Raw genomic sequence first — 144,179 nt, forward strand, 5'->3', positions numbered from 1 at the left:
GTCATAAGCCACTAAGTTTGTGGTAATATATTATAGCACCAATCAGAAATTAATTAGGTATCATTTTAGCTCATACTATCCTAGTATAAATGGGGCAACCATGTATTTTTATTTTAAAAAAAGTTTCTCTTTACGGGCACCTGGCTGGCTCCATCAGGAGAACATGCAACTCTTGATCTAGAGGTTTTGAGTTTGAGCCCCATGCTGGGTGGAGAGATTACTTAAAAATCTTTTTAGGGTCACCTGGGTGGGTGGCTCAGTGGTTGAGCATCTGCCTTTGGCTCAGGTCGTGATCCCAGGATCCTGGGATCAAGTCCCACACTGGGCTTTCCTCATGAAGCCTGCTTCTCCCTCTGCCTATGTTTCTGCACACTCTCTGTGTCTTTATGAATAAATAAAATCTTTAAAAATCTTTTTAAAAAATTTCTCTTTAAGGCACTGAAATAAATTTGCCATTATAGTAAATATTTATGAGGTGGTCTATAAGGCCAATGCTTCTTACCTACCCCTTAATTCAAATGTTCATTCATTCATTTTTTTTTCTTTCAAAAAATATCTATTGACATCTACTCTACATGGCAGGGATACAAGTGAACAAGAAAAGTTTGACCTTTAATCAGAGGGTTCACAGTTTATTAGGTAATAATAACATATATTTACATAATGACAAAGTACAATGTGCCATAGGAGCACAGATGTTCAGGGGAGAGGGTAGGCAGCATCAAGAAAAGCTTCCAAGGGGAAGGAATATCTACAGTGAGATTGAAAGGTGAGTAGAAGTCAGGCAAAAAAGGGATGAATATGGTTTAGGATAAAATATAACACTGACAATTTGGAGTTGAGAGAAAACACAGCTATTCAAGGAAATGAATGTTCAATATGGGCAACAGAAATTCAGAAACTGTTATTTTATGTTTCAACATATCCTCCCTTAAGTATCTAGTGCAATTTTGTATGCTGTGCAAAATAAAAATATTTTACATGGATGTAAATTTAGCATTATTGTATGAATTGGTTGTAGAGTAGTGATTTTGTTTAGATAATTATATTATACTTGACTATCAAATATCTTTAGTTCAGTTCCTTAGCAACATAAAATAAGGTTTTTTTTAAAAAGATTTCATTTATTTATTTGAGAGAGAACGAGAAAGAGAGAACACAAACAGGCAGAGCGGCAGGCAGAGGAAGAAGAAGCAGGCTCTCTGCGGAGCAGAGAGCCTGATGTGGGGCTTGATCCCAGGACCCTGGGATCATAACCAGACCCAAAGTCAGACACTTAACAAATGAGTCACCCAGGCACCCATAAAACAAGTTTTCAAATATAAACAGAACATTTTCAGTTATTTACATTTATACAAAAGGAAATACTTCTGTAAACACTAATGTGTTCACTATTACTTTAAATATTGTATAGCAGAACATTAATTATAGTGGCTCATAATCACAGTGTGAAGTAATGCTCCAATATGGCAATCAGTGTAGACAGAAAGAAGTTGAAGGAAAATAATTTACAACAAATAAACAATTTTACCAAAATCAGAGAAGAAAAACAGAATAAATCTGCCCAAAATTAATCAATGTGGAAACAGCAGAACAGTCTCTGAATGATAGCCTCTAACTATGCCTTATGTTTATTTGCCTGTATTCTGAACACATCTACTACATCCATGCCAGAACAAGAGAGATGAAATATAGCTGATCGCTCTTCTCTTGTTTTTCTGCCATTTTGTTGGTTGAATTTCATATCATATCTATGAGCAATCTGAGTTTATAAATCTGAGGGTCCAGGTTTTTCAGCACATATTGAAAAAGAAATGCGTAGGTTTTGGGGCTCTACAAGTTTTCCATTAGTGATAAAATATGTTAGGAAAAAGTAGAATAAAATGATTTTAAAAACCAACCTCAGTGTGAGACAGACTTGAGTTGAACTACCAGTTATATAACCTTGGGTAAATTACTTTACATTTCTGAGCCTCATCTGAGAAAAGAGAATAATAATAGCACCCTTCTCATTGACATAGTGTAGTAAGATAATGTACTTAAAATACCTAACACAGGGTAGCCCGGGTGGCTCAGCGGCTTAGCGCCGCCTTCAGCCCAGAGCCTGATCCTGGAGACCTGGGATCAAGTCCCACATCAGGCTCCCTGCATGGAACCTGCTTTTCCCTCTGCCTGTGTCTCTGCACCCCACTCCCACTCTCTCTCTGTCTCATGAATAAATAAATAAAATCTTTAAAAATAATAATAAAATAAAATACCTAACACAGTACCAGATACACAATCAGTATCTCCCAAAATATTCAATGTTAAAAATTGATAATAGCTAGTGGAGAAAGCCCAGACAGGTATTAAAACCTGGACATGATAAAAATGCAAGTTGAGCACACATGGAGGCTTTATTCAGATGTATTTTGTTGTTGTTTTTGGTGGTATGTTCACAGGGTACATGTCTTAAACTAGATGTCTTAAACTTTAATAGGTTTACATTATATATTTAACTGCGTTAGAACTTATTTATGAACCTGAACCTTTTAAGTTTCATACTTAATGATAGACGCTCTTATAACTGTAGTGGCAAACAGGTAGTATATTTCTTCTAGTTCATGTGTGCTAGCTACTTAAGTAAAGACAATCAAAAGTTGTTGTCTGTTTTCAATTAAATATCATATAGTTCCATGTTCCATCTGAATGTTGAAGACTCCCAAATGTCTTTTCTGGTTTAAATATTTTTCCTAAGCTTCAGGCTCATATATTCTACTGTCAATAAACATTAGACACTTGAACCTCTTCACAGACACCTCAAATGCAACATGTCTAAAGCTTATTGTCTCATTTCCTGCACCCTGCTAACCTCTTTCCTCCTGAGTTTTCTATCCTAGTGGGGGGGGGGGGGGGGCGGGGGAGTAGTTTACTATCATCTTACTCATTTGTCCAAGAAAATCTGGGAGTCACTGTAACTCTTTGTCCCTTACACTTAATCAGACACTAAATCTTATAATACCACCTCCCAAATAGTTCCTAATCTGTCCACTGTTTATATCCTTGTTCACAGGGCCCTAGTTTAGACACTAAATCATCACCTAAATGCTGTAACAAACTCAATACAAACATTCTGCCTATAATCTTACCTCTTCCCTTTACTCCATGGTTTTCCTTTGCTCTTAGCATAGAGTTTAATTTATCTCTTAATATCAAAAATAGGTATAGACCAATGTCCCATTTGCAGAAGCTTATTAACTTCTTAGGTTGCTTTTAATAACTTCTAATACCTTACTGAAATTTAACAGAGCTCAATTTAACTCTCATTACTTGATTAGCTATTTATCAGTACTTACTATGTATAGTAACTGAGTAATTGTATTAGATATCGTAATGGTTGGAGATGAACAGTGATATATCTTGGAGGAAAGATGAGACAAGTGTATAAATATTCTTAACACAATGACACAATGAAGACAATGTTTTAAAATCCCAACATAGGAGGAGTTAAAGGGCTGTCAGATGCTAATGGAAGGAAGATCAGAGAATGCAGCCTGGAGAAGATGAGAGTTTAGGTGGGCCTTGGAGGCCATCTAAGAATTGAGCTGTAGGGCAGCATAAGCAAAGGCCAAGAGAAGGAAATCTCAAAAAGAAAAAATAACAATGAGTATTTTAGTTTGGCTGGATGGTAGAATTCCTCGCGGAAAATAGTAGGAAAGTAGCTGGAAAAATAAGTTGGGACCACATAAAGGAAAACCCTGAATATTAGGCTAAGAGCTAAGTCCTTTTTTCTATAGAGAATGAGAAATGGCTTAAAGAAAAATATTTTATCTGAACCATGTTTCAAAAGACCTTCCCCATCAAAGCTATAATTTTCATTGAATCAATGGCTACTATATAAATAATTATATCTACAAGGTTCCTTATGATAAAGAAAAACAAAAAGGATTAAAATCATGTTTGGGAAACAATTACACAGTATTTAGTTATATTAGAGTTTGGAAGGGGAAGTGTGTGTTACAATCTCATTAAATTCTTCATTTTTTAATTAAGGCCACCAAACCCAAGTCATCTTCAGTTAAAAGCTTAGAAGAGTTCATATGTTTATTCCATATTTCAGTACAAGTTCTATATTTTACTTCCAGATCACTTTTAGGATTTTTTTGTGTCTTTAAATAGATACAGTGCTTAGTTGCAAAAAGAAACTAACCTACTGGTTTCAGGGTAAGTGGTTTTTGAGAGAAAAGAAAGCAGATGGCAACTATATTTCTTCTCTTCCATTTTCTTTTTTACAGTTAAAAATAATCCTTCTTTCTTTTCTGCACCCAAAAATAGCTCAAGGAGTTTCTGTGATTATGTCGAACTATCTAAAGAATTTGGTAGCATTAACATCAAGGATGCATTTTCCCATTATTACTACATATAAAATTATTTTCACCTTTACTATTTCTCTGAGCATTAAAAAAGAAAACAAAAAACAAGCTACTTTGGACAACTTCAGTCATCACTACCTACTCTGTGATACTGGTATTAAGAGTAAAAATGCATTTAACTATGAGCCAAAGTACACAAAGCCATGTAATAAATATTTCATGTTTCAAATGTTACTTTTAAATTAAAAAAAAAAAAACTGCTGATGACTGGAGAGGCAAAAAAGACACTGTGTAATTCATTGTTTTAAAGGCTGCCATTCTGATATGCTGAGACTGAGTGTAGAAACATTTACTCAAGTACTGACCTGGATTCTGGGGATTCAAAAAATGACTACATGGATCTAGACTTAATGGGGCTCATAGACTTAGGGGAGGGAAGTAGAGTAGTAGAGCATGTAAATTAGAGGGAAAAGTTTTAGTTGAGGAGTAATCAAAGATATGGCTGGAAAGGTTACTTTTTGGTAAAATTGAGGGAGGGTCACATATGCTGTGAACTTTATCTTGATAGTAACTGAGAGTCATTGCAAGTTTTATTTTTTTTTTAATTTTTATTTATTTATGATAGTCAGAGAGAGAGAGAGAGAGAGGCAGAGACATAGGCAGAGGGAGAAGCAGGCTCCATGCACCGGGAGCCCAACGTGGGATTCGATCCCAGGTCTCCAGGATCGCGCCCTGGGCCAAAGGCAGGCGCCAAACCGCTGCACCACCCAGGGATCCCTCATTGCGAGTTTTAAAACAAGGATGTGTGATGATAGAGATGATATTCTAGGAAGGTATATCTGGCGATCCTGAATCAAATGTACAGCAGAGACTGGAAATGAGAGTCATAAAGGGAACATTTGAAAGCCAGTAATAGCCAAGTAGTTAGCTACAGTACAGTGTGGATTTGAAGCCAGACTATCTGGGTTCAAACCTACCTCTACCACGTACTAGCCTTATGACCTCCTCTAGATTCTATGTATCTCAGTTTCTTCAGTTGGAGATTATTATAGTACCTTCCTCATACAGCTGAATGCCAAGAGCTTGTAACGCTCTTGGCACATAATAACCGCTCTCAGTGCTAGCTATTGTTGCTGTTGTTGCTATTATTATTGCTATTGCTGCACAGTCACAAGGGATATCGATTCCAGCACGTCTGGTGGTAGAATACCTTCAACACCCAAGACTCATGCCTTGAATAAAGAAAGCATCCTCATATCACCCAGCCTGCCATTCACCAATCCCTATCTTCCACAGTAAGCAAGTCTCCCAAAGGTCCTAGAATAAGGCCAAAGGGTATTCTGAGAAAACAAAAACCTGTTGGCCCTCATTAAGTGTAGTTTGCTAACTCCTAAGCCAGGCATCACAATAATGTAATAAATATTAAGGTTGATGATGAATTATAGTTGCCACAAATATAATGGTTAAATGTCAAATATTATTCAATATTTGTTCATTTCCTTATAGTTGCCACAAATATAATGGTTAAATGTCAAATATTATTCAATATTTGTTCATTTCCTCTGGGGATCAGGTGTTTTTCACTTTATTTTTTTTAAGACTTTATTTATTTATTTTAGAGAAAGAGACAGACCAAGAGCAAAGGGAAGAGCAGAAGGACGGACAAGCAAACTCTACACTGAGCTCAAGCCTCATGGGAGGCTCAGTCTCATGACCCTGAGATCGTGACCTGAGCCGAAACCAAGAGTCAAGGATGCTTAACTGACTGAGCTACCCAAGCATCTTGTTTTCCACTTTGGTTGGCATAGGCTCATAACAAAACTATTAACCTGTCTTTTCAGAAATACAAATTTTTGAGGTGAAAAAAAAAAATCTCCTCACCTAAATGGTAAATTAAAAAACTTGTAAGATTAAGCCATGGAAGGCCAGGCTAGAGGAGCTGCTGGAATCGAAAAACTGGCTTCTGAACGGTTCTTTATCAAAAAAGTCTCAGAATGTTGGACTACAGCTCTCTCTCCACGCACATTGGATATTGCAACTCTTTTTCTGGTCAGGAAATGTAATCTTTAGTAGAAATAATATTAGAGCAATCTGATCATTCCCATCAAAAATATTTCTCTAACTTTTCTATAAAAATATATGCATTCTGGTCCTGAAGAATGGCCATAAATTCCAAATAAGTTGCAATAAAATTAAGCAGAAAAACTGGGATTTGTGGGCCTCAGCGAAACTTAATTTTTTATGTATAATGAAAATTTAATACATTTAAAGCAGGATATAATTACAGTCCCACTTAGGTGCAACATTCTTTAAGCAGTATTTCAGAATAACAGTCCAGAACCAATCTCTCACCCCTCCTCCAACCTCTCGCAGCACTAAGTTTACATCACAGATTGCTTTGTATTTTAGTAATTTGTATGTATGTCTTCTTTTATACCTGATTATAAACTCTTTGAGGGGGCAGCCCGGTGGCTCAGCGGCTTAATGCCGCCTTTGGCCCAGGGCGTGATCCTGGAGACCCAGGGTCGAGTCCCACGTCGGGCTCCCTGCGTGGAGCCTGCTTCTGTCTCTGCCTCTCTCTCTCTCTCATAAATAAATCAAAAAATAAAAATAAACTCTTTGAGGGAAGACACTCTGGCTAATTCACCTTAGGATCTACATGTAGCAGCTGCTACAGTTACTAAGCGGCTAATATTTGCTCAATAATAAAATCCATTAAAATTTACATTCAAAAGTGAATTCTGTGCTTACCGTCAGAACATAGGGCTTTTTTTTTTTAATTTATTTTTTATTGGTGTTCAATTTACCAACATACAGAATAACTCCCCTCCCCCCCCCAACCCAGAACATAGGGCTTTTCTCCACACCTTTTAATTTCACTACATTGCATTTGTCTAAAAGCTTACAAAGGCTTTGAAGTGCTTAAGAGAACATTTAGCATTTCGAAAATATTTAATCCGAAACGTCACTCTTCTAAAAATGTGTATGATTTTTCCAAAAAAAAGGACGCTTTTTGTTCTTCAAGGAAACTGTACGTCGCTCCTAGGTTTAGGATCTTGCTGAGGGTTCAGACTCCAACTCCCTACATCTGAAGGCGTCATTAATACTGAATCTATTCTGTGTAGTGTCTGAAAACTTAAACCTTGAATCATTCCAAGATTATAGGACAGTCTTTTCGTACCTGTAGCCCTAATAATACTTCTGAAGACAAGTTGGATGGATTCTTCTCTATTATGACCACCCTCTTCCTCAAAAAAAAAACAAAACAAAAACAAAAACAAAAACAAAAACAAAAAAACAAAAAAAAAACAAAACAAAAAACAAAAAACAAAAAAAACAAAAAACAAAACAAACAAACAAACAAACAAAAAAAAAACAAAAAAACAAAAAAAAAAACAAAAAACCAAAAACCCTTTCCACACGTATAAAACGACAGTCTCCGGAATGAGTGATCCCTAAGAGCCAGTGCAGCCAGGCTGCCCCCTCCGGGATGCGCGCACCCCTGCGGGCATCATTCGATCTCGTGAAGCACCTGAGATGCCAGGAGGTCAGATACCCTAACTTCAGTACTTACTCGTGAAACACATACTGACTCTGTGCCAGGCCACTGTGCCGGGGACCCCGCCAGGGCCGCAAGCCCCCGTGGGGTCCCCGCGCCCGGGGCCAGCAGCCGGGGGCCCGCCAGGATGCCCGACACCCGCGGCGCCACGCGGGCCTCAGGCCACGGTGCCCAAGAGGTGTAGTATCTGCACGTTGCGGGGAGAAGGGCTGTTTGACCTCTCGGCAGGAAGAGGAGAGGAGCTACGACAACTGCACAGCCGGAGACTTGCGAGAGACCCACATCGGCCCCGGCCCCGGCCCCGGGCCCGAGGCGTAGAGACGGAGCCCCCCCTACTGGCCCCGCTGCCCTCGCGCTCCCGGCCACAGCCACGCCCAGACTCGCGAGAGTTCAGAACAGGCCGACGGAACGGAACTTCCCACGTCTGTTGTTCCTACACGGACGGGGTTCGATTCACCGGAATCGATTGGCGTTAAAGGGCGAACGCGAAGGGAGGGCGGTGCTCTGGCCGACACGGAGTGGACGCGACGGAGCGGAAGTCCCGGTGCGCACGCGGCGGGGAGAGCATCCTGGGGGCCGGAAGGAGGCGGCGCCCCCGCGGCCTAGCGACCGGCCCGCAAGCTCCCCGCGGAGGAGGGCGCGTGGCCGAACAAGGAAGCGTGTTGCCCGAGCGCGCGGCTGGTTCGCGGAGGTCGCCGGTGGCCGAAAGCCCGACTTCGGCGTAGGACGTGAGACCGTGAGTTATGGCGGGGGGATCCCGGCGGCGCGGAGCGGCCAAGTGGGCCGCGGTGCGAGGCAAGGCGGGCCCCGGCCCAGCGGACGGAAATGAAGACGGTCTGGAACTGCCACCCTCGCCGGGGGACTCCAGCTACTACCAAGATCAGGTGGATGATTTCCATGAGGCCCGATCTCGGGCCGCCTTGGCTAAAGGCTGGAGCGGAGTGGAGAGTGAGGAGGAGGATGGCGATGAGGAGGAGGAGGAGGAGGTTCTAGCCCTAGATGTTGCCGATGAGGACGATGAAGATGGAGACAGCGCGGGGGAGGAAGAGGACGACGAGGATGACGGCGGGAGCTCCGTGCAGAGCGAGGCCGAGGCATCTGGGGATCCCAGTTTGTCGTGGGGTCAGAGGAAAAAACTTTACTACGACACAGACTATGGTTCCAAGGCCCGAAGCCGACAAAGTCAACAGGAAGTAGAGGAGGAGGAAAGGGAGGAGGAAGAGGAAGCCCAGCTCATTCAGCGGCGCCTAGCCCAGGCCCTGCAGGAGGAGGATTTTGGGGTGACCTGGGTAGAGGCCTTCGCAAAACCAGTATCTCAGGTAGATGAGGCCGAGACCCGGGTCGTGAAGGATCTGGCGAAAGTTTCAGTGAAGGAGAAGCTGAAGATGCTGCGGAAAGAGTCACCAGAACTCTTGGAACTGATAGAAGACCTGAAACTTAAGTTGACTGAAGTGAAGGATGAGCTGGAGCCATTGCTACAGTTGGTGGAGCAAGGGATCATTCCCCCCGGAAAAGGAAGCCAATACCTGAGGACCAAGTACAACCTCTATTTGAACTATTGCGCCAACATCAGCTTTTATTTGATCCTGAAAGCCAGGAGAGTCCCTGCACACGGACATCCTGTCATAGAAAGGCTTGTCACCTACCGAAATTTGATCAACAAGCTGTCAGTTGTAGATCAGAAGCTGTCTTCTGAAATTCGTCATCTCCTCACACTTAAAGGTGATGCTGGAAACAAAGAACCGATTTCAAAAGCGAAATTCACCAAGGCCAAGCCAAAATCTGTTTCAGAGACTCCTGCTGCTGCCTCTGCTGTTACAGACGTATCTGATGATTCTGATTTTGATGAAGAAGCTGCACGGAAATACTATAAAGAAATAGAAGACCAGCAAAAGTTGAAGAGAAAGAAAGAAGAAGACAGTATTGAAGAACAGGCTCTTGAAGATCAAAATGCGAAGAGAGCCATTACCTATCAGATTGCTAAAAATAGGGGACTTACACCCAGAAGAAAGAAGATTGATCGCAATCCTAGAGTGAAACACCGGGAGAAGTTCAGAAGAGCCAAAATCCGCAGGAGAGGCCAAGTTCGTGAAGTTCGTAGAGAAGAGCAACGTTACAGTGGTGAACTCTCTGGCATCCGTGCAGGAGTTAAAAAGAGCATTAAGCTTAAATAAAGTTTTCACTTAGCTTAATGTTTTTGGTTTGGCAATAATTTTAAGATCAATAAATTTTTATTTTTATCTAGTGAAGTGATTGTATTGATACATATATAACACTAACCTTAAACTTAAAAAAAATTTTGTCAACAGGGAAATTTGGCTTACTGCTCAGTATTTTTTGTTCTTTATATTATTAAAGTCATATAAGAATTTGGGAGCAATACAGGAGTTCTTGGTAAGAGACGGTGTTGAAAAGAGTTGTCCAATATTGTCAAATAGTAGCCTAGGAAAATTTCACAGCTGGTTGGGGAGCAACAGTCAAATTTAGAACACTTTTGTAATTTTCCTTGGGAAGAGAATGCACCTTTGGAATCATCTTATTTGTAAGATAGTCTATAAAATAGTTCTGACAGATTTCATTTACTTAAGTGTCATTCTTGAGCAGGATACTTGTAATTAATAGATTTTAATTAAAGATCTTGTACATTGTGGTAAACGCTTAGGAATGAAGAGGAACTTTGGTTAAAAGCAGAAAAAGATATGCCTTAATTACATTAATTGTGAACATTTTTCTAATAGTCCTTAATGTGGTAAATAAGGTTAAAATTCCATTTTCAATATTGTACTGGTGACTTGCAGCTGTTGCTGTTTGTACACCACATTTGCCGAAAACTTGGTAGGATTACTACAAGGTAAGAGACAAGTTCAAGTGGTAAAAAACGTTATATTTTTCTTTAGTTATTCTGACCTTTTATAGTAGGATAGAGATGCAGAACTTGAAACTATTTGGGATGATGCCAGGGAAGAAAATGACAAAGACTAGTGAAGGAAAGCACAAAAGATGTTTTAACTATATCATTGTTCATTAACTATTCATTAAATCTCTCTAGCTGCTAAAGATGCAGAGATGATCAGTGGTTAATACTTATTAAACACTTGCCATGTGCCGGTTGTGCATTACCTCATTTAATTTGTACAATAACTTTGTGAAGTGTGGTACTGTTCTCTGTAGCACTTAGGAGGATGCTGAAATTCCTGGAGGTTAACTTTACAAAGGACATAGGCTTGGAATTTGGAACCAAACCGGCTTAATTTGAGCCTTATCTTAACCTCTGGTTTACAGCTGCCATATCAAAATTATTTTATCTTTTGTTTTCTTGTAGAGAGGTAGATTGGAAATAAAATTAATAGTAAGTGCTAAGAGACTTTTGTAAGCACTTTGATTTGTATTTAACTTTCTTACAACTTTTGTGCAGTAAATTCTATTAGCCGTATTTTAAAGAGGAAACTGACAAAAAATGACTTTCAAGGTCACATAGCTATTTAGTAGAGTTAGGATTTCAATCCAGCCTTTGAGGCTTCAGAGCCCTGTCCTACACTTCTTTTTCTGATATAGTGGGAAAAAGTACAGGTTGGGGTGCTTTTGAGTTTCTTACTTGATCTCCAACTCATTTCTTTCATCTATATGGTACAATGCTACCTACTTTGGAGAGTTGATGTAACAACGGTGAGAGTTGTGAAATCATAGAAAATACGTGTTTTGGCTCGGCGCCTGGTTCTTGGCACAGAACTCCTAAACCCTTGTTATTTCCTAAGTGATAAGAGTACGAGGAGCATTTTTTGTTCTAATTAGGTGACTGTGTAGGCTCCTGCTTGGCTCCAGGATGGGGGCTGCTCCCCAGAAAGACCATATCATAATTAGAAGCTTGGAATTATCAGTCCCACTCCCCAGTCAACAGACAGGGGAGAGAGGCTGGAAATGGAATTAGTGATTTGTTGTACTTATGGTAGAAAGCCTTCATAAAATCTCAATAGTATGAGGTTCAGGGAGCTTCAGATTGGTGAGCACATCCACACCCACAGGGTGATGCACTCCCAACTCCACAGGGACAGTAGCTTCTGTGCTTGGCACCCTCCCATACCTCACCATATGCATCTCCATCTGACTGTTCGCCTGTATACTTTGTCATACCCTTTTATAAGCTGGTAAACCAAGTAAGTTTTTGCAAGTTTTTCTGTGAGCCACTCTAGCAAATTAATTGGACTCTAGCAAATTAATGAGAACTTCAGATTTATAGCTGATCAGTCAGAAGCACAGGTAATAACTTTGAACCATCCAGTAGAGTGTCAGAATTTAGTTAAATTGTACAATACCCAACCAGTGTCAAAGAATTGCTTAATAAAGGGAAAGCTCACATCTGGTGTTAGAAGTATTATGAGTGTAGTAGTAGTGTAAAGGAGAGAGGTGTAAAACAGTTTTCCCAATTCTAGGACAGACTAGACCACCCAGGTTCCTAACCCATTTCCAACACTTAGCCCATGACTTTGGGTAAGCTACTTCATCTCTCTTCCTTAGTTTTTTCATCTAAACTGGGAGTATTAGTAGTAGTACCTACTTCATAGGGTTTTTATGAGGATTAGTAGAATTATTAATTAAAGCAGTTAGAACGACTCATATTATACAGTAATCACCTAGTGTTGGCTCTTACTACATAGTGTTAGGACAACACATCTCACAGGTGCCCAATGAGTTGTAGCTAGGGAACATAGAGAATAAAGTATAGTCCTATGTAAAAATGGTTGAGAAATTAATACCCTAAGTTTGAAAGAAGAGGGTGAGTACATGACTAGAGAAAACCTGGCACAAGACAAAAAGCAAGGAAATAAAGGTTAAAAAATATTTGATGTTCTATGTCAAATCCCTGCCAGATATATAGTTGTGGTGAGGGAAAAATGTTTTAAAGGAAGAAAAGCCTTCCATTTAGGAAAGTGGAAAAAGTTATGCCTGTTAAATATTTCTCCAAATATTCCTTCGGAGACCTCACAACACATTGTAAACCTTAATTCATTTGGAATAGCTAGGACATAGATGGTGCTATCCTAATTACAAATGTAAAAAATGACCTTGCCTGATGTGAACTGATAGCTTTGTAACAAAGAAATTGCTGGATATAATATTTACATCATCCAAATTTTGTCCTTACTCAAACATTTAAAGGGTACTGAGATGCTGGGTACCATCCTAACATGGGAATAATTAACTACTCAGTGTGATCACTTTACCATAGTGACTCACTTTGTGAACTCAGGAGTGTCATGGGTAACAGTTCTAATAAAAATCAATACAAAGCAACACCCTGTTTTATGTCAGCATGTTAAGTTATGGGTAACTTGAAAATAAAAATATTAACAATTAAGGTAGAAAATACCAAATTAGTGATTTACTCTACCACTAACCAGCTGACTAGCTTTGAGTAGTAGTTTCTCTAAGCCACAGTTTCTTACCTATATTTTTATGAAGGAATTAAATAAATGTATCTCTTTAATTTTTGTGTAAAAATAAATGTATTTCCTTATCAGACTCAGGAGTGTCATGGGTAACAGTTCTAATAAAAATCAATACAAAGCAACACCCTGTTTTATGTCAGCATGTTAAGTTATGGGTAACTTGAAAATAAAAATATTAACAATTAAGGTAGAAAATACCAAATTAGTGATTTACTCTACCACTAACCAGCTGACTAGCTTTGAGTAGTAGTTTCTCTAAGCCACAGTTTCTTACCTATATTTTTATGAAGGAATTAAATAAATGTATCTCTTTAATTTTTGTGTAAAAATAAATGTATTTCCTTATCAGACCTCTAAAGCTACCTTAATGGTCAAAGCTTTTGGCACCTGGGAAATTCCTTTTTGTGGTCTTAAAGATTAAAAAAATAGCTTAGATAACTTGAACAATTCACATATCTGACACAAAAGAGGTATCTCTGAGGAACCACTAGAATTGCTTATTTCTTGCTTGTCTGAAGTAAAAGAATTTTAAGTTAATATGTTACAGTAATATAAGTTAACATTACCAAAACAATTTAAGAAAAGTGAAGGTCAGTATAATTTACATCTCAAGAGATCACAATGAGGAACATGTACCACTGCCTGAATAGTAAATGATCTCAAAAAAATCATGTTCAACTAGAGTTCCAAATCTTTCAAACAATATTGCTTCAGGTAATTAGAATTTAAAAATTCTTTTAGTTAGTAATTTTTTCAACACATTTGCATTTTGCCTTAGTTTAGGCACAGAAACAATTAAAAATTTAACAGCACCGAAATCAAGAAATGTTAATATGTATGTTTTAAATTTACTTAAAGTATATTTCTCAATATCAGTATTTTTGATTTAATGTAGTTACTTTAACTATGCATTCCAGATGTTTTCTGGATTCCTTCAGCTATACACTTTTGAAGAAAAATTGATTTTTTTTTTTACATTTGCTTCAAAGTGAAGCTTCAAATGATAGTATTAAAAATCCACATTTTTAAAACTATAAACAAAACAAAAACCCTGGAGGAAGTGAATAAAATGGTGGGCCTTAAGAGAAACAATGTAAAAAAATAAACAATGTAGGGTAGCATTAAGAGTTTGACCTCTGGAGCCAGACTGAGTTTAAATCCCAGTGTCACCACTTACAATGTGTCTTTGATCTACCAGACTTCAGTCCCAATTTCCTCATGTTGAATAATGTATGATGTTAATAGCCATTTAAATAGTTAAACCAGATAGGGACACCTGGGTGGCTCAGCAGTTGAGCATCTGCTTTTGGTTCAGGGCGTGATCCCGGGGTCCCAGGATGGAGTCCCACACCGGGTTCCCACGGGGAACCCTGCTTCTCCCTCTGCCTGTGTCTGCTTCTCTTTCTCTGTATCTCTCATGAATAAATAAAATCTTTTAAATAAATAAATAGTTAAACCATATAGTAAGCATTTAGAACAGCAGCTGGCAGGTAAAGTGCTTAGTGTTAGTTAATATCTTTTTTTTTTTTTTTACTATTAATCATTTTAAAAAATAATTTACTGCACCTGAGTTAATTTTTTCCTTGGTTCTCTCATAGTTGCTTTTCAAACCAGAGTGCCTAAGGATGAGGTGGTAAGTTTTAAAAAAGATTTCTGTGCCCTACCATTACAAATTCTGATTTAGATGGCCTGGTGTTAATTCAGGGACCAGTATTTTTAACAGACAAAACAGATGATGCTGATTCAGATAGTCTATAGAATACACTTTGGGAAAAATTGCCCCGGGCACACTAGTTTTAGGTTTCTCTTAGCCAATAACAGAGACATGGATGAAATTAATAACAAGAATGAAATATGATATATTAACATGATGTATAAAACCTAACTGGTAGTTCCATGGACCTTACCCCCCAGAACTATACCCTAGGCTTAATCACATTTAACATACCACAAGTAGGTTCCTGGACTCTGAAACCAGGAGTCGTTGGGACTCCGGAAACCCTACACTAGAGAACTGTTGGCTTTTATTCACCCTTAAGCATTGCTTTAAGTGGCCTATGCTAATATATATCCCAGGAGATCATCTTACAATAAGTAGGAAAAGGGATAATTCAAAATAAGTAGATGACTAAACAGAACTTTATTAGCAGCCGTAATTCTTTTATACTTATTAAATGAGCTCTTTCAGACATACACTTGACACTTGAACAATATGGGGATTAAGGATGCCAACATCCCTCACCCCATGCAGGTGAAAATCCACTTATCATTTTGACTCCCCCCAAATTTAACTAATAGCCTACTCTTGACCAGAAGCTTTACTGATAATATAAACAGTCGATTAACATGTACTTTTTATGTTATATGCATTGTATACTGTATTTTTTTTTTTTTTTTAAGATTTTACCTATTTATTCATGGGAGACACAGAGACAGAGAGGCAGAGACACAGGCAGAGGGAGAAGCAGGCTCCATGCAGGGAGCCTGACGTGGGACTCAATCATGGGTCTCCAAGATCACACCCCAGGCTAAAGGTGGCACTAAACCGCTGGGCCACCAGGGCTAACCTGTATACTGTATTCTTAAAGTAAGCTAGAGAAAAGAAAATATTAAAATCATACGATAGAGAAAATACATTTACCAAAATGTACTGTATTGAAAAGAATCCACATAGAAGAGTACCTGCTTAGTTCAAAATCACATTGTCAAGAGTCAACTGTACTTAACATTTCTAATTGCAACACATTCAAACATACATGTAAAGGGAAATTAAGGCCAAATAAGTTTATTCTTTAAATTTTATTTCAGTCCAACTTTTCTTGATCACTTCTATTTAGGGTCCCAATGGCACAGAATTTTGATAAGATTTTAGAGGAAAGAGATTTCTGCGAACCACTAGAGGAGTAAATCTGTAGTGTATTGTAAAAAGGAGAAATTCAAAGATGTCAACTTTGGGAGTAGACACACCGGTAGAAGAGATAGGTCTGTTGCAGTTGGAGCAATTAACTCCTTAGTTAGGATACTATGGGACCTTAAAAGAGGCACGTACCTCTTACATAAGGAAGGCAGAGAAGTTCTATTTGAGTAGAATCTTGGAGGAAGAGTGAGTATGGCAATATGGGGAATGCCAAACATTTTAAAGTTTATCCAAAGGCAACAAGGGCGAAACAAGTTTGGAAGATAATATTAGGAAGGTGGAGAGGGGTTAGATCATGAAAGACTTTACATTGTATCCAGATATGAAGATGACAAGCAAGGTTCTTAAGAATCTATGCAACATAATTAGATCAGCCTTCAGATAAGTAAATTACTCATTCTAACTGCTGTTGAGCAGTGGAATTGGAATAGATTAAAAATAGAGGCTGGAAAACCAGCTAGGAGTCATTTGCAATGATACAGGCAAGAAAAGAAGATTTCAATTAAAGCAGAGAAAAGTCAATTAAGCAAAAGATTTGACATAAATTTATTTTTAAGATTTTATTTATTCATGAGACACAGGCAGAGGGAGAAGAATGCTCCCTTTGGGGAGCCTGATGCCGGACTCGATCCCAGGACCCCAGGATCATGACCTGGGCCGAAGGCTGACGCTCAACCACTGAGCCACCCAGGCATCCCTGACACAAATTTAAAAGAGAACTTGATCAATGTGTAAGAAGAGGAACAAACGGTGAATAAAAAATAGAAGGTCAGAAAGCAGAACAACCAAATAATTTCGCAACACTACTGAGGTATTAAAATTCCAAGCTGACACAAAATATTTATAAGCTTCTCTAGCATAAGCTTGTTGAACTCTACTTCTCCACAGTAAACACAGGGATCACCACTTTGCTCTTTACTGTTAGAACTTCATAAAAAAGATATAATCATCAAACTACTAATCCAAATCATCCCTCAACTATAGACTACTTGCAAATACAGGAAAATAGAAAAATGGAAAAATACATCCATATTTCTTCCACCCAAAGAAAACTGCCACTGTTTGACCAAGGTTAAATATATTGCTGAAAGGAAATATATTTCTTAAAAATCCATTGTAGGGATCCCTGGGTGGCGCAGCGGTTTAGCGCCTGCCTTTGGCCCAGGGCGTGATCCTGGAGACCCGGGATCGAATCCCATATCAGGCTCCCGGTGCATGGAGCCTGCTTCTCCCTCTGCCTGTGTCTCTGCCTCTCTCTCTCTCTCTCTCTGTGACTATCATACATAAATAAATAAATATTAAAAAAAATTAAAAAAAAAATTCATTATTAAAAAAAAAAATCCATTGTAATCTCATTAAGAATACTGCATTAAGAGTAGTGCTTATAGGGGAGCCTGGGTGCCTCAGTCAGTTAAGTGCCCAGCTCTTGATATTGGCTCAGGTCATGGTCTTGGGGTCCTGGGATTGAGACCTGTATTGGGCTCTGCACTCAGCAGAAAGTCTGCCTCAGGATTCTTTCTTTCCTCCTTCCTCTGCCCCTGCCTGCTGCTTACTTTCACTCTCTCTGGGATAAATCAATCAATCTTAAAAAAAAAAAAAAAAGTAGCGCTTATATTTCTAAGAGTATATGAATAAAATAAACATGGAGAGGACACATATATCGACTAAGTATTTTTGTAATTAATGTTTTGCAAAAATAACAGTCATCACAACCTTGTGATTCAAAAATAAAGAACAGTGGACTCTACAGAGAACTTTCACACTGAGGCTTTATATAAATAAATTCCTGTATTTTTAAAATCAGAAGTTAAATATGAAGCCTTAAATTGAGTGTATAGTTTTCAAATAAGTCTTTTCCCAAGTACGACACAATGAAAAACGAACAGCTCAAGTAAACCATTATTTTTTTAAGTTTTATTTAAGTAATCTCTGCATTCAACATGGGGCTTGAACTCATGACCCTGAGATCATGAATCGCTTGCTCTTCTGACTGAGCCAGCTAGGGGCCCAGAAAACCATTATTTTAGAATCATAAGAAGCCTATACACTACACTGAAAAAGAAAAAAACAAAAAAACAAAAACCCCAACCATTCCAACTGTCCCAAATAGTGTTTTTTTTTCCTTTCACTACAGCTCTAAAAAGCTTATGCTAAAAAATGCATGCATGACATTGATCTCTAAAAAGCTTTGTCATATATATAAGGGTCCATCCTTAAGATCACCAAAGGATTTCAAAAACTTACGATGGATAACTAAAAACAAAATGCAGTTAAGTTGAAACACATCTCTTTTGCTTATTCCACAAGAAAATTAATAAAGCTTAATTCTTAAAGTGGCTTGGATTTTCTCACTTTAAACAGTGACAAAAGCAACATGTTTAGGCTTGTTTTGATAATCTCAGCGTACTTAAATGTGTATAGCCGCTGAATCAACCCTTATTGTGCTGAAGCTTATGCACAGTTGTGATCATATTATTGATCCAAAAAGCTAAAAGCAGGATCCCTGGGTGGCGCAGCGGTTTGGCGCCTGCCTTTGGCCCAGGGCGCGATCCTGGAGACCCGGGATCGAATCCCACGTCAGGCTCCTGGTGCATGGAGCCTGCTTCTCCTTCTGCCTATGTCTCTGCCTCTCTCTCTCTCTCTGTGTGTGACTATCATAAATAAATAAAAATTAAAAACAAAACAAAAAAAAAAACAAAAAGCTAAAAGCATAAGCAACTAGGAACTTGGAATACCATCCACCTTTAACAAAAAGGCTCATAAATAGTCTTACCTGTAAATTTTATTTTTTTACTTTTTTTTAACCTGTAAATTTTAAAGAACTCATATTTCAGCTGGTTTTCTATATTCATTACACAGCCACTTAATTAATGACATAAAACATAAACAGAACTGCTTTTTAAAATGCAGAGAGACACATACAAAAAACAATTATACTGCAAGGTTGATTCCACAGCAAGTCAGTGTTCTAATACCTAGAGGGATCTTGGCTAACTAGAAAGGAGAATGCTGGCAATGTAGACTAGTTAACATTTTGTACTTTAATTCGGTGACTTTCTTGGCTGATTGTGATTTGTGAGGACTCTGCTCCTCTTCCTTCCATGGAGTCAGTATGTATTCTTGTCAAATTCCTTACTGAAACGCTGCAAAACATCCCAGTGAAGGAAATATAATGATACTTAAAATTTTCTGCATGCAAAAACAAGTTAAAAGATCCAGTTAAGGATGAACATTAGAACCATTTACTACATCTGGATCTTTTTCTTTTAAAAGAGATTAATTATGTATTTGACAGAGAGAGAGCACACGCACCGGGAGCGGGAGAGGGAGAAGCAGGCTCCTGGCTGAGCAGTGAGCAGGACCAGGACTCCATCCCAGGACCCTGGGAGCCTGACCTGAGCAGAAGGAAGACACTTAGCCAAACTGAGCCACCCAGGTACTCCATACATCTGGAATCTTTTAGTTTTTCTAAGGTATTTTACAGTTTGTAATTCCTAAAAGGCAAACATGTTTTTTAAATCAAGACCCTCACCAAGACTGAAATGAAAAGGCCCAACAACCTCCCAAAATGTTAAAGACACAATGAAAAAGGTTTTTCTTTTTCCCCCTTAGTTGGGTTTGTTACTGTAGGTTATATGCGGTTTTGCCATAGTGATAAAATATAGCTAATAATACTTTACCCTATGCCAGCTCTTGTTTTAAAGGCTCCACGTGTATTTCTCATTTAATCCCCACAACACCTCTACAAGTAATACAACGATTTTTACAAAAGAGGAATCCTGGCTCAGATGAGAATAAGTTAACTCAAGTGGGCAGCCGCGCTGGGATCAACAGGTCAGGGAAATGCCAGAGACCGAAAAGCTACTAAGAAATTGTCAGACTCCTTGAAGTTAGCTTCTTGCAAACATTTTTCAAAATACTTTTTGTCTAAAGGTTTTGGTTAAATATAGTAAGTTTCACGTTAAGTCTTTGAAATTCCAGGAGTGATTTTTCAGAGAATAATCACAATAAAAAGGGCTCCTTTCCCAGAGAAGCAGAACTTCCTCTCTAGAGGGAAAGACAGATCAAAGAGAGAGAGAAAAGCAGGTGGGCAAAATGTCACACAGCAGTGATCTTTAATCCTAAGTCAGCGTGGATTCCACGCCAGCATTTTGCAACCTGAACACAAAGCTAGTGTGCTAGGAAATACGGGGCACGTTCACGGAATCCAGCGTGAGAAATCACGATAATGACTGGAAATCGTATTAGAGAAAGAAACGTGTACTTCTGGGAATTACCGGGTCAGTAATCATTGGTTCAAACGTTCAAAATCAAGCACCGGCGGCCAATTACTAGCGAGACATCGGCACAATGGAAGTGGGAACTGTCGACCTGTAGCAGACGCTTTGCCCTACAAATTCTGTTTGGCTTAAGATGCAGCCTGGGCCCCGGGGCGCGGGGACACGGGGGGGGGCGGGGGGGGGTGCGCGAAGCCCGAGCAGCCCGAGGTCTCTGCACCGCGCACAGGCGGGGAACAAAGGAGGGCTCGGGGGAAGGGAAGGCACCCGCCTGCAGGGTCTCTCGGGAAAAGCTCGGGAATCCGAGCCGTGAGTCCACGGTTCTAGTGTGTGAAACGCGGTGGTGCAGTTTGGTACCTGCGGGGGGGGGGGGGTTCCTTTTTAAGACTAGCTTTCGCCTCTTCTCCCACCCAGACCTCGGGGCCTCCCCGGGGCCTCCGCGGTGCCTCCCCGGGGCCTCGGCTCCAGTTAGGCGGCCGCGCCGAAAGCCTCCCGGCGACTCGCGGGCCTCCCGCCTGCGGGCACCGGGCGGGGCGCACACACCTGGGGCGCCGCCTGCCCCGCCGGCGCGGGGGCTGGGGAGGGGGAGGGCGCGGCCGGGGGAAGCCGGGGAGGAGCACGCCGCCCCCTAGGGGAGCCGCGCCGCCCGCGGGGCCGGGCGGGAGGGGCGGGCGAGACCGCGCCGTCGGGCGGGGCTGCGGCTCGGCTGGCTCGGCTGGCTCGGGCCCCGGCGGGGCGGGCTGCGCGCTGCGGGCCGCGGGCCGCGGGCCGGGGGCCGGGGGCTGGGGACGGCGCGGCGGCGCCCAGACGCCCAGACGCCCGCCCGCGGCCACGGGGAGAGGCGGCGGCGCGGACGGGCCGGGCCGGGCCGGGACGAGGCGGCCCCTCGCCGCCAGGGCCCTCTGCTCGCCCGCGCAGGCCGGGAGCCGGGGAAGGAGAGAGCGAGCATGGCCGAGCCCTCGCCGCCGCCCGCCGCCCGCGCGCAAAGTTGCGGCGAGGAGCCGGCCCGGGGCGGGCAGCAGCTGCGGGGGGAGCCGCGCGGCGCTGCAGCCGGGGCCGCGGGCCGGGAGGGCGAGGCGGGGCCGCCGCTCGCCTCCCCCGCGGGGCGCTCGGAGCCCAGCTCGCCGGCGGCCGCCCCGTTCTTCCTGCTCTACCCGGGCGATGGAGGCGCCGGCTTCGCGGCCCGCCCGCCGCCGCAGCGCGCCTGGAGGACCCCGCCGTCGCCGGGCTCCCCGCTGCCCTTCCTGCTGCTGAGCCACCCGGGCGGCGGCGGCGGCGGCGGCGCCAAGCACCGTGAGTGGCGGCGGGAAGGGGCCTCGGCCGGGACGGGAAGGGGCGGGGGGCGCGGCCGCTCCCGGCGCCCGACTGTTTCCCTCCGCGCCTGCCCAGGCCGCGGGCTCCCGCCCGGCCTCCCTCGGCTCGGGGCCGGCTCCGGGCCTCCCACGTGCTCGCCGGCCCCGGGCCCCGGACCCCGGACCCCGGACCCCCGACCCCGGGCGGGAGCCTTCCGGAGGCGCGGCGGCCGCCGAGTGGGTGTGGCGCCCGGCGGTGCGGCGGGAAGCTCCGGAGCGTCCACGCGGCCCGGGGCTGCCGCGGCTGCGAGGCGAGGCGAGGCCGGGGACGGGGACGGGGACCGGGACGGGGCGCGTGGGGAGGCCGCGGCCCCCCTGGCGCTCTGCGGGCGGCGGGTGCTGGTTGCACGTGCGTGGGCCGGCCCGGAGCAGGCGGTCGCGCGGGGCCCGCGGGGTGGGGGCGGCCTTGTAGGACGGGCCTCGGCCTGCGACGCCGCGACCCCGGCACACGCAGCGCTGTCCGTGGGCACCACGGTGCTGCCCGGAGTTCCCAAAAGGGACGAAACTTGCGTGGGGTGCAAGCGGGAGCCCCCGCCCCTGGAGCTAGAGCTACGGGCGCTTCCTTCATCACCAGCCCGAGCCTCTTGACCGCTTTCCTCTACACAATCAAGAACTGGGCCTCGCCTTTTCCGCCCCCTCCCGTCCGTCCCCTGAAGAGCGACACTAGTCGAGTATTTCTGTGCGCCTGTGCCGCGATCCTCACGTCCCTGGGGCACAGGTACGATGCCCCGCTTTCAGGTAAAGCGAAGGGATCCGCGTTCCTGAGTGATGGGTCCCAAGGAACAGCCCCAGAGAAGGAAGTTGACCCAGATGCCGCGCCCGCCCGGCCCGTGCTCTCTGCAAACACCAGACTTCAGACCCTGGAAGCTGGTCGCATGGTTTCCCTTGCTTAGGGGCCCCTGGATTCAGCCGGAGGTAGCAGCCCAGGGTCTCCTTTCCCCTGTTCCCTAGAAACAGGCCCAACACCGGCCACTAACAGTCTCGGCCGGAACCGGAGTTTCTGTGTTGGGAGTGGTCTGTGCTGATCTCCAGGTGGGAGTGTCTAGTCAAGGTAGAAACTAGTCCTTTAACTAGAGGAGTTAGAGATAAGAATATTCACATCACTTTCAGTTTTCTAAGGAAACTGCTTTCTAGTTTGTTCTTTAAGCACAGCCTCATTTTTTCTCCTTAAAATTTCATTTCTGTGCAATCTGCCTATTAGCCACATCACTATAGAGTGAGGACACTCCTCTCTGTTTTTTAGGACTCTTTCTAACAGCTGTGGTACAAAATTTGACAAGAAATGTTCAACTGTTGGCTGGCGTCACGTGTTGGGATTGCCTGAATTTAGTTCATTTGACTCTTCCCCCCCCTAGTAAAGGTTGGCTGCTTTTTTTTTTTTTTTTTTTTTTTTTTTTTGGAGTATTGTTAGAAAATTAGGGCCTAAGCATGTTCAAGATCAGGAATGGAAAACTTAAAGCTAAAGTTTCATAGTACCTGTGATCTCTTTTTAGTCTGTGCCTTACAGTAGTAGTGGATAATTAAAGTAGTTCTTGTTTTGAGTTTTTATTTTTACCTTGTTATATGTACTTTAGAACATACACATGCTTGGAAAAAAGGGATACTTGTATATTCATTGCAACATTTCTTTGTGGCTGCCCTGCAGAGTCAATGCAATATTACTTCCCGTGTTGTACTTGGATATCAGAACTCTGAGTCTTCTGGCTGTTAAGTCAACAACCTTAGACGAAACCGTTTTTACGAAATTTCTCATTTCACTTACCAGGACAGTACTTGGATTTTCAACGTCAACACCCAGTGAATATTTGCCTCCTCAACACCCGATTTTTAACTCTTCCTCATGTATTTGCCAAAAGTGCATAATGTATAATAATTTTGAGGTATTGTATATTAAGGCATCTTTTTATTCCAGAAATCTTGACTGTATTCAGGGATCTTAAAAATTAACATTTACCTTTGAGTTCAGAAGCTTTGTTTTGAATGGCACTGATAAAGAGTCGCAAAAATGTGTGCAGGGGATGTAGCCTAAACTTTTCAGGGTCCATGATGTGTACTGTTTCAGTGCAAAACCTTGCTAGATCTAATGCCCTTAAATTACTCAGCATGGGCAAACCAGTATGAAGGAAGGCTTCTGTTGTGCTTTGTTGGATCATGTCCCTTTCTGAGTCTTCGTTCGAGTACTAATCTGCTAAATTTTTATGCTTCTGGCTTTTAAACATCCATGCCTTTTCAAAAATATTTGATTTATAAAAATAACAAGTAACACATGAATCTTCTCATTGTTTAAATGTTTATGATACGAGTACACTGAGTACAAAGTGAACTTTCCTCTTAGGGGGACACTCCCTCCCTCATTTCTTTTCAGAGGTTACCACTCTTGAGTTTGGTGAGTTTTCTTCCAGAACTTCTGCATGTATTCACAGATATGCATATATTCATATTTCTTGAGGCCTTTTCCCCCATGGTGTATGACATTCCATACCAAGTTCTCATAAACTGTATATGAAGGAGCTACTTTGATGCCATGGTGCAGTACTTTTAATGCTTTTCTTTTCCATCCTAACAGTAAGTAAGTCTTCTCGTGGGTGGATAAGGTGAATAAGAGATGGCTTCTTGGTGTTGGAGGGAAGAGGCACTCCTGCCATGTGCATAGTTATCAACTTCAAATGACAATTGCTCATTTCTTCTTCCAACTCTCAGAGCTAGAGCAAACCTTGATGTTTATGGCAATGACATGCAAGTAACCCACATGTCTGCCCTTGTCTTTTCTCTTCAAATTACAGCAGTATACGAAAAAAAAAAAAAAGTCCCACTCAACAACGAAGCAGCTTTCTGTATTTGTATGTGCTGTTTTTTAGATGGTGGGGAGCCGGGAGGCTAGGAGAATAGAAGAGAAAAGTGGAAAGAACTGACAGCATTAACTATGACCACCTATTTGAAGTTGAATATACCTAACAGTGATTACTTTGGTTGAGCCATGGAAAATGCAGAGCGAATGAGGCTTCTGGCGACATTTACATATGCACTTTCTCACAGATGCACTTTAAGAGTCTCTTATTTGGGACGCGATCTTTCTCATTTATGTATAAACGCAAGAGTAAGGGAAGAAAAATAGGTTTATGTCTAGTTTATACACATACACACAATATAAAAAATATGTAGATGCACATGTGCATGTGTATATATTATGTGTATATGTATATATTCATTGATCATAATTTCTCTTCCACAGACATTTCTGGTTTTGTCTTTCTTCTTTTTTCATTATTTACTAGTATTCCAGAAAACATTATACCTGGTTGAATGCACATTAAGAAAACACAAAAATACTTTATTTTCTAAATATAGACACATCTGCTCAAAACTAAGAGGTACCGAGGATAGGATTGAACTATCAGAACCCCAATATTTTGACCATTCATCTTTATAGTAGTAGATTTTAGAATAGCAGCTGGGGTTGTGACTTTTTTAAAGACAGCTTTTTGGTATAATTGATGTAGAGCAATGTCTCAATTTACAATGCTGTGATTCACAAGCCTTCAGCTCTTTTCTGTGTTAAGAATGCTTTAACTGAAAGAAAGAAAAAAAACTGTATTAAGAATCACTATCTGATCCATTAAATGCTATTTTGTCAAACAGCAGGTATAAACAGCCATAAAAAAAGAAAAAAAGCCTTCAGGAATATCACATTTTCAGATAGTGTATAATTGTAAGTTAGTGCCTACCAGAGAACTGGAGTTTAGAACTCAAGAATGAGTACGCAGGTGGTTCCCTTCCACATACCGCTGCAGGTGTGGGGACCTGAGCTGGGATGTGGGGAGCTGGGTCACACCCCTATTTCCTGTGTCCTGTGGCTAGAGTAACCTGTGTACCGCTGCTTCCCCTTGCCCAGCTGGCTTCTGTCACCACTGCTGCCTCAGCTATCAGAGCTCGTCTTCCCAGTCAATATCCCCCCTTCTCTTCTGCCTCCTCTTTTGCTTTACTTGCTCTTCCGGCCTGGCATTATCAAAAAGTCAGAGCATGCGCTGATTCACAAAGCAATGATTTCAGAATACCAGATGTAATCTTCAAGACTTTGTTTTCACGGCTCCCCTCTTGATAATCATAGATTGATTCTTTATACAGTTTTCTTTTTTCTTATTTCTGAACTTCGCTTCATTCTGGATACTAGAGGGTCCAAAAAGGCTCTCCATTAGATGGAAGAAGTTTTATTACAGTTCTGTAACCCAAACAATTCTAAATAAAGAATGTGAATAGTAAGATAATAGTGGTACTTAGTGCCTGGCATTTATAGAATATTTTTATGTGCCATGCAGAGAGCTAAAAAGTTCACACATATCGATACTTACCGATTTTTTATTTCTTAAAATTTCCAATAGGTAGAAGTGCCAATACATAAAAGTATTCTAACAATGGAAACTGAAAAGAAAAAAATGGGAAAGAAAAGTAGTCCATATAGAGTTCATATAAGTAGAGGGATACAACATGTTTTCCATCAGATTACTTGATTCAGTATCTCTAAGTAATTTATCTAAATTATTATAAAATACAAAAATTCTGATAGGGTAACCTTGGATTTAGACGTTTACATTCTGGAGTCAGATTCTGTGGTTTTAGGTTAGTTCTTATCTCAAATTTTAGCACATATCAGAATCACCTGGACGTCGTACTAGCACAGATTTCTGGCCTTGTCTCCAGAGGTGTTTTGTTTATTTTTTGTGAAGTATAATTGGCATACAACATTGTATTAGTTTTGTGTCTCTACCACATAATGATTCAATATTCATGTATAATGCAATTTTTAAAATGAAGGTCAGAGAATGAATTCATATTCCTGCATTGTGTGATACCATGGTTCATGTTCTTAAGCACCGTATGCTCCCTCACCAAGGCCTTGAGTAGATTTGAGTGGAAGGCAGTAAAATTCGTTGAGAGAGAACAAAGGAAAGGTGTCAAAGAAAGCAACTTTTTGGGCTAAAAGACTAGTATTAGCTTCAAAATATATCCACGTGACTTAGTCTATCTTGTGTCTTTTTCCTCTTTTGACTTTTAACAGAAATCTGGGTTCAAAAGGTAGAATCTTACAAAGAAATTAAAAGAACATATTTTTGTAGGTTATAGATGGTAAAAAGTCTGGGAGGAGGAGGATGGAGTGTAACAATTAACTGGATGAAATAATGGTATTTCCTTGTTGTCTAGTATTTTTGAAAATTCCTTAAATAATTAAAAAGAGTTGCCTAAAAGACATGCTGCCTCTTTATGATAGTACAGAGGTAGTGTGTAACCATCATGAATAAAAGAATCCCCCCTTTTTTTAAGTAAGCCCTACACCCATCATGGGGCTTGAACTTAAAACTCTGAGATAGAGAATCACATGTTCTACTGGCTGAGCCAGCCAGGCACCCTAAAGAATCCCATTTTAATGAATTTTGCAGGCAATCACAACTGTTATATTTCCACCTAAACCTTATTAGCATGGAAACTTCTTGTTGTTGTAAAGTGGCTCAACTATGAGCTATAACATTTATTTTGGGATGTCAGGAACATCACATAAGTATGGTTTGAAAGGAAATGCTTTCAGGGTTTTAAAAGCAGTAGTACTTGAGAAAGTATCAGTATGCTTCTCACTCTCCTCTAGCTGCATTTGCATAATTGTGAAAGATTCAGTCTTCCTAGAATATCAGTCGCGGGGCGCTGGCCAGAGTGGTATCATCTCTGTTGGCAGGGCCCTTCTTAGTTACTGGTTCTCTAGTTGCTCCATGCCAGGTAGACTTGACAAGCAGCAAGCGTCAAAGGGAGTGGCATGGGGGTGGGAGGCAGAGGTGGGAAAGTTTGCAACCCTATGAAACATAGAAGAGAGACTGTCAGATTGACAGCAAGAGGCGTGTAGAAAGCAGAAGTTGTTGGAGCATGTTGCCTTTTAGAATATTCTTCTTCTAACTTTATTATGATTCTTCTAACTAAATCGGTTTAGGGACTCTCCAGTGACATATACATCTGTTTCCTCTGCCTTTTTTATGAACTTAAGAAATCTGGTTGCCTGATACGAATGCTTGGTAAAATTCTGACCCATCTCTTCTTCCTTCCTGAAGGCCTGAGAGATGCCCCAGCATGCCCTTTGGTCACATTTCCTTTTTCCTTTCCTTTACCTTAGTCTGGTGAGCTTTCATCCTTCCTGACTTATATTTCAAGTGGTGATAGTATGGTGGTCCCCCACACACACACACACAAAATTGTCAATGTGGCCATGATAATGGCTAGTATTTATGACTGCTTACTTTGTACAAAGTGCTGCGCTGAGCATTTTATTTACATTACTTCCTTTAACTCTGAAGAAGTTAATACTATATCCCTATTCATCATTGAAGAAACAGGCACAGAAACAAGTAATTTGCCAAGGTTACTCAGCTTCTAAGTGGTGGATCTGGGATTCACTGTGGGTATTCTGACCCTGAGAGTCCACATGCTCTCAGCCTCCTTCATCATCTCCCATTACTGGAATCCCATCCTAAATTGAAGGCTCCTTTTCAGACAGCAGCAACCCTCCAGTTCCTCATTCTACTCAGCAGAGCCCTATTGCAAAATGAATAAATGAATGTGAAATTCATAAGTCACCAATTTGATAGAGAAAATAGTTACATATGTAAACAACACTGAATAGCCATCTGTGTGACAGGTCTTAGGAATTTCTTAAACACCTATAATTGCCTGTTTGTCTGTTACCTTGTTCTTCATGTCTCGAGTGACTAACACATAGTAGGTGCCTTGTGCATCTTAAATGAATGAATTTGTTTTGTACAAATGAATAAAGCCTGTGTTAGAATGACTTGTTTGTTAGGGCATAAATACAGCTTGATTTTGTAAAAGTTGGGGGTTTTCCTGGTTAAGGTAAAACAGGAAGGTGGAAAATACACCATTGCAAGAATGTAGAGTACTTTGGAGTCACATATCTATACCAAGTAAGTGTGCAAAGCAGGCAAATTCTCAAGGAGCCCATGATCTTTGTGAAGCTAGTTATTTAGTTTTATTTTATAACTGAGTAAATTAGGACAAGAGCAGGATAAATTTCCCAAGATCATCTATTAAGTTGCTGGCAGCTTTACATCTGTAAATCATTGCCTACTGCCACTTAGCCGTGAAATCAGGTTTTGTCATTAAGGTAGGAGTTAGCTCTAGTCTTATGTAGATTAATTTTAACAAGTGAAAAGATTATGCATTATAATACTTCTGGTGTTGTTTCTAACAAAATAATGATAACTCAACTTCTCAGGTATAATTTTATAGTACTTACTATCTACAAAGTTAATGCTGTAGATACTATGTAGATACTATTAATATCTACAAACTAATACTGAGTCAAATGTAAACCTAAAATTGTAGAAATCTCGGCATCAGTGGTGGACATAATAGATTTTTGTCTGAGAGAGGGAAGGAAGTGAGACGGAGGGTAGTGGGAAGAACTGGAGCATGTGAAAAAATCATGATCATCCAACTGAATAATCTTATATTTTAGGGGCCCTTGTGTGGCTCAGTTGGTTAAGCCTCAGACTCTTGATTTCATTTCAAGCCATGATCTCAGGGTCATGAGATGGAGTCCTGTGTTGTCAAGCTCCCGCTGGGCATAGAGCCTAATTAAGACACTTTCTTTCTCTCTCTCAATCTCTCTCTCAGAAAAAAAAAATCCTATAATTTAGCAGAAACATCTGGACCTTCCACCAATGTCATCATGATGGTGATTTATCAAAGAAACCCTTCTATGCTAATGGCAACTAGTAAAATGACTGGGGTGTGGGGGTGAGATTTTTCTTAATTGTAGAACTGTGATCAGGAATCTTTGGGAAGTAGAACTTGTGAGCTTTACAAACTGATTTTGTTGCACAAATTGATAAATTTTAAAAAGCACCATTATGTGCAGAATAGAAACTAGATAATAGGACTAGACAACTGCCTTTAAAAGAAGTAAGTGAAATGGTTTCTTACCTTCAGACCTGTTAAGAAATGGTATACCTAGGGTCCCTGGATGGCTCAGTCAGTTAAGTGTCTGCCTTTGGCTTGGGTAATGATATCAAGGGTCCTGGGATCCAGTCCTTTGTCTGACTTCCTGCTCAGTGAGAAGTCTGCTTCTCCCTCTCCCTCTCCCTTTGCCCCTCTCCTCGCTTGTGCTCTGTCTCTGTCTCCGATAAACAAATAAAATCTTAAAAAAAAAAAACAGAAGTGGCATATCTACAAGAAATCTATTTCTGAAAAGTATCTAAATAACATCATTGGAAACAAAAAAAATTAGAAATAACCCATATATGCTCACCAGCATGAAAATGGATCAGAAAATTGTTTACATATACAATAAAATATTAACACATAATATAGCAGCCAAAAGGATAAACTATAGCTGCACACTACAATGTGGATGAATCTTTAAAAATGTAATGTTGAGTGAAAGGCTTTCATAAAGCATAAAACCCTTTCTGTAAAGTTGAAAGAAGATGAAGCTAAATACGTTAAGTCTCCATATATTCATAATATTTTTAAAGCAAGGTAATGATTTACACAAAATTCAAAAGTAATTGCCTCATTACGGGAGGCAGGAATTCATAAGGAAAACAAAATTTAAGTTGTTCATCAGTTGGGCAGTGGTTTCATGGTTGTTGGTTATATTTTTTTTAAGAATAAAAATTAAACATTGAAGTTAACTTAGCTATTTGAAGAAGTTCTGGAATAAGCCATTTTAGAAAATAATTCCCCCCTTCATTTATTTTTCCTGAACGTATCAAGTATTCTTAATATGCCCAACTAAGTTAGTGGATGAGGAGGGAACTTGGTAGGATGGTTATTTCCAGCTCTTTCCTGAGTGGAGGTATAGTAAATAGTATATCCTTCAGGAAAAATTTGGTTTCCGCACACAGCAGGAAAGATCTATGCTAGGTTCTCAGTTTCTCAGAAAATGACCATTATAAACCTGACCTGTGTGTAGAAGAGTAAGTGGAATATATGGTTTGTAGAGTGTGAAAGCTGATAAAGATGTCCTCTTCCCCAAATCTTAGATTTGTTGAAATTTTTATTTGGGAATTTTAGGGGGATGTTGCCTGTATTATTTTGTTTTTGCTTTTTGTTTTGTTTTTACTTTCCCTAAGTAAAATTTAATCCTTGGGTTGGAATGCTGACATTTCAACGTATGAAGGAAAACATGGACTTTGGTTTGGGGGCATTAAGACAGATCTTGGGGGTGCCTGGATGGCTCAGTCAGTTAAGCATCCAACCCTTGATTTCAGCTCAGGTCATAATCTTAGGGTTGTGAGATCAAGCCCTATGTCGGGCTCAGTGCTGAGCATGCAGCCTGCTTGATTTCTCTTTCCCCTATCTCTACCCCTCCCCCTCCAAAAGGCAAATCTTGGAATCCTAGATATGCTGCTTGCTACTCATGTGATCTTGGGTCAGTTACTTGGCCCAACTTTGGTTTCTTAATATATAAAGAGGAGATACCAATATCTGCAAACAGGATTCTCGTGAGGATATGATACGGTATTTATAAAGCACCTAAAGGAAAATAGAGACTCAAAAAATGATAGCTACCTTAATTATTTTTCCATATTGTATAACAGGGACATTGAGCATGACAAATCAGTCTTTGTCTTATAATAGTAGCTGAGTAAATATTCTTTAAAAAGAATGTGACTTCTGACTTCGACATGTGAATCTCATTTGCTTTGAATCAATTACAATGTGGAAAATTTGAGCTGTGTAAGCAGCTAGAACATAGTATTATTCAGATCATCACCTTGGGTTTGAATTTCACTTAAGCCTGTTAGCTCTGTTTTAGGGCCACAGACTATATACCTACCTCAGTCCTCCTCACAACTACCTTACAAATAGATGCCTTTATGCGCAGGTAAGATCAAATAAGAAAAGTTTGTCTCACTGATGTCTTAATGTTACCTTTACATTCTAAGCTAATATGTTTGCCTAGTTAAGACCCAAATGTAAAAGCAGCACGAAACAATGTTTAGAATTATTTTTGTTAGTCTACAAATAATGTCTGTTTTCATATAAATTCATTGCTTGTGAACAATGAGTAACTGTTCATGCTGAAGACTCAAGGGTGTTTACCTGCAGGAAAGTATGCCGTCAAGAGTGGAAATACAGGTTTTCCTGCTCTCCCACAGTTCTTATTTCTGAAATGACTGCTAATACCTCCTCAAACTGATAGATAAGGGAAACTAAAGGATAGCTAATGCAGAAAGGTTTTTTTCTCTGGCTTTGGGCTTCTTTCCTGGTGTCTTCTCCCTGGAGAGAAGGACCTTTGCAAGGAATGTTAACCAAGTTTCTTCGTTTATTGACCTAGATGTTCTCGTTAGGCCAGTGTGTGGTAATCAGTCCATATCTGTTCAGGGTTAGTAAATGCTTCTTGGTTTGTTGGTAAAAAGATTGTCATGGTTTGTGTGACAGGCTCCATTCAGGTATTGATGGACCTAGGGAATCCCAAAGCATTCAGATCTCTTTTTGTTTTCACCATTCTATATTTTAAGAATATCTTGGTGTCTGTCATATGGACAGATCAGCAGGGCTCTTTGGCATTGTGATTCTAGGAACTATTCAGTAAGTTTAATTTAAAGGTTTTAACGACTGCTTACTAGGTTTTGAAGTATTGCATAGCTTAAAGTGAAGCTATGAACTATTCCCTTTAAATTTTAACATGTAAGACAGAAATGTGTATGGCTAGAAAGGAATCAACCTGTAATTAAATGTGAATGTGTTAAGTGAAATTTTGTGTTCAGTATCTGGATACATAAGCACTACTTCGTTTGAGAAGGTGATCTTTTCTTACTACTACCTGCCCAGTGCCTGCATTGCTACCTGGCATGTAGAATACTCTTAGTGAATATTTACTGAATGAGTAAGTGAATAAATGAGTAACTCTGGGTCCAGATGTAGGATAATGGTGACAGAGACTTAAATAGAAATGAATAAACCTGGGATATTTTGTTTTCCTTAGTAACTTGCTGATTTTCTTCCTAATTGTAAATAATCATATACATATATGCATTTTGACATTGTGCCAGTTTGCTTTCCCTCTAACAGTATGAGAAATGCCTGTTTACCTACAGAGTCTGGTTCTTAGCCTTTTTTCTGTGAGCTCAATCTCAAATTAGGACAAAGCATTTATGAAATTTTAATATTATATTTAAATATATTATATATAAAATACAATTATAGGAGAATTTTCTTCTCTTAGTTCTCAGAAATCAAGGTATCCTTCTGATAAGAAACCCCTCGAATATAACAAATCATCTTGATATATTTCTCGAAGCTATAGGTTTCTCCTTAAAACCAGATCCTTAAATAGAACAAACACTTGTTTTTAATCGTTGAAAACATTTTCGAAGAATATTTTTATCATTCCTTACCTCCTTGTTATTTATGTGGCTCAGAAAGCAAACACCTAACTTTTTGCTACCAAGGTATTGATGTCTCATTGGATAATATAGATATGTATATGGGTGGGTGAATAGGTAGGTCGGTTTAAGAGAACATGATAATATGCCCTTATGATAGTCTAAGATGAGAGACTTTTAAAAATATAACAATTTTATCTTCTGATTAGAAACATAATACATACTTTATGCAGAAACTTAGTATATACAGCAACATCAAAAGAGGGGAGATTACCATTGATTGGAAGAGATTTTGCTTTTTTAACATCAGGTTTTTTTCTTACACTTCTGTCCAATCTAGAAAGTCAGATTTTTGTATCTTGGAGAAGGAAATTTTAAATGCCTGAAAGTATGATATTTAACTTGAAAATCTGCTTTAGCTTTTTCTTAAAACACCACCACCCTTTAGCAGAGTAAAGGATTTTAGTAGCTAGATGTATGACGATAAAAGATTCGAGGTAAATTATGTACTTGTTACATTAATCTGCCTCTTTTATCATCTTTGCTGTGGAGTATTACCCAGTGTTAATTGTCCTCCTATTATCCATCCCTTTTATCCCAAAGGGAGGGAATTGATGAGGATATGTGCATTGTGTTATGTCTGATCACAGTTTGACTAGCACAGTCTGGAAGTGGGTTGTACAGGATGAGAGCAGCAGCCTAATTGCTCTCCCTGCATCAGCAGCATCTATAAAGCATCCTGGGAATTGCTCGCCCTACGTTCGGAGCAGCTGGTCACATGAGCCCGGATTTTCAGTTCAGTTCATTAGTCAGCCATTTTGGTCAACACCCTGCTTACTGCGCACAACCAATCCTGTTAGAACTCAGCATCCCAGCTCATCTGAGCAGATCCTGGAAGTGATTTCTGCAGTTCAGGATTTTTTTAAGCTAAATTGAAAATATTGGTTTATTTTTGGTTTTTTGTTTTTTGGGGGGTTTTTTTTGTATTTTTTCCTGCACAAAGGAGGCTTTTTCACTTATTCATGCAGAGGCCAGTTTTTTAAAGCCAGCGAAGGTGGCATCGGCTGTGCAGGATTTAAAGCCTACAGCTCAGCTGAAAAAGGAGGGGGTAGGGAAGGGCAGATCAAAGGAGAGAAGCTGGGAGAAAACCAGGAATCCTCTTATTTTGCTATGTGGTAGGAACTGTCTATGAGACAAGATAGTGTAGAATTTTTTATCTTGAGCCATTGGTTCTTAAACCGTAAGGTATTTTTCCTCGTGTTTTGTTTTAATCTCCCCCACCCTTTTCCTTGAGAGCTTTGTTCCAGAGCTTTGGATTTGGGGTTTTTTGGGCAGGAGGTTTTATTTATTTTTGTTGGGGTAAGTGTGTGCGCGCGCGTGTGTGTGTGTGTGTGCGTGTGTGTGTTGTGTGTTGTGGTCCCAGCTGAGTCATCATGTCTGCTCTGACGCCTCCAACCGATATGCCAACCCCCACTACTGACAAGATCACACAGGCTGCCATGGAGACCATCTACCTTTGCAAATTCCGAGTGTCTATGGACGGAGAATGGCTCTGCCTGCGAGAGCTGGATGACATCTCACTTACACCTGACCCAGAGCCTACCCATGAAGGTATGGTCAGACCCTGTCCACTACTATCTCACCAGCATCCTCATTGTTACAGTAGGCTGGGAGGGTCAGGGAGAGGCAGGAAGAACCCATACCGTAACCTGTTAGCAACCATGAAAACCTTTCATCCTTACCTACCACCCAATTCCCCTTCTCTACTTCATGGAGGGAAAAAAATATTTTTTTCCCCTGCTCCCTGAGGTATCCTTTCAAAAGATGCTGGTGCCTATTTAGAGCTCTTTGTCTTTAAGCCTCTAAAGAGAATATTTGAGGTCACTTACCATATTTGGCCCTAATTGATCATGAAGAAGCTATTAATATTGATTATATACTAAAATATTATAGAAAATGCAGTAATCCCTTAATAGAGTAGATTAAGACAGCATGACTGTAAGATTGTACATGACATAGTTGTAACACTCAGTGTTTTACCAAAGGGCATCAGAGTATAATATTAAACATGCTAGATATCTAGAAAATATTTGGACAAATACTATCTTTTTCTAATAATGTGGACTATAGATGAGAAAGCAGTTTTATTTTCAGTGACTATGAAAGAATATGGACACTTAAAAAAGGATAATGCTTTGAAAAGGCTAAACATGATTAATAAGGTAACCTCAACCCATGGAATCTATTGGCCATGGCTCTTTATAAGTTATTTGTGGTAACAGTGATGACCCATTTGAAATTTCCACTGTCAGTACTCTTGAGACCATTGTGGTCGCTTAACTTGTGACTTTCTCCCAGAACCTTTTCTAAATTATCAGAGGTTTTCAGCTTGTACCCCTTAATTCTCTTAACTCAATGCCATAAGGAAGAGAATAGAGAATTTGCATAGATGCAGATATTTTTGTTTTTTATGTAGTAGCCTCTTGGCTGGTATTTATTCTCTTGCTTTAAAGTAATGAAGACAAATGCTCACAAATGAGAAATTCTTCATAAACATCTGCCTGGTATTTAGGCATATCTGCAGAATAGAGGGCATAAGGTAAATTCCACATAGCAGATTGGGTTAGGGAGAAGTGATTCCTTGCCCTTGACCTTGTATTGCAATCTTACCGTGACTCAGACCTTACCCTTTATTCTGAAAAGGATTTTATTTTCCCAATTGGGGTTGGACTTGAGAAAGTTTTAGAGAGGATTAGTATCACAGAACACAAAGTAGTCATTACGGGTGTATCTTTAAGGGTAATATTTAAGTAGTTTTTAAGACTCTGCATCTTTTAACAATTGGTTTGTCAGTTGGACAGCTTCCTTTGGCTCTGAGTCTCAGAATAAGAATGTGCACAAGGGTGGAAGACATCAGCTGGAATTCCATAGGATGCCAGTACTGTTTAAAACAGCCTCCGAAGGTTTGAGAAGCTCTAGGGAAGAAAAATACATTTTGAAAAGGCTACCAAGAAGTCTTTTAGTGAACGCCTCATTTGCATATTTTGTTTTCAAAAATATTCTCATCCATATTGAAACTAACACAGTACTCCCTTAATTATAAAATCCAGTGTATCAATGTCTCAAAAAGAATTTCTAATAATTTTAGTACTTTGAATATGTATTTGTTTCTTAAGATTCCAAGGAGTGAGCAAAAGTGAGCTGTTTGGTTAATGTAAGCATTTGTAGTGGTGCTGTACGAATCCTTCATGGGACAATCTATGATGGAAAATGTACAAGGGCTACAACCTAAACTCTTAAGTGGCACGTCCTTTGATTAAGGAAAGTAGACAAATAGGAAGTTCCCAACACCTTAGAATCAATTGTAAAAGGATGTAGAGGAAAATAGAAAAATGCTGTCACTGAATTTTGGAATTTTGCCTTAAATCAGCCAAGAGAAATGATAATTTCAAATGATTAGAAATGGAAATAATAAAAGTCCAGGCCCAGGAAGGCATCTGTAGATTTAGCAATCTAGGAAACAAGGCAGTACTTTTATAGGGCTTTTATTTCCTTGCTCCGCTGTCTGAATCAAGATGTCTGAACAGTCATTTGGACTCAGGAAGTGTCTGCTTTAATATTAATACCAGTGATAATTGTTAGGTGTAATTTAGCTCTCAGCCTTTAAGTAGTGATCACCAGGTCAGTGATAATATGAATCTCACCGTGTTGAGCACCCGGTTTCTGGGCACATAGGAGCATTCATACTATACTTTACAGCTGATTCATAGAGGGAAAGACATCTGACCACACAAATCCTGTAATGAGGCGTCCTGACTCCCACAAGAGAAAATGGGCAAAAAGCATCATATACCGTCGTAAGACAATAAGGTAGATTTTGTGTGTCCTCAGCAATAGAAGCTTTACAGTTTCCAACTTTTGTTTTCTGAAAATAGAGCTCCTGCCTCTCACTGTGCAGCCCATGGTGTAGACCTGGACCCAGAGTTTCTGACTACCTTTACCCTTAAATAGATGGGAATAGGAGCATTTGTTTCATGTTTCAGTGCTTATTGGTAGTGAAGGAGGTGATCTCTTTCTCAGTATACTTTTTTTAAAACCAGGAGGAAATCTACAAATCTATGATTGTAAGTAGATTTCCCCTAAAGACAGAAGCCTAGGATTGATTCCATGTGAGAGGAGACGGTTCAGGAAAGGCTTCGTTCAGTGAGTGAAACTGGGCTGGACACTGTACCATAACTAAGCGATCATCAGGCAGACGTGGGGTGAAAGGGGGACGTTACCAGCTGGCTGAGCTGGAGGATAGCAGGTAGTTAGGAGTGGTAACTATCTTATTGTAGGTTAGAAAGATTAAGTGAGATAATTGATGTAAAGCACCCTCGAGACATTAGTTGTGTGTATAATAGTTATTCACGGAGCTGCACCATGTTCTTAAATACATTACCAATTTAATGTATATTTTTGGTTTTATAGCTAACTTTTTGGAGCAGTCTAAACTAGTTGTTTATCAGACAGACTATAATAGAACATGATTAGCTTAAATTCATGTTTTAGCATTGTCCTTCCTTGGACCACCATAAGTAAGAAAATAATTGGCTAAAAATACTGCTCAGTTATCGAGCAATGCTTGTTTTCCTATTAACCTTTTAAAGAATAGGAATCCAATATCAAGAGACAGTGCATTCAGATGAGTAATTTAACACAATAAAATATACGATCTTGTTATGAAGACAGCTGTAAGCTTTGAAATTACTTTTTTGACTTTGGAAACTTCCTTTTCAAATACAGATAATAAGAGACAGACTATGGAAGAAGTAATATATTGGACAGACACCCTGATTTTTGGGTGACTGTAGAAAACTGTGATGGTGGACTTCATACGTGCTGCTATTGCATAACTCTGCAGTGTCCCTGGTACTTACGTTTTGCTTTACTGTTCATTAGAATAGCTGGCATTTTACTGTAATGCATAAATAAATAGCTTATATGAAACATCTGCAAGTGTAATAATGATACTGCTGTATATGTAAGCGTGTGTTTTGGTCTATTGATCAGAAATATTTATTGGACATCCCTTGATGCAAAGTCCAGTTTTAGAGACTAAGAAATTGATAGCCCTTCACATTTCCCAGAGGACAATCTGGGTGCAGATTATGGGTGCAGATTTGTGATCAGGTTTTTCCATTCAATAGGAAATTCTTTACTGCCAAGATATAATAGGGAATACTCTACTAATAAGATAAGTAGAGAAAAATCCCCTAAAGATGTAATGGAAAGTGTTTGTTATTCAGTGACTGGGAAGTGTCTGGTGCTGAGATAACCCCACTGAAATTTACTAATGTACTTTTACTTATTAATATCACTGCACCCTAGTATAACCCCATTCTGCTTGGAGAACTGCGTATGTTTTCATGTAAAAAGTGCATGTCCCATGGGGATCCCTGAGTGGCTCAGCAGTTTGGCGCCTGCCTCCAGCCCAGGGCGTGATCCTGGAGTCCGGGGCTCCCTGCATGGAGCCTGCTTCTCCCTCTGCCTGTGTCTCTGCCTCTCTCTCTCTCTGTGTATCTCATGAATAAATAAATAAAATCTAAAAAAAAAAAAAAAAAAAAAGCCCATCTTTAAAAAAAAAAAAGTGCAGGGATCCCTGGGTGGCGCAGCAGTTTGGCGCCTGCCTTTGGCCCAGGGCGCTATCCTGGAGACCCAGGATCGAATCCCAAGTCAGGCTCCCGGTGCATGGAGACTGCTTCTCCCTCTGCCTGTGTCTCTGCCTCTCTCTCTCTCTCTCTCTGTATGACTATCATAAATAAAAATAAATAAATTAAAATAAAATAAAATAAAAAGTGCATGTCCCAAAGGGCATTTTGGCAGAGAAGCCAAATGGCTATTTACCAAGAAACTTCATAGCATGAGTTCACTATAGTCTAGTGCAGGGCTTCTAAACCTGGGTCCTTGATCCTAAAAATCATACATAAATTTTTTTATCTGTGTATTTTTTTTTCTGGAAGAAAAATCCTTAATGTCCGTTAGAACCCCCAAAGAAAACAAGTAATACTTTTAAAACTCAGTTTTTATCATACAGACCCTTGGTCCTTCATTCAACATACATTTAAGTATCCTACTTGTAATTTATGCCCTATACTGTAATAGGTCCTAAAGTATAGCACAGTGAGCAATCCAGTCTTCTTTATTTTCTGGACTTATTGACAAGTGGAGGGTGCAGGGTGGGCTATTTCAAGCAAGTGAAATGACAGTCGTTGCAGTACAATGGTACAGAGTCAGAAATCTTATTCCAGGGAAGATTTCCAATTTAAGTAATGTTAGCTAAGACCAAAAATATGTACAAGAGTTATCTGGGCATAAAGTGGAGGCTTTGGGTATTAGGGGGTAGAAGTGGTGAGGAGACAGTACTTTCAAAGACCCAAATGCCAGAACTGAAAGATTGCCGGTATATGTTTTCAGCCACTTTCCAAATTTCCTTTCAAGTAAATTTTCACCTTTTTAATCAGAAATATTAATAAAGCCACATACTCTACTGAGAACAAAATGTTAGAGGTAGTGATGAGATAGCACATCTTTTTTTCTCTTCTGATTGTGCACAATGTTAATTTTTTAACCATAAAATCTTAAGTGTTTTAAAAGTGAATAAGTTTATTATGTATATGCATTTACTCCTATACTATACTTTAATAAAATGAGCATATATTATACAATATGTGAATTTTAAAAGCCCTCCTAAATAAGACTTAGTAATAATAGTCATTTCTCTGAATTAATAGAAAAATCAAATATTACTTTTATTTTATAAAAAAGTATCATTTATTTTGTAGCTAGTTTCATTTTTAAATAAGAGCTGTTGGGAACTTTTGTAACAAAATTCTTTATCAGAAGAAGGGAAACAGTGAAAAGTTATTAAATCCTAACAGTGAACAAAATTGTGGGATCATCTATTTATAAAAGCCATGCTTAATGGCAAAAAGTTTAAAACAACTATTACTCTTAATATTGAAACCCAGTAACATGCTGATCTGTGATCAGACTTCCTATTTTCACTTATTTATATGTGATCATTCCCTTATCTTTTTGATGATGAGCATGTATTTGCTGAGAAAAGTATAAGCATGCAATGCCCAATTCTTATGTAAAACTAACTGAATCTGATGAAAAGTCAAGGCTACAATTAGTTTCGTAAGTGAACATGTTAATCGTATGATGAGTGAATGATATAATTGATCTTTTTCTGCTTTTAACACAGTACCTATATACACACAAGGCATCTGGCTATTCTAGTTTTCTGTTATGATTAAATAAGCAAACAGTATTATATGTGTTAGGGCGTAAAAGAGGGATATATGTGCTATGTTCCACAACAAAGTCTTAATTTTGTCTTTCATTTTCATTTCTACAACTACCAGGAGCTCATTATGTCACATCCAGATTCCTACACCTACTTGCAGCTTTTCCCCAAACCCATTATTCTCCCTGTACTAATTCATTCTTTACAAAATCGCTGAAGAAATCTTTATGAAAGCAAACTTTTCATCCTTGTACAGAGCCCTGTTTCAGGCAGTCTTGTCTATTATGTCTAGAGTACTCCTGAAAAAAGGGGTGATGGGATTGTCATGAGAGATGTTATCATTTATCAAGCCGTGATTTTGTGCCAAGAACTGTTCCCTCCAAGTAATATGTATATAGCATCCGTTTGAGCCTAAGTACAATTTTCACCCCCCTTTTACTAATTGACACTTGGGAGGGTAGTAAGTGGTAGAGCCAGGATCCAAACTCAGGCAGCCACAGTTCAACCTGCTTGGGGCACTCCTATACCAAAACTAAGTGAATGTAAGTTCAATGATAGATCTGCCTGTAACAAAGGGCATCTTCTCTGGTGACCTATTTCTAGCGGTTTTGTACACAATTGATCACGGCATTGGCCAGTCTAAGTCTGGTGAACATCAAAATGAGGCCAAAGCACATCATTTAGGGCATGCTCAGTGATTGCCATCAATTAAATCGGAGATCTTAGCTTTTATCCATTTGTTTTCATTTTCTTCTTTCCACTCATTTTTTGAAGTATATGAAAATATTACATAATTGCACAGATACTACCTGATAGCAGAAATGCCACATTGCTGAAACTGACCTGGCTGGCAGGCAGCGAGCACCTTTATGTACTAAATTTAAAATGTTTCTCAAATATTGAACCTTAGTCTTTAAAGGCCAAGTATTTTCATGCCCTTCTTTGGGTAATTTTACTTATCTAATGTTTTTTTCAAACTCCTATTCAGTCCTTCCCTATTTCAGCCAAGCTGGCTGATTCTCGCTTCACCAGGATCCTGATTATTCTTGCTGTTACACTGTTCCCTCTTGAGATTCTGCATGCTGGCATCAAATCCGGAAATGGAAGGCCCCTTGACTTCCTTCATCCACAGGACCTCCTCTAGCATGTGCAACACTCTTCATTTCCTGAATTTTGGGGTACTTTCTGTGCCACTTGGTTGAATGCATTTGGAATCATTCTCCAATGATTGATTTTAATTCATATGATTCCTCATTTATGAAATTATGTAGAAAGTTCTTTGGAACAAAACTTTTGCATCCTTCAGAAGCCCTTATAGTACTGTGTACTGTTTATAGTAGCTATCCAGCACATTTTGGGTGAATTTAGTAATACCTCATAATCCCAGAAAGTAGTCAGTGGTGAAAGAAAAGGTTATTGGAAAATCTTCCCTCCAAAATACACAGTTTATGTTTTTTGAGTTTTTTTAATTTAATTTTTTTTACTCATTTATCACCTATTCCAGACTCACTGTATCTTACTTAGAAAATTGAAGTTTGGCGTAACATAGTGATTGATTGATTATTATTGTTTTCTAACATATCCATGAATAATATTCAGTGATGATGAAAGTACAAGAAGACTTGGGCGAGGGCTCTGCTGGTAAGCATATACATTCGTACAGCTTTGTTGGAAATCACGTTATCACTAAGAATCAAGAGCCTCAAGAAATTAAGTTGCAGTGATTATACCAGATAGCCATCTTCAGGAAATAATCAGAGATAAAGGCAAGGCACAGTCTTATGATTTATAGTAGCAAAACCCTTAAAAAGCAACTTCAGTAACCGAACAGGAAAACGGTTCAATAAATTCTAGAACATCTATACAAAAGACACTAAAAATGATGTTGTGGGAGAATATTTAATGGCATAAGGTATTGTTTAGAATGTAATTTTTAAAAGCTGCCTCCCAAACTGCATACACTGTGGTCACAATTTGTGTTAAAGTTAGGGGTACACATTCACCACAAGTAAAACAAAATGTGCCAAAAATATAAAAAGTGACTGCCTCTGGATAGTGGAATGACAGGTGGTTATTATGATATCCTTAATGCTTCTTTTCTTCCACATCTTCTACAAAAGGATATATTACCATAATCAGGAAAAGTTGCTATTTTTTAAAGCAGAATGCTTTGTGAAGACTATAGGTGTGCAGTTATCCGACTCATATTAAGTACTTTCCCTAACAGTTTCACATATCCATGAACAGGAACAGTTGCCTAAAAGCAGAGCTGCTGCTTTGAATTTAGCTGTCAGTATGATTTTTTTATACATCTAGTAGACGTTTTGAGTTTCCCATGTCACAGGCCTGCATTTCTTTACTGGCACACTTGGTTTTCAGAGCTGTCTGAAAGCCGGATGCAATGCACAAGGGTGACCACAGGGTCTGACTGGGTGTGTTCGGTACGGCGTTTGATTTAGTCCTTTCAGAAGTGTTCAGAAAATAAAACCTGCATTGTTTGGGTTCTGGTTTTCCCAGAATTCTGTCACTATTCTCTGCTTTCAATATGGCACCCCTCCTTTTGCCATCTGCCCATGGTGAGATTATGGGACCATTTGCTACCACCAGCCAGGATAGCCTCCGAGGTACATTGTCGGGTTCCCCAAGTCGTGATTACGTGTGCACCAGGCGGTCTTTGTGAACTTCTCGAAGTGTGGAGGTGGCAGCTTTCACCACCACCTCAGAGGCCTACTGGGCAAAGTGCCTGGACAAAGTTCATCCCTTCTTGTTGCTCTGCTGTGGAATAGCTTGGCTAGTCACCCTTTTGAGGTAAGTTTTGCCCAACGTTTATAAAATCCTGTCTGGGAGAGAAATACAGTCGGAGCTCCAGGAGGCCTCTCAGCGGACTGTAAGGCGCTCTCCATAAAACCCGCTTCCTCCTCCTCATTCCACTTCCTTCCCACCCCCTGGGTCCACCTTAGCCTACTGTTCCTAATCACAGACATTTACTGTCTTTCCTCCCTCCTGGTGAACCTTTGTGGACCTTTCTTAGAGCTTTTTCTTAACCTTTCATTTGTGCCTTTCTTTTCTTTTTTTTTTTTTTAAGATTTTATTTATTTATTCATTAGAGACACAAATTGAGGGGCAGAGACATGGACAGAGGGAGAAGTAGGCTCCATGCGGGGAGCCTGATGCAGACCCTGATCCTAGGATCCTGGGACCATGACCTCTACCGCTCCACGGCTGAGCGACCCAGGTGCCGCTCATTTGTGCTTTTCTTAACGGAGTTTACAGTAACTTTTTTGGGTTATCAGCTTTCAGTGCCAGAAGGTCATTTCTCCTAACCTTTTCTACTTCTATAAATGGTATATTCACATTGTAAGAATATCAAACACAAAATAGTAGAACTCACCTAAAGTTCAAGCACCTATTGATAACCACAGATGACATTTAGGAACCAGATTCTCTTTTTAAATAAATATATGTAGAGTTTCACTCACAGTTTTTTACATGTAAAAATCATACCATTCCTGTGGTGTGTGACCCGCTTTTTTTCCTCTGCAGTATCCTTCCACATCAGTAAATAGAAACCGGTCTCACCTTTTCTGGATATGCCATAATTTCTTTGACTTCCTTGTTACAGACTTTTAGGTTGTTTCTAAGTCTGGCCACCACTGACAATTATAAACATCGTTAGGTTTATAATTTGAACACTTTATCAATTTTCTTTTTTAGACGTGGAGTTTCTGGGTCAAATAGTAAAATATTTTAGTTTTTTAGACACATTTCCAAGCTGCCATAAGCATTAAAAAAATTTTTTTAACAGTATGGTATGTCATGAACTTTCATATTGGCTGCTACTTTGCAATTTAGTTTAGTCTTCTGCTACTGCAGTTGGTTGTGGTTTCTCGCAGTACTAAAATCTGGACTTTCCAAAGGAAACAGTTGTGGTTTTTTTTTTTTTTAAGACAATTGTGATATTTTTTTAAGACAGTTGATTTAGAGCTGCATGATTGTATTTTACCTGGTTTATTTCCTTTAAGCTAATGACAATATCCTAAGTAGAAGAGAATGAGTTTTACTGTTAAATGTGCAATGAGAAATTTCATGGTTTTCTGTGGTTACTGGAGTTTGTTTTCTGGGATGAAAAGGCTGCTGAGATTTCTCTTTTCTTTCTCCTACAGCTGTAAAATGCAGGATGTGGACTAGATTTCATTTGAGAATTCTATAGTGTCTAGTCCTGTGGGCAGCAAGCTTCCCAGTTGAAGGTATCAGAAACCTCATGATTATTTCTGCCCAGGCAAGGTGGCCGAGGGTCTACTGATGTGGGGAGGCCCTTTCTTCATCCCCTCAGTCCCTATCAGCCCGTGGCCTCCCTAGCCTTCCAGTGTCCCATAGCTGCTCACCTGACTTAGGAATCTATTTCATCTTCTCTTATCTCTCTAATACCAATTCCTTTTTACCTTGTGCCACAGTTACCTAGTTCTCAAGGACAGTGACTGGATGTTTCCTTTTTGTGACTTCTGTATAAACTATACTTACTGCCTTAGTAAAATCCTTTGCTTAGTGTACATACTAAATATTCAATGGCTTGGATGTTAATAACTGTATTAGGAAAGCCTGTGTTTCTCTTGTATCTTTCTCCTTTCACACAGAACATTTTACTTCTAACACTTCTGGTCACCAAGTGGGTGTGTGTGTGAGGGGGGGGTGGGGTTGAACACCAAGCAGTTTTGTGACACCAGCTACGTATCCTACAGTTTCTCAGTTCTGACTCTATCCACCTGGAGATAGTGTCACCCAAAGTTAAAGGCTCAGCCCCATAAAACTGCCTCTCCTCCAAATACTAATCACAAGTAGTAGATCCCCAGGTTACCCACAATTTTTATCCAACTTGGCTACAAATCGGAGGTTCCCATGAGCTCTTTCCCCTTAGATTCGGTTATTTGCTAATTTACAGAACTTAAGGAAAAAATGTAAGTTTGCCAGTTTATTAAAGGAATAACCAGATGAAGAGATACATAGGATGAGGTCTGGGAGGGTTCCAAATGCAGGAGCTTCTTCCTGGTAGATTTGGGGTAGTCATCCTCCTGGTAGGTAGATGTGTTCACCAGCTGGAAAGCTTTCCACTCCATATTACTGGAATTTTATGAGGCTTCCTCACATAAGCATGATCAACAAACTCCATTTCTAGCCCTTCTCCCGTCTCTAAAGAAGTGGGAAGTTGGGCTGAAAATTCCAAGCTTATAATCATGGCTTGATCTTTCTGGGGACCAGCCCCCATCCAGGAGCCCACCAAGAGTCACCTCATTAGAACAGGAAATGCCCCTAGTGCTCTTATCACTAAGGGGAATTTACAAGGGTTCTAGGAGCCCTGTGCCAGGCACTTGGGAGGAAGACCAAATATTTATTATAAAGCACAGGATCACAGTCACTTAATGTTACTTTTTTCAGGATCATTTGTGTTTCTTTCCTGATATTTTTGTTATTACTGTGGGGAAAAGATGATCTTGACCTCAATTACTGGTTTATTAGAACAGAACCTCTTAGCATTTTTTAAAATCAGTTTGATAATTCCTTCACTAATTTTTATATTACTAAGCAAATGTATTATTAGTTATTTTAACAACACTTTGGCTGTTAAACTTATCATTTGGTCTGCTTATGTTGACTTGTTTTCTCCCCCATGTTTATTATTTAGTTTAGTTGGGGTTTATTTTGTTTTTTACATTACAGTCTATTTTCTTTTTTAATTATGGCAGATATACTTAGAACAATACAGCTTGTAACCAAATGAAAATATAGGGCACGTGTTGGTTTCTTGTAAAGGTAAAGTTGACATTGAATACCTGAGGTGTGCTAAGTGCTTTAAATTAATTAGCTTTTATTTTCACAGCAGTCCTTTAAAGGGCTATTTATGATCAGTAGTTGGGGCTTCAGAAGGCTTTTCCCCAAGTAACTGTAATACACTTTTTAAATCAGAGCCACCAGCTTCAAGGAGACAGTGTAACTTGGTTACATTTATCTCTAAACTTGACTCTAACTTGGTTGTCTATAGTAAGGACACTCCCGAAAAAAAAGAATCTATCAAGAAGAGAGATCGCACAGCCTGGATACATAAACAATGGAGAGGCACTTTGAGTTCATTCAGGCATTTCTTAATGAGAAGGAGCTTCAGCTAATTCCCTCATCCAAAGGAAAAATATGGGACTACGCTGGGCCCAGGCCCCACCCTAAATCTGTATCAATGTCAAAGCCAAGGCCCCTTCTATCAGATCACACTGCCATTGCCACTGACCAAATATTTTACGATACTACCTAGTCTACTGACTTACTCATTCTTAGACCCAAAACAGAATGATAGCCGAGCAGATAGTTCATTGAACCTCCAATAAGCTATGCTTCCTAATTTGGGGCCTTTGTACAGCTCCAGCCTTGTCTCTTATCCCTTTACTTAAAAAATGTCTTTGTTCATGTGCATCTCATGAGTCTGTCAGGTGCGGCATTTCTCACCATTTAGTCCAAGTGTTCAGAGTGGAGCGACGGTCCTAATGTTTCATCACCAGACTCAGGGCACCACACACAATGGCAGGCCAATATGGCATTTCCAAGCTATGGGACTCCTTACCTTGGTAAGAAGTGGGTGGGAACTGAGTGGGTGGGAACTGAGGCTGTCTGTTTAGCCAGAGTAACTTTGGAAGCTCTCTTTATTTTTTAATGTTTGCAGTGCACATTTGGCATAGTTCTGATTGGTACAGGTCTGAATTATGCATTATCTGTAGGAAAATTTTAATGCAGGCCTATCTTTTCTATCAGCAAACCTTTAGATCATTGCTCTCTGAAATTTATGAATATGTATTATATGATACAAATTAAAGTTAATATAGATTTTTAGATCGGGCAAAACATACTCAAAAGCAGCAAAATATTACCCCTAGGGAAGCCTGGGTGGCTCAGCGGTTGAGCATCTGCCTTTGGCTCGGGGCATGATCCCAGAGTTCTGGGATCGAGTCCCGCATCGGACTCCCTGCAGGGAGCCTGCTTCTCCCTCTGCCTCTGTCTCTGCCTCTCATGAACAAATAAATAAAGTCTTTTAAAAAAATGTCATTAGAAAAAAAAAATATTACCCCTAAAAAAACTGAAATGTTCTGGGGAAAATACCAGAATTGTCCATGGTACTACCATCTTCGATTCATGTGTTAGGTACTTTCCTTGTTGTTTTAATAATTTGAACATATTGCAGAGGGCATAATTTTTAAACTATTTTATGAATCCTTCTTTGAGAAGATTATAAAAGAATGTCACAGTATCTATTCTTTATTGCAATAAAACACTGAGCATGTCATGATAAGTGGAGAACAACTTTAGAAGAAGGAAATACACCTTCTATCTTTCGGAGGAAGAGGGCTCTTTTAAATTGCGTTCATCACTGTGGCACTCATAACTTTAAATTTGTTTTAAAAGCGAAACAAAATATATCTGATTGAGACAGATTGGGAAACTTCTGTAGATGGGACACAGCACGGGAAAAGTCAGAGAATCCCTTATACTCACCATGCATTCCTATCTAGAAATTCACTTTCCAGAACTCCTCTGTGCACAAGTCTTGGAGAACCTTTATATTTTGCTCTAATAATTTTGTAGACTTTTATTAGGTGACAAATACAGTTTCTAAGTAAATGTAGGCTAAAATAGGGATATTCACCATACTGACTTTCACAAGGTTTAACAAAGCAAGTCCTTAGAGTAAACTCATGTGATGGTTTGTTTATTTATTTATTTTAAGATTTTATTTATTATTTATTCATAGAGACACAGCTAGAGAGAGAGGCAGAGACACAGGCAGAGGGAGAAGCAGGCTCCATGCAGGGAGCCTGATGTGGGACTCGATCCGGGTCTCCAGGATCACGCCCTGGGCTGCAGGCAGGGCTAAACCGCTGCGCCACTGGGGGCTGCCCTCATGTGATGGTTTAGAGTACATTCTTGTAAATCTGTAGTCCTACATGATATAAATCTGTAGTATATTGTCAGGAGATTATATTTGAAAATGATATATGGAAATATATAATGTATTTTGACACTAACTTACTGTAAAATAATAATAACTAAGACAGATATTGTACTTTTTCTCTATGAAACACTATCTTAGGCACCTGGGTGGCTTAGTGGTTGAGCATCTGCCTTTGGCTCAGGTCATGATCCCCGGGTCCTGGGATCAAGTCCTTAATCGGACTCCCTACATGGAGCCTGCTTCTCCCTCTGCCTATGTCTCTGCCTCTCTGTGTCTCTCATGAATAAATAAATTAAAAATCTTTAAAAACAAAAACACTATCTTAGTGCTTTGTGCATACATATTCACAACTGCAGAATCCAAAAAGCTCTGAAAACCGCATGTATCATAAATTAGCCTGAACGCATTTGCTGCTAAAACATGATCTGAATTTATTTGAGGCTATTTATAGTCTTTATCATATTTAATTTGAATATTCATTTATTTCCTGCAGAAATATTAATGTGCTTGATTGTAAAGTACTGCCCTAGGTCCTGTCTGATGTTTTTTTGGCCTCAGTATTTACCATTTTACCTTTCTAAAATTAAAAAAAATAATCTGAATTTCAAAATATATTTGGTTAGAAAATAATAATATGAAGGATTTGGGCCTGTGCTTACTCTTTTTTCCTCATAATAGTGCTATAGGATAGGTACTGTTCTTTTCCCTGTTTTGTAGATTGAAAAAACTGAGGAAAAAGATGAAGTAGGGGACAAGGTCACATGGCCATTAGGGGAAGAGCTGGGACATCAGCCCTAGGGATTCGGCTCCTGAGTCTCTGGATTTCTGTGTACTACTCCTATGCTTGGTTTTCTAATTATTAATTTCTAGGCTTTTGAATTGGGAGACAATAAAAGTGCCAAAGGTTATCGATACTTTCATTCTTCTTATATTATCTGTCCCCATGTCTGGCCTAACCAACAGTCTATATATAGCTTTCCCAAAAAGTGCTGCTTTAATCACATATCACATTATTAGATCCTCATCTGCTTCCCTGTTTTCTGAATCTAAATTTTATTGTATTTGTATCATTTTTACACATTTTTATAACTGTATTTATTTAACACTAGAATGTACTCTTAAAAAATCACCAAACTACATCAGAACTAAAAATTAACCAATTAAATTACAGTGATAATTTAACATACTAGTGAGAAAACAGGACAAATGATAAATTCTTTTCCTAGGTGATAATTCCGAGTTACTGCTTCAGACCCTTTGCTGGTGTCTGTGATAAATTTTTCCAGAAGGAAGGCTTACTGTGGACAGAGTATTATTTGCCCATTTTCTCATTTTTGTTATGCTTCTTCCTCTGATAATTTATTTTTATTTGCTGCATGTTACACATAATGAAACTCACATGATTTTGTGAGTTTGCATATGAATCTTGCAGTTGTATACAGTATAATAGCTTCAGAATTCCTGAAGGATGAAGCTAGTGTACTTTTAAAAAAAATTCTGTAGGGTCTCAAAATTTACTTCCAAATAGTCATCTTACAGCTTTAAGACACAGAAATGTCTATTTGTAATCTTCCATGTTCTTTCCTGTCCTTTTTTGCCTCACATGGAATATTCTGTGTACAAGAACATTGAATTTATAGTAAAAGGAGAGAGTACTGTACTTTTAAACTGAATAGACATCTTTATTGAATTATAAGTGACTTATTTCGTCTGTCTTCAAAGCAGCATCTTCTTTATTTTTGGTTTGGGGAAGAACTATGGAAGTGGGAAGGCTTTGGTTGTTTTAAGAAAAGTCACTAGTTTGTATCATGATACTTGCTTTGAATCTTAAAAAGCATTCCACATATTTTTCAGCACTGAAGTGGTCAAAATAAATGTTGAATGAAGTCAATGTTGTATACACTTAAAGATACTAACAGTCTAGTCTTGATTTTCAATGGAAAAAAATCTTACTTTTTTATGGGATATGTTTGCTTTTTTTTTAGAAAAAAATCTTTGTTTGCTTTCATTAGAAACTCTGAAATTGTTTTAGCTTTGGAACAGATTTAATAGTCTTAGTTGATATCTCTGTTTAGTGACATATTCTTCCTTGAGTATGTTCCCAGCCCTTTTCACTGTTAATCTCTAGGTTAAACTGAAAGCTTTCTAGGAAATCTCCCTTTCAGTTATCCCTTTTGAAACCTTGTTTTTAATAGCACTTTTCTTTCTTGGCTTGCATGACATTTTATCTTTCTTTTCCTTTCTTTTTGCCGTTTGCAAAGACTCTTGGGAGGATTTGACAGATTTGGTGGAGCAAATGCGCGATGATACAGAAGGTGCGTGCCACACCAACATCTTTCAGCTTTTTTTTCCTATCTTTTTCTTTCTTTCTTTCTTTCTTTTTTTTAATTTCTAACCACCTTTTGATCGTTTTCCATAAGCCAGATTGTCAGCTTTGGTTTTATTTCCCATGGCAATAACTGGAGTAATAAAAATATTTGCCAGATTTACCATACAGGTACTTCATTTGTATGGGATTAGGCTTTTCAGAATCTTGCATTTAAAAATCTTTCTCCTGTGGTTCCAAGTAAAGTGTCATAAATATATGTTTATGCAGTTCCTTTAGGATATTTGTTAAACATGTTTTAAGGGGACTTTATACCAAAATATATCAGGTTTTTTGGCTGTTTTTTCATTTATTTGTTGGGAAGATGTAAATCTTTTTCTCATTCGTGAAAATGTATATTCCTGTTAATTCCACAGTAGTCAAAAACAAACAGATCCCAGGAATCTGAAGTATCCAGTCTGGAATGTTGTTCAGATTTGTAGATTTCCATAACATTAAGCACTTGGAGCTTGGTCCTGTCATAGCATTACTTCCTGGTGGAATTACTTTCAAAAGTAGCACATGTGTTCCAAAATAGAAAGTCCCCCTAACAAGAATTGTTTCTTCTGTAAGGGGCTCCTAACTTTAGGGAGCTCAAGGTAATTCACACATTTTATAATAAAAATAGAAAAATTGAAGTTTGGCTTCACTGTATCTCCCCCTTTGCCTGAGTCCTAAAGTGTGTCGTGTTTGTGTGCCTACCCCACCAACACCCCCACCCGGCTTGAGCACATACACATCCCCTGCCCTGCGTGCACACTGACCTTTTCATTGCCTGTGCATAGTGCATCAGCCTCCTCCTGCCTGGCCCTGCAGCCTTACCCCTGGGAGTGTACTACCCTCCTCTCCCCACCACCAAGTTCCCCCCACCTCAGTCCAGACGGAAGCTCTGCTAAGGAACTGCTCCTTGACAGCCATGGCCCACATTCAGGTCTCCATTCACTCACGTCCTGCATTGGAGCTTAAGGCTCTTGTTCTCTACTTCTGGTGTGTTTATCGTCCTACTCAAGTGTAAAATCCTTACAGGTCTTAAACTTCTCAGTATCTGTGTGAGACCTGGGGTGGTACTGTGCTCAGTCTGTTTGGTCATACCAGGCAAGACTACTGATGCCCAGTAGTTTCTGTCGCCACTGATGCCCATTAGTTTCTTCTTCAGCCCTTAACTTTGAATGAGTCAATTATTCCGAGTTTCATGTCATTTTCTATAGTCAAGCTGTCCTTATTCCGTCTCTGATTCTGCTTGTATTGTAACTAGTTACTTATAATTCAATGAAAAAAATCAGTATTACATAGGCGATTGACAGTTCATAGAGAAAGAAAAAGAGAAGGGTGTTGATTCATTCAGTGAGTAGCATTTCCTATTATGTTAGCTGTTGTTATTTACCAGGTACAACACAAGTGTAAGGTTTTGATTCCTTTAATAGACTAGGCACTAAAGAAAAATGCTGCATAAAAACCAACAAATCTATGCCTTTCTTGATACTTCTTCCCTAGGACTCACCCTGGTAATATTCCATTTCTTTAATACAAAGTACTACTTCAAGAATCAAGCCTAGTGTGAGAGTAAGCCGCCTCTTTTCATTTTGTTTTTGTGGGATTTTTGTGAATGATTATCATAGATGAAATCAGAAAGGGAAATAAGATGAGTTATAACATAATAGCACATTAAAAACCCAGAAGATGTGAACTGTCTCAATATTTTGATGATCTTAGTAGATTAGCAGTCACATGGTATATGGTAATATTTCAAGAATGTATTTACAGACAAGTCTTTCTGGAATGTAGTTTTTAAAGAAATCAGAATGAGGAAGGGAAATAGCTTTACTCATTAACTTTTTTTGAGTCATTTCATCCCTTTTTTATTATTATTTTCTGTTTCTCTTGCCTTATTTCAGTTACATGAAATGTTAGAGTTTTACTGTACTATTATATAACTTAAGGATTTTTATAAAAATGAGTACTTGTAACAAAAATAAACATGAGTTAAGGAGTGTTGCCCACATATAACACACTTAGCAGCTTAGGGACTGGGGTGAATCTCAGTTTCAGACCCTGAGAAAGCTGACGATGTTTGTAGGCTCAGATCTTTTCAGAAAACTTTCACTGCTGAGCTATTTCAATTCTGTTTCTCGTCTGTTATTATGAATGTGTCATAACAGTTGGTTTTTTAGTAAAGGAAGTGTTAACATTGGTTTCCAGCCTCCTGAAAATTTGCTTTTTAAAATAACAGACCCTAGGAAGTTGCAGATTTGAACTGTTAGCTTTGGGGTTTTGTTTTGTTCTAAATTTTGCAAGATTGAAGTTTTTTCTGGTGATCCGATTTCTTAAAGTGATGGTTGGTTTTACAGTCAATGTGTCTGTAACTCCTGTCTAATAGAATATGAAGTGCCTTCTTAAAGTAGAAAGTATCCTGCTTTCAACACTGATCAATTATCTGGCATCCCATCTCATTGTATACTATTAATTTGTGCCTAAAAGATTGGAAACTCACTAGAAAATTCTGAAGATTAAATGAATAAAAACACACAGTTTGCTATCTTTAGTTTCTCAATAAATATTAAATTCTTCTGTACTTATTACTAATTAGCCTCTGAAACAGACTGAAATTGCAATTACCCAGATTAAGCATTTCTAAATACTTAACATGCAGATATTTGTTTAGTCTTCAAAACTCTATTATCAGTTCACAGATGAGGAAAGTGAGGCCTGCAGAATTCAGAAAGGTTCTGAGTGGAATACTGCTCAGCAATAAAAAGGAACAAACTATTGATACCCCCAACAACCTGGATGAATCTCTAAGGAACTATTGCTGAGTGGAGGGAAAAAAGCCAATTTAAAAATTTACATACTATGTGATTGCATTTATATAATATTATTGAAGTGACAAAACTATAAAAATGGAAAATAATAGTTGCCAAGGGTTAGGAGAGGTAATGGCTGGGGGGAAGGCTAGGTTGTCACCCCTGCTTCTGACCAAGCACATAGAAATCAGAGGTTCTTATTTAAGGGAGACAAGGCTAAACATAAAGTTCGGTAGGTTAGGTGTATTAAAATGCATTGGTTAACTTATATTTTCAACTTACAGTGGGTTTATTGGGATGTAACCCCATCATATCTTGAAGATGTGTTATTTTATTTTATTATTTTTTTATTTATTCATGAGAGAGAGAGAGAGAGAGGCAGAGACACAAGAGGAGGGAGAAGCAGGCTCCATGCCGGGAGCCTGACGCGGGGGGACTCAATCCCGGGACTCCAGGATCGCGCCCTGGGCCAAAGGCAGGCGCTAAACTGCTGAGCCACCCAGGGATCCCCGAAGATGTGTTATTTTAAAGGAAACTCCAAACACTATGATTCTCCATTCCCAGATACTTCAGTATGACACCTAACAAGATTAACAATAATTCCTTAATAGTACCTAATATTTATTCAGCACATTTTCAAAGGCTGCTTGTCTCAAATATGTCTCTTTTCAGTTAGTTTGTTTGAATCAGGATCCACACAAGACTCTAAGTCTCTGGGGTTTCTTTTACTTTTTTAAATTACTTTTTATACTTTTATTACCCTCATTGTATTTCCAGCTTTTTATTTAAATTCCAGTTGGTTAATATGGAGTGTAATATTAGTTTCAGGTGAAGAATTTAGGGACTCCTCACTTAGATCAACATCCAGTGCTCATTACAAGTGCCCTCCTTAATACCTATCATTTACTTAACCCATCCCCCTGCCCACCTCCCCTCCTGTAAGTCTCTAATTGTGTTGAAGAACAACTTTATTGAGAGAGAATTCACATACTGTAAGAGTCACCACTTTAAACTATACAGTTCAGTGGTTGTTAGTATGTTTACAGAGTTGGGCATCCATCACCACTACCCAATCCCAGAATATTTTCAACACTCGATAAGAAACCCTGTACCCATTAACATTGACTTTTGTTCTCTCTTCTCCCCAGATCCTGGCAACTACTAATCTATTTTCTGTTTTTATAGTTTTGCCTGTTCTGGACATTTCATATAAACAAAGTCATTAAATATGAGGCCTTTTGTGCCTGGCTTCTTTCACTCAGCGTGATGTTTTCAAGGTTCAGGCATAATAGGACATTTATCAATAGTTCATCCTTTTTATTTCTGAATAATATCTCATCATACATACTATATTTTATTCATTCATCGATAGATGGACATTTGGGCCACTTCCACGTTTAGGTTATTATGAGTAGAGTTGTTATGAACATCCACTTAGGAATTTAAATGGACATATGTTTTCACTTCTTTGGGGTGTATACCTAAGAGTGGAATTGCTAGGTCATATTGGTGACTATGGTTTAACCTTTTGAAGAATGAACTGCCAGGCTGTTTTCCAAAGCTGTTGTACCATTTTAGATTCTTGTCAACAATTGTTATTTTTCTCTTAAAATTCTTTAAAAAATTATATCCATCTTAGTGAATGTGGACTGGTATCTCATTTGCATTTCCCTAATGGCATTTTTTTCATGTACTTATTAGCCATTTGCATATCCTCTGCAAAGAAATGCCTATTCAAATCCTTTGCCCATTCCTTTTTACTGGGTTATTTGTCTTTTGTTGAATTGTAAGTTCTTTGTATATTCGAGATACTGGATATAATATGTAGATATCCACCACCCCCCCCCATTTCATGGGTTGCCTTTCATTTTCTTAATGATATCCTTTGAAGCACAGATGTTTTTAATTTGAACAAAATCCAGTTTAAATTTTTTTATTATTGTTCTTTTTAATCCAGTTAATTTTTTTCTGTTGCTTGTGTTTTTGGTGTCATCTAAAAAACCATTTGGTTCTGTTGTATAATCCTTTTTATATGTTGCTAGATTTGGTTTGCAAGTACTTTATTGAGGGTTTTGCATCTATATTCATATGAGGTTCAATTTCAAATTCAGTATCTTGTTATAGATTTTCTGTTTCTCAAGTTAGTTTTGGCAGTTTGTATTTTTCTTAGAAATTGTTCATTTTATCTAGGTTGTCTAATATTTGGGCATACAATTGCCAATTAAATAGTATTCCCTTATAATCCTTTTTGTTTCTATAGGGTCAACATGCCTCCTCTTCCTTCCTGATTTTGGAAATTTGAATCTTCTGTCTTTCTGTTGGTCACTCAAGCTAGATGCTTGTCGGTGTTGTTGGTCTTTTCAAAGAATCAACTTTGGGTTTTATTGATTTTTCTCAGTGCTTTAATGTGCTGCTTATTTCTGTTCTAATCTTTATTATAGCTTCCTCCTGGGGCTTTCCACTGATGTCTGTATTTATTGGTTGCCCTTGAGGAAGCAGTCTCTGAAATCATGGAATTATGATAATGCTGGAGCTGAAGAGTCATCTAGGTCAGTGTTTCTCAAAATTTAATGCACATGCAGATGACCCTGGGGTCTGGTTAAAGTGCAGAACCTGATTCAGCGGTACATTGGAGCCTAAGGTTTCCCATTTCTAAAAGCTTCCAGGTGATGCCAGTGTTGATGCCAGGGCCGTATGTTCAGTGGGGAGGATCTAGTTCATTTGGTATCAGAGTCATTGGTGGGGTTTTCTAAGCCATGTTGTTTCTCTCCATTCCAGGGATACTCACACCCCCACCCCCCCCCACCCCCACCCCCGCCTTGAGAATTGGTGCTGCAATGAGTCATTGTGACTGATACGGGTGTGTATTGTTTCAAAGATGAAAGAATTATTGAACAAGCTTAACCTTCTCATTTGACAGATGAGGATATTGAGGCCCCAAAGAAGTAAGACTCCTTGTTTGGTATCATATAGGTAATTGTTGCAAATAGGTGATTAAGATTAATAGGTGGATATAATCTTTCTGCTGATAAAGCTTGATTTTAACAAAGTACATTAAGTGAATTTCCTCTTTAGTACTCTTGAGTAGAAGTTTATATAATATTTGGAATGGCATTTGGGAGACTAAATAGATATGGACATAGATATATAGGTAATCTAAGGGTCCAAAGACTCTTCTGTTATTTTTAATTTTTTTGAAATATCCCGAAAATACTTTATTAGACCTGAAAGAGTTGCCAGAGAAAAACATACCATTTGAATTTCCGAATGCGGGAGTACACAGGTTCCTTCATCACCTAAAAGCTGGGAATTATAGTTAGGAAATTGCAACGGCTTCTCAGCTGGATTGAAGTTTCTTTGCCTAATGCTCTATTTTTATTATTTTTTTAAGATTTTGTTTTTAAGTAATCTCACATCCAACATGGGCTCGAACTTAAAACCCTGAGATCAAGAGTCATATGATCTACCAACTGAGCAAGCCAGGGTCTCCTTCTATTGATTATTCTTAAATGAGGATTGAGTAAAAAGTTCCTGATTCTCTTGTACAAATACGTGTCATCAGACTAGTTAAATGGTGTTTTATTACAGGATCTTTTTAGTGCTTTCATTAATTTCTTTCACTCTCAAGGACACCTCATTTTGCATCAGTTTTATACTCCAAGAAATATTACCAAAATAGTTCAAAATAGATTTATTTAGGAATTATTGGTCTTCAGACATTCTGAACACAAAGTAAGCTTTCCTTTCTGTATCTTTCCGTTAGTATGTCATTTTTAATCTCATATTAATGTTCTTAGGTATCTTTGGAAAAACTCCATATGACAATATTTGTTTCTCAAATGGGATACATTTTTGATCTGTCGGATAACCAGGAAGTTCTAAAGAGTAACTGCTTGTACATATGAATAGTTCCCACCTTAACAAAAATTGGGTACAATATAACAAACTTAATTTTGACATATGTTAAGTATAACTGAACTTTTCTTCAATTATTCATAAAACATTTCAAGATTTCTCTCTATGAACATTAGTCATTGCACTAAAGAGTTAAATAGGGTCTTGGTCAGATGATGGGTTTGCAGAGCAGTGTGACTCAGTGTCACTCTTAGCTATATGACTTTGCGTTCACTTTTGTCATCACTGTTAACAAAGTGAGCCTCATTACTCTGTAAAGTTCATTAAAATTTTCCTCATATGGAAATTAACAGTCTTGAAGAGCTATAATGAAGATCTACATGTTCTTGAAAGAACTTTGGTTTGGAAATCAATTAATAGAGTTTATTATAGTAACTGGAGTTATTTTTGTACAGTTTCTTTAGTCCACTGCTCCTGCTCTGTTCCCTACCAAGGTGCTTTGTGCCAGCATCTATCTGCTCACCAAAACATAGGACTTACTCTCCATACTTCCCTCCTTCTCTCACATCCAAGTGGTCATCAAGTCCTGAAATCCTGCCATTCTACCCCTGGAGTGTCCCCCAAAGCTATTTCCCCCTTCCACACAGCACCAACTGCTCTAGTTCCACCCCCTGCCATTTCTCTCTCCAGTTATTGCATTAGACCCTTACTTGCTCTGCAGCTTTGAGTTCTTGCACCCTTCCAATCCATCTTCCACACAGCTATGAGAATGGCTCCTCTAAAATTCAAATCTGTGACATACACCTCTCATTAAAATCTTTGACTTTAAGGTAAAATCCATATTCCTTAATAAAGATCCTTAGCAGTCTCTCCTTTACCTGTCTTCCCTCATCTCTTCTCACAGCATTCACTTATATGCACCATACATTTCTGACGCGTTTTCCATTTTATTTTTCCTGTTGTACCAAGTTCTCTCATACCTGAGCACCTTTGCCCGACCTTTCATCCTGCTCCCTTCCCAGCTCTACACTTACCCCCTCATCTGACTAAATGTCTTTTGGTCCTTTAAGATTGAATTCAGGAGCACCTGGGAGGCTGTCAGTTAAGCATCCACCTTCAGCTCAGGTCATGATCCCAGAGTCCTGGAATTGAGCCCACATTAGGCTCCCTGCTCAGCGGAGAGCTTGCTTCTCCCTTTCCCGTTCCCCCTGCTTGTGTTCTCTCTCTCTCTGTCAAATAAATAAATACAATTAAAAAAACAAAAAAGACTGAATTCAAAAGTCTTATTCTCTGGTACTGAAATATATGGCACATAATGATGAATTTTTTTTTAAGATTTATTTATTTTATTTTATTTTATTTTATTTTATTTTATTTTTTTATTTATTTATGAGAGTTACAGAGAGAAAGAGAGGCAGAGACACAGGCAGAGGGAGAAGCAGGCTCCATGCACCGGGAGCCCGATGTGGGATTCGATCCTGGGTCTCCAGGATCGCGCCCTGGGCCAAAGGCAGGCGCCAAACCGCTGCGCCACTCAGGGATCCCAGATTTATTTATTTTAGAGAGAATGCACGTGAGCAGGGGATGGAGCAAAGGGAGAGAGGATCCTCAAGCTGATTCCTCCCAGAGCACAGAGCCCCAAGGTTGGGCTCAATCCTGAGATCATGACTAGAGCCAAAATCAAGAGTTGGCCACTTAACCGACTGAGCTACCCGGACATCCCTCCTGATGATTTCTGTATATTAATTTTGAACTCTGCTACCTCTGTGAATTCGTATATTTTTGTACAGATTTTGTTTGATTTTCTGGATATAAAATCAGATCATGTGAGAGCAGTAATATTTGATCTACTCTTTCACAGGTTATATGTTTGTAATTTCTTTATCTTCTTTAATTGCATTCCTCTACCACCCTCAGGACAATGTCAAGTAATAGCCATGTTAATGGATATTTCTTAATTTCCTCAAAATGCTACAGATTGAATAAACATCTCTTATAAGCCTAAAAAAAAAAAAAGCCTTCTCCTCTGAGAACTTATGTCTACATTACCTGCCCTTTATGCATGAAAGGAAAAGGGGATCAGGTCAGGTACCTTTCTTCTGTGCATATTCCTGTAATATTTTGTGTATACTTTTGTTAGTGTTTTTATTGTAGTACATTTGCACTGCTTCTCAAACCTTTCCAGATCCAGTGGCATAGGAAATTGTATTGGACTTACATATAGCCTGCCTGAAATTTTATATTAATATCACATCTAGTATCTTAGCCTTCAAAAATTATATAAAATGTACATTTGATTCCATAGAAAGGGTATAGTTGACCTAATATAAAAATATTTTAGTTTTATTTGTCCTGGAATAAATTTTTTTTTTGTCCTGGAATAAAATTGATCTTTGTCAAAGATGATAATGTTTATTGTGAAATTTCAAGTTTTCTCTGTAAGCTCCCCAGTTTTGTTCTCCAGACATCTGCCTAACCCAAGTTTGATAAATAGTAAGCACTTTGATGTCAAGAACTAGGTCTTCTATCTCTGGAATCCCAGCATTAAATATAGTATCTAATACACAGTAGATGTTCAGTATTTATTGAAAATAAATAATGAATGAACAAAAGTTCAGTTTTGGAATAATAGTGTTAAGTGTTAGCATCGTTAAACATTTTAATTTTGGATATTTTTCTCATAAAAAATATGACTAATGACACTGGGAAAGTCATGCATTTTAAAAATAGTTTTCTGGCCTATACAATTTATCAAAACCTTAAAAAGAAACCTTTTATAGTTAAAATATACAGAAAGATCACATTGTAAATATTCAGCTATTCAGCGCAATGAATTTTCACACAATCAGCAGTTTCACATAACTAACACACATATCAAAAACCAGAACAAGAACCTGCCCCTCAGGACTTCCATGCTCTCATTGTGTCACTACAGCCCTTTTTAACAGCATATGTTCGTTCTGTAAAATCATTTTATATTTGAGTACAATTTAAAACAAGTACACTGATTGAATATTTTTTATTGCTATGACAAATTAAGTTAATGATTTAGTGATCATTACTAGTAGCCAACATTACAAAATGGGAAAAAATAATTTTAAGTAATTATTAGTAATAAAAACTATTTTCATTAGTTTACATTAGCACTAACCAGAAAATGTAATTAAAATTGTTTGCAATGCCCATACTCTTGTCTACTCAACACAAAAATGCTGTTAATAATAAACATTAAATAATAATTTTAGTTTTTGCATTAAATAATAATGAGCAGTAAATTCTTTTAAACTTTTATGCCTAATTGTCAAATTGCCCTGATTTTTGTCTTTTATTTGTTTAGAGAAGTAGTTCTCAATGGAGGGGGAGCCCAATTTTGTCTCCCAAGGGACAGGCACATGGCAAGATCTAGAGCCATTTTTGCTGGTCAGAACTAGAGGGTGCTACTACTGACACCTAGTGGGTAAAAGCCTGGGTTGCTGCTAGACTTAATACACAGAGCAGCCCCCACAAAAAATAGTTATCTGGCCCAAAATGTCAGTAGTACCAAAGTTGAGAGCAATATTTTCTAAAGAATGAGTGGGTTGTGTTTGGTGTAGATTCATTCCAACGGGGTATAGCAGCATACTAATAAAGTACAAGGTATTAAGACTTCAGTTTCCCTTGGTATTAGCTCCTATTTGTTTATTTTATTCACCTCAGACCCCAAACAGGTGTCTTGAACATTTTGTTAATGATTATAAGAAGAATGAGATGACGCAGTGTAGGAGGATAAATCCATCACCACTTTTGGCAAAAGTCTCAAATCCAGCTCTCTTACAAAATTTTCTTGCCGCCTGTTGGAGGTGTTAAATAGAGAATCTAGTTGCTCTTCACAGACATCCATGTATACCCACACAGCTGTACCCCATTCCTTTCTTCCAGTGATTATGGAAGGTTAGAACCACTGGAGTGCAGGGTGCCTAGGTACTCAGTCCGTTAAGCGGCTTACTCTTGAGTTTGGCTCAGGTCGTGAGATCAAGTCCCCTCAAGGTCTACACTCAGAGTGGAGTCTGCTTAAGATTCTCCCCCCCCCCCCCGCTCATACTTTCTCTCTCTCTCTCTCTCTCTCTCAAATAAACAAGTCTTAGAAACACTGGAGTGCACATAAATGCCAGTAACAAAGTTTGAGACTAATGTCTAATTAGGTTGTTTCTCATGGTGGTTTTTTAGGGGATAGTTCTGTGTGTATTTCAGTGTCCCCTTGTGAGATTATTCTGATCTTGACAAGTTGACCTGCCCTGAGCAAAGAGTCACTTGAAGATGGCCTTAAAACAGATGTTGTGCAAGAAAGAATTAATGACAATATATACCAATTCTGACTTTATAATAAAATATTTCTCTCAAAGTATTACCTCAGAGAACAAACCCAGATTTATAAGTTGGAATTATAAATCTACAAGTCCTTAAATTTAATGAAGAAGATTAGCTTAGAATTTGGCATTTGATTGCCCTTATTTAATTGTGAAAGCAGATACAAATGAAAACAATTGTATGAAGAAAATTAGGGACATTTTGAATAAAATAATCTGTTTTATGTTGTAGCTTTTTTGTTTTGTGGAGCATGGGTTTTTTAGTATTTTTTGTCAACCTAAGAAGAGTTAAAATAGTTCATAGATCTCTAGGCCTTTTCTAGTTTTTAAAGAATATAATATATTTGATGTTTGGGAGGATGCATTAGCTCTCGTGTCAGGTCTAGGTGTAATTCTGCCAGTTATGAACTGGTTGGCCTTGGGCTGTAAACTCTTATGGGCTTTCTTTACCACCCTAAAAGAAGGGACAATACTTAATGATAGAGTCACAAGAATTAAATAAGATAGTCATGTAAAAGAACGACCAACAAGGGGATCCCTGGGTGGCTCAGCGGTTTAGCGTCTGCCATTGGCTAAGGGCGTGATCCTGGAGACCCGGGATCGAGTCCCGCATCGGGCTCCCTGCATGGAGCCTGCTTCTCCCTCTGCCTGTGTCTCTGCCTCTGTGTGTGTGTGTGTGTGTCTCATGAAAAAATAAATAAATAAAATCTTAAAAAAAAGAACGACCAACAAGAGGGAAGGATAAATATTCAACTGGAGTTATGGGTTCATTTGCAAGTGGATTATAGTGGTCAAGAACATGGGTTTTGGAGTCAGAGAGTCAGGGTTTAGACTCTAGCTTTGTTATCTCTTACTGGCTGTGCTCAGGGGACCAGCTTTACACTCTTAAGCTGCATTCCTAAGTTGACACTATCACTAACTGTCTTGCCACCTGCTGTAAGGAGGGATTGAAACCGTACCTGTCAGAAGCAGCCCACAGTACCTGGCACAGGGTAGGCACCAATAGGTGAAGGTAGTGAAAGCCTGGGTTGTTCTGAGTTCTGTGTGGTACTTAGTCCCTCTTCTCAAATAATTTGTCACACTGTACGCTAAGTCTTAAAAATTTGGAAGCTAATGCTAATTATTTTTAGTTTATTTAATAATGCTTAGTTTAAATAGTGTAATTAACATAAATAGTAATGCTAATAATGTAAATAGTATATTTGGAACAAAGTTTAAGTACTTTTTTTTTTTTTTTTTTTCTACATTGGCTTTAATTTTTAGAGCACTTCACACCCTGTAGAGAATGAGTGTCAGGGCCAGGGTGGAATTTCAGAGACTAGTGTGAAGGTTGGACAATAGTGAGCTTATGATGGACACTCAAGTTAAGGTGGTAGCAGAGGTGGTGGTGAGAATATTAAGACTGTACTCAAGGCTTGAAATTTGATAAAAATAAGTAATCTCACTTGCATCAAGAATATTCCTAAGGGAAACTGGCACCTTTTTTTTTTTTTTTTTTTTTTTTTTTTTTTTTTTTTTTTTTTTTTTTTTTTTTTAACAGCGAGTACCTGGCAGAGAATATAAAACCTAAGAGTATACTTTGGCACCACCGTCTTCATTGCTGCCAAGAGACCAACAGTCCCACACAGCATTGCTTTTGTGCTTTCGATGCTAATGTCAACACAGTGACATGCTAAATTTTTAAATGTGCTGTTTCCAGTAACCATGGTCCATCCTCTCCCTCTTTGGCTATAGATCCTAATTATCTCATGGCTAACGAACGCATGAACCTAATGAATATGGCCAAGCTGAGTATCAAGGGCTTGATTGAATCTGCTCTAAACCTGGGGAGAACTCTGGACTCAGACTACGCACCTCTCCAGCAGTTCTTCGTGGTGATGGAGCACTGCCTGAAACACGGCTTGAAGGGTGAGCCATGGCCCCAGATTGCAAATGTGCACACAGCTGTATTCTGGCAATACATGCTCAAAAAAAAAAAAAAAAAAAAAAAAAAAAAACCGTTCATTATGGAGCCCAAGAATAAGAGACTTGAATAATACTAATCTATTGGAATGCACCCTATATGGGGACAGGGGTATGGTTGAATTAAAGGACATTCAGGGCTTACAAAACAGATCACTAAATGCTAGAGCTGGAACAGACATCACTAGTCCAATATGGCCTTTCTGTTTGGCAGGTGGAAACAGGTGTGGAATGGGAGGTAACTTGTCCAAGGTCACACAGTGAATGGGTAGAACAAGTGCTAGAACTCAGATTCCCTGATTCTTGCTTTTGTGTTCTTCCATTTAACCGTAAGCTTTTCAGGGCCAGACCTGGTCTTATTGCTTCCTTCCCTTCTCCCTCCTCAGTATATAAGAGCCTGCTTCTGGATTACATATTCTGTTCCATTGGACCATTTTCTTCACTAATGCCACGTAGCTTTAAGTACTATATTCTTAGGATGTTTTATTATATCATAGGGCTTGTTATAAATTCTTCCTGAAAGAGGAAGAACAGTCTCGGGAAGTGGGAGATTTTTTGATTGTCACAAAGTATTGTGTGTTCTGAATGCATGAATAGTTTTAGAGCTTCTGATAACCCAGGACTAGTTTCCTGAAAAAAAGGATTGAACATCTGAGAGAGAAGTGTATGTATGTGTTGGTGTGTTGAGGGAATGTTTATGCTGTAAAGAATATTAAAACACTATTCTGTTTTTATCACCTTAGCAAAGAAAACTTTTCTTGGACAAAATAAATCCTTCTGGGGGCCTCTAGAATTGGTAGAAAAGCTCGTTCCAGAAGCTGCCGAGATAACAGCAAGTGTTAAAGATCTTCCAGGACTTAAGTAAGTTTAGGGTTGAATTCTCTTAGGGAAATATTCTTAATATTAACTATCTCCTTGAAGACAAAAGATAACAATGACCATAATAATTTATTTTCTAGCAATCCAAAAACATACTCTTATTTATGAACAGGCGCTGTTGCCAGAGAACTGCTTATATAAAATATTAAGAGAATTAATGCCTGTGAGAGATAATTATTATGAATTTAAAAGAGGTTCGTATTCATGTTAAGAGACGAAACATTGTCTTATTTTTTTCACTTGTGGGATCAGAATGTCAAGAAATTCGATCTAAGGAGAGAGAATGCTAGACATGACTAAGAAAAAGAATGTGTTCAATGCTGTTTGAGAGTCAAGATTAAAACAGTTGTCAAGTGAACCTCAGGAACTGACACGGGGACTCAGAACTCAAAAAAGAGTAGTAACCCTCCTCCCAAAGTAGACTGCTCTAACTTTGATGGAGCCCTCAATGGCCTGTGTCCACATTACTAGTATTTGGGTGCTTACATGATCCACCCTAAGTTTATAGGATTAACCAGTGTTCATGTGCCAGAACATTTCAGTTGGGTGTCCCAGGGGTTTTGCCATCAAACTGCAGTCTCAGTCAATAATTAATTCTTCAGAAGGCGAATTGCTAACACGCCACCAGTCCCACTAGCGCCCTCATCCCAGCCAGCCCCCAGAGTTCCTCGCATGGGAATGTCATGAAGGAGGTTGTAAGGAGCACCTCCCTGTGCATGTTATACTGGGCACTATGAGCAAGAGAAAGTGAATCTGTGCCACGATGGCCCCTATCTCTGCTACTTTTAGTTCTTTGGTTCCTGTGTTTCTGTAGGACACCAGTAGGCAGAGGAAGAGCCTGGCTTCGTTTGGCATTGATGCAAAAGAAACTCTCAGAATATATGAAAGCTTTGATCAATAAGAAGGAACTTCTCAGGTATGAACATCTTGTTAAACTTTGTTCTTTTCTTGCTATGTTCCTATTGTACAAGGTTGAATCGTATATAAATTTGAAATTGCTACAGATCAAAAACAGTTGGTTCATGGCAATTTCATGTAGTTCAACTAATATCTTCTCCCACACCTCATCAAGAATAGATGTTTGTTACATATGTTCAGTCTGTCACTGTGGCATATATACGGGACAGGCCAAAATGTTATCCCCCCCAAAAAACAAGAAAGGCTTTTGACACCTTAGCATGTACTTACACTCAGTAAGACAGGAAGTTGACATATAACATTAAATTTTAAAATAGCATACACAAATTTCCAGATGGATTATAGATACAAATGGGAAAAAGAAAACAGTAAAACTTTTAGAAGAAAATATGAGGTAGACAAAAATTTCTTGAACAAGACATAAAAAGTTCTACCTTTAAAGGAAAAAAATGGATACATTGGTCTACATTAAAATGAAGAACTTCATTCATCAAAAGACACAAGATTAAAAGGCAACCCAGGGAGTGAAAGGAGATATTTGTAATATTCAACAAATGCATATTCAGGGTATGTGAAGAACTTCTTCAGGCCAGTAAGAAAAAGACAGATGAGTAAATGTAAGAGTAGATAAAAGATTTGAACAGGCATTTCACAAGAGAAAATCAAAATGGCTAGTAAACATGAAAAGGGGGGTAGCTGGCTGGTTCAGTCAGCAGAGCATGCAACTCTTGATCTCCCAGTCATGAGTTCAGCCCCACATTGGGTGTTTTACTTTAAAAATTGATATAGGAGCGCCTGGTGGCTCAGTTGATTAAGTGTCAGACCGTTGGTTTCAGCTCAGGTGGTGGTCTCAGGGTCAGGGGATGAAGCCCTGCCTCAGGTTCTGTGCTCAGCAGGGAGTCTGCTTGAGGATTTCTCTCCTTTTCCCTCTGCCCCTCTCTCCCCCTGCATGCACACACCCTGTATCTCTCAAATAAATAAATAAGTCTTTTATATGTAAACATACACACAAGTTCACTAGCTATCATGTAATTGCAAATTAAAATAACAGTGTGGTATCAGGACACACTTACCTATAACTAAGCAGATCTCTGAGGCAAATTCTGAAAAACAAAATAATTTTTTAAAGACCCATTAAAGATCGAAAAATTATGCCTTGCATCTTAAATACAAATATATGGGGAAAGCATAGGTAATCATTTCAGTGAAAATCTCATTCTGATCACTTTTCTTTCAGCTGGAAAGCTAGAGTCTAGTCATGTACCTGTTATCTAAAACAAACTATCCAAGCCCATACTTTTTTTTTTTTTTTTTAACTTTTTTACTGTTATCATAGTATCCATATTTAACTATGAGGCCAGAATTTTCTGCTTGTCTCAAGATTACATCATTGGATTCTTGAGGTTTTATTATTGGTATTCCATGGATTTCTCTTACAGTGAATTCTATGAACCCAATGCCCTCATGATGGAAGAAGAAGGAGCCATAATTGCTGGTCTCTTGGTGGGTCTGAATGTCATTGATGCCAATTTTTGTATGAAAGGAGAAGACTTGGACTCTCAGGTATGCAAAAGATGCTCAGTTACCAAGTGTGTAACTCTGAGTTCTGCTATCTCAGAATTTGGATTGATCAGATTATACCAACCAAATTAAGGGAAATTCTGTGAGTCACTAGTAGGATTTTTAAAACTTTTGATGTAAATGTAAACAACTGGTTTTTCCTTCGAAGTTGACTCACTTATGTATTATGAAAGTTTTACAGAATTATTGTCTTGACGTGGTCCCTGTTTAAAATATTTTGTACAGGCTAAAATACCTTCCCCCCAACCCCCCGCCCACACACACAAGCTAAAATATATATACAAGCATGGTAGTTACAAATACAGACTGAAGGGACGCCTGGGAGGCTCAGTGGCTGAGTGTCTCTGCCTTTGGCTCAGGGCGTGATCCCAGGGTCCTGAGATCGAGTCCCTGCATCAGGCTCCTTGCGGGGAGGGAGCCTGGTTCTCCCTCTGCCTGTGTCTCTGCCTCTCTCTGTGTGTCTCTCATGAATAAATAAAATCTTTTAAAAAAAATACAGACTGAAGCCACTCTTTAGGTTCAGATTCTCCTTCTTTATTTTCTTGCTGAATTAATTTTGTCATTAGTTTTTTGATGCTTCACACTTCTTAGCTATACTACAGGGACAGAAAAAAAAAAAAAAGAGTATCTCTATTTCATAGAATTATGGTGTGGAATAAAAAAGTACATGTGATGTACCTGGTACAGAGCCTGGCACATATTAATTGCTCAATAGGTAAAGTCATTTTCACTCTCTTTCTCACCCCTTCTCTTTGAAATACTACAGCAAATTTCTGTTACTTTTTCTCTGAGAAAATGGAAAAGGAAGTATGATATTTTAACCTGGATTTTAAAAAAGAAATAAGCTGAATGATGATAATAATATAGCAGTCCTGAAAAATTTAGATATAGTACATCAGTGAAAGTTTGGAAGAATAATTACAAAATGTTACAGTGGTCCTGTCTGAGTGTTGGGACAATGGGTGTTTTGTATTACTTCCTTTTACTTACCTGTATTTTCTGAAACTTCTTCAAGGAGATATGCTTTCTTTCTGTATTTAGAATTTTTAAAATATTATTCCTAAAAGTGAATAGCGGTTCAGTAGAAGAATACTTGAGAAAAACAAAAGAGAAAGAAACTTTAAGCCTTAAATTTATAATAAGCATTCTGTGGACTTTCTTGGAGTCTTGTGTTGACTTTCATGACCTGGTCTTCGGGTCCTATTGCCTTAATCTCGATTCATTACTTACTTTCACCCCTTTTCAAGTTCTTGATTATAAGAAAATAAAACATTAAATTTTCATCAAAAATTTCAAATAATTGTGATTCCTGGGCTCAGTAGTTGAATGTCTGCCGTTGGCTCAGGGCCTGATTCTGGAGTTCTGGATTGAGTCCTGCATCAGCCTCCCAGTGGGGAGCCTGCTTCTCCCTATGCCTCTGTCTCTGCCTCTCTGTGTCTCTCATGAATAAATAAGTAAAATCTTTTTTTTTAATTAAAAATAATAAAAATAGGGGGATCCCTGGGTGGCTCAGCGGTTTAGTGCCTGCCTTTGGCCCAGGGCGCAATCCTGGAGTCCCGGGATTGAGTCCCACGTCGGGCTCCCAGCATGGAGCCTGCTTCTCCCTCCTCCGGTGTCTCTGCCTCTCTCTCTCTCTCTCTCTCTTTCTATGTCTATCATAAATAAATAAATAAACCTGAAAACTAACTTAATTAATTAATTGATTGATTAAAAATAAGAATAATAAAAATAAATTTCAAATAACTGCCATGACTTTATTATTGTTTTGAGTGCCCAGAAAGAGACATTGTATTATGCCTTGGAAAAAGTATCTGATTTACATTAAATTCTGAAAATTCTCTCTGTAGGTTGGAGTTATAGATTTTTCAATGTATCTCAAGGATGGGAACAGCAGTAAAGGTAGTGAAGGGTATGTATGGGAAAATTAAGTTGTTTTTTTCTTTAATTTTCTTTGATAGCATTTAAAGTTTATAACAGTAGTGCTTTAACAGAATTGCTGAAAGAATTTATGATAACATAGTTTTAATAGTCTTGCCAAAAAGATCTGACAGTTGTGCCTGTTAAGCCCTAAAAGAGGTTTTAGTTAAGTGATTTTCCTACTGTGAAGTTTAAGGGCTTACGAAATGAAAGGGTTTATAAAGGAATTCGGTGTTCCATCTTTTGAAGTAGTGTTTGAAAACATGGTCCTCTTAATCCAGGAGGATTGCATTTTCAGTTTTCTTAAAATTTGAAATATTAAACATGTACTGTGGTTTATGTAAAATGTTGACATTAAGGGTAATGGAGTGAAGAGTCTGTGGGAGCTCTGTACTAGTGTTTCAACTCTTGTAAATCTAAAGTTATTTCAAAAAAGTTGTTAAAATGTCCATACAGTCCTTAGAAATTAGACATCAGAATGTACCTGATACTCTTTGTAAATTTAGCAGTTCAAAGCACAATTAATCTGAAGTTCTTAACTTTGGACATTGAGCCAATACTATGTCATTTGTTCTTTAAGTGTAGCAGTAGAGGTGTGTGGCCTTGATCTTACTTTATTTGAAAAGTCTGGTTCTTTAACTTGCCTGTTATAAATTAGTTGGTTCCAGAAGTGAACCTCCTGTTTCCACTCTTATTTTCTCATGTAATAATAAACACTTGATCTTTATGAAAGTTTTTATACCATTCACTTTGAAATAAAATTAGCATGGAAAAGCAAATAAATAACATCTGGGAACAAATGTTATTATACCAAAATCAGTTTAATTCAATTCCCATGATAAATGGAAAATTGTTGTTATAAGTAGTAATGGCAAAACTAAAAAGTGTCTCATTTGTGACAAGAAAATTTTTATTTTTTAAATGCCTCTGATAGATTATAATGTTACACCCTTAACCTAAGTTACTAAGGTATGCAAGCTATAACAAAGGCTTTATTAATATGGGGAATTTTTTGTTTCATTTTTTAAATGTGTCTTTCTTATTGGGAGCATTATATATCAGGTCTGTCTTCTGGTTCAGTGTATCTGTGGCACAATTTTCCTTTATTATATAAAAAGATTGAGGAAGGGGAGCTCTTGGGACTTCTAATCTTATTATTTTATTTCTATTTTAACCCCCCCAACTCTGCCTTCCACCCTAGAGATGGCCAGATTACTGCAATTCTGGATCAGAAGAACTATGTAGAAGAACTCAACAGACATCTAAAGTAAAGAATAAATACTTTTACTTTACTGGGGATTTTGTTATGAAGGAAAGGAAGAATAAACTCATGAGCCATGAGGATTAAATTCAGGCAGTCGATACTCAACAAAAATACATAGAATTCCTGCCTGCCAGGCACTGAGCTAGGCACTCAATAAATGTCATTTAACAATTTGGGCACTTTTAGTGAAAGGCAGTATAAGATTAGTATGTAATTAATAGCTAGTGATTAAATAAGTATATTCAGTTAAGAATTCTTAAACATGTGACATACACAGTTGAAAGTGGCAGCCCTCTTGGTTCATATTTTAAGACTGATCTTGGGCAAACCACTCATTGCCTTAGTACCTTTAGATGAATTGTATCATGTTGGTCCCTTGCATTTTTCATTTATACATTGAATTGATAATATTAACTTACCCTTTCTTCACCATCACTACCATTAATTTACCAAATACTAAGTATTTTTCAGAACTGTCCAGAACATGAAATAGTCTATCGGTATTCTCAAGTACATTGATGTTCTTGTTATGCTAATGACTGTTGAATAATTCAGAAAAATTTATATATCCAGTAACTCTTATTTTGTTTATAATTCTCTTATAAAGATAATTTAAGTAAGAACTATAATATGAGTATACTGGTAGCAGTATAAATTTTGAGTAGTCTTGGTTTCAGCTAGAAAATCCAAGAATAATTTAAGTATATTTTCTTTGGAGACAAAGAACTAATAATGACTACAGTGAATTATGGGGGTGTTAGTCAAGTAAAAGTACACTTACATTTGCTAGTGAACTAGAAACATGACAGTTACTATTTTCATGTCTTAGTTTCTTTATCTGTATTTGGGTGTTTTGTATTACTTCCTTTTACTTACCTGTATTTTCTGAAACTTCTTCAAGGAGATGTGCTTTCTTTCTGTATTTAGAATTTTTAAAATATTATTCCTAAAAGTGAATAGGGGTTCAGTAGAAGAATACTTGAGAAAAACAAAAGAGAAAGAAACTTTAAGCCTTAAATTTATAATAAGCATTCTGTGGACTTTCTTGGAGTCTTGTGTTGACTTTCATGACCTGGTCTTCGGGTCCTATTGCCTTAATCTCGATTCATTACTTACTTTCACCCCTTTTCAAGTTCTTGATTATAAGAAAATAAAACATTAAATTTTCATCAAAAATTTCAAATAATTGTGATTCCTGGGCTCAGTAGTTGAATGTCTGCCTTTGGCTCAGGGCCTCATTTATTCTTTTCAACACATAGGGTTGTTGAAAAGAATAAATGAAATAATGCAAATAAAATAATTCAGAAAAGTTTTTAGTGTATGGCAAGCACTTCTTCAGATAGCTTGTTATTAAATAAGTAGTCTTTAAAGTTGACTGTGCAGTGCATCAGCTCTTTTATTTTATCCAACAAGTGCTTATTAAATACAGACTTTAGTACCAAGAGTAAAATAGGTAGGATCCGTAGCTACTGTGAACTGTCTCAGAGCCTGCAAGTCCATCATGAATTGTGGACATTTGATGATGGATAATACCTGTGATGGATGTTTACCTGGGAAGTACAGGATGTTCTATTTTTTCAAGAGAAATCATCGTGTTTTTTCTTCTCTTGATAGTGCTACGGTAAACAATCTTCAGGCAAAAGTGGACGCATTAGAAAAATCCAACACTAAACTGACAGAGGAGGTAAGTGTTTTGGAAATTCTTTGACATACAACTTAATAATGTGCATTAGTGGAAGCATATCTCTTGATACTCATCATTTGTTCATTCAGTAAACATTTGAGGACTGCTTTTGTGCCAGAACTAGACAAAGATTTATGTGTGCGTTGATTTATGTGTGCCAGATAAGCAAGCTCCCACACTCATGGGCCTTATTTTCTCCTTGACCCCAAGGAGATAGTGTAGATAACTTAGTACTGGTCAGAAGGCCGGCAGTCCCTGCTTGCCTGTCATGCTGCTTACAAGTCATGTGCTTCTGAGCACATAACTCACTTGACCTCCCAAGAGGCCCAGTTCCCTTCCTGGCAGAAGAGGGTGTTTATACTTCTCCTTTCAGCCTCATAGTTACTCTGAAGATCACAGAAGAATATATATGTGAAAACTCTTGGAAAATCCCCCAAAGTAAGAATAAAAATTAACCTCATGTTTTGCTTCTGATTAATAAAGAAATATTTTAACTCGTCAGTGGCAAAACTACAAATTTTTTTCTTCAATCGCATTAGAGGTTTCTATGAAAAATCTTAAATTTTCCAGGTGGCAAAGACTTTATCTTAACTATATCTTCCCTATCTTACTGATTTCTTATTATAGGAAATATCAGTATATCCTCTTATATACCATGGCATAAATTTGGTTTATATAAAACCAAATTCAAGCAGTAGTCAGGAGGATGCTGTTTAGAGTTTTCTTCAGAACATTTCCATTGTTACAACTTTAAAACACCTTCCTTATTACTCAGCTCTGTGGACCTCACTTTTCAATATAAATTCTTAAATTATATTAAAACTTAATGGAAATGATCCTTAGAATTTCACCCTACAAAGCTTTTGAAATAATCTGATTAGACATTTTGTACTGTGATTCTGCTGTGAGTTACTCTATTGAGGCAATATGGCCCAGCAGTGAAGCATGGTCTCTAGAGCGAGGCTCCTTGGGTTCATGTCCCACCCAGCTCTGGCACTTGCTAACTTTCTAATCCTGGCCAATAACTTAAGCCTCTATTTCTTGGTCTTCTCTGTAAAATGGGAATGATAAAATAATAGTAAGATTTTGGGTGAATTAAATGATCATACATAAAGACTCAGGCCAATGCTTGATATACCATAAGCAGCCAGTAAATATAGTCATTAATTTTATTCCCTCAGTCACAAGACTTTTCCTCCTGACCTAGATTTATTTTATTAGCAATATTAATTTATTCATTCATGTACTTATTTTGCCAGTAACATTTATTTCCTTTAAACTTTGAATTTTTAGAGACAGGTAAGCCCTGTGCATAGGCTTTATAAAGAACAGATAAGGCAAATCAGATCTATCTTTTCCCATTTCCATCCATTTTGGATTTAAGAGGGCCGGTAAAAAACAAAAACCCTCCTTTCCTCTCCTGAGTTCTGAACTGGTGTGATAAAATGAGTAGAACTAAATAGATGAAGATAGATAAATATCCACTTTATTATTGGTAAAGCTGAATTAGAAGCCCCGCTTGGATGTACAGCCGTAATTTCCTAATCCTCTCTCTGATGTTAAGGTCTTGGGAGAACCTCTTTGAAGATACCTCTGGATCTAGGAAGCAGGCCCACTTGCCCAGAGTTAACTTTTTTTATGTCTTGTTAGGCCCATGGAGCAGAGAGGTATATATGGGCTTCCAGACCTGCCTTTGGGAAGCATGCATGAGCCCTGGCTCCTCTGCACTTACGCACTTAGAACAGGAACCAAACAGAACCTGTGCCCACTGCTAGTGAGGAGATCATGTTAAGGGAGACTAGCCTGGCCAAGAGGAGCCTACTGAGTGCCTTTCCTATGCTCACTCAGGCTCTTCCATCTTCTCTGTGGGGAATCAAGTTTAGCAGGTGCGGAAGAGGAACAAATGTTTCCATTTTACTTTTCCATCCTGTGGAATGCAGATATAAATGTGCCCTCTGAACAGTAAACTGTTAATAACATTACCTTACCTTTCTAGGTGCTGAAATGACTTTGTTCAATTTCAGTACTTAATGGCATCTTTTAGAGTGAGAACTTTGGAGTTCCATTTTTTCACTTTTAAAAATCATCTACCAAAAATCTTACGTAGGGTTTGTAAGATGAGTTTCAAGGCCTGAGGTGACCTCTTTATTAAACATTTTAGAAATAGGTATTGTAACTAAATAGAAGTTACCCATGAGAACACTGTTGAGGTAAACAATCTTTAAGTTAACATTTTGGTGCTGAAAAGAGTTTACACAAAAAGCAGCAATAGGAGGTATTTTTTATTTTTATATACCTAGTTTAAAAATACATTTCCTGATATATTTTTATGTGGTTTGGTTAAAGATAACCTTCTCTCCATCTAAGAATATTCAAGCCTGAAAATTATGTCCCACCAGCGGATCATGAATTATCTTACCCTCTGTTTAAAAAGAAAGATAAAAGATTATTTTTTAAATTTGTTTTTCCACAGCTTGCAGTTGCAAACAACAGGATTATTACCTTACAAGAAGAAATGGAACGAGTTAAAGAGGAAAGTTCCTACATATTGGAATCCAATCGGAAGGTTAACCTTACTGGATTTATAAAATATTCCCAGAGAGTGTGTTAATGTGTGAGCAGGGGGAGGGGAGCCTCTACTCTAGAGGACTGTTTGAAAGCAGCAAGCACTTGCACCTACCAAGCACACTGTTTTTACTGAGACTCCATGCAGAATCGGGTAATGATGGAGGTTATGCAGGCCTGAGGCCCCGCCTACAGATGTGCCTTGGCTTCCCCACCACCTCTATTGAGAGATTTCAAGAACTGGTCTCACTCAATTTCTTACTGTTATATACTAATGATTTGTACTATATTTAAGTGTTAAATTTATTATATTAAATATACCACTGTTTTCAGACCATGTTACTGCTTTGTAAGAAGTGTTTATCTGGTACCAGGGGAAGTTACCACGTAATGAGTTTTCTAGATAACTTAATCTCTTAAAGTATCAAACTTGTTGTATATGTCTACACAGATTTTTTGCAAACCTTTTATGTACTGCACAGTCTTAAGCAGCCTTAGGTAGAGTATATAATTTAACACATCATTAGCCTATTATGATGACTGAAGATCCTAATTATCAACATCGACAATTCCATGCTAACTTATGATGACGCTGCTGCAATTGATAGAGCTTCTAGCACCTATACTTAAATGTTTCCAGATTGCTCTGGGTGCTTTATCTCTGCTTTAATGATCTCACTGGCATCTCTTGTTTCTCACTGCTATTTGTATTGGGGTCTCCCCACTCCTTTCTATCTGCATGCTTCTAACCTTCTGTGACCTAGGAATCCACATTTATCCATAGTTATTAAAGTTGTTCCTAAAGAGTAAGCAGCAAGGGCAGCCCCGGTGGCGCAGTGGTTTAGCGCCACCTGCAGCCCGGGGTGTGATCCTGGAGACCCGGGATCAAGTCCCACATTGGGGTCCCTGCATGGAGCCTGCTTCTCCCTCTGCCTGGGTCTCCGCCTCTCTCTCTCTCTCTCTCTCTGAATGAATGAATGAATGAATGAATGAATGAATAAAAAAGAGTAAGCAGTGAGGCTCTGAGTGGGGACTAAGCGAGGCTCTGAGTGGGGACTAAAGTAGTTTTCTATGAGTAATGTGTTTAATGTGTGGACTTTGTGAAAACCACTGTGACTGCTCAGAAGAATTTTCTGGTGACCTACTTATTTCAAGCAGTGATCTCTCTGGGTGGCTGAAGACTCCAAATGTGAGATCTATGGAGAAGGAATAGACTATTTGAACCTTTGGTCTAATTCTATTTTACAGTGAATGCTACTTTGTTTTTAGAAGATGACTTTTAAGACTTCTTCCCCTTGATTTGGTAACCTGTCTTAGGGCTTTAAACAAAATGGCAAGAAACCCAATTCTGCTGATAATTTTTTATTTACTAAGCTGCTTCAGTTTCTTTGTTGTCTTTATTCATTGTTATACCTGTTTAATTAAATATAATCATTTTCCCGTAGTAAACAGCAGTGCTATGTATAGATTTTTTTTAAAACCTTAAAAATATGTACTATTTTATTTTTCTTTTTAAGGGTCCTAAGCAGGACAGAACTTCAGAAGGGCAAGCACTGAGTGAAGCCAGAAAGCATTTAAAGGAGGAGACACAATTGCGACTGGTAACTTCACTTATGTTCTGTAGTTCAGGAACCCATTAAACATAAAGGCCCACTTAGAGGTTTGATCTTACAGACCAGGCTCAGGAAAATTAGTAGTGGTTCAGCAGATTTTTTTAGATCTAAGAAACTGTTTCTCACTCTTCCTTTTTTAAATTTTGAGTATATTTATTGTGAATATAATTAGCCATAAAGACAAACTTTCATATGGTTGATTTTTACCTTTACTGGACATTACTTGCATAAAACATCCTTAATCAAGGACCTTCTTCCATAGGAAAGGCTAGCAGCTTATTGATTAACATAGTGGATTTTGCATATTGGAAAACTGTAGAAAGTTTTTAATTATGTGATTCAACTAAAATGGCATCTAGGAAGCCCTCTTAGCTAAGTCTTATTAGCATGGATTTTTTTCCATATCATAATATTTGCTAAAGAGATTGTTGTGCATACAGAGGCCTTCTGTAACTCTTACAATGATAACTTTAGTTGCTTCTAAGACTTCTTTTTTCTTTTTTTAGTTAATTTTCTTTGAGTATTGTTCAGACACAGTGTTACATTAGTTTTAGGTGTATGTTTCTCACTCCTTTTAACCCATATGCCCTAAAATGCTTTCCCAGTCCATTTTCTGAGTATTCTCAATAGCCAACAGGATTTTGCTAATTTTTTTTTTCTTTTATAGTTTGTGTTACAAGAACATTAGGTGTAGGTGTATGGAACCTACTCTTTTAAACTTTGTGATCCTCACTCCTACTTCAGTCCTTACTCTGCAAAGATTGTGATGTGTCTCTTTGGAGGGGGCAGTGTGTGTGTAAATGTATAATAATGAATAATATTCCTGTGATAGATTTTATCCAAGTTTTAGTATTCTGAAACATCCCTGGTGTTTGGTAAATTAACTCCTCCTGCAATTTGGATGGTATGACAAACAAAAGAATCTCCCACAACCAATAGTGTCTCTGAAAACAGGGAGAAGCCTGAATATAAAGGTGATTTAGTTTATACTCAAAATGATCACCAACTAAGTCTCCAGAATAGAATTTCAGATGTTCTGAGAAAGCGGCAATATAATTTTAACGTCCTTGAAATAATTAGCATCTTTCTCCTATGTGTTTATGGATTAGATCTCAAAATACTTTCTATAAGATCCTAGAAATAATACATGTCTGCATTTTAAGAAGCAATATCATTTAATCATGCTACCTGTACACAGAGGAATACCTCAATTAAGTGACACATGGGACTTAAAAATCTTACACAAAATTTTCCACAGCCTTTTGTCACAATAAGGTACATGGTTGTTCAGAAGGGAAGGAAGCCAAGCAAGTAGGTCCTAGATAAGCCCTAGACATAGCATGGATACAGAAGAACCTCAGATCTTTGTATCTTTGATCATCCAAATAATGTTGCATTAAAAATAGTTGAACCAAAAAGTGGTTTCATGTTAAGTTAATATAAAAATTCAGTTAGCCATATCGATCATTCCCACTTACTGAGATGTTTACCCTGGGGACCCAGAGTATCTTTTGGGTTCCTTGGGCTCTTGAATATGTCAACAACATCCAAATTGAAGAGACTTGCAAGTGCTTCATTGTATGCTGGCTACTGTAGTACTCTATATACATTCTATAATAAGACATGACACCGGTTATCTTACTGTAATGAAGTGCCTCAAATGTGTGTGTATTTTAGACATATTAAATAGGACTATCTCTGGCCTACTAAGTTTTTCAGGTTTGTAAATTATTGAGTAAATATTTTTATATTTTTATAATTATCCTAATTACTATTCTTGTTAATATCCTTGCATTGAATGATAGCTTGTACCTATTTTGCCAAAATATTCAGTCCTGAGAGTTTTGGAATTTACACCTTTTCCTGTGGAATTTCATAGTTTGTACTTAGTTGAGGAAAGAGAATAAGCAATTTATTTACTTTTGGGGGCAGGATGTCGAAAAAGAACTGGAGATCCAGATCAGCATGAGACAGGAGATGGAATTGGCTATGAAGATGCTGGAGAAGGATGTCTGTGAGAAGCAGGACGCCCTGGTGTCTCTGCGACAGCAGCTGGATGATCTCAGGGCTCTCAAGCATGAACTTGCCTTTAAACTGCAGGTAGGGGAATAAGGAATAGGCTCACTAGCTCTAAACTCCCAGGGTTCCCTCTGCCCCTCTTGTTCTCTAGAATCACACTTTACATACTAGAGGGAAAAGTCACATCTCATTTTGAGGCTAGCTGCCTACAAACCACTTAAGAAGTCAGACCAGCTGAGTGAAGTAAGTCAGTCGGAGAAGCTGAGTGAAGTAAGTCAGTCGGAGAAGGACAAACATTATATGTTCTCATTCATTTGGGGAATATAAATAATAGTGAAAGGGAAAATAAGGGAAGGGAGAAGAAATGGGTGGGAAATATCAGAAAGGGAGACAGAACGTAAAGACTGCTAACTCTGGGAAACGAACTAGGGGTGGTAGAAGGGGAGGAGGGCGGGCGGTGGGAGTGAATGAGTGACGGGCACTGGGGGTTATTCTGTATGTTAGTAAATTGAACACCAATAAAAAATAAATTAAAAAAAAAAAGAATCTGGAAAACAAACAAACAAAAAAAGATAAAAAAAAAAAAAAAAAAAAAAGAAGTCAGACCATCATAGGATTCTGTGTTGCTGTTCTGGAAAGCTATGGCTACTTTTCAAATTTTAGTGGGAAAAGAGGTCTTTTTTATCCTATAAGATCATTTCTACACTTTAGCCTAATCTGCCAACTGAGTTATATATTCCATTAGCTTTTTTTTCATTCTTTATTTAAATTCAGTTTTTAACACCTACTGTATTATTAGTTTCAGGGGTAGACTTTGGTGATTCATCACTTGCATATAACACCCAGTGCTCATTCCATCAGGTGCCCCCTTGAAAGCCCATCACCCAGTTATCTGATCCCCCATTCACCTCCCCTCCAGCAACCCTGAGCTTGTTTCCTAGAGTCTGCCATCTCTTAATGGTTGCTTCCATTTTCCTCTTATTTTATTTCTCCTTCCCTTCTCCAATGTTCATCTGTTTTGTTTCTTAAATTCCACATAAGTGAAATCATATGGTATGTGTCTTTCTCTGACTGACTTGTTTTGCTGAGCAATATTCCATTAGTTCTTATACTGAAATATAAATTGATGAGCCTTCTGATGTTCAGTTTTGTGACAAAGCTGCATATAGCAATACTAGTTTTGAAGGTTGCTTTTTATTTTTTCTCCATTTGGGAATTAACTGATACACAAATATGTGAGCATTTCTATTTCTCAATTTCCCACTTACCATTAGGTTCAACAGGCATGTGTGATTTATTTCAGGATTTTATGTTCTGTGTCCATCACTCATACTTCTTCTCCATAACAGAGTTCAGACTTAGGAGTAAAACAGAAAAGTGAATTAAACAGTCGTTTGGAAGAGAAGACTAATCAGATGGCTGCTACCATCAAACAACTCGAACAAAGGTAAAAGTGCTATTTCTTTAGTGAAACATTTTGGGCTTTCACTACACGGTAGGAGGGAAGAGAATGTGTTTATGCATTTGGCAAACGAAGTGTATTAAATTCTCCCAACTTAACACCAGACATGCTGGTAGAGAGAGCCAGTTAAATTTTGTGTTTCTCTAAGATGTCACTGAAAACATAATTTTAAGAAACATCAGCCTCTTGAGAGGCTGTTATGAACAGCAGAACAAATAACACTCTGACATAATCCCATTTCAGTGTCATGTTGAGGGAGGGATATAGATACAAGGATGAAAGCACTTTTAAATATGTTTGCAGTTTTTTTATTCTTCATTACTAAAGTCTTGGAATGCACTCATGCCCATGATGCCAGGATCCTGAAGGCCCTTCTCATACTTTAACTCCTTTCTCTCCTCCTTCCCGTCTCCCTTGTCTCTCTTCTTTCTCCTGAGCACTTCTGTCGTGTCCACTGTCACCCCAGCCCACAATCTTAGATCTGTCTCCAGCTCTGTCCCCCTCTGGAGACCAGTCTTGAGTTTTCATCAACTTTGACCAGCTTTTCCCGATGGGTACCTACAATTCAGTCTGCCTGAAACACATTCCTTCTCTGTGCTGCTTTTGTTTCTCTATATGACTGAAACCACCATTTTCTTCCTGGTGACTCAGCTGCCAAGAGAAATGGCTGAGATTTCAAGATTGAAGGAGCCCCGGCACCTACGGTCATTCTGTGTTGACAGTCTGCGTTGCCACTTTAACACCCACTGATGACCCTTCTTTTGTTTGAGCCAAACTGCCCGTGCTTGCACTTTCCCCTTCCATTGCCTGCCCTGATATTTCCACCAGTTAGAAAGGCCCTTGCTCCTCCCACTTCTTCATTCTTCAGATCCATTTTTTACACTCAGGCTCAAATGCCACCACCTCTCCAAAGCTTCCTCTGTGGCTGCTGCTCAGCTAACAATCATATCCCCATTGTCCTGGTTGGAATTCCTGTAGCCATCTGTACCTGTTCATCCTGCTTTCTCGTCACTTTCTGCCTCATGTTATAGCCCTTTACATATGTATCTCCTGATGCGAGTGTGAGTTCCTCAAGGTTAGTGAATGAGTTTTTAAGTTCCCTCGTTGGATCTTAATGCCATGAACATACAAGGCGTTCACTTAGCAGATGCATGAATGAACAGATGAATGGATGTCTTTTATTCAGATAAGTCTTGACCAGGGAGGGTCCTGAATGACACTGCACATTAATGGTAACTCACAAGTTAATTCCAAATTAGTAAATATGTTTGAAACTTCTGGTTTGGCCAACTTTAAGTAAGAAGGAATCAGTCTATCTAAGTGCTTGCTCATAAGCAGTTATATGTTTATGATTTTAACAAATTTTGGTGTTCATAAATTGTGTTTCTGAAATGTTGTGTAGAATCATTTTTCAGTAGTTTTTGTGACTTGGCATTTGAAGTAGACAGAACTAAAATAATGACTGACTTCAAATTTTAAGCTGACTTAATCTCTTGCTATTTTTGTCTTTCCCGTTTATTCATTTTTCTCATTCCCCTTTCACTCCATTTTATTTTTATTTTACTAATTTAGTGAAAAGGATTTGGTGAAACAGGCAAAGACCTTAAATAGTGCAGCAAATAAACTGATCCCAAAACATCATTAGGCATTTTGCAGTTGGTCACCTCTCAAGTCTGAAGTACAACTTAATTGTAAAGAAAGAAATCTGAAAGTTATTACATTTAAGTTCTGATTCTATATAAAATGTCACCAAAAATTGACTCTGAATTTGTTGGATTTAAAAAAAAAAAATTGATATATAGGCCGTGGGTTTTTTTCTTCTTTATTTTCTCCCCAGAGTTAGAACATTTAGTGTAGGTTCTTAATTAATTGCCAAATAAACTTTGAGAAATTACATCTGAGTTGACCAATAAATAAACACACCATTAAAAAAAAAAAAAAAACACCTAGGGATTGGACCCTGTGTGCATATATTATTGATGCCTTTGCAACTCAGCCCCAGACAATATCAGATTCTAGGTGCGCTGTCTGTACCAATGAGCCTGCTGTGCCACTGCGAGTGGTGAACTGGAGGTGACAGCGTATGGACTTGAACTCTTCTAAAGTAGCTCTGTCTCCTAGGCCATGGCCCCTTCCCACTTTCCTTGTGTAGGTTTACCCCCCAAGCCACGGATAAGTACTTAGTATTTCACTACAGTTCTGTTCTCAGTAACTAAGATTGCTTGCAACTTTTTTGCCTTAGTGACTTTTGGGGGGAAAACCCGCATCCTTACATTTCTTTAAAGTACATAGAGATAAAGTTAGTGATTTAGGTAACTTATGATAACATAATAATGTGGAAGCTTGGAAAACCCTCCTAATATTTGTCATCTTCTACCTCTGCCATTTTCCTGCAATTCCACTTCCTATTTAGGTAGCTCAGAAAAAATAATTTTAATGAAAAAAACTCATCTCCTATAAAAAAACAAACAAACCGCACAACACTACACAATTTTCAAATCTATCCTGCTTTTCCTTTTGGAGTAAAGACAACAAGGTATAGACATGGGTGATGGTTTTCCACTGTCATTTCTTGCTAGAAACATTTCCTCCAGAGTTTCTATTACTTTCTGTTCCGAAGGGAGATTTGCTAACATCTCCGGGAAACTAACCATCTAATTATTAGAGAACCATTTCAGCGTAGGAAATACATGATAAACTCTTTATTATTATTTAGTCTAAAAATAAAAATTCCCAGTAGATATCCATACACAGTAATTAGCAGGGCTTCTTTTTCTAAGTGACCACAGATCTACCCCTTTCTAGGCTTTACATTGTAAATAATCCTATAAATACTTGGATTTTTTTTAATGACTTTTGATTTGGGGGAACAAGCTTTACATAAGCCTTCATTCCTTCAAAAAGTTTTGACAAAAATTTTCTCACTTTGATATGATTTGCAGCATTTCAGCTGCTTAGGTGGGAACAAAGATAACCCCCCTTTGCTTCTAGCTTTTGAAACTCTTTACCTTCTTGGAAAAAAAACAGAATTAAGAGAGTAAGACAGATTTCATGTGTGCTTCTGTAGATCCTTACAGACTTGAACCAAAGTCAAGTCAAAGAGCATATGACCAACCTCATGGAATAACCTGTGCTCTTGAACTTATTTTAGTTGTTATAATTTTGCACCTGTTCGTACCTTCATCAACCTTTTGTGGTGATGAATTGCCTTTTCTATGAGCATTTGGGAAGAGTGCTCAAACACTAAAGCATTTCAAAGACTACAGATAGCATGCTTTCCAGTTCTATTCTATAGAGCCCCAGATGTTTCACCTTTTAGAACATGCTTCTTTAGAGGTGCAAAGTTATGGGATATATAGAAGAAAATATTCATTAGAATTTTCCAGAGAATATGATCAGGACTCTTATATAGACCCGGTGCGAAGTTGTTTGTCCACTTAGTCACACACCACCTGGTAGGAATGGAAAAGGAAAGAGATGGCCAAACTCTGACAGAGGCTTTTCCTTTTAGAAGAACTCAAAGCCTAGGTAAGGGTTAATGTATAATGTCAGTGATTTAATATAATTGTGATATAGGGAAGGGACCAGGAAAATGTTCTAATTTCACATGTAAGAAGGTAGTTGCCCGTTTGCAAGTTCCAGTTGTGTGTGTAAAGCAGAAATATAAGGTACCAAACCTATTAGGAAATAAACACAAACAAAAAAGTGGATTTGACTTTAATTACTGTGTACTTGAGGTTGGTTTTGGATATGGATTTTCTAAAAAGTGATGTTTTATTGTTTATCATCTAATGGCTGTAAACTGTAGTACTAGAATAAAAAAAAATGGAAAATCAACTTTTCCTCTGCCTGGTTCACCTTCATCTTGCTTTTCTTTTAGAATTTTTTTCTCCATCTCCCCACCTCACCCCATTCCCATATAATTTCTTCCCCTGTGTCCTACAAGGCTTTTTTTCCCTCTGTCTCTCCATGCCCTCTTCCTCGGGTTGCTTTATTTTGTGTTGTAAACTTGGTCTTCCTCCCCACCATGGCTTTTGTTTTTTATCACGAGTTCATATGACTCACATCCAGATTGCGCCAGGCTGAGCGGGGCCGCCAGTCTGCCGAGTTGGACAACCGGCTCTTCAAGCAGGACTTTGGAGACAAGATAAACAGTCTGCAGCTGGAAGTGGAGGAGCTCACAAGGCAGCGGTGAAGAGAGGGCGGCAGGACCTGCAAGGGTGGTCGTGGGTAATGCTAAGGCTAGCAGTGAGAGAAGGGGGGTCCCATGATCCAGCCCTCTCCGTTCTGTCTCTGCGATGTCCTTTCTCTGGAATTAGCATCCAGGAAGCTTCACATATATCAGCATTCCCAAATCATGTCAACATGCTTTGCGATCAAAGAATTAGGAAGGTAGAACCTCAAGTCCCAGACAAATAGAAAGGAATAAGAGAATTAATAGCCAACATAACACTAATAACAGTATTCCCTACATTTTTACTGTGTGCCAGAAACCTTACAAATTACTACGTAGGCATTTTGTCCTAATACTTCCCATTGATCCTGTTAGTAGGTCACTGTATTACCCATTTTCAGATGAAATTAAAGCTTAGATGGGTTCATTTGTCCAGATCGACACAGTTCAGCTAGTAAGAGGCAGCACTTTAAAAGTCTTTCTCTGATTCCCAAGTCCTTAGCCACTCTTCCATATATTGTCTGTCAAATGAGACTCAATTCTTTGCCAAAGCCACTGACTTCAAATAAAGAAAACTTTGTTGTTCCATATAAAAGCACGTGGCTAGTAAGGACACTGGTGGCTAACAGTATAACTGGGCATTGAGGGATCCCTGGGTGGCTCAGCGGTTTGGCGCTTGCCTTTGGCCCAGGGCGCGATCCTGGAGTCCCGGGATCGAGTCCTGCGTCGGGCTCCCGGCATGGAGCCTGCTTCTCCCTCTGCCTCTGTCTCTGCCCACCACCCCCCCCATCATGAATAAATGAATAAACCTTTAAAAAAAAATAACTGGGCATTGAACATTAAAGAGAGACCAGCTAATTAAGATGAAATGGGACTACAGTGTTGGTGCTTTCATATTGTTTTCTAGTTGACATTTTGTAAATACTGTCTTGTAATTATAGTAAATCCTACTAAATGTCATTCAGTTGACTACAACTCTTTATTAAGAGTTAATATTAAATACTGATATTCAGAGTGGTAACCCATAGGCACTGGGAGATCTTAAAGCACATTTTTTTTTTTTTTAACATTTTATTTATTTATTGAGAGAGTGAGCACAAGCAAGAGGAGTGGCAGGCAGAGGGAGAGGGAGCCCCACCTGGGGCTGGATCCCAGGACTCTGAATTCGTGACCCGAGCCAAAGGCAGACACTTAACCGAGCCACCCCTCAAAGTACATTCTTAATTATCCAAGAAAAATTAAACATATTGTCTATATTTTAGTGTTAGTGGTTTTACTGTAGTGTGTTTTAGCACCTTAAAACTTGATTGTTCATATATATCTGGTAACTTTTTATTAATCAAGTATTAAAATTGAATTGCTGCGCTCTCTAAGAAAGGGGTTTGGCATTCTTTAGAGAATGTATGTGCAGAAATCCAAATTTTGATCCTTTTCCTTTCCTGCCCATCCCAGGCACCAGCTTGAGTTAGAACTAAAACAGGAAAGAGAAAGAAGGTTACAAAACAACAGGAGCATCCCAGGAAAGGGTTCTCAGAAGCCAGAACCCAAAACGGTAATATTTGTTATTACCTTGTTCATTTATTTTTAGAAGCTACCTTGACGAGCCAGACAGTATGCAGATGGCAGACAAAACCCAGAGGGAACACAAGGCCTTGATTCTCATGCTACCTCTAGATACTCTCTTTAACTTGATTTCACTTGGAAAAGAGGATTCATAACCATGATTTTCAGTGACCCTCTTAGCCCTTTCACTTTAGGTTATTTTTGGTATCTTAATAGAAACTTGTGTTCCTTGGACTTCTGCTGACTAATATCTTTAATAATATGTTACAGTAATCCTTCCCAACTCTGATTTCCATTTAACAGAATTGTCTTAAATGTTGATTTGCTTCCGTATGCCTTTTTCAGAATCATGAGGATTTCAGTTTTGGTATACTCAAGGTACTTCTCTTGGGAAAACTAGAACTAGAGTTGCTTGGGAAAAAGAAAGTAATACAGACCCCTTAAAGTGCAACAGTAGAAGTTTATACAGAACAGTCTTAAGAGAGAGACCCCCCCAGCTTATGCTGAGGAAGCTAAAATTGAGTGAGACCATCTCTGGGACCCAGGAAACAGGAGCCAGCCTCTTCAAATAATAAAATGAGAAAAGTATGGAATACCTTTTCTGTCAAAGACAAACCCAGAGGAAAAAGTAGCTTTTTTGTTTATATTATATATAGCAAAGCAGGACAAATTTATAAGCAAGAAATTAAAATATCTAGAGAAAGAGATGCTAATTTGCTGGAGAATAGCAAATAGTCAACAGAAATTTATTATATAGTAGTCATTATTACTAATTAAAAGTGTGCAAATACTACTCTTTTTGTAGCATGGCACCTTTATTAGTTTAGTTTAGCAAACAAAATCTAATTAGATTTACTTAAATTCTTGGTCTGTCTTACCGTGCTTTTCCAGTGAGGCCTTAAATTTCTCAATCTTGGATTGCCCTGCAGTAGGGGTTCCAGGAGTGTAAATGTTGATTTAACCTCCTTTCCTTGATACTTGAGTGGTCTGAGAACATGCATTCTATTTTCGGAGGCTGAGAGATAGCAGCTCAAGGCAGACAGCAGTGTGTGTGTGCCACAGAAAGAATTTGTCACTAAAGTTGCCCAGGCAGGGTTTACAAGCATTGGTAAAAAAGCAGTTTAGAACTTTACATTGGTCCTTCAGAATAGAAAACTCCTCAAGCTGTGTAAGTTGTCATGGCATTGTGGCAGTGGCTTGACTGCGTGTCCAGAGGATTGCAGTCTGCTAGATATGGGGGTTCTTGGTTTTACCAGTTTTCTAGAGCTCAGCTGGGAGTGGGGGGGTGGAGACAAATACAGATATACAGAAGTAACTAAGATACCCTAAGAAGTAACTGGTACCTTGAGCTCACTTTGTAAATAATTAAGATATATTCTGAATTTTATTTGAATTACAAGAGTTAAGGAAAATACCTACTCTGAAAATCATTAGTTGCAAACTCAATCAGAATAATTAGTAAAGAAACGACTTACAGCAAAGAAAGAGGGAAAATATCTTGAAAGTTTAATTCCTTCCCTAAGAAAAAAGCTGCTTAGTTTTATACGTAGGCTAAAACAGTACAGGAAAAATAAATCTGCAGCATCGTTTAGCATTCTGAATAATTAATAAATTGGGCTGTTTTCTTTTGGCAGGATGGGAAGCACAAAATTCAAGAGGAAAATGTTAAACTAAAAAAGCCCCTGGACGAAAGCCACAGGTGTTTGTTAATAAAGTACTAAGAACATTATTTTGGGATGGTGGGAAAGGGGGGGCTTTTGATATATATTGGCAATGGCACAGAACAGACACTGACTTGTAAGATCAACACTCCAGAAAGACATTTTGACAGGGGAGTGAATAAATCAACCAGAGAACACACATGAAACCAACCCATTTAGTACATTTCAGAAGAAGCATAGGATCCCTTCAAGGAAGTTGACTTTTAACAAAACAAAATATTACATAGTACCACTGCATTAAAAAATGAAGGAGGTCCAACTGTATGCCATTCTGGAAGAGCCAAAATCATGGAGGCAGTGGTCGCCAGGGGTTTAGGAGGTATGCGTGGATGAGCACAGAGGATTTTTTTGACAGTGAAAATACTGACATGGTACTATAATGATAGGTAAATGATCTACATTTGTCCAAACCCCTAGAATGTACAATACCAAGAGTGAACCCTAATGCAAACTGCAGACTTGAGAAGTTAATGATGTGTTAATGTAGGTTCATCGATGATTATAACACCAGAGTTTACCCCTTTGCTGTGGAATGTTGATATTGGGGGGAGGGCAGGCAAAGTATATGGGGAATGTCAGGACTTCCTGTTCAGTTTTGCGGTGAACCTAAAACTGCTCCAAAAATCAGTCTATCATAGCAACAGCAGCAACAGCAAAGGTTAGTCACAAGAAAGATCCCATAGAGGGGATTGGAGAGAACCGTACAGCATTTTTAGCAGCTTTCCCTATCCAGGCTTTGCTGCCTCAAGAATGAGACAAGTGTGTCACTATTAGAACAAAGTAGCTGCTGCAGAAGATAAATCACAGTCCAACAAAAGACTCATGATGCAGGTACTTGGCCTCCAAAGCCAGAATGATTCCAAAGCCTCGAAGTTTACTCCCTAAGAGAGCATGGCCTTATCCAGGACTAACCTTAAACTACCCTACAGGTCAGGGGGGCCACAAAAAGGAACTAGAAAGGCTGTAAAATTAACGAGGGCTTAATAGAGCTTGGAGAGTCGGCCCCATTCCGGACTAAAGCCTAGTCATTTACCAACAACGAGGAGTGCGTTGGGTGCCAGCCTCTGATTTAGGCCCGGGGAATGTAAGACCACACACTTCCTATGTCTCTGTTGTGCTCTGCGGCTTAAGAAGTGTGTTTCGCATTCATGATCTTAAAAGTGTCATTCTCCTTGGGAAAATTGAATCATCTATTTCTCCCTTAGAGACGAGAAAACTGAGGAGCACAGAGAGGCGAAGTGGCACACCCAAGTGGTCCCTGCTTATCAGGTCTTCTTTGTTGACATCCTTGGTCTCTGTTCTCCATGTTCTCCAGAATAGCTGCTTCTGGAGCCTGTCTTGGCCGGAACAGCAATCCTTAACCATACCCATGGGATTATGGCCCAGGGAACAGCTTGAAAACCTAGTCACTCCAGTGGTCACGCTGCCACTCAGTGAAAGAATCTGAGCCCCTGTAGGTCTGTGGTATATTATCCCCAGAACTGCGTCTCTTCTTCAGTGCTGCTCCAAATTGGGAAAATCGGGGTTAGCCCAGCCAGGTCTCAGGAAGAAATAGTTCAGCCTCAATAGTTCAGCCTCAACTAATGCACGACCTATGACGGGTGCATTTCTATAATAGCATTACAAAACTATTAAAATGTATTGCATTGACCACTGGAGTTTTACAGGCTGGGGTACAAATGCTCAACTACTTTCTTGTTTGAAAAAAGGAACATACTATAACTCCAAGTCCATTTTTAAACAGGAAACCATAACGTGGGTCAAGCATCAGATTGTAATAGATTTAACAACCAAAGTTTCCTCTCGTTGGAGATCAAGATTAACAATTAGGTCACTCGCAACAACATAAAAGAACCATGGTATTGCTTTGTCTGTGCTTTTGGGATGTCTATATTTAGAAATATAATAAATTGCTGTTTGTTACTGTTTTTAATCTTCATTATAGGCTGCCGTCTCGCCCTGTGGATGGACAGGTAATGGATTCTCCTGTTCACACACAGCTTGTATAAATGATGTGATGGCTCTGCCGTCCCTAGCTGTACACGGGCAGCATGGAAAGTCGGTGAATGCACACAGGCCCCTGTGGCCCCTCCTTTTAACAGTATCCTAACAAACAGGCATTTGCCTGAAGCTGTCATCAGAAGTAGCTCAGCTCTGAGCAGTTTACTAAGTAAACAGCACGTCTTACTTCTTGCTTGAAATTCTCTTCGTGAGGCCTAAGGGGGCTCACTGTACCTCTTTTTCCCTGTTTCCCCTTCCATAAAACAGAAAAAAAAATACTTCTTGATCACTTGGAAATAAATATAAATGGTTGCAAGATGATTTGCAAATGTAATAGGATATGACAACTGCGTGAGAAAGATGATAAATGTGGCCGTGACTGAGCCATTCCGTTATTTATCCAATAGGTTATAAGAAAAAAAAGCCTACTCCTTTCCATTCTCGATGATACAGGAGGACAGGAGGAATGGAGCTTTTTTAAACTTCGTACTTCACACTCATATCCTTGAATTTTCTTTTTATAAGTAAAATCACATTATTATAAAAACAAAAATAACTCCAAAGATCGTGACAGGATTACCAGAGTTGCATTAAAGTGTTAGGACCATATGTAATTTGTTTCTTTAGTTTCCAGATAGTCTATACTGTATATTAATTTTGTGACTAAAAAAATGACTATTCTGAAAGTTTTAGTTTTTAATATTTCTGGGGCTAAGAGAAACTAACTGGCTTAATATGTGGTTTAGGATCAGCCACCGCCCTCTGAAAAGCCACAGATATGTCAGCTGTGCCAGGAAGATGGCAGCCTAACAAAGGTAACAGTGGTGAGAACCCAAAAGCCCTTCATGGGGATTTCCCTTTAATATAGGGATCTTGCTGTGTAGACTGCAGAGTGGGGAGAAAGGCAAAGGAGCAAGCATTTATAAAATAGGGATTTTTTTCTGTCACAGTCAGTAAATTCCCTTTAAAATAAATACAAATAATTTAAAGCATAAATTTGTAACTAAATGTTTTATTTTTTTTCTTTTTTTTTATTTATTTATGATAGTCACACACACACACAGAGAGAGAGGCAGAGACACAGGCAGAGGGAGAAGCAGGCTCCATGCACCGGGAGCCCGATGTGGGACTCGATCCCGGGTCTCCAGGATCGCGCCCTGGGCCAAAGGCAGGCGCTAAACCGCTGCGCCACCCAGGGATCCCCTAAATGTTTTATTGAGTGCCTACTGTGTGGAATGTGCTATTTAACATGAAGAAAGTAATAAAGTGTAGGCCAAGTCCCTGTCTTATCTCCTTTGTGCCATCAGTTTATAGAAAAACCACTTTAGGCTCAGATATTTTAAGTACATTTACATTTCTCAAAGTTACTCAAGTTGTAAGTCACAGAGCCCAGCTGCAACCTGACTTTGGCCCCCAAATCCATACTCTTCTAATGCTTCATCCTGCTTAGAACAAATCAATAGTTTCTTTTGGCGGGGGTGGGGGTGGAGATCAACCTCTGTAAAGGAAATGAGCTGTCTACACCAAAACCACTTGTTTTCCCCATGGATCCTCAAGGGTCTCTGCCAGAGGACTTCCCCAGTCTTAGAGTGGGCAGCGTGGGAACGTTCAGGTACAGTAGGTGTTCTGATGGCCAGATCTTTGACCCGCTCACAGCATATCCCCCAGCATGTAATATGGTGCCCATTTCATAGTAGATGCCCAAGAAATGGGCAAATCACTGTAAGAAACAAGTGCTTCAAGGAGATAAGGAAATGGGCCCAAATTCTGGATTCCAATCCGCATGCCACTATTTGTAATCATGCTGAATTTTAACAAGCAAAATTATAATATGACCTAGTCTTAAATTAGCAGAATCAGATAAAGATGAACTGCCTTTATAGAATTGGAATTCTATAAATACGTCCCCAAATAAACAGCTAGTCTAATTCTGGCTTTTCTGAGGCCACGCAGAGTAACTGCAGTAGGTCAGAGGAAAATTCTTCCCAGGCTTTCAATAACAGTGACCCCTGCCTCTCCTGCACCCTCAGGAAGGTGACTTGTTTGGGAGAAAGTGGCATTATTAACAGGGGAAATTACCCTTCACGGCCTTCACAGTACAGGTCATTCTTCACCAGAGTGACCCACGTGCTGCCCCATGGCATGGCCACTAAAGATTTGAAGTGCTTAGTAAAGAGACTAACTTCCCTACAAAGCTGTGCTCCTGCTACACTGATCTCCCAAAGGATGTGCGTATAGAGCATTATAGGAAAACAGTAAGCACATCAGTGTATTAGGAATCCTGCTCAGCAACATTAACCCAGGCTACCCGGTTCTTTGCCAGTCACTCACCCTGCCTTATATGGAGTATGCTTAGGTACTTACAAACTGGTAGCCCACCCAAAAGCGAATACAATGAATGAAACTATTCTAAAGATAAGTTATGTGTTTATTATCTATTCTTTGGAATTGTTTCACTGCTTCTCTTCATTTAGATCTGAGAACCAGACAGCAAGCTTCTTTGTAGACAGAGATGGTGTGTTGTCAGATACTTTCTGCACATAGCACTCGTTCAGCCGACACTTGATTAGGCATTTAGGCGTTGGCCATTTACTGTCATTTGGCCTTTTACGTTCCATGCATCTGTTCACTCTGCTCTTCTGTTCCCCACCTAACCTCCTCTTCTCCTTGTAGAACGTGTGTAAGAACTGCAGAGGAACCTTCTGTAATGCCTGCTCAACAAATGAACTGCCTCTTCCTTCAAGTATCAAGCCTGAGCGAGTTTGCAATCCCTGCCACGAGCATCTGATGAAACAATATTCTTCCAGCCCATCGTAAGACCGGAAGCCAAGACCTGGACAAGTGTCTCTACCTGTGTTAGATGTCAGGATCTCCTAGAGCCCAGAACTCAAGAATCAACTCCAGCGTTGATAGGAGTGATTTAAATCAGCCAGGTCCAGGGAGAAAAGGCAGTAGTAGTTGGGGGTGCTGGAAATTTTGCTCTTTTTCCCTAATGACTGAATAAAAGTTACTCAGTTGAGCCTCTCTCTTCTAAATCTAAACAACCCACACTGAAGGCTTTATTTTATGACGTCTTTGGAGGGGCTATTCATATTTATGCTAATAGGGATAAAACTAGGGTGGATGATAATGAGAGAGAAGGTTCATACAGATAAGAGAAAAAGGAAAATGATCATCTCTATTATATTTGCAGATTCAAGGGGAAAAGGATGTTAACTGAGATCAAAATAATGTTCTCTATTTTCCCCAGGTGCTGCTAGACAAACCTTGTTTCTTCACCCCCACTGACTACCTCTTTAAAGTACCTACCAAACTGTGAACCCAAACTCAGGGAGAAGAAATTAAAGAGTAATATAAATTTTGAATGTACTTAAAACAATATAATTTATTATAGTTTCAGGACCAAAAAAGGTCCTGGCCTACAAGTGTTTTAAATATCAGAATAAGAGGAACATTTGCCATTTCTTCACTTAATGACTCCAAAAGTAAACATCTGCCCTTTTCAGAATGTCCTACTGCAAAATAAAAGCCAACTCCCTTCCTAGTCCTTCTCTGCTCTCCCAAGTTATAAAATTGTGTTTTAGAGATAGGGTTTGACTCTTGCAACTAGGAGGTATTGAAAGCAAAGCTTAGGTGTAAAGTAAAACAAATTTAATTTATACATGGCTGAGAGCAATTAGTGCAGAATATTTATTAAATTTTCTTGAATAAGAACCTTATGCTGAGCCAAGAATTAGAATTGGTAGACCAGTTTCTTGGAAAGTGTGATGCTCAAATATCTCTGTAGCAAACGCTTTGGGGTAAAAGAGGCAGTTTCTTGGAAAGTGTGATACTCAAATATCTGTAGCAAACACTTTGGGGTAAAAGAGGTAAGTGCATTCCACAAGAAAAAAAGTGGAATGTGCTATTTTGATTGTTACATGTGTCTAGATTGTTTGATTCCAATTAAGACCTATGATTCTGTAACTGGTTTAGAATTCTGGGGTGGAAACATCCTAGAACCATGGTACTTGATAAATTCTCCTGAAAAACATTATAGCCTGGGAAAGAGTTGTTATTCCAGAAGTCTGGCCTGTTACATGGTGAAACTGAGCTTTAAGAGTACTAGGGAAAAATAAAATCTAATAATTCTAGCCTAGATTGTTGGCTGTTTTTTTTTTCCCCTTTAAATAAAATTTTGTGTGTGATTCTTCACTCTCCTTATTTTGGGCCACCTTCATGTTTTCAGCACTGTTCTAGGTGCTATAGGTAATATGGGGAATTATCCTAAATTAGCAAAAGCTATTTTGTAATTAGTTTTGAATGAAACTGAAAAGTGGCAGCCCTGTACATGGAATGTAAGGAAGAAAAGTAATTAGCCACTTGAGATTTTATTATGATTTACACATAAGCTATTTAGCCCTTTTTTTTAAACAAAACTCCAAAAATCTTAGTGCAGCTGTCCACAGAACCAAGGGAACCAAGTCATGAACACCTTGACTTAACATTAGTTGCATGTTCCTTAAAAGCTGTTTTCCACTATTCACGGTAGCATCAATAAGAATACTATTCTGAGGAATAAACAACCAAAGAAGCAAAAAGACTTGTACACTGCACACTATAAAACACTGCCTAAAGAAATTAAAGATACCAACAAAAGGAAGGACACCCCATGTTTATGAATTGAAGACTTAATATTGTTAAGTATATTGTTAATATACTACCCAAAACCATCTGCAGATTCCATGTAATCTTACCACTTCCAGTATTTTTTGCAGAAATAGAAACATCCATCCTAAATTCACAGAATCTCAGAGGACATCCAAACAGGCAAAAAAAAATCTTGAAAAAACAGTTGGGAGATCTCATTTCTGATGGCAAAACTTGGTACAAAGCTATAGTGATCAAAACAGTTGGTAAAAATAACAAACTATGGTACTGGCATAAAGACCTATACACCAATGGAAAAGAAGAGAACTTAGAAATAAACCTTCACATATATATGGTCTAATGATTTTTGAGAGGAGTGCCAAGACCAGAGGGACTTAAAGGACAGTTTTTTTTCAACAAATGTGTTGAGAAAATCAGATGTCCACATGAAAAGGGGGGTGGGGTGGGACCTCTACTATAACATCTACAAATATTAACGCAAAATTATTCAAAGGTCTAAACAAACGAGCTAGAACTCCTAGGGGGAAAAAAGATTTGTGACATTAGATTTGGCAATAATTTATTGGGTAAGGCACCAAAAGCATAGGCAACAACATGGTTGGACTTCAAAATTAACTTGCGGAGAAATTGGAACTCCTGTGCGTTGTTGGTAGCCATGAAGCCACTGCAGAACAGTAGGATAGTTCCCAAAGAAACAAAACTACCATGTAATACAGCAATTCCCCTTCTGGGTATATACTATACTCAAAAGTGAAAGCAGGGACTCAAAGATCCTTTATACACTTCTGTTCATAGCATTCTTTACAATAGTCAAAAGGTGAAGCGACCCAAGCATCCACTGACCAATTAAAGAATAAAATATGATAGAGAGGGCAGCCTGGAGGGCTCAGCAGTTTAGCGCCACCTTTAGCTCAGGGCGTGATGCTAGGGACCCAGGACTGAGTCCCACATCGGGCTCCCTGTGTGGAGTCTTCTCCCTCTGCCTGTGTCTCTGTCTCTCATGAGTAAATAAATAAAATCCTTAAAAAATATATGGTAGAGGGATCCCTGGGTGGCGCAGCGGTTTGGCGCCTGCCTTTGGCCCAGGGCACGATCCTGGAGACCTGGGATCGAATCACACATCAGGCTCCCGGTGCATGGAGCCTGCTTCTCCCTCTGCCTGTGTCTCTGCCTCTCTCTCTCTCTCTCTGTGTGTGACTATCATAAATAAATAAAAATTAAAATAAAATATATATATATGGTAGATATATATATATATGTACATACAATGGAATATTATTCAGCCTTGGAAAAATTCTGATACATTCTACTACACAGATGAACCCTGAAGATACCATGAAACAAGCCAGTCATAGGACAGCTAGGACTCCACGTCTATGAGGTCCTGAGGGCAATCAAATTCAGGCACGGTAGAATGGTCGTTGCCAGAAGCAGGGGGAATGAGGTGGTGAATAGAGAATTTTGGTTGAAGATGAATATACGTTGGCACACGGCTCTGCTAGAGGGTCTAGAAGCCAACACAGTAGCAGTGGGCACAATCCCATATCCAATCTTTCATTAGAAACTAAAGCTTGTGGGCAGCCCGGGTGGCTCAGCAGTTTAGCGCTGCCTTTGGCCCAGGGCGTGATCCTGGAGACCCGGGATCGAGTCCCGCATTGGGCTCCCTGCAGGGAGCCTGCTTCTCCCTCTGCCTGTGTCTCTGTCTCTCTATCTCTCATGAATAAATAAATAAAATCTTAAAAAAATAAAAAGAAACAAAACGAAAGCTTGGTTTCTAGCACCATTCTCCACTAAAAGGAACCAGGGTTCTTTGGAGAAACGGCTGATGCTACTAGGTTTGGGACATCTTGTAATACCACAAAGTAAGGAAGTGGCATAAAAACCAAGGGATGGGGGACATTGAAGGGATATAGAAGCCAACAGAAGAGCTACCCGTGGCCAAAGCCAAAACAATGTGAGCAAGATGATGTCTATAGGATTTTAAAGCCAAAGCACAAAATATCTGAGTCCATATCAATATAAAAGATAAGTGACGGAGAAGCAGCACATCTGCACAGAAAACCTCCAAATGATATATGAAGCTCCTATTCTTTCAAGGAGAGGAAGCTTAACTCCCACCTCCTGAATGTGGGCTGCGCTTATTAGTAATTTGCATAATATAGAAAATGCAATTTTTAAAAGTACGATATAGAAAGAAAAAAAATTTATAGTCACCAGCAAACACCATCTCGGCCAGGTGATCAAAATTAACGCCAGTGATGAGTCACACGGATAACATGAATCTTTGGTTAAGATGTACTGAAAACAGCACCCTTGTGTTCTCTCTCCCCAGGTCCTATAACCCCAATCTAACCATGAGAAACACCTCAAAATTCCAACTGAGGGACCTTTTACGAAACACCTGGCCAGTACAGTGCTCCTTAAAATTGTCAAGGTCAGGGACACCTGGGTGGCTCAGCAGTTGAGCGCCTGCCTTTGGCCCAGGGTGTGATCCTGGAATCCCAGGATCGAATCCCACATCAGGCTCCCGGCATGGAGCCTGCTTCTCCCTCTGCCTGTGTCTGTGCCTCTCTCTCTCTCTGTCTCTCATGAATAAATAAATAAAATCTTTCTTTTTTTTCTTTTATTTATGATAGTTACAGAGAGGGAGGGAGGCAGAGACACAGGTAGAGGGAGAAGCAGGCTCCATGCACCGGGAGCTCGATGTGGGATTCGATCCCGGGTCTCCGGGATCACGCCCTGGGCCAAAGGCAGGCGCCAAACCGCTACGCCACCCAGGGATCCCAAATAAAATCTTTAAAAGAAAAATAAATAGATTTCAGAAGTCACCATGTTTTTATTTATAGTAAAAATCTTTCAAATAACTTCACCTAATATTTCCTCCTACAGGTCCTATTTGTTGGCTTGGGGATTTGTAAATTATTGAGATCTTTTATTCTCAACATTCCTGACAAGTAATTTTGTTCACACATTAATCACTTCTGTAGAAGAAAATTTTCTAAGCATGTCAGTCTACCAAATAAGAAATCAAGTATCTGACACGCAGAATTTCTACACCTAGGATAAAAGGCAAATTTTATTCAAAGACAGCGTATTATCTTAAAATGTAAAATTAGCTAAAAATAGAGCCGGTGACTAGTTGTAAGCATTGCTGAGGATGTCAGACTCCTAAAAATCTATAATTAAGTTTGGTAAAGAGAGCACTCAGGCCTCCAATAGGTAGAGTAGAAAAGCTATACAAGTCCACAAGCAGCAACGATGCCTTTCCATTTGAGGGTGCTGCTTCTGACACAATAGCATCACTCATATTCAATTATAAAGTATATCAAAAATAATTTTTTCTAAGTTAAAGCAGGTTAAAAATTAGTCCAATATTATAACTTATATTCCCTCAGTTGCATTCTTGAGACCAAGAAATGGGCAATATTACAGCCAGCCTATCAGAAATTGTGAATAACTCAATTTCTTTTGAACTCTTGGTTCCAAAATGTCATTGTCAAGTGACAGAAAAAAAGGTTGAGAGCCTCTTTAGTTCAGTTAGAACCAGGTATGTTTTGGGATCACAGGTCTTTGAATATACTTGTGAAATCTCACCTATGCACTTCAGTCTATCACTTGAAAGCACCTTGGTGATCCTTGTTTCACTGAGTCCATCAATATTCTTGTCACACCTTTTCACCAGGTACTTTAAAAATCATTTCATTAGGATGACCTAATTCTGACACAAAACCTAGCAGCCATAAAAGGGGAGATTTAAGAATTGCACCACATAGGGGTACCTGGATGGCTCAGTTGGTTGAGTGTCTGACTCTTGATTTTTGGCTCAGATTATGATCTCAAGGTCATGAGATCAAGACTCACATCATGCTCCACACTCAGCATGGAGTCGGCTTGGGATTCTCTCTCTCTCCCTCTACTCCTCCTGCTCACGCATTCTCTCTCTAAAATAATAAAAAGAATTGCACCACATAAAAAGAATTTCTGTAATGATAAGTAAACAAAATGAGAAAGTGCTGGGGGGAGGGGTATTTAGTTAACTCATTAAAAGAATATAGGGCCCGTTAAGAAAAAAACCCAAACACAATAAAAAAGTGGTCAATAAACATCACAGAAAGACAATCAGCAAAATTCAGTTTGTGGAAACCTCTACAGGTTAATCTTATTTCTTCAAATAAGGGCAAAAGAAATGGAACAGGGAACAACATATAGACTAAAAAAACAGGCACTTCATCTTCATTAATGATATTTGTATGACCAATAAGCTTATATGAAAAAATGTTCAACGTTATCAATTGTCATGAACAGCAAATTAAAACCACAAACAGCGAATTATTACGTATCACACACAGAATGGCTAAAATTACAAGCTGGCAGCAAACGGTGAAGATGTGGACCTACTAGAACTCCTAGTGTTGTTTTTTATAAAATAGGAGGACCACTTTAGAAAAATGAATGTCAATTTCTAGTAGAATTAAAAATACATCAATCTTACAACTCAGGATACTCTACTAAGTACCCAAAAGAAATTAAAACATAGATCCACAAAAAGGCTTGCACAACAATGTTCATAGCAACTTTATTCATAAGAACCCAAAACTAGAAAAAGCCCAATGTCCATCAGTTGTTCACCTAAGTGAAAGGTTAAATAAACTGTGGCATTTACCCACAATGGAATACTATTCAGCAACAAAAAAGGAGCTGAAACATACAGATGAATCTCAAAACATGCTGAGTGAGAATTTACACAAGAATACATACTGTATGATTCCATTTAGAAGAAACCAATCCATGGTAAAAACAGAATTCTAAAAGGAGAAAGGGACAGAAGTGCAGAACTTGACTGGGTAAAGAAATTTTCTGATGTGATGGAAATGTCCCATAGCTTGCTAGAGGTTACGTTACACAGTTGTACATTAAAACTCATCTTGCAGTAGGTACACTTAACATTTGTTCACTTCACTGTAAATTTTACCTCAAGAAAAAAAAACTCTAGTTAACAATTATGTATTCCAAAAAGCTTAAGAGTCAAGTAGGTCTACAACTTTGATATCTATAAAGAAAGAAAAAGATTGATGGATGCACAGATATAATGTGATGAAGAAAATATGATAAAATAGGGGTGCCTGGGGGGCTCAGTCGGTTAAGTATCTGCCTTCGGCTAAGGTCATTGTCCCAAGGTCCTGGGATCCAGCCCCAAAGTCAGGCTCCCTGGTCAGTGGGGAGCCTGCTTCTCCCTGCTTCTGCCTGCCACTCCCCCTGCTTGCTGTCAAATAAATAAAATCTTTAAAAAATATATGATAAAATATTACTTGTATAATCTATGTGCATGTCTAGGCATGTTTACAATTCAACTGTTCTGTATGCTTGAAATTTATTTAAAAATGTTGCAGGGAGGATCCGTGGGTGGTGGCTCAGTGGTTTAGCGCCTGCCTTCAGCCCAAGGCATGATCCTGGGGTCCCAGAATCAAGTCCCGCATCGGGCTCCCTGCATGGAGCCTGCTTCTCCCTCTGCCTGTGTCTCTGCCTCTCTCTGTCTCTCATGAATAAATAAATTTAAAAATCTTTAAAAAAAAATGTTGCAGGGGAATCAGAATAACCAATTACAATGTGTGGATTGTTGTTTAAATCCGGATTCAAATAAAAATTTTTTAAAATTACCTTTCAGATAGATATTTGTGATAAGAAATTAGTATTTTTAGGAATGGTGGTATTTTTTAAAAGTCCTTTTTACAGAAGACATCATGTATACTGAAATAGATAAAATGATGCTATGTCTTGGATTTGCTTTAAGATTAATAAAAGGAGAATGAGTAGATGGGGATAATAAAAGGGGGGGGAACAGGTACAGGATATAAAGATAATTCACAGAAAATGAAATCCCAGAAGTCTTAAACATGAAATGCTACCTCCTAAGAGAATACCATCGTGGATGTTTTTAAACCTGGCATATTGGCAGACTGCTAATATGCTGTGTCTGTGAAGCTAAGGGAAAATGGGCACTTGCGTTGCTGGTACAAACTAAGAAAAAACAAATTATAGATAGGAGTTTAATTTTAGATATAAATTACAAGTGCACATACTCTGATCATTTATCCTAGAGAAATTTATGTATGTACAAAAGGACATAAATTTATACAAGGTAATTCATTTCAGCATTACAATAGCAAAAGATTGGAAACAATTTACCTGTTCATCACTAAGGGATAGGTTAAATTACTTACACCCATAATTTTTTTAAAATGAGAAGATTTTATATATGGATATAAAATGATCTTTGGAATGTATTAAATGGGGAAAAATGGCACAAGAGCATGTATAGTATGCTACAATTTATATTTTTTTAAAAAATGAAGATGTCTATTAGGTATTGGTTTATCTATACAGTAAATATCACTGGATGTTTGCATTGGAAACTGATGACACCACTGCCCAAGTAGAGAAACTAAGTAGCTAAAGTATAGGATGGGAGGGAGACTTTATTGTAAACCCTTTCATAGCTCTTGAATTTTATTTCGTTCAAAAAATAAAATATAAACAAATTACCCCATCATTTATTTTCATATCATCAAGGTGTAAGAACCAAACCAAACCTTCCTATATCCCTGTCCTAAAATTCAGTAAGAAAGCCACCCAACTAAAAAACTGAGCAAGAGATCTAAACAGACATCTTACCAAAGACAATATGCAGATGCAAATCAATATATATAAAAGATGCTCGCCATGTTAGGCCATTACAGAATTGCAAATTAAAACAAGATAACCAGTGAACACCTATTACAATACCTCAAATTCAAAACACTGACAACACCCAACGCTGACAAGAATCAACTGCTGCTGCAGGAACTCTCATTCATTGCTAGTGGGAATGCAAAATGGCATAGCTACCTTGGAAGAGTTTGGCAGTTTCTTACAAAACTAAACATAGTCTTACCATATGATCCAGCAATCGTACTCCTTGGTATTTACCCAAATGAGCTGAAATCTTATGTACACACAGAAACCTACACATGAATGTTTATAGCAGCTTTATTCCCTTTCTACAAACTTCAGAATTCTAATCTGCTGAACCGAGGGAAAATGTATTCCTACATGACAGCATGTTTTTAAAGCCTCTGGAACTGCCTCTACTTTACTGCTGAGTTACAACACTCTATAATACAGGTCCTGCCAATTGAATGTGAACCCTTGTACGTAATTTAGGGGAAACTCTTAAAACACTGCTTTTTTAGTTATAAGGAGAAAAAGATATAACCCAGAGAAAAAAGCCCCATTGAGAATCTGCTAGGGGGACTGTTTATGGCAGAGGATGCCAATAGGGCATGTTCACCATTAAGAAGCAGGGCCATCGCCTCAAAACGGCATGCAGCTCTAAGTAGCCTTCTCCTACTTCCTCCTCCCCACACCGGCAGAGGCACTGAGAAGAATGTAGAGCCTTCCATTCCACAGTGGACTTGGTCTCCCTCTCCACCTAGCAGAAGCCTTAGTCTTCCAGGCGGAGGGACACTCTGGTTCTGCTTCATTCATTCTCTGCTATCAGTGAGCCCATCAATCAGATCACAATCTTCAGCAATCTTCTCCTCGGTATCTACATGCAACCTATCAGAGTTCCTCCTTGCAATTCAAGTAGCTAGCCACAGCAAGATGAGTAACCTGTCCGTATCTAAACCTGCTATTTTTTATAGATTTACCACCAGAGATTATAAAGACACAAAGGACCCAAATGCAAGAGCAAAATTCACTGTCATTACTTCTTTCAATTATCATTAGCAGGTAATAAGATAATACACAACCCAGTTTTGTCAGATTTTAGTAAAGAGAAATATGTCTTTTGACTGGATGAAAATAAAAAATTACTTTTAATCTCTTATGTGCTTTTCTTCTCCTTCTAGTAGCTACATTTTCCTTCTCAGCATTTACTAGCCTAAATTATGAGCTCTAACATACTGAAGGAGTAAAGTGTATGAATTCATAAGATGACTTCCCAAGAATGGCCACCTTTTGTACTGAGCACTCACTCACTAGTGTGGCAAGATACACCCTCTTCATGCTTACCTACCACATAACATTTGCATGCTTTTGCTCTCATTCTTTTCTTAGAGATGTACAAATGGAATTTATTAGCTTTAAAAGAAAGTGATTGCAAATGAATTAATTTCTCACCAATCCTATCCCAACAGTCCCTATAGAATTTTTTCCACAGCAAATTAGATACCTACTGCTATACAGAGAAAAGATCATATTCCAATAGATCACACAGCTACAGACACCAGTTCTGATAGCTTGGTACACTCAATCATATATGAAAACACATTTCTATTTAAGTAGTAATACTAAAGATGTTAGGATGGTTAATTAAGTCATGTTCATATAGGATGATAAATATACAAATAAAAATTACAATTTCTTCTTATACTATACCAGGACGTGATGTAACAAAAATATATTTGGTTGATACACACACTCCAAAATAAATACTCTTAGGTAATCTGCAGCCTGAAACAAGCCTTCATTTATTGACTACTTACAGTACAGTGATTTCATATCTTAGCTGGTAATCAAAGATGGTTCTGTATTAAGTGAGAGAACACGTCATCTCTCTTCCAGATATCACCTCTCAGAAATCTGGGCTAATTCAATTTTAAGAACTAGACTTGTATCTCCTGGTAACTATGTGGCAGTCGTCACCCTGAGAACAGGAACAAGGCAAAGAAAGTATACAGGACTTTGATTCTCCTACATAGGTGCACATAAAGTTAGTTTATTAAGGACTACATTTTGAAGCCAGCCATTTTGATCCAGTATTTAAATAACAAGCCGTTTAATATTAAAGCAGAAGATACTGTCACAATGTGACAGAAGTACAGCTTTATCCATAAACCCTTCACACAATTATACATTAAATGCTATTTTTATTTAAGCAAGGCACCCCTACTTGTTCTAAAATATGGGATGTGCTATCCCATTGAGAAAGCAAATGAGGAGACAGATTTTTTTTTCCTCTCAGGAGCTGGTTTAAATTCAAGTGAAGCCATTAATGTTCTTACCAGTCAGGACTGTTTTGACATGTCACTTCACAGTTTTGAGACTAACAAACACCCTTAAGGTTTACCCAAAATCAAAAAGGGGGGTAAATGTTCAGAGAACTTTCAAGTTGAGACTAGAATTCTCTCCTTAAGGATACAGGCACCGAAGTCAAATGCCTTTCCACAAAGCTTAGAAAGGCAAGATGTTTCTAAAGACATAAAACTGCCAAATCGTTGTCACTTACACTCACTAATCTGTGGTACTTACTTTTTGTTTTGATTCTTTAAATTTCTACCCCTACCTAAGTAATCTAATACATCTAAAATTAAAACTACTCTGCCAAACCTTAATGGTTCAAAGGTCTGAAACCTTTCCTTGCTTTGGTGAGTATTTGGTTAAAATAAATCAGTATTTCATTCCAGAAAAGTTTTACATCAAAGCCTTAATTCATAGGCAAAAAGACAAAACTTCAAACAGAGTATCTGTAAAATGGGAGAAAGATTTTCAAGCACAGTGCTGAATAAAAATATGTAGTCTTTACATTGGGTAACACATCTCCTATGAAAACAAACTGTTTTATCATATAAAATAAAAACCAGATTTTTAAATCAGATCCTGAACAGAATAAAAAAAAATTTAAATTTGTGTTTATTTTGTAATTCCAAACTGAATCTTTCCTTTTCCTTTCTAAACAGTCCACTATGTTATTTGTCTTATAAGAAATTAACCCAAAATCCCCAAATCCATTCTCTAGCAGTTGCTGCTACAAAACTGGAACTTTATATTCCACGTCCAAAAGAGATGTGCAAATGAAATGCTTCTTGCTTCATCCTGAAAATAAAATGAAAAATGTTGCGCATTTACTCAAAATGAAGAAGTGCTGCAAAATAAATAAAGAAAAGAAAAAGTGTTACCATATCATACCCTTTCCCAGACCATTTAGAATTACAAATTTAATAACTTCTTTTTTTAACATAGGCTCCCTACCCAGCATGGAGCCCAACACAGGGCTTAAACTCTCACCATCGTGAGATTGAGACCTAAACTGAGATCAAGAGTTGGACGTTTACCTGTCTAAGCCACCAATCGCCCCAATACTTTTTTTTCTGACTCAGTGCAAATCCATTTAGTGACAAATCCATTAAGTTAACATAAAGAAAACTAGTTAGGCATTAGTGTTTATAGCCTGGTATGAAACAGCAGGTTTTCAGAGTTAAGCACAAAATATATTTTACAATAGATTTTAGCTAATATTTAACATGGCAAGATTGTGGGACTTTGTATCAAAAATAGCCTGTGACTGGGGGAATCCCTGGGTGGCTCAGTGGTTTAGCACCTGCCTTTAGCCCAGGGCGCGATCCTGGAGTCCTGGGATCGAGTACCGCGTCAGGCTCCCTGCATGGAGCCTGCTTCTCCCTCTGCCTATGTCTCTGCCTCTCTCTCTCTAGGTCTATCGTGAATAAATAAATAAAATCTTAAAAAAAAAAAAAAAAAAACAGCCTGTGATAACTACAGTAAAGAAATGCCTCATGTATTTCCAAGAAATAATTACAGTTAATTATCTCAAATGCACCACTACATATAGAAAAATGATTATAATACATTAATGTGGGGAAATAAAAGATACCACATAACATTTAGTCAAGGGAAACGACATCAAGACATTTAATAGATTTGTCACACGTTAACACAACACTATGAAATCATGTACTTCCTAGAACAGACAACTATTTTCATAACACTTTTTAGGAAGAGACAGTGTAGAGAATTTCAAATGTATCATTTTAAACACTTTAAGATCTTACAATTGACAAGATGTGTTTAAATTTTATAAGGAAAAAAGCCAATAAAAGCACCTTTTCAGATATTAAAGGTAAAAATAATTTTTAGGCACACAGCATGATCAATATTGGGAATGATGCTGAAAGATTCTATACAGGAAAAATACCCAAATACAATCATAATGAATACTATTTCCTAGGAGAGTTTCATTCCTTATTTTGATACTTCAATTACCTTGATTAATTTGATCATTATTAAGGGGTGCCTGGGTAGTTCAGTCAGCTGAGCATCCGGCTCTTGATTTGGGCTTAGGTCATGATCTCAGGGTCGTGGGATCGAGCTCCACAACAGGCCCTGCACAGCAGAGTCTGCTTGTCCCTTTCCCTCTGTGTCTCACCCTGCATGTACACGCATGAGTACATGCTCTCTCAAATAAATAAATAAAATCTTAAAAAAAAAAAAGAATGGCTTCCACCATATTACAAATTTAGTGAGTTAATGCTTAATTTATCAAAATAATTCTCACAATTGTACCTCTTAAATTTACCTTATTATCTGGAGTCCCTGGGAGTCTTATTTTCCCTTTGGACATGAATTCAGGAACAATTCAATATATCTATGGTCTAAGAATGACAAAAGAGGATTTATTTTAAGAAACTGAAAAGGGAGAAATAATACTACAGTCATTTTCTCATAGTTCAAACAGCAACTCAAAACCCTTTGTCCATTACATTTCCTAACTAAAAACAAAAACAAAATGAAAAAGCAAAAAAAAAATCCTACCTCTGTACAGAAATATGAAGGACAATTAGCAAATGCTTTTCATTACAATATAGTATCTTGCCTTTTTTACAGTTAATTTTAGTAGTATTAACAGAGCACTTTTCCCAAGGAAAAAGTCGAGGCAAACTCCAAAACAGAAAAAGCCATTTGTAAGCAAAAACAGAAGTAAAAAAATGACCATAAAAACCATGGGCAGCACTTACGAACATGGGACCGATCCTTGAGCATAGCTGCAACAGCATCCTCATGGGTATCGAAGTGCACATCAGCTTCTCCAGTGGCCTTCCCGTTAGAACTGTATTCCATGGTGATTCTAACAGGCTTCAGTGGAGCAAAGAACTAAATGATAAACAAAAGCAACAGAATGGTAAGAGGCCCAATTTCTAGCTGTCTAAGGCTCCGCATTTTTCTTTCAGAATCTGATTTATAGACTCAAGAAATTTGTTTTTAGAAAATCTCTTTAATTAACACAGTAGTTACATTACATATCTACCATCTCTCCCGGCCTTTCTGATCCTCTTAGAACTCAAGGTTACATTTCAAATATCTGTCCACAGAAAACTTAAATATAAGTACAATAACACAAGAATTCTCAAACTTTCTTATGCCAATAAGGATTGCTTTTATCACTCCTCCCAAACACATCCTCTCCTTGTATCTAAAGAGTGCTCATCAAATAAACTACATGTCTTTTTTTTTTTTAAGATTCTTTTTTTATTTATTAATGACAGACACAGAGAGAGAGGCAGAGACATAGGCAGAGGGAGAAGCAGGCTCCATGCAGGGAGCCTGATGTGGGACTCGATCCCAGGATTGGTCTCCAGGATCACGCCCTGGGCCGAAGGCAGGCGCCAAACCGTTGAGCCACCCAGGGATCCCCAAACTACATGTCTTAATAAGTCACTTTTACTATTTTTTAAATCAGGTATGTACCTATTCCCCGGTTTTTTACCAGCACTACATTGAGAGCTACCACACTGAGTGGTTATCATTTCAAACCAAAGCAACAGAATGTAATGCTTTAATGACACTTTTTGACCTTTGTCTGGTTCAAGATATGATTCCTATCAGGCTTTTTGAAGCAATGAAGACAACTTTGAGGCCCCACTACTAACTGAAGACTCTAGGTTTGGATCTACATTAAGTATATGTACTCAAATTCATGAAGTCAACATGGCTACTGTTGTTTTCCTTTCTTTTCATATATAGTGGGTCATAAAATAAAAATATTTTTAAAATTCCTTTTCTCAAATATCACAGAATCCTGATGAAGAAGTCTACATGCATCTAAGCATTTAGGAGCACTGGGATTCTTATTTAGTGTATAACTCCTCTGTGACAAATTCCCTGAGTCTGTTTCCTAAACTCAAAAATAAGTAAGTTGAAATAGTTTAGAGAAAAACCAAACTTTTCTACTTTGAATACTAAAGCTACACCATATTATTCTGTATTTACAAAATCCTCTATCATTATACATTTGACCTTTAAATGTAATAAAATCCACACTTCTCAGCTGAAGAAAATAAAACAAGCTTCCATAACCAAGGAGATGGCACCTTACTGTCCAGGGAGAGTTCAGAAATAGGGTATTTTCTTCTGTATCTTTCCCAAATTAATGTAAGTTCAATCTTAGAATTTTTGTTCAAACCTATTGAGATTGGATATCTTACTGCCACACACATTTATAATGTCTTGGGCATTAGCTTGGAAAGGCAATCCTCTCATGTGGACAAAATGTAGTGAAGATGTAGCTCCAAAATCAACAGCCTCTGGAAGCTTTTCTGACATCTCCTTAGGCAATTCTGAGAAGTGGAACAAAAAGCACTGTCAGTAACACAAGAGCTTCAGAGTTATTAACAGATTATAATTATGTATGACCTTTATGTCAAAATCCTCAATTCTTCGTGAACCAGTAAGGAAGAAGGGCTTTAATTTTAAAAGCAAAAATGGTCTGAAATTTCTGCCACCTAACAGGTATCACCTGAACACCCATTAAGATTTAGTGCGAAGATTTAGTGCATCAAACCATTACCAGATTACAAAAAAAAAAAAACACACAAACAGATCTTTCTATAAGAACAGAGAGAAGGAAAAATGATTATCAATGGAAAAATAAAAGGCAGAAGAAACTTTCTGGGTGCCTATAGGCACTTAAAAAAAAAAAGAAATATGATAATGGGAGTTTAAAGATTCATTTATTGAGAGACAGAGAGTGTGCACGCACACAACAGCTGAGGGAGGGGCAGAGGGAAAGAGAATCCTGAAGTAGACTCCCTGCTGAGCTCAGAGCCCAACTCAGGGCTCAGTCCAGGACCCCCAGGTCATGACTCAAGCAGAAATCAAGTGTCTGTCACTCAACCAGCTGAGTCATCTAGGCTCCCCACCATGGCATGGGTTTAAAAAGGTTTTATCAAACTTCAAAGATTCTACATGTTACTTTGGGCTTAGGAATCAGAGGAATTATTAAATAGATCTTTTTTTTTTTTTACCTTAAAGGCTGACTTTTTATATCCTTTTATTATATTTGTGCCACCCAGCTTTTTATATGAAATCCAACAAAAATGATTATATAAAACAAACTTTATGAAATAACTAAGGCCTCCTCCTTATATTCAAAGTATTTAACTACACTCAAAGACAGAGAAATCTTCCAACTCAATAACCTGGTCCTATAATCTAATAATTTCAACAACACGGTCATAAAAAATATTTTAAATATCAAAACATACAAGATAGACCCAATAAGTCTCAACAATGCAGGTCCTTACCTATTTCCTTCTCACTTTCAAAAGCTGTCATGGGTCGAATATCCTCATTTACTTCATGTTCTTCAAAGGCCATTTCTGGCTCAGTTATATACTTAGCAGTAGGAGAAGATGCCATTTTCTTTCCCTTATGAGAACCAACATGTGTTCGGACTTCATTCCTTCTGCTTGGAAATATCTCTATATACCTATGTCAAAGCAAAAGTGAACAGGCACAAACAATGCAAAGTAACTTTACACTGAACTCATTTAAAATAAAACATGCATACAGAATATTCCCTATAGCTTATGAAACACAAGTGTCCAAAGATAACAAATGACGGAAAAAGTAAAACTAGATATACATACATATTAGGCCATGAAAAGTACTCTTAAGAGAACATGTCATCAATGTAATCTTCCCCACATCCCCACTCAAGATAACAGCTTTCTTCATATATAATTTAAAAGTATTTTCTATTGTTTTGCTTCATGAGAACAGCTATGCAAAGATTGTGTATATCAAAATAATCTGGTAGAAGGGTTTTTTTACAGTTGGTTAACAATCTTTTGAAGCCTTACAAGTCAATTCTGTAAAAATTAGTGTCTGTATAAGATATTAAAAGTCATAGTATATGAGGAGCTAATACCCTCCAGAACTTCAATAAGATGCCAACGAGAATGCATGAACTAAATGTCAGTTCTGACTTGCTATCTGCTTGGCAGGATTATCTATTAAATCTAAGCTTCTGAAACCAATTTTTTTTCTCAATACTGCTTTTCCAAATTAGGTTAAGCTTGAGTTGCAAAAATCATTTGTATTTATATAGATATATAAAGATTAGATAGGCACCACTTCTTAATGTATTGAAGAGATTTATACACTGCCATAATGTTCCCACATAAAAAGATAAAAGTGATGTATTTGTTCTAAGACGTATTAAAGAAAATATGAAGAGTACTGAAAGAAAATGGGAGTAGAGGGTTGTTTGCATACACATTTTATTTTAAAAAATTACTAAAGACCTCTGAATCAGGGAATCCCTGGGTGGCTCAGTTCTTTAACACCTGCCTTCAGCCCAGGGCATGATCCTGGAGACCCAGGATCAAGTCCCACATCAGGCTCCCTGCATGGAGCCTGCTTCTTCCTCTGCCTATGTCTCTGCCTCTGTCTCTCTCCTCTGTGTCCTTCATGAATAAATAAAATCTTTAAAAAAAAAAAAAAAAAAAGACCTCTGAATCAATTCTATACACAGATCTTGAAAGACATGGCTTTAAAATGGCTTTTTAATTTTTAAAACTTCAATGAAGCCAAGTAAAACAGCCAGAAAGCAGCAAAATAGCAATCTGAAATTTGACACTTTTGAGTACTCTTCCAAATTTGACATAAATGAACCCATCCATCACTACATGCATCCTAATGTGATGTGATATGTAGTATACAGCAATATCTATAATGTATCCATACCAAAATGTTAACCTGAATCAATTCAAGACTAGCTTTAACTTCCAGTTTTCAGGGACATCTGGGTGGCTCAGCAGCTGAGCATCTACCTTTGGCTCAGGGCTTGATCCCGGACTTCCAGGATAGAGTCCCACACCAGGTTCCCTGCATGGAGCCTGCTTCTCCCTCTGCCTATGTCTCTGCCTCTCTCTCTCTGTCTCTCATGAATAAATAAATGAAATCTTTAAAAAAAAAAAAATTCCAGTTTTCAGGAAATAATTGAAGATACAAAGGAACAAAGTGACACCAGGAAGAAGCATAAGATCAATATAAAACATGAGACAGGGGATGCCTGGGTGGCTCAGTCTGCCTTCATGCCTTAGGTCATGATCCCAGGGTCCTGGGATTGAGCCCCGTATCAGGCTCCTTGGCAAGGAATCTGCTTCTCTCTCCAACCTTCACCTTGTTCATGCTCTTTTACTCGCTTTCTCACTTTCTCTCAAATAAATAAAAATAAAAATGTTAAAAAAAAAAAAGAGAGAAAAAGAGATTGTACAGGATGATTGACTCAGTATCTCCAAAAGTTAATTATATGTAAAAAGGGGAAGGGAGGGGCACCTGGGAGGCTCAGTCAAACGGCTATCTTTGGCTCAGGTCATGATCCCAGGGCCCTGAAATCAAGCCCCATATCAGGCTCCCTGCTCAATGAGAGCCTGCTTCTCCCTCTCCTGCCCTCCTTGCTTGTGCTGTCAGATAAATAAAAATCCTCAAAAACTAATTAATTAATTAATTAAAATAAATTACAAGGGAAAGGGAATAAAAATATGAAGGAGAAGGGGACTTGCTCTAGTTTAAGAGAACTGCAGACATAACAATCAAATGCAACGTGTGGACCATATCCAGATTCTGGTAACTAAAAGGAAAAAAAAAACCAACTCTGAAAAGACATTTTTGGTTTAAATGGGAAAATGTGGTAATAAATATATATTTATTACGATAATAAATTCCTGCTAATTTTGTTAGTCATGACAATATTAGGATCGCATGAGAAAATGTTTTTTAAAGATGCATACTGAAAAAAAACAGATGCAGCAAATATAACAAATGTTAATAATTTGTTAATCCTAAGTGATGGGCATTTAGCAGATCATACTATTCTACTTTTCTGTGATTAGATAATTTTACAGTTATATAACAGTGCATTCATCAAAATGACCCAATGTAGGATACTTCACATTATTAGAATCTGCTTCACTCACCTGTTACCAATTTCTTCCCTATGTTTCAATAGGGCTTGGTTAGCCATTTCTGGTTCTTCAAACTGCACATAGGCTTCTCCTGTTTTTCTTCTCCCTCTGTAATCCATGACAAAAGTGATGTCTACTATATTCAGTCCTATGACACCAAAAAAATTATTATGAATTAGTGCTGCTAAAAGGAGCCTTTCTTATCCTTAGGAATAATACATTCATTCACATAGTAGTAATTTTTAAAATCTTATCAGTAAAATTTTATGTCTGTTTGCTAGTCGGATACATGCCTAATGGGAAGAAAATTATTATGTGGCAAAGCCAGTAACACCTACACATTTGTATTTCCAGAATATTTAGGATCCATGCAATCCATCTAAAACACACAATCGGGGATTCCTGGGTGGCTCAGCGGTTTAGTGCCTGCCTTTGGCCCGGGGCGTGATCCTGGGGTTCCAGGATCAAGTCCCATGTCGGGCTCCTTGCGTGGACCCTGCCTTTCCCTCTGCCTGTGTCTCTGCCTCTCTCTGTGTGTCTCTCGTGAATAAATAAATAAAATCTTAAAAAAAAAAAAAGAGAGAGATGATAATGCTTTTAAACCATAGAAATTGTTATTGTTTTAGACAAATACAGCCATGCTTATGAGGTTATATTCCTCAACAGTAAAATAAACCTGCATGAAATAATTTTGAAATGTGACATTCTCCTAAGATCAGCAGAATAGGTCAAAACACTTATATAAACACTGAATACCCAAGTAAAAATTTCTCCCCTAAAGAACCTAATATAACTTCATGCAGTTACCTAGAAAAAAGGTTCATCTAAGACATAAAATGAAACAATAAGGAAAAGAAAAATGAGGCCCTAAACAGGATATAACTGAAAAAGTACCTGCAAAGAAGTCTACAATGTCTTTCTCATTGCAGCTATAAGGAAGTCCTCTCAAACGAACCACACCATCATTTACCACAGGTGAAGATTTGACCTGCAGGCTCTTCATTAAGGCATCCACATCTTCATTGTTTATCTCATACACTACAAAGAAAAACACACAAAAATTACAGAAACTTACAAAGCAAAGGAAGACACTAAAAAAAAAAAAAAAAATCACCCTTGGTGAGTTATCTTAGAATAAAAACTAGTATTTTTAACCTTTGTGTACTTCTCTGGAGAAAATAACAAATGACATTTACTGAATATGAATATTTACTGTGTGCCAGCTGTGACTTAAGCATCCCAACTTGTGAGGTAAACTTGGTCAACATCCTCATTTTTATAGGTAAGAAACTGAGATTACCTCAGTGTTTCATTTTCATATCCTATAAAAGGGTGTATTCATAATATCTACTTCATTATTGCTAAGGATCAAACGAAACTGCCTTAGAAAGTACAGGCTAAAGTACTGATCACACAAAGCCAGAATATGACTTCACATACCTTCCACATATCGTTGTCCCATGTACATGCGATGCTTTTCTAAGGCTTTTTGCACATCCTGCTCTGACTCCATTTCAATTAAGGCATCACCTCTTCTTTTCCCATCTCTATTTAAGAGGAAGTGTATTCCATTCTCACCATTGCGGATTCTGCAGTCTAAAAATACGTGAGTAAAATCAAAACCAGAAACCAAACTTTTAACTCAATTATACAAGTCGCTAGAATGGAATCTTCCAATTCCAACAACAAAGCAGGAACCAAAATGTCTATCATATTCCTTATAGAAACCCCCGTCACTGAAGACATCCAAATACTAATGAGGCAATAGTCTATAAAATTTTACTTGAAAAAGATAAGCAAACCTTAGCACATAAGTTTATGACCTCCTGATCATTAAAATAGCAAACAGGCTCAACATAGAATATATTATGTCCTTCTCAATGCTTCTATAATCAGTTTCAAATCACATAAAGAATTAAAATATGGTTAAGTTTACACATGTTTTCTTCTGTTATAATCATAAGAACTTCAAAATAAATCCTGTAATAATAATTTTGTTACCATAATTGAACTTTGCCCCTTTTTCATTACCAAAGAAAGATCCTCACACTGCATACTTCTAATGGCAGCAAATTGAAGATGTAAAGAGCCTCATAAAATACTTGACCCACACAATGCTATGCACATTAAGGTACTCTATATTATTACATCATTTTACAATATTTAAGGTGGCATCTTCTAAAAGCCTTTTTTCGAGGGGGCACCTAGGTGGTTTAGTCAGTTAGGCATCTGATCTCAGCTCAAGTCATGATCTCAGGGTCCTGGGATTGAGCCCCAAGCTGGGTTCTGGGCTGAGTAGGGAGTCTGCTTATCCCTCCATGTCTTGCTCTCTCTCAAATAAAATATTAAAAAATAAATAATTAAATAAATAAAGCCCTTAAATTTTTTTTATTTTGTTTGAGGGCGAGAAAGCACAAGCTAGGAGAAGCAGAGGAAGGGAATCCTCAGGCCAACTCTCCACTGAGCACCAAGCCAGTCAGTCGCAGGGCTCAATCCCAGGACTCTAAGATCATGACCTGAGCTGAAATTGAGAGTCAGACGCTTAACAGACTGAGTCACTCAGATGCCGCTTTCTAAAACCCTTTTAAAAGGAAAGTTAAAAATCATAGTCAGGTACAGAACTTAGAAACCAGTCACAGATATGTAAACATTCCAAAAATGTTACTAAGGAAATTATGCCACTTGACACTAAGTGATCTTGTATTCTAAATGCATGTATTACATAAAGAGCTACACTTAACTGGTTTTGCTTTTTGATAGGTAAATACTAAAACTTCAGAGGAAAAAAAAAAACTGGTTTCTACCATGCAGTTTTTTTTTTTTTTTTTTTTTTACCATGCAGTTTTAACATTACACTTTTGTATTGCATTTAAAATCTTTACACCTGGTATATGCCACAAATGGTACACATGATGTCAGTTGGTATGCACATACAACCAGTCAGAACTAGACAACTTGCCAATCACCAAATAAGATGTCTACAGTATAGTTTAACTCGGTTTCCATGAGACTACTTTTTTACTCAGACAAAATTATATATTTCAAACATACATAAAAGGTACCTGAGAAAAAGTTCACCACATCTTCTATAGTGCACGACCACGGTAATCCTTGAGCTCGAATGAGATAAACATCATCTACTTCTTCTCCTAACTTGGAGGAAGCCAATTCATACTCAGGTAGAGGTGGAATGTCTTCCAGGTAGGTAGTTTTGGACTCCTTCCAAGAGAGATAAAGAAATGTAAAAATGCTGCTCTGACCATCTCACTTAGAAAATGTTTATTTCTGCAAACTAATGCTCTGGATGTTATCCTTAGGAGACAGTTACTATTTCAGAGGCGAGAAGTAAACTTCACCAGTTTAACTCATCCTTTTTTGGCATAAATTGTACATTCTAAAGCAACAAGCAGGTAGATCCCAATGATTTGGCGGGACATAAATTTTATCCAGGGCTTCTTTTTAAATTCATCAGTCCCAAATTACACCTAATAATAGTGTTTAAGTTAAAGCAGAACAAGAAGGGTCTCTTCAATTTGACAAATATGAGTGCCTCCTATATACCATGTGCCATATTAGGCCCTCATCTCAAAGAGCTTACAATCTAGACTAAGACAAGCATTACAAGACAGGATGCTTTAAGTACTACAGTCAAGATACAGAGTATTATAGGAATTCAAAACAGAACACTAAAAGAATCAAGTCATCATAAAAGATGGGCCTCAAAGGAAGGACAGAATTTTGACAGCAATATATAAATGATAGGGCACTCCAGCTTGAGAGGTGAGAGGAAGAGGCAGTATGAACAAAAGCCCATTTGCAAAACAGCAATAATCCCATTTGGCTAAACTTCAGGGTATAATTAGGAGCCAGAGAAGATGAGCTGGCAAAAGGAACTTGGTATCATACAACAGAGAGGCTTGAGTGTCAAGCTCAATGTGTCCCCTCAACCTGGCAAAATAGAGTTAATAAAAGGCATTTACCAGTAGGTAAAACTACAAGAGAGCAGGATGCATGGACCGACTAATCTGTCAACTGGTAAGTCAGACCAACTAAATAAGGGAAAGATCCTAAGAGGTGACAGCAGTAGTGTGTTAAGGTAACAGGCGCCTGAGACATGCCTAAAGAACTCTATTTTACAAGACCTAGAAAAAACTGAATTTACTAAGATTTCAATAAGCACTACAAAAAAAACCAGGATTGACAGTGAAGAAGTCTTACAACTTGCGCTCTCCTGGGCTAACAAGAGAGATGTTCCTTCGTCCCATTCCATGATTTACCTTGAGGCTTAAGCCTACCTGCGAGGAGTCAATGATCGATGTAAACCTCTAGCGGATGTCTTTCTACGTATCTAATAAAAATGCAACAAACACACTTACTAATGTGGAAAGACAACTCAACTTTAAATCAGGTGGCTTGCCAATCTATCGCTCTAAGAAGATACTTCACTCCTTTGTAGGTTCCCGTCATTTTCATGAAGACTTACATATAATTTTAAAACTTATTTTTTTTTAATTTTCTTATTTATTGATGATAGTCACCGAGAGAGAGAGAGAGAGAGAGAGAGAGGCAGAGGGAGAAGCAGGCTCCATGCACCGGGAGCCCGACGTGGGATTCGATCCCGGGTCTCCAGGGTCGCGCCCTGGGCCAAAGGCAGGCGCCAAACCGCTGCGCCACCCAGGGATCCCCTATAATTCTAAAAATCAAGGATAAATGCAAGCAGTGCGTTAACAGCAGTCGAGAGATTCAACAGATATCATCAGAGCCAATTCCATAGAAAATAACCGAGAGAGTAGCTAGTTCACAAAAGCTTATTAGAGATGGGGGGGGGGGGGTGTTTTGTTGTTGTTTGTTTGTTTTCAGTAAAGGCAATATTCCCCGTTGTCCCGGAGTTCCGTAAGCCCCCCAAGCCTTTACCGAAAAGGGCGGCACCAGTATTGGGCCAGAATCCGAGTCAATCGGCTCCGGCAGTGGCCGGCAGAAGCCGGGCCGCGCTCGTGACCCCCCGGTCGCCCTGAGCTCAAGGAGAAGCGCGCGTGGACTCAAAGGCAAGTGGGGCCCAAGGTGTCAGGGGCTCCGCCGGCGCGCACGCGAGCTGCTAGCGGAGAAGAGGGCCTCCCCCGGGGCGCCGGCATCTGCCATCGGGGCCCCCGAGGGACACGCGGGCCGAGCGCGGAGACGGCGCAGGCTCGTCCGCGCCCGGGGCAGGTGGAGGCGCGGCGGTGACCTTCAGGAGCTGCCCGCGAGCGCTCCGGGACCGGCCTCGCGACAGCCCAGCGGCCGGCGGGAGCCAGGGCCCCGGCACCCAGGCCGGCCGCGCGCAACGAGGAGGGCCCCGGGGCCCGGGGGGGGTGCGCGGCGCGAGGCGCAGGCGGCCGGGGAGGTCCCGCGCGGCCCCGGGCGCCCCCGTACCTGGCTGTAGGTCCGCGCCGGGCCCGCGGCCGCCGCCAGCGACTGCGGCAGCAGCGGGGCCCGCAGCGCCGGGTAGGAGGCCGCGGCGGCGGCGGCGGCGGCGGCGGCGGCGGAGGGGGCCGCGGGGGGAGGCCCCGCCAGTCTCCCGGCGGGCGCAGGCCCGGCCTGGAGGCCCCGCGCGTGAGAGGCGGCGGCCGCGGCGGCCCCGAGCAGCAGCAGCAGGCGGCGGCGGCCCGAGACGCCCGACGGGAAGGAGCCGGCGGCCGAGTAGAAGGGCAGGCAGGCGGCGCCGGTGCGTCGGCAGCTGCTGCAGTTGCAGCCGCAGCCGCGGAGCAGCGCCCCGAGCACCCAGCGCGTCCCGGCCATGGACTCCGGAGGCGGCGCGGGGCCCGGAGGCGGCGGCGGCGGCGGCGGCGGCGGCCGCGGCGCGAGCGGGGCGGGGGTGGACTCCAGGGCGGGGGAGGGGGCCCGGCACATGCGCCGCCGGCAGCCGGGCCGCGGCCGCGGGAGGAGGCGAGGGCAGGCGCTGCTCCGCCCGGTCTCCGCCCTCGGGGCGGGGCTGCCGGCGGGCGGTGGGGGCGGGGGGCGCCGCTCGTCTTCCCCCGGCAGGAAACTGAGGCCCTGAGGGGCCCGGGGCGGGGGCGGGGCGGGGCGGGGCGGGGCGCGCCGGGGGCAGCGACGCGGGCGCCGTCCCGTGAGGCGCGGAAGGGCGGGCTGTGGAGGCGGCGCGGCCCTCGGCCTCGGGAGGCTGGACGGCGGCCGCGGACTCGAGGCCTGTGGGGAGGCCGCCTCTCTTTGTTTTAAGGTGAAATACAGACTTCTTTTTTATTTATTTATTTATTTTTTTAATTTTTTTTTTCTTTTTTTTTCTGAAACACAGACTTCTATGCTGACTCCGCGTGCAGCAAAAAATAAAGCCTCCTCCGGTGAGTTAGTGTGTTCGCGAGTTTTGCAGAAAGACCGGTTGTGCAGTTTTCCTCTTTCTGAGAGCAGGATCCGTCTCCGATGAATAAGCAAAAAACGGAGCGCTGAGGGGGAAGATAGGACAAGCTGAAAATTCTAAGACTTTTTATTTTATTCTTATTTTTTTTAATTTATTTTTTATTGGTGTTCAGTTCACCAACATACAGAATAACCCCCAGTGCCCGTCACGCATTCACTCCCACCCCCCGTCTAAAACTTGTTATTCATGAAAATTTCGAAGTGCAGTGAAGTCCTAGAGTTTCAGAAATCATCGTTTTTCTGTCTCGTATCCGTCACCACCATCACCACCCCGCAAACACTTTTCTCTTTTTTTTTTCTCATTAAACTTTTGTTTTAATGGGTCTCGAAATTCCGTGACAGATTTTTGGTCAAGTGGTTTCCATTAAAAAGTACCGAGTTTAAAAACTAATGACTTAAAACTGCCACACACGCACAAGAGAAAACAAACAAACAAACAAACAAAAACATGGTCCACATGCTGCAATATTTTAAAGCAAATCCCAAATATCACGTCAGTCATCCTTTCACTGTCATCCTAAACTGATCAGGACTTAAAAAAAAAAACACAAAAACACCACGATGATTCTTGGATTAACTGTTCTGAAGTATTCAAGAAGATTGTTTAAAATTTGAGTTGTTTACTCTGGCCTACTTTTATTAAAAGGAAAGCTCAGGGGTTCCTTGGGGGCGCAGCGGTTTAGCACCTGCCTTTGGCCCAGGGCGTGATCCTGGAGACCTGGGATCGAGTCCTGCCTCCGGCTCCCTGCATGGAGCCTGCTTCTCCCTCTGCCTCTGTCTCTGCCTCTCTCTCTCTCTCTCTCTCTGTGTGACTATCACAAATAAATAAAAATTTAAAAAATAAAATAAAATAAAAGGAAAGCTCAGTATTTCCCAGAAAACCCTTTCCCCACCAAAAAAGAAAAGAACAGGGGAAAAAAATAAATAAATAAAACCTGATTAACTTGGCTCTATGGATTTAGAGTATCCAAGAAAAGACTTCCTCATCTGCAAGATTTAGGAATCCTAGAGATTTTTTTTCTTAACTCTCCGTTTCAAGCAGGAAAATGGGTTAGCCCGTCATAACGGATTATCACTATAAATCATAATCTGTGAATGTGCTAGAGATTCTGCCTATATGTACCCTTGCCTTCATTTTCGTAATAGCTGAAGCCATCATCCGTAATATGCAAATCTGAATGGATTAGCAACCTAAATACATAGAATGAAATCTTGCGGATTATAATCAGGAGTCTACACCAAAGCATTAAAATAGGAAGCTTCAATTTTTTACCTAGAGGAAGTTGGGAGAATATAAAGGGAAAAAAGAAACTAATTTTGGACAATTACCCATTTACCTAAAACATTTATTTATTCAGTGCTCTTTGTGTTCCAGGCATGATGCTATGCCCTGTCCAGTCAAGTATAATAACAGGCTTACAGACCAAATATCAAAGTGATGTTTAGATTTACATATGTCTAGATTATAGAACGAGAAGAACTAGTTTTTTAAATTAAAACTAATAACTTATGAAAAGGTTTTAAAAGTTGTATTAAATATTATTTTAACCCAAACAAGTACAGCTCTGTTTACTAGGGCTAGTTAAACTTTTATTATGGAAACAAAAAGATTCTTGGACAAAAAAATTTGGAGAGACTGGGGTGGTGACAATAGAGATGAAGAGGGAAGATTGAGATTTTAGGAAGTGAAATCAATAGGATTTGAGGCCAGATTAGAGAGGTAGTGTTTTCTGTAATTGTGTTATTTGGAGTTGGGAGAGCTGGATGGGGATGACTTTTCATCCCCGGGAAAGTTTAGAGATTAGAAATATTGGAAGCCAACGAACCCCATTTTCCGTTAAGCCAGAGAAGACTGTCCTGGAAATATTTGCTTGGGAGTTGTCAGTATAACCGAAGCTGCTGGTTTGGATGAGATTGCTAGGACCAAGGTTAGAGTGAAAAGGCCTAGAAACAAGTGAGGTGCTACAACAACGAATGCTCTGTAGAGGAAAATGAACTTGCAAGAAGAGCGAGAAGGATCAGTAAGAGAATTAAGAGCAGATTAATGAAAGCCAACAGTGTTTCTCCGGAAGGAGGTAGGGAGTATCTACCAGTGTCAAGTCCTTACTAAGATCATTACTTACTTGTCAAGTGAGAGGAGAATAGGAGAAAGCGTCTTGGATTTAGTGACATGGGAAGCCTTCAGTAATCTTGTCTACAGTCGTCTGGGGTAGTGGTAGCAGAGGCCACAATAAAGCAGGGGTGAGGAAATGGAGATAGAAGTGCAAAATAAGTTTGATTTTGTAGGTGAGAAAGGGATAAGGCAGTAAGTATATGTCAAAAGTGGATTTTGTTTTGCTTTGTTTGGATTAAATTAGGGTAGATTAGAGCATATTGAGATGATGTTGGGAGAGGATTCAATTACTAAGGATTTAATTGAGTGATCAAGAGAAAATAGACACAATTGATATCTGGGTTGCTAGAAGGGTGAAAGAGGATAGGTATCAAAGCTCAGGTGCAGACATGAGCTCTGTATAGGAGAGAGCTCCGCGGTTTCTCTAAGTAACCATAAAGCATATTGCTCTTGTGGTACTTACTACAGTACTGTACAGAGTAGTACTGACAGTGTTAACCTTCTTCTCTGACAAGAATTTATGAGGTTGAGCTAGTCTTCATCGGTGGAAGGAAACACCGGAGATTTGGGAGAAAGTAAGGAGAGGGACTGAGAAAAACAATTCCCATTGCTACGAAAGAATTTTCAAAACAAGTCCTCTTAGCTCTAAATAGCACATTATTGTGAGCTGGGAGAGGACCTGGAAGGATCTGATTGTTCTGATTACTAAGAAAAAAGTGAAGGAACACCTTTTATTGTCAGTGCCCCTCAATTCTTGGAGATGAACATACTTTTCTTCTGATATGCAATGAAGTTGAGTTAATCCTAAAGGTCTCACCCCACAGCCTTCTTTGCATTTGAAAGGAACAAAAAAATCATGAACCATGGATGTCAATAAGCCTAGGGTGGCAAAAGGAAAAGGAATGGAAGTGAAGTACCCTAAAGAAATGGTGCCCATTTGTGTAACCTGTGATTAAGGTGCTATTCATCATCCAAGATTAAAGGAAGAAATTTATTGCATTGAGTAGATGCAAGAGAACTTCAAGAAAGTTACTTCCAAGGAAAGACAAAGAGGTGCTTTTTATCACCACTATCACTGCTTCATTCTTTTATCTGACAAGGAAAATTGATCCACTGTTTTTTGCTGCAGTGATGTGTTTCTTAGGTTAGCTTTGTCAACTGACTTATATTCACTACTAACAAGTCCATACTAACCAGTGTTTATTTCTTTCCCATAATTGCATCTGGAAAATCATTCTGCGAAGGAATATAATGTACCTGTTTATGATCAACACATGACAGACTAATGAACTTCTATATACTGAAGCTTCTTCACTTGTTAAAGTTAGCTTGTTGAAATTTAGGTAGGTCTCTAGGAAAGAGAGTAGCTGATTTGTTATTTATTTTTATTTTTTAAAGATTTTATTTATTTATTCATGAGAATACACAGAGAGGAGAGAGAGAGAGAGGCAGAGACATAGGCAGAGGGAGAAGCAGGCTCCACGCAGGGAGCCCAACGTGGGACTCAATCCAGGGTCTCCAGGATCAGGCCCTGGACTGAAGGCGGTGCTAAACCACTGAGCCACCCAGGCTGCCCACTGATTTGTTATTTAAATTAAATGAAATGTACTATCAAGACATAGTAATATAAATAAAAATAAAAGTATGATTTATATTAATAATAACACATTTTGCCTGTGACAAATATGAACAAGACTGGAAAATATGAACTCTATTCCCGAGGGAATTCTCAGAATTCATTATCAAACATAGTTATTACCAGGAACCAATTTATCCAGATAGATGAGGGGGTCACCAAACTAAATTCTTTGTGAATGCTGAGATGGTACTACTGTGTAAAGCTCACATTGAGGATATTTAGAAAGTGGAATGATGGGCTAGAGCATCCTCTGGCCATATTTACAAAGATAAGGTGGTAATGGTTTTTACTAGTCAGCTAATTAAAAAGTAGTCACTTCAACTAACTTTTCCTTGGAGGGCAGAAGCTAGGGTGCAACCAGAGCCCGAGTCTCTGAACATCAACACAAGATGCAAAGTAACCAAGTAGCCTTTGTTAATAGGCATTATTCCAAATAACTATCTCTTTAAAATAGGTAGTACATGGGGGCGCCTGGGTGGCTAAGTCAGTTCAGTATCCCACTCTTGGTTTTGGCTCAGGTCATGATCCTGCGGTCCTGAGATTGAGCCCCACGCTGGGCTCCCAGGCAGTGTGGAGTCAGCTTCAGATGTTTTCTCCCTCTCCCTCCCCCTCTACTCCTTCCCACTCACTTATCTCTCTCTCTCTCTCTCTCTCTCTCTCTCAAATAAGTAAATAAAATCCTTAAAAACAAATTTAAATAGGTAATATGTGAACATAGTGTCAAAAAAAAGTCAAGCCATGCAAGATTATCCATACACACATGGACACACAAACACAGAGTAAGGTTTGCCTCTTCGCACTGTCCTCCAGTCATTCAGTTCTCAAATATACGGTTCTTGTGTTTCCCTTCAGAGATGGTCGGTGCAGTTTCCTCACTTCTAAATTTGGTAATTCCGCTGTACTTGGGATTTTGACAAGTTTTCCACCTGCTAAGAAAGGGTGTTCTGAAGCCAGTGTATTCCTAAATCGAAAGCTAAAGGAAAAGGAAATGCAAGAGACAAATGAGATCCTTGTCACAAGAAACAAAGGACACAGAAAAAAGCCATGCAAGGAAAAGGTAAATCAGCTACAATGTTTGGAAGAATAATGTTTCTCTCTTTGACAACATTGCTTAATTAGGAAAAACATAAGACTTCAGAGTCATATTCTCAAAAAATTCTAGCTAGGTCACTGTCAAGCTGTGTAATTTGGTCATTACTCAATCTTTGACCTTTTGCTTTCCTAAATTATAAAAATAAAGGTAATATTAACTACCACATTAACTACCACCATGAGGTATCTGGCGCTTAGGAAGAACCTGATAAGTGATGTATTTTCATTTTCTTAGGTACTGTTAAAGGAAATGGTTATTGTATTTTGTTTCTTCCCTCTAGTTCTACATCGGCATTTGTTTTTAATTGAAATGTAATTGACATAAAATCACTTCAGTATTTACTTGTGGGTAATGTATCTAAGGATCTAAATTTGTTTTTTAAATTCCAGAATAACTAATGTACAGTGTTATACTAGCTGCAGGTATATGATATAGTGATTCAACAATTCTATGCGTTACTTAGCACTAATCACAGTAAGTGTATCCTTAATCCCCTGCACCTATTTCACCCACCCCCCCGACCCACCTCCTCTCTAGTAACCAGCAGTTTGTTCTCTATAATTAAGAGTTTGGTTTTTTGTTTGCCTTTTTCAGTCAGTTCATTTGTTTTGTTTCTTAAATTCCACATGTGAGTGAAACCATCTTTCTGACTGACTTATTTCACTTAGCATAATACCCTTTAGATCCATCCACATTGCTACAGATAGCAAGATCTCATTCTTTTTTATGGCTGAGTAATATTCCATTGTATATAGTCACCACATCTATCTATTCATCTGTTGATGGGTACTTGAGCTGCTTCCATCTCTCAGCTCTTATGTATAATGCTGCAATAAACATAGGGATGCATGGTTCATATATCTTTTCAAATCAATGTATTCATTTTCTTTGGGTAAATACCTAGTTGTGGAATTACTGGATCACATGGTATTGTATTTTTAATTTTTTGAGGAACCTCCATACTGTTTTGCACAGTGGCTGCACCAGTTGTATCTAAGGGTTTAAGGCAGCTTCCTCCCTGGAAAAATAAATTTCCCTGGAACAAACTCCAGGGAATTAGAAAACACAGAGCTAAAGGTTAAACTCTAAGAGGGCCATCCAAGTATATCTTAGGGTCTAGGAAGATGTATACCCACTGTTCTGAAGGACATCATGGAAATGAGAATCATCACTGTAAAAAGATCTTGGAAGTATATACTATATTTAGTCTATTTTCCCCATTACATTTTTTAAAGATTTTATTTATTTATTCATGAGAGACACAGAGAGAGGCAGAGACACAGGCAGAGGGAGAGGCAGGCTCCATGTAGGAAGCGCAATGTGGGACTTCATCCAGGGACTCTGGGATCATGCCCTGAGCCTAAGGCAGATGCTTAACCACTGAGCCACCCAGGCATCCCTTCCCCATTACATTTAAAACAAAGCTCTTTAGCATACTAAAATCTTTATATCTACCCACGTATCTATATGATATATGTATATATGTGTGTGTGTGTGTGTAAAACACATATAGGTGAATAGCCTACCTACACAGTTTTTGGCTCATAATCAGTATCCAATAAGTATATATTGAATTAAAATCAGTAGACTAGTTTTATTTATATCCACATATATATGTATATACATATGTTAATGGATTAAAGAATATAGTGCTGGTTTTATAAATAACACTTCTTTTTGGCCAAAAAAGTGACAAAAATTTTTTAAAAAGCCAATAGTAAATTGGACATTGGCTAGGACATTTTTCCATTAAATATAGGAACTTGTGTTTTGGGACGCCTGGGTGGCTCAGCGGTTGAGCATCTATCTACCTTTGGCTCAGGGCATGATCCTGGAGTCCCAGGATTGAGTCCCCTATCCGGGTCCCTGCATGGAGCCTGCTTCTCTCTCTGCATGTGTCTCTGCCTCTCTCTCTCTCTGTGTCTCTCATGAATAAATAAATAAATATATCTTTAAAAAAAAAAAAAGAACCTATGTTTTCTACTAATATTCATATGTGTTTTTAGACTTGATTTACTACAAACATTTACCAGAGGCTACTAGAAGTATACATATGGTGCCTAATCCATGTTGAGGTTACTTTTTTAAAAAGTATTTTATTTATTTATTCATGAGAGACACAAAGAGAGGCAGAGACACAGGAAGAGGGAGCAGCAGGCTTCCCGCAAGGAGCCAGATGTGGGACTCGATCCCGGATCCTGGGATCATGCCCTGAGCCAAAGGCAGACGCCCAATTGCTGAGCTACCCAGGCATCCCTGAGGTTAGTTAAATGAATATAATACCATTATTATATTTGTAGGATGGCATAGGAAATGATTCACCTAGTTTATAATTCCATTCTGATTACTTGTTAAACCGCATTTATACGGTTTAATTATGAAAATTATTTCACCTATTACTGTAACCACAAATTAGTCCTAAAGATTTCAAGAGAAAAAAGGGCTAACTGCAATCTATGGGGCCTGCTTTCTAGATTTTTTTCCTTCAGATAAGAACATGGCATTGTAGGGAGTCTAAGTCTGAGCTATCCCTAGAAAATCTCACAAAATTGCATTTCCACAACCCTCTCCCTGGCCCCCAACTCCACTCCTATTCTGCTCACATCTCTGTGAGCTTCTAAGACTCCTCTCCATTCAGAATGTGTATGATGGACTGTGTTTCAATATGTCCCCTCCCCCAATATGGTCTGGCCCTTTGAGATATTACCCTACAGTTATTGGTTGTAGTTTTTTTTTTCCCCACTCATAACAATTTCTATTGTTATCAGTTATCTTGAATGTTGACCATGAATCTGACCTTATGATTTGGTAAGATCATGAAATTAGGAGCCCTCTATCCTGAGAGTCATTATTTTTGGAAATATTTTCTAATGCATTCTTTGTACTAGACACTGAGAAATATATAATGAAAATAATCCCTACTTTCAAGGTTCTTACATTTTAGTAAGGAATATGGATAAGAAAATCAATAGCAGGCAGCCCGGGTGGCTCAGCGGTTTAGCGCCGCCTTCGGCCCAGGGCATAATACTGGAGACCTGGGATTGAGTCTCACGTAGGGCTCCCTGCATGGAGCCTGCTTCTCCCTCTGCCTGAGTCTCTTCTTCTCTCTCTGTGTGTGTCTCTCATGAATAAATAAATAAAATCTTTAAAAAAGAAAAAAAATCAATAGCAATTGCAATTAACACATTGCAATTACTACTATAATGAGGTATATCAGGATACCACTGGACTTCAAAAGAGGGACCTCTCACAGTCTTTTTGAATCAAAGACTATTTGAAGTGGGTTGACACAAAAGTTGGGTCTTGAAGAACACAATAAAGATTAGCAAAATGAAGAAGGGAATGCTGTCCTAGGCAGAAGAACAGTTTTTATACAACCTCAGAGCCATAAAAGGACTTAGAGAATTCAAGGAATTGCAAATGGTTTGTGGTAGCGATACTAATATAATGGGAATTTTGAAAAGACTAATAGAAATCAGATCATTAAAAAGCCTGATATACACATTGTAAGGAACTTGAACTTTATATGGAAGATAATGGGGTACCCACTGAAGTAGGAAAATGATATAAACACATTTGCATTTAGAAATTGGATTCTGAATACTATATGTTGGCAAATTGAATTTAAATGAAATTTTTTAAAAATAGAATTGAGGGCAGCCCAGGTGGCTCAGTGGTTTAGCACTGCCTTCAGCCCAGGGTGTGATCCTGGAGACCCAAGTTCCGCATCGGGCTCCCTGCATGGAGTCTGCTTCTTCCTCTGTCTGTGTCTCTGCCTCTCTCTCTCTCTCTCTCTCTCTGTGTGTCTCTCATGAATAAATAAAATCTTTTTTTAAAAATAAAAATTAAAAATGAAATTGAAATTGAAAAAAAAAAAAGAAAAGAAATTGGACTTTGACCATAGGTTGGAGGAGAACAAGAGATGAGAGGTAGTTGTGGAACTAATGCAATAATTCACAGGATTAAAAAGGAGTGTCTAGACTATAAGAACAATTTCAAGAGCTATTTGGACTAATGATGGAAATCCTACTTTCCTGAAAGTGTCCTCTGTAAGCCTTATGGAAGCTCTGGACATGGGCTGCTAGGTAAAGGTCAAACTAAAAGAGCTGACACGTATCAAAAGTAAAGGCTTTGGGCAGCCCGGGTGGCTCAGCGGTTTAGCGCCGCCTCGGCCCAGGGCCTGATCCTGGAGACCTGGGATGGAGTCCCACATCAGGCTCACTTCATGGAGCCTGCTTCTCCCTCTGCCTATGTCTCTGCCCCTCTCTCTCTCTTTCTGTGTCTCTCATGAATAAATAAATAAAATCTTAAAAAAAAAAAAAAAAGCAAAGGCTTTAATCCTACTTGTTACAAACTGGGGAAACATCAAACCAAAAAAAAATAATTTTTGCTATATCAGAGAACATAAAATCTTTGAGATAGAAAAAAATGCTAAGGTTATTGAGAGATTCTGATTCATGTTTGAGCCCCCTTCACAGTATCTCTGCCAAGTGAGGATCCGTCCCATGTAAAATAATTTAGGTGAGAACAATCCACTATTTCCTAAGAAAGGCCACAAACATTTGCTCTAATTAAAAAAAAAAAGAAAAACAGCAAGCTTTGTAGGGCCCTGCGAGTCAAAATTCCAGGTGCTATTCAGATTTTCTATTGACTTCATTTTCACTCACTCTCTTCCTAAAATTCACTCCTGTGTAGTGATTTATATGTAGGATTGACTTTATGGGAGGGCTGGGTTTTTTGTTTGTTTGTTTTGTTTTGTTTTGCTTTTAAAGGGAAGATTGACTTTAAAGGAAGCTATTCCCTAAGTAATGTCATTTTGGGGGCCAGGAAGCAAAGCTTCTCCACCCTTAACCACCCCTGCCCCAAGCTATCATAGAGTCTCAAATCACACTATTAGCATTTCTGAAGAAATGGCACATTAAACTAAGCCACACTAGGGTGTTAATGACATATCAAATGGATTTTATTCCAACATTGGGGACCCTGGAAAGTAAAGAACCACTAGCAAAGGAAAGAGCACTAAAAGTGGAGAAGAGAAAAGCAACACTGAGGCAAGATAAGTCAGTTTGCAGTGGTCCACAGAGATGCTTAGTGGATTGCATACGAAGGACCTGGAATTTGTTCAAAATACTGGTTCTAGGGCTCCTCTTTATATTATTTTGTCTCAATAGAACTGGGGTGAATTCTTGAGCAATTCTGGTATGCAGCTAAATGTACAAACTGCTAGCTGAGAAGCCACATTAAAAAAAAAAAAAAAAAAAGGCTACCCCCACCTCACATAAACACACAAAGTCATTGTCCCTATTTGCCTAGGGCTATCTTGGTTTGTTTATACAAGGCTCTTGCTTTAAAGTCTCTAAGGCAGAGGTTATGGGGAGAGTCAATGGCACATTAGGTACCTCATGAAATGTGCTATTGACTTTTTTAAAGTTTCTAAGTTTACTTAAACAACAGTGGGTTTTCAACAGCAGAGTATGTTGATGAGTGCAAAATGATACATAGCACTTTGCTTTTAAAACTTCTTTTGGCAGTTGCAGTATATATCTCTAAGGATGAGTTTTATGAATTTGTAAAACACTAAGTCATTGGGCCTCATGATAGCTTTGTGAATCCAGTGGCAAGTTTCAGCTCTGAGTTTTCTTTAGGAAATGGACAAGAAGATAAAAAGCATTGTTATGGAGGACCCCTGGGTGGCTCAGCGGTTTGGCATGCCTTTGACCCAGGGTGCGATCCTGGAATCCCGGGATCGGGATCGAGTCCCACGTTCGGCTCCTGGTATGGAGCCTGCTTCTCCCTCCTCCTGTGTCTCTGCCTCTCTCTCTTTCTATGTCTATCATGAATAAATAAATAAATAAATAAATAAATAAATTAATTAATTAATTAATTAAAATCTTTTTTTAAAAAAGCATTGTTATGATAGTGCAATGACAGAAAAATGTTCTCATGATTATGGTTAATGAACTCAGGTCAAAGATACAAAAACAATAATTAGCATTTGTTCAGCACTTTATAGTCTATAAAACTTATCTGCGTATTTGATTCTTCTGATAATTCTGTGATATTGTTAGGATAGGTGTTGAGATACCAAGTTGATACATGAAAATTTCTCAAAACCCCAAGTGTAAGGGAATTTCCCAGAGTTAATAAGAGTATTCAGAGTTTCTAAAACAGGGCAGCCCAGGTGGCTCAGCAGTTTGGTGCCTGCCTTCGGCCCATGGTGTGATCCTGGAGACCCAGCATCGAGTCCCACATCGGGCTCCCTGCGTGGAGCCTGCGTGGAGCCTGCTTTTCCCTCTGCCTGTGTCTCTGCCTCTCTCTCTCTCTCTCTGTGTGTGTGTGTCTCTCTCATGAATAAATAAAGAAAATCTTTAAGAAAAAAAAAAAAACGAAGTTTCTAAAACAATTCCAGCTATGAGGCAGAATGTTATAAACTGGTTTTTGTTTTCTAAATAATTCTAGTAAGCTCAAAATACTAATTCAGAAATGTTAGTAGTTTATACAAAGAGTTGTTTAATTTCTTCTGGACACATGTAATAAATAATAAGAGCACTATCTTTAGGGCACCTGGATGGCTCAGTCAGTTAAGCATCTGCCTTCAATTCAGGTCATGATCCTGGGGTTCTGGGATACAGCTCAGCAGGGAGTCTGCTTCTCCTTCTACCCGTCCCACTTGCATGCAAGCTCTCTCTCTCTGAAATAGATAGATGATAGATAGATAGATAGATAGATAGATAGATAGATAGATAGATAGATCTATCTTTTATTGACCACTTACTCTGAGTTAAGCACTGTATCAGGTCCATATATTATCTCCAATCCTCATAACATCCTGCAACATGTTACCTTATTTTGCGAAAGAGGAAATGGAGACTCTGAGAGACTAAGGTGCCCAATTCTTAATAACTAACAAATTGCAAAGACAGCATTCAAACTCCCATATTTCTGATTCCAAAATTATTTTCATTTCCTCTTTCTTAAAGAATACAAGGATGTTTACTTACAGTGATCAATTTGTAGTCACTTTAGACTTATCTATATACATGTAACATTAGTTGATTCTAATCAACTATATGACCACACTTACTGAAAACATTTTTCCCCCAGATGGATTATTTCTAGGGCCTGGGCATGAGCTGGGTACTACATATAAAATGAAGAAAAAACATCCCTATATGGAATTTATAGTCTAGCCTGGGAACTATATCAGTGAACAAATAACTAGAATATAAAGTGATGAATACTGCTTAGGAATATCTTCCTGTGGTAGCTAACAGGAAGTCATCATTCCCTCAGCAGTACTTTGTTGTACTAATTTTGAATAAGTAAAATATTAAAACCTTTAGTGAACAGCACTTAATTGATTTATTTAATATTATATAATATGCTTGTAGGTAATGGAAGAAAAGTAGACTTTTAAGAAATTCTTTTCCTTTTAGAAATGGAAATTCCACAATAAACTCAAATAGTAGGTAAATGCTGTAAAGCAGTCAGAAGTTTGTATAATCACTGATGTGGCTAGGGTAATTTTTTCAGTATAATAGTTATAACTATGATTGTCCTCATTTTTATTCCTGGTCACATAGTTGGTTATAGCTGGTATTTATAACTACTATCAATTCCATAGTTCTTTGCCTCAGCAAACTCCTTATCTTGTCATGGTTCCTTACCTGGTAGGGTGACCTAACCTTCATCTCTGAAGGGCATGATCCATTAGTTTTATCTGAACTAGTTTGTTGTAGTTTCTCCCTTGGCTTAAATCACAGGATGTGGGAGTAGTAATAGCACTTTGAGAAATCTTACACAATCCAAACATGCTCTTCCTTATCCCCACTGGGCAGTAGTAACCCAATTTCCCCTTGGTGGCTAGGATTAATCACCACACCAAGAACAGTAACCATCTGCTTTGCTTGTTGATTCATCAGCATGAGGAGCCTAAAGTGACCAGGTAGCAGTCTCAGCTTCCACCATTATTGTGTCTTCTGGTGGAAGCATTCCTCCCTTTGGAACTGAGACCTGCATACTCACAGAACCAAAGTCATAAGGATAAGAAGCAAAAAGTTTGCTAGTGGATCACTAGGGATAATAATGAAAGGAGTCATTCCCATTTCTACTCCCATGAATTCTGTCTGTAGGAGAAAGAGCACCACCTATATTGTCATCTGGTTTGGAACATATACTGCATCTTGGAAGATGTCGCCTCAGCTTCACAAGGTATGCCATATGTCATTTAGCTGGTACCATAAATGAGTCTTCAAAAAGCCATTCCACGATTCTATGAAGTCAGTGGCTTCAGGATGAGGAGGGATAAGGTAAGATTCACAGGGTGATGCTGTGAGAAATACCATGACAGAAGATAAACCATTCCCTACAAAAATCTATGGATGGTGACTTTGACATAAACTTTATGTACAGAGAAGGAAAATCTATATAGAGAGTAAGTGCCTATTCCAGTGAGAACAAAATTATTTTCCCATAATGGAAGTAGCCCAACATAATAAGCCTGTTCCCAGCTAGTGACAGATCCCTTTCAGAGAATGGTTATGTATAGGGGCTCAGTTTTGATTTGTTCTAGCAACAAAACCATATCTGGAATAGCAGCCATGACTGGAATCACTATCTAATTGAATTTGCAATAATCCACTGTCATTCTCCAAGATCCATCTGTCTACTACAGGCTCTCCCTAACTGTTATTTTACTGGCCAATAGGTAATGCATTGCAGATGGAATTTTTTTCTTCTCATTGTTCACATAGGCATCTTTTTAGATGTGAACACTTTAAGAATTCTATCAAAACTAAAAGGAAAATTGGAGAGTATTTTTCGTTATTTTTTAAAAGATTATTTATTTATTTATTTATTTATTTATTTGAGACAGAGAAAGAGTGGGTGTGTTGTGGGGGAGCAGTAGGGGGAGGCAATCTTCAAGCAGATGCCCCACTGAGCACAGAGCCCAACTCAGGGCTTATCCCACAACCCTAAGATCATGACCTGAGCATAAACCAAGAGTCAGACACTTAACCAACTGAGCCACCCAGGCGCCCCAAGAGAGTACTTTTCTTTAAAGTACTACTTTGGCAACCTCAGCCATAAAGGAAAAAATAAGCACTTCTATCTATTTATTAATAATAACATTTACATTTATTGTGAACTTATCCTCAAAGCAACCTACAAGTTAGATATTAATCCCATTTGTTAAATTTGAAAACTGAGATGCAGTGAAATTAAGTGACATGGCCTAAGTCCCATAGCTAGAGCAAGATCTTAGCCACAGAGTTCTCACTCTGAAGTTCTTTCTCTTTATACTACACCACATTCGAACCCAAGAGATTATATTATTCTCTTCCTAGCACATGCTTTCATATTGCATGATATAATTTTATTAAATGAGATATAAAAAAGGACACCTGGGTGGCTCAGTGGTTGAGCATCTGTCTTTGGCTCAGGCCATGATCCTGTTCCTGGGATCAAATCCCACATTGGGTTCCCTGTGGGGAGCCTGCTTCTCCCTCGGCCTATATGTCTCTTCCTCTCTGTATATCTCATGAATAAATAAAATCTTTTTTTAAAAAAGGGATATAAGAAAGAGGGTAATGAAACTAAAGTTGAATGTTGTCAAGGACTTTTAAACTTTTTTAATACGCATTTTGAATTTCATAAATACCTTTGTAACATTTACCCCTTCTGTGTTTTCTGTTCTTCAAGGTAAATTGAAGAGAATAATGCTAACAATTATTATGGAACTTAATTCTTATGAAGATAATACCTCTGCAACAGATTTGAAAATATGTAGTTCCCTAAATGGATGCTAGCAATTATTATTTATTGACTCTTCAAACTTTGTAATATAGAAAAGTTAAAGCATATGTAAAAGTTTCAACAGTTAATAACTCATGATCGATTTTGTTTCATTTTTTTACATATGCTCATTTCTTCCCTTACCTACCCACTCCCAGATCATTTTAAAGCAAATCTTTAAATAATTAGATAAGTTGTAAGAGTATATATCTTCCCCAAATTAAAAAATTAGCAAGAATGTTTTGATACATATCATTGATCATCAAACAACACATTGTATGAGATGGGGTCACCCAAGGTTTCATCTTCAAGATGTTTATAATACTTTCCTGAAGTGTATTTTCTCAAAATCTGGAGGTTTAGTTCCTGAAGAATATTTTTCTTAGAGCTACTAAAACAAGAGAACTGTGGTCAACTCTCTTAACCACATAGAGCAGAGACTGATGATAGACCTTTAATAATGACAATGAAGTTTTTGCTAGGCCATCCAGCTAGACTATTACAGCTAATTGTGTAATGGATTAATTTTTCTAAATCTGATTAATGGAATATAAGAAGTTATTTCCGCCACTACCAGGTCTTTTCCTCAAAGAAATTGGCATGCTTTTAACTTGTTCATTCTATTCTGGAAACAAAGTGATGATGGAGGCAACAACAGCCAGCTTGGACCCAGAGACAGAGCCACATGCTGTAGATGGCAGAGCCTCTTTACCAGCCCTAAACCACTTATTTCTGGACTATTTGGTGAAAGAGATAAAATGACACTTTTTTGTAGGTCACTGTATTTTTTTAAAGATTTTATTTATTTACTCATGAGAGGCACAGAAAGAGAGGCAGAGACACAGGCAGAGAAAGAAGCAGACTCTCTGCGGTGAGCCCAGTGCGGAACTTGATTTCAGGGCCCCAGGATCACGACTTGAGCCAAAGGCAGATGCTCAACCACTGAGCCACCCAGGCATCCCTAGGCCACTGTATTTTTAGATCTCTGTTTCAATAAGCTTACACTATACCATAATTAACTAATGTTTCCTTAAAATGTTGAAGCTGAAACCAAATGAATAGATATTTTGTTTGCTTTTTTTTAAATAAGCACCTTTTGTTTATATAAGAAGACCCACAGGTGTGCCTGGCTGGCTCAGTCAATAGAGCCAGGAACTCTTGATCTCAGGTTGTGAGTTCAAGCCCCATGGTGGGTGTGGAGCTTACTTTAAAAGAAAAAGAAAAAAAAACTGAAGAAGACCCATATCTCTAAGATCTTCAAGGACAGAGATTATGCCTTACCATTTTTGTATCACTGGGACCCTATCATTTTTGTATGCCTAGAGATATGTAGATAAACTTAATAAACATATCCCAAGATATATTTATAGATATTTATATTGTATGCTTACTATATGTTGCATAGTTTTATATATTTTTGTTGTATGCTTATGTTTATATATAATGAATATATCCTTGGATGTATGTATTCCAAGGAGCTTTGGACCTTCCTCAAATTTCTCTACCAACAACATCTCCTTAAGTCTTATAACTTGGATTAATCCTATGCTTCTATCATTTCTTTCAAAAGAGAAACTATGGAAGCCAGAGATGACAGCACTGACTTCCCTAAAATCGTGACAAAAGGAAACCCTGTTCCAGCTCTGCTGTTACCCCTTTACTACTATTCTATAAACAGTCTTTGGAAATAAAAACAAAGATAATTATCTGATAAAGAAATAGAAACGATGCACGTCTACTCAATTTCAATGACTGGCTTTGTTGCCTGGTCCTTTTTTTGTCATGTGACTGCTATGAATCCATGTTTTTAGAAATGTGAAATTTCCAGGACACCTGGGTGGCGCAGTCAGTTGGACATCTGCCTTTGGCTCAGGTCAAGATCCCAGAGTCCCAGAATGGAGCCCCTCATGGGACTCCCTGTTTAGCAGGGAGTCTGCTTCTCTCTCTCTCTCTCTCTCTCTCTCTCTCTTCCTGCTCCTCCCTGACTTGCTCACTCTCTCTCCCTCTTTTTTTTTCTTAAAGGTTTTATTTATTCACGAGAGACACAGAGAGATAGAGAGGCAGAGACATATGCAAAGGGAGAAGCAAGCTCCCTGTGGGAAGCCTGATGTGGGACTCAATCCCAGGACTCCAGGATCACGACTTAGGCCAGAGGCAGATGCTTAATCACTGAGCCACCCACGTGCCCCTCACTCTCTCTCTCTCTCTCAAATAAATAAAATCTTTTAAAAAATGTGAAATTTCCTATATGAAATTTGGCTCCGTTTGCCTAGATGTGAATAAAAGGTAGAGTTTGAATTGTAGTGATGTTGATGTAATCCATTGACACAATATGTTATTTTGTGAAAGCAGTCTTTTTTTAAAAGATTTATTTATTTATTTGAGAGAGAGTGTGTGTACCTGCAAACAGGTAGGAAGAGAGGCAGAGGGAGTGGGAGAAGGAAAGAAGCAGACTCCCCACTGAGAGCAGAGCCTGATTCAGGGCTCCATCTCACAACCCCAAGATCATGACCTGAGCCGAAATCAAGGTTGGGATGCTTAACCAACTGAGCCACCAGGCACCCCTTATGAAAGCAATCTTGATATCAACTAATAATAATGCCATTTCAGCGTAAAAAAAAAAGTGGTATTTCTTTCATGCAGCTAGATAGGAACTTAAAGATAGTTCCGTATTTAACGCTAGCTGTAGGCCTGACTTTTCATTTACTAACTAGGCTATTATAGAAAAGTAAAATTGAGTCCAATTTTTAGGAGGGTTAATCCTAAGTAGAACTCAGTTAATTATTTCTTGACAGTCACTGGTCAATTTTTTAAAAACTAAAACATGCTGAAAAGGTTTTATTACAAAACACACACTTCAGCAAGATAATAGAATTCTATTAACATATTGAAAACTAATTAAGCTGCTTTTCTCCTTTCAGTGAACATTTTGATAAGAAGATGACTACTTTTGTCAGAAAAGAGAAATAAGTCCGGTTTTTGTTTTGCTTGTACTTTGTTACTGACATTCAAGAAAGTATATTGGGTAATTTTAAAGCTGCAATTATAAACCATATAGTTTGTTCAAAGCAACTGTAATAATTCTTGTTTGCTGCCCTACATCATGAGAGCAAACTGCTTTCAGTAGAAGTAAGGCAATTATAAGAAACAACATTTTTCTAGATAATTAGGGTAATAATTATGAAGAGATCTAATATTTAGTCACTAATTTCCCTTAGTGACTAAATATTTGAAATAGCTGCTGTGCTGTTGGAATGAACCTTAAATTCTTATCCTCCTACCAAGCTGGATGCATTAAAAGACAAAAAGGATGGTATGTATGTAGAGATCTAAGGAGGGTGTAAAAACCACAGCTAGAGAAGGAGTTTACCCATTATTTCAAAATAAATTGAGAGCCCATAGCTTCTTATATGTGTATCTGAAAAATGGGCTAGTATAGTGTTTTCCAAGATTTTCAAACTTAAGTTTTTTTCTTTCAAATTATTCTCACACAAAACCTAATACATACTATACAATAGGTAAGTAAGGAGTTTTCCTTTGTGGTCTGTATGTCTGGAGATAGGGAGGGAGGCAGAGATCCCAACCAATGAGTTCTTCCCCAACAGCTTCTGCTGATCCCTACAGTGTTTCTGAAAATCTGTTCCCCAGATCCTATCAATGAGAATCAAACCTACTGAATCAGCACTACTGTTTTCCCTCTGGCCAAAGGTCAAGAAAATACTATATCATATGATGGAGTATTAGGGCTAATGAATAATAAAAGTTTGCTGATTAATAAAAGTTTGTCTATTGAGGAAAATCTGGTTCACTTGAAATAGTTGTGTTTGAATACCAACCAGATATCCTTTCTTATCTGTGCTTATGTCTTGGAGGAAAAAATCCAGCAATTTTCCATAAGTGTACAAAGGAAATACTTCATAGCATAGAAAAGTGAATTAAACTAGAATTATCAGCTACAAAACGGTAGTAATCAAAACAGTGTGGTAGTGGCATAGTGGTACCAAAACAGACACATAGGTCAATGGAACAGAATAGAGAGCCCAGAAATAAACCCACACTTATATGGTCAATTAATCTATGACAAAGGAGACAAGAATATACAGTGGGGAAAGGACAGCCTTTTCAGTAAATGGTACTGGGAAATCTGGACAGCTACATGCAAAAAAGTGAAACTGGGCCACTTTCATACACCATACACAAAAAAGAACTCAAAATGGATTAAAGACATAAATATAAGACCTGAAACCATAAAACTCCTAGAAGATATAGGCAGTAATTTCTTTGACATTGATCATAGAAGCATTTTTCTAGATATCTCCTAAAGCAAGGGAAACAAAATAAAAAATAAGCTATTGGGACTACACAAAAATAAAAAGATTTGCACAGTGAAGGAAACCATCAACAAAAACAAAACGCGACCTACTAAATGGGAGAAGATATTTGCAAATGAGTTATCCAATAAAGGGTGAATATCAAAAATGCATAAAGAACTTATACAAGTCAACACCTTAAAGCAAAAAATCTGATTAAAATGGGTAGAGGACTCGAAGAGACATTTTTCCAAAGGCATACACATGACAAACGTACACATGGAAAAGTTGCCCAACATCATTCATCATCAGGGAAATGTAAATCAAAACAACAATGAGAGGGATCCCTGGGTGGCGCAGCGGTTTGGCGCCTGCCTTTGGCCCAGGGCGTGATCCTGGAGACCCGGGATCGAATCCCACGTCGGGCTCCCTGCATGGGGCCTGCTTCTCCCTCTGCCTGTGTCTCTGCCTCTCTCTCTCTGTGACTATCATGAATAAATAAATAAAATCTTTAAAAAAAAACCACAATGAGATATCACTGTATACTTTTCAGAATGGCTAGAATAAAAAAGATAAGAAATAACAACTGTTGGTAACAGTGTGGAGAAAAAGGAACCCTCATGCAACTGTTGGTAGGAATGTAAATTGTTGCAGCCACTGTGGAAAACAGTATTAAGGTTCCTCAAAAAATAAAAAATAGAATTACCATATGATCCCAGTAATTCTACTAATGGGCATTTACCAAGAGAAAACAGAAACATTAAATTGAAAAGACATATGCACCTCTATGTTTATTGCAGCATTATATACAACAGTCAAGATTTGGAAGCAACCCAAGTATCCATCAGTAGATGAATGGATAAGAAAAATGTGATATATATATATATATATATAATGGAATATTACTCAGCCATAAAAAAGAATGGGATTTTTGCATATTATGACAAATGGATGGACCTGGAAGGTATTATGCTAAGTGAAAGAAGTCAGAGATATGCAAATATTATACAATTTCACTTATATGTGGAATTTAAAAAACAAAATAAATTCATAGTGGGAGATACAGGCTTCCAGTTATGGAATGAGTAAGTCATGAGAATAAAAAGTACAGCATAGGGAATGTAGTCAATGATATTATGATAGCCTTGTATGATGACAGATGATAGCTACTCTTGTGATGAATATAGCATAACATATAAGCTTGTTGTCATGATATTGTACACCTGAAACTAATAGAACATTGTGTGTCAACTATACTTCAATTTTAAAAATTTTAATTATTCACCCCGATAGTATGAGGAAACAGGCTAAATCAACAATGGAGACAGCTGAATTATACTTTGTGAATTTAAATGGGGGAATAACAAAATAGTAGTAAAGTCTATCTTATTTTAACAAAATCTATCATTACAGCTTCTTTTTAAATTACAAATCTGGGGCTGCCTTGGTGGCTCAGTGGTTGAGCGTCTGCCTTTGACCCAGGGTGTGATTCCAGAGTTCTGGGGTCGAGTCCCATGTCAGGATCTCTGCAAGGAGCCTGCCTGTGTCTCTGCCTTCTCTCTGTGTCTCTCATGAATGAATAAATAAAATCTTTAAAAATAAATAAATAAATAAATTACAAATCTGATTGGTAATCATCTGCTTAAAAATCCCCAGTGGTTCCCCACTGCTCATCAGATCAAGCTCAAAACATTATCCAGGCTACAAAATTGAACTTGGTCTGATTCCAGCCAGATGTCGGAATAGCCTCAATTTCTACTGATCTGTTCCATGCACTTGTACTCCAGCAGCACAGAACTTTAAACTATTTTCCAAATACTCTGTTATGAATTTTCTTTTTTCATATTATAAAAAAAAACATGATCCATCAGAAAATGCTGAAAAGAAAAAAAAACTGAAGTCATTTCCACAATCTCAGCATAATTTACAAAGTGGCATTTTACTTTGAAAATGAAGAAATGGGGATCCCTGGGTGGCGCAGCGGTTTGGCGACTGCCTTTGGCCCAGAGCGCGATTCTGGAGATCCGGGATCGAATCCCACATCGGGCTCCCGGTGCATGGAGCCTGCTTCTCCCTCTGCCTGTGTCTTTGCCTCTCTCTCTCTGTGTGTGTGACTATCATAAATAAATAAAAAATTTTTTAAAAATAAAAAAATAAAAATAAAAATAGAAGTTTATTATGTAATGAAGCTGCATAATAGGAGATGTGGTATCAATGAGGGTAGGAACCATATTGATTTTGTTCACTACTGATATTTAATATCAATAGAGTACTGGACATATGACAAGTATTCCGTAAAGGTGCATGGAATTAACTGAGTGAAATCAGATTCTTAGACATTCTTCTAAAAGAAACTTCATGAATATTCATGCATAGGTAATTATTGCGCTGTTTTGATTAGCACATGTACTAAAAGTGGGCTTTTCTCTACTGCCAGTAATGTAGGCAAATTTAAGCTCTCTGGTCTTTTTTGTGTGTGTGATACATACATAAGAGTATATAATAAAAAGAAAAGAGGTTGTAATAAAGAAATATTCATTTGTAAAGAATAAACCCTTCAAAAGGGTGTTTACTAACGAGTTTTAGAGCTCAGCAATTTTTCTGAAGCTGTGAGCTCTACTTCTTTGGCAAGGTATATCCATTTTTCATTTCAGCCATTTACACTGTTGAAGCAGTTTACAGCCAAACAATTTTTTTTTAATTTTTATTTATTTATGATAGTCACAGAGAGAGAGAGAGAGAGAGAGGCAGAGACATAGGCCGAGGGAGAAGCAGGCTCCATGCACCGGGAGCCCGATGTGGGATTCGATCCCGGGTCTCCAGGATCGCGCCCTGGGCCAAAGGCAGGCGCCAAACCGCTGCGCCACCCAGGGATCCCCAGCCAAACAATTCTGAGGTCGGTTCACTGAGTGGGCCAGTGCCTCTTTCCTTCAGGTGGATGAGCCCAACTGCTAAAATACAGATTATGTCTTTCAGATAATCGCCACTCTAACACCCCATTAACTACATAGAGAACATTGTTTTCAGGTCAGTTGCATGAGTGAACTCAGATAAAGCTATTTGAGAAAGGGAACTTTTTTGAGACTTTTATTGAATAGAACATGATGGAGAATCAATAAGTAAACAAACAAAAAACGATTTCCCTATAAAAGATGTTACAGAATTCAAGATAGTCATCCATTTCCTCTTAATTTTAGACATAACACCAAATTTACTTACTGGTTTTCAGCACAGATAAGTGGTGAATTAGCAGCAGCAAAATTGTACCACGTCCTAACAAGAAAATAGCACAAAAGAAAAGTATGAAGCCATGTTGTAGGTATCACCATTAGGAACCAGCAGGAGATTGTAATAGAATACCAGTGTAGGGCCCCCTCGTGGTGCAATCGGTTAAGTGTTCGGCTCCTGGTTTCAGCTTAGATGGTGGTCTTGGGGTTGTGGGATGAAGCCCCAAGTCAGCTGCAGGTTCAGTGGAGAGCCTGCTTGTCCCTCTCCCTCTGCTCCAACCTCCCTGCCCACTGACACTCTTTCTCAGTCTCATTAAATAAATAAATAAATAAATAAATAAATAAATAAATCCTTAAAGAAATTACCAGTGTAGCATAATGACTTGGGAAACTTGATTCCATTTCAGTAGATCTGGTTCAAATATCCAGCTTTACTACTTACTAAATGGTGGCCTCAGGGCAGCCTGGGTGGCTCAGCAGTTTAGCCCCGCCTTCAGCCCAGGGGTGTGATCCTGGAGACCTGGGATTAAGTCCCACGTGGAGCTTCTTGCAAGGAGCCTGCTTCTCCCTTTGCCTGTGTCTCTGCCTTTCTCTGTGTGTCTGTCATGAATAAATAAATACAATCTTAAAAAAAAAAAAAAATTAATGGTGACCTCAGTTTCCCCATCCATACAACAGAGATAGTAATAGTAGTAACCAAGTAGTGAAAAGGATCAAACTACACACAGTGAGTTAAAAAAGTGTTCAGGTATGGTAAGTGTTAAGTAAATTTTATATTTTTTTAAATTAATTTTATTATCATATTCCCACTTATAAATAATATAATCTTAGGGAAGTTACTCAATCTGTCTGGAAGTCATTACCCTGGCTCACCTCACATGGTTGCAACAAAAATCAACAAAGTATATGTTTAGGGTCACCTGGCTGGATCAGACAGTAGAGCGTGTGACTCCATCTCGGGATCGTAAGTTCAAACCCCATGTTGGGCTAGAGATTACTAAAAAAAAAAGAAAAAAGAAAATTAAGATTAAAAAAAATTTTTAAGGAAATGTATGTGGAAGTTATTTTTAAGCTGTCAAATATTAAATATGTATATTTTTAAAACTTTATTTGAGAGCAAGAGACAGAGACAGCATGTGTGTGCTCTGGGATGGGGGCAGGGGAGAGGAGCAGACGGGGTGGGGGGAGGGACAGTCAGACTCTGCACTGAGCTTGGAGCCAGACAGGGACTCGATCCTAGGACCTGGAGACCACAACCAGGAACCATCACTGGAGTTGAAATCAAGAGTCGGTGGTTCAACCGACTGAACCACCCAGGTGCCCCAAATATTAAATATATTTTTATTTTTTATTTATTTATTTTTTAAATATTTTATTTATTTATTCATGAGAGAGAGAGAGAGAGGAGGCAGAGACACAGGCAGAGGAAGAAGCAGGTTCCAGTCAGGGAGCCTGATGTGGGACTCGACCTCCAGATCGAGGGATCACTCCCTGGGCCCAAGGCAGATGCCCAACCACTGAGCCACCCAGGCGTCCCTTAAATATATTTTTAAAAGAACAAATTGGGGATCCCTGGGTGGCTCAGCGGTTTCGCGCCTGCCTTTGGCCTGGGGCCTGATCCTGGAGACCCTGGATTGAGTCTCACATCGGGTTCCCTGCATGGAGCCTGCTTCTCCCTCTGCTTGTGTCTCTGCCTCTCTCTCTCTCTCTATGTCTATCATAAATAAATAAAAATAAATCTTAAAAAAAAAAAGAACAAATCATCCTATAATATTTTGTAACACCAAGGAGCTACAGTGAAATAGACCAGATAAAGGTGGTTGTGGTCATAATGATCTTGAAGCATCAAAAATGTATTTAACTAATTTCATGCATTTAGCCAACTAATATTTATTAAGAAACCCCAAAATGCTGTGAGCTGGACCAGGCCCCGTTGGGTGGATCCTCCCTGGGACTTCTTAGTCTGATACAAAACAGTTCGAGTACTTCAAATGTAATATGATAAACATTGTAATAGACCATAGAAGTAGGAGGAAAAGTGCTATGAAAGGATACTTCAAAGAAATTATAGTTGAATTAAGTGAGTATTAAAAGCTCAGAAAGCACTTCCCTCTCTGGGGAAGAAAGCATTCTCAGTAGTTATGGAGGGGTAAAAATGCATAGCATGTTTAGGAAAATTGTGGAAAATCCAGGTATGTCCTGGGGGTGAGGTAGATGAGAGAGAAGCCTCCAAAAAAAAAAAAAAAAAAAAAAAAAAAGTGGGGCCTTGTATGATTTGCTGAGTGGTGTTTGTTTGTTTGGGTTTAACTGATACCTGGAGTTGGAGGTTTTTGTGACAAGAAATAGGAAAAAAGAATGTTATTGCACATACTGGGGCACTCATAGAATCAGCAGAAGGTTGAAGATAACATTTGGAAAACAGAAGAAAATCAAGGAACTCCCACAGATCAAAAACACACAGTACAATAGCTGTTTTTTAGTTAGAATAGACTGGCCAGAGCCCACCTCCACCACTGTGGGCAGAATGGTTCTGCAGGTTCCCTGAATAGATCTAAGTGTCCCTCGGTTTCAGCGTAACCACATCCAGTCAATGTCCTGGTTAGGAGGATGCCATTTCTTTCCCTTTCAGTTTCTGTAGTAAAAGATGGGGTACTGAGTCCTATCAAAATCAGATACAATGGCAAATACTTCCAAAATAGGAAAAGGGAGCTGGATAATTGACAACAAAAACAAAAAGCAGCCCACAAAATCAATTCCAATAGTCAGCAACACCACCAATAACCAAAAGACCAATACAAGATTTTAAATAGGCAGTGACGAGGTCAGATTCATTTGTTCAACAGATGATGGCTATAAAATGAATTAAATGATGCAAAAGTGGACACATTGAAAAATAATGCTTTTTCCTTCTTCTGATGCCCAGGTTGATATTTGCTCTCCCCTATGACATTTTATCATTTTCTTGCATAATCAAGAACATACATATATTTCTGTTTTTTATCATTTTAGTTGCTAGGTAGATGGGATATTGCTTTTTATATATTAAATTTATAGCCAACCACTCTAATGAATTATTTTTATTACTTCCAATAGTTTTTCAGTTGATTTTCTTTGGCTGATCAATTTTCCTAGTGTGGCAGCCAGAATAATGATCCCCCTCCCCCACCAAAAGATGTCCATACTCTAATTCCTAGAACCTAAGACTCTTTTCTTAGATTCTATTTTATTTATTTGAGAGAGAGAGCAAAAAAGCATGAGCGGGGGGGGGGGGGGGGGGGGGGGCAGGCAGCAGGAGAGGCAGGCTCTCCACTGAGCAGGGGGTCCCAATAAGTGGCTCCATCTCAGGACACTGGGATTATGACCTAAGCAAAAAGCAGAGGGTTTTTCTTTTTACTTTTATTTTTAAAGACTTTATTTATTCATGAGAGATACAGAGAGAGAGGCAGAGACACAGGCAGAGGGAGAAGCAGGCTTCCTGCAGGGAGCCGGACTAAGTGGCCCTTGATCCCAGGTCTCCAGGATCACGCCCTGGGCTGAAGGCGGCGCTAAACTGACGAGCCACCCAGGCTCCCTGAGGCAGAGGTTTAATCCATTGAGGCACCCAGGCTCCCTGAACCTAAGACTCTTAATAAAATATCCTCTCCTTAATCAAATTTAACCCTGAACCATCTTCTCAACCAGGCCTTTACCTTTGAACTTCCGTGTTTGTCTTTGCATTGCCCAGTTTTAGCAAGAACTAAGTCAATTTAGCTAGGAACCCACCCTTGACATCTAATCACTCTAGATACCTGATCAAATTCCTCATCCTCCACCTTTCTCCAAAGGATACCTGAGCCCCTTGGCCCGCCTTGAGTAGTAATCTTGTCAGCTTGATTTAGCCAGAAATCCGCTTTTACCCTTGATGTTTCCTCTTAGAAATTTTCCATTCACTGACCCCTACCCTGCTCCCTGGCTATAAATCCCTACTTGTCCATGTTGTATTCAGTTCTACACCCTATTATTTTCCTCTATTGCAATAATCTTGAATAAAACCTGATTTTAACATGGTTCTGGTGTTTCTTTGACACAATGTTGTTACCTCATATGGCAAAAAGGATATTCAGATTATATTAAATTAGCGGTCCTGAGATGGGGAGATCATCCTGGATTATCTGGTCCAATATAATCACAACGGTCCTTAAAAGATGGAAGAGAGGCAGAAGATTCAGAGAATGAGATATGATGAAAGAAGCAACTATTGGAGTGATAAAAAGCCATGAGTCAAGGATTGTGAACACACAATAGCAGCTGGAGAAGACCAGGAAATGGATTCTCCCCCAGATCCTCCAAAAGGAATGCAGCCCTGGAATTACCTTGATTTTAGCCAGGGAAACCACTCTTGGACTTCTGAAGAAGAAGAAGAAATGTAAAACAATACATCTGCGTTGTTTTAGTCCACTTAATCTGTGGTAATTTCTTTTAGCAACAATAAAGAAATTGATAACGTGGTCACCCCTCCTCTTTTTTTTTTTAAACTTTATTTATTTATTCCTGAGAGACACACAGAGAGAGAAAGAGAGAGGCAGAGACACAGGCAGAGGGAGAAGCAGGCTCCACGCAGGGAGCCCGACATGGGAATCGATCCCAGGACTCCAGGATCACGCCCTGGGCCG

The 144,179-nt window shown here is 38.8% G+C and overlaps 3 protein-coding genes and 2 long non-coding RNA genes across 16 annotated transcripts; 3 read left to right on the forward strand and 2 right to left on the reverse strand.

Annotated features, from left to right (window-relative positions):
* Positions 1-696: 696 nt before the first annotated feature.
* On the forward strand, positions 697-6,276 carry LOC119874469. Its single transcript, XR_005369079.1, has 2 exons — positions 697-769; positions 5,972-6,276. It is a non-coding gene; the product is annotated as an uncharacterized LOC119874469 (long non-coding RNA).
* A 2,109-nt stretch (positions 6,277-8,385) lies between these two features.
* Positions 8,386-10,968, forward strand: UTP3 (UTP3 small subunit processome component). The gene has a single exon (XM_038556271.1). The coding sequence runs from the start codon at positions 8,655-8,657 to the stop codon at positions 10,083-10,085; it is 1,431 nt and encodes a 476-aa protein (XP_038412199.1). The 5' UTR covers positions 8,386-8,654; the 3' UTR covers positions 10,086-10,968.
* A 10,531-nt stretch (positions 10,969-21,499) lies between these two features.
* Positions 21,500-93,403, forward strand: RUFY3 (RUN and FYVE domain containing 3). 11 transcript variants are annotated; one of them, XM_038556278.1, is made up of 20 exons: positions 31,306-34,905; positions 50,837-50,890; positions 63,677-63,850; positions 64,648-64,765; positions 65,598-65,699; positions 67,141-67,264; positions 69,130-69,191; positions 70,401-70,466; positions 72,078-72,147; positions 74,621-74,713; positions 76,230-76,313; positions 78,258-78,425; positions 79,694-79,791; positions 83,878-83,997; positions 85,433-85,532; positions 87,178-87,242; positions 88,470-88,533; positions 89,210-89,237; positions 90,012-90,080; positions 91,939-92,300. In XM_038556278.1, the coding sequence occupies exons 1-19, from the start codon at positions 34,728-34,730 to the stop codon at positions 90,029-90,031; spliced, it is 1,788 nt and encodes a 595-aa protein (XP_038412206.1). In that variant the 5' UTR covers positions 31,306-34,727; the 3' UTR covers positions 90,032-90,080; positions 91,939-92,300. The 11 variants fall into 11 exon arrangements, with proteins under 11 accessions (XP_038412208.1, XP_038412207.1, XP_038412202.1 ...); XM_038556274.1 differs by lacking the exon at positions 88,470-88,533 and having other exon boundaries at positions 31,302-34,905; positions 74,621-74,680; positions 87,178-87,257; positions 91,939-93,403; XM_038556272.1 differs by lacking the exon at positions 88,470-88,533 and having other exon boundaries at positions 31,343-34,905; positions 87,178-87,257; positions 91,939-93,403.
* LOC106559653 lies at positions 63,529-79,851 on the reverse strand. Its single transcript, XR_005369080.1, has 5 exons — positions 79,613-79,851; positions 71,340-71,409; positions 68,273-68,342; positions 66,775-66,804; positions 63,529-63,906 (listed from the first exon to the last, which is right to left on the reverse strand). It is a non-coding gene; the product is annotated as an uncharacterized LOC106559653 (long non-coding RNA).
* Positions 93,404-102,340: 8,937 nt separating the features above from the next.
* On the reverse strand, positions 102,341-116,714 carry GRSF1 (G-rich RNA sequence binding factor 1). Of its 2 annotated transcripts, none has more exons than XM_038556283.1 (10): positions 116,349-116,714; positions 114,002-114,158; positions 112,380-112,535; positions 111,834-111,977; positions 110,952-111,087; positions 108,273-108,457; positions 107,185-107,306; positions 105,708-105,843; positions 105,269-105,344; positions 102,341-103,770 (listed from the first exon to the last, which is right to left on the reverse strand). In XM_038556283.1, exons 1-9 carry the CDS (start codon positions 116,712-116,714, stop codon positions 105,295-105,297), a joined length of 1,452 nt encoding a protein of 483 aa, XP_038412211.1. In that variant the 3' UTR covers positions 102,341-103,770; positions 105,269-105,294. The 2 variants fall into 2 exon arrangements, with proteins under 2 accessions (XP_038412211.1, XP_038412212.1); XM_038556284.1 differs by having other exon boundaries at positions 102,341-103,819.
* Between the last annotated feature and the right edge of the window lie 27,465 nt (positions 116,715-144,179).

The sequence above is a fragment of the Canis lupus genome, chromosome 13 (genome assembly GCF_011100685.1).
Source record: "Canis lupus familiaris isolate Mischka breed German Shepherd chromosome 13, alternate assembly UU_Cfam_GSD_1.0, whole genome shotgun sequence".
NCBI lineage: Eukaryota > Metazoa > Chordata > Mammalia > Carnivora > Canidae > Canis > Canis lupus.

What these genes read in the sequence shown, in the direction of transcription:
- UTP3 (XM_038556271.1), top strand. Translation starts at nt 8,655, where the DNA reads ATGGCGGGGGGATCCCGGCGGCGCGGAGCGGCCAAGTGGGCCGCGGTG.
- RUFY3 (XM_038556272.1), top strand. Translation starts at nt 34,728, where the DNA reads ATGTCTGCTCTGACGCCTCCAACCGATATGCCAACCCCCACTACTGAC. An exon ending in AATAAGAAGGAACTTCTCAG is followed by an intron (nt 65,700 to 67,140) that starts GTATGAACATCT and finishes TTTCTCTTACAG; the next exon opens with TGAATTCTATGAACCCAATG. An exon ending in GAGAAGACTTGGACTCTCAG is followed by an intron (nt 67,265 to 69,129) that starts GTATGCAAAAGA and finishes TTCTCTCTGTAG; the next exon opens with GTTGGAGTTATAGATTTTTC.
- GRSF1 (XM_038556283.1), bottom strand. Translation starts at nt 116,714, where the DNA reads ATGGCCGGGACGCGCTGGGTGCTCGGGGCGCTGCTCCGCGGCTGCGGC. An exon ending in TGTGGTGAACTTTTTCTCAG is followed by an intron (nt 112,536 to 114,001) that starts GTACCTTTTATG and finishes ACGTATTTTTAG; the next exon opens with ACTGCAGAATCCGCAATGGT. An exon ending in CAAGGATCGGTCCCATGTTC is followed by an intron (nt 105,345 to 105,707) that starts GTAAGTGCTGCC and finishes TGTCATTCTTAG; the next exon opens with ACCATAGATATATTGAATTG.